This window comes from Miscanthus floridulus, chromosome 7 (genome assembly GCF_019320115.1).
Source record: "Miscanthus floridulus cultivar M001 chromosome 7, ASM1932011v1, whole genome shotgun sequence".
NCBI classification, from domain to species: domain Eukaryota; kingdom Viridiplantae; phylum Streptophyta; class Magnoliopsida; order Poales; family Poaceae; genus Miscanthus; species Miscanthus floridulus.
In genome coordinates, this window is record NC_089586.1 from 110,760,955 (window position 1) to 110,905,133 (window position 144,179).

Sequence of the window (144,179 nt, forward strand, 5' to 3'; positions counted from 1 at the left end):
AGATTTATGAGCATTCTAAATAGGTATGCCAAGAGTCGGGTGAGGGAAGCATGGCATAGTGCTATTCTATTGAGGAGGTGGTTGACTAGTGCCTCAGTTACATAGACCCCACCAATCCAATTGGCATCTCCAAGTCTTGCCATGAGGGAAGGCTACTAGGCAAAGGGTGTGTTGGGGAGAAGCACATTACTCCAGAGAGAGATGCCTACGAACGAGCCCACTTTCTTGTGTTGCAGCACACAACAGAGGTGGAACCTTACATCGAAGAGCATATGGAGACGTTGAGGCAACAAAACCCGCACAGGGGTGAAGCTTGGTTAGCGAGGGCACATATGAGTGGGTTCAACATCTGGTTCAGAGATCGACTTGGCAGTTCAACCTCTTGCATAGACGAAAGGCTATGACATAAATGGATATACCTTTTACACCATTGATCAAGACAAAAAGAGTGTGTACCAGAACAGTGCTATTCGTGTAGATGCATTTGACAGCAAGATGCACAAGACAACGTACTATGGTCAGACTGAAGAGATATGAGAACTCTTGTATGTAGGCTTCAAGGTGCCCGTTTTTTGGTGTCAATGGGTTTAGGGAAGTTAGGGTGTCATGAAAGACATGTATGGCTTCACTACGGTTGACCTCAACCAAGTTGGGTACACGGATGAGCCATTTGTAGTCGCAAGTCAGGTTTCCCAAGTCTTCTATGTGCGCGACACTAGAAACAAGAAACAACAAGTGGTTCTACCTGGGAAAAAGCGGGTTGTCAGACTTGAAAATCCAGTGGACGAGGAAGAGTTCAATCAATCCAATGAAGTGCCTCTTTTGGATACTTCCATCCTCCCTGTGATTTTGGTGAGTGAGCTAACTCCATACCTAAGAGATAGTCATAAAGAGGTTGCCCTATGACAAAAAGACGTCGAAAACGGTAAGTACGCAAAAAAAGATGCTCATGTGAGTTTTTGAACAGTGTGCATTCTTATTTTTAGTTAACAATATATATTTGTCGTCGCTCTTACTTACAATGTGATGTTACTTTTAGGAAGAGATTCTGGTTAATGAGAGAAGTTCATGTTATCAATGATGTAAATTGTAGAATGAGAGATGTAAATTGTACTAGATAAGTTCATGTCATCTAGTCTAGAATGTTAAGCCCACAACTCCTTGTAATGTGTATGGTACATTGTGGATGTATGCTGAAATTTGCTTATCAAGACTACTTCATTTCATTTGTCTCATGACATGCATAAGGTATATATGCTGCTAGAATTTGATGTGTCATATCAGCACACATATGAGCAGCACACATAATCATCCATTCATATCACAGGAGTAGCACACACTTATGAGCAACACACACATATATAGCTAATTAACATGTAGGTGTCTATACATGAGCATCCAGCACATAGATAGCTAATTAACTTAAGGTATCCATATAGCATATCACCACACATAGATGAGCCAGTGTCCATACAATATATCACCACACGGTACATATATTAATTAAGGTAACTTAAGGTCATCACTATTTTAGTGGCATGATCACTTTGTCTTCTTAGCCAGGATGTCATCCACCTCCTTGGTTAGGCCCTCCAATTCTGAGTCACGGCTACCAGCTAGGCACCCATGGTGTCCACCATGTCCTTAGTAGGTCCCTTCTCCTCCTTCTCAGTATGCATCTTCTTCAACTTCCTGATTCTTGCTTCAAATCTCGGGATGAGATTCTTTTAAGGAGGGAAGGTTGTAATACCCCTGGTGTTACGAGCTTGGTTAGCACCTAGGTTAAGGCCTAAGAGAAATTAGCAAAACAAGTTCTCGAGTTTTAAAAATTTAAAACACACATGAAATGATAAACAAACCGTGTGTAACTCATTTTTATGGTTGAGAGAAATCAAACAAATATCTAAGTTAATTTACTCAGTGCATAAAAGTGCTAATGAAAATCCTAACAAGAAGAACAAAAGAAGTAGTTTTAATTGTTTGGTACGAAAAACAATTTCTATAAACAAAAAGAAAATATAACTCGTATATAGTGCTTATGTAAAGATGATGAGCAAGTGGTGTAGATGAAAATGCAACTTTAATTTTTGGAAAATGAATGTGTTAACTAATGTTCTTGGGACCTCCAAAAATCAAATTGGAAATTAAAATCAACCTTTTCGTTGAGTCATTAAAGATCTAAACTTATGTTAAAGTACTATTTTTGGCAAGTTATGTTAAGGAAAATAATTAAATGATGCTTAAATGTTTTGTTCCTATGATTTAGTATAAAGTATGGACTATTGCATGAAGTATTTGTTGGTTGAAGTTATCAAGGTTTAGGTCTTTTAAAAATTGTGGCAAAAGTGTTCATGGTTGTTAAGTTCAAACTGAACTCTTGTCTTTTCCAAGTCTAAAAGGGTAGTAGACAATGCTATTTAGGCATTTAAATTCTAACTAAAATGTTTAAACACTATTTTCATATTCTTGTATTGTCGGTTGCTTCTAAGTGAGCACTTGGGCACGTTGTTGGTCGTAGGTGTGTCGGATGCCACGTTGTCCTCTTTAAAAATTGCTCAACTTCGTTGGGACGTGTTGTAACCTAGTTGTTGGCGCTCTAGACGTGTGAGTTGCTCCGCTAGCTAGTCGATATTACCAACTTTGGGTTCAGGGAATTGGTTGAACCTTAGTCGAGTAAATCAGCAGCAATTGCTTCGCTTTAAAATCCATGCACGTCACCGCTCATCGTTGCTCAGCCGGTGTCTGCAGTCACCACACGCGCACGCTACCGCTGCTTGACCGTTCTTGGCCTTGGTCATGGCTCGTGGCTGGCTTTGCTAGCTGCTGGCTGCGTGTCGGGCTGGGGTTGGCCACGGTCACCGTCGTGGGCTAGGACTGAGGTGCAGGGCTGCTGCTGCATGGCCATTTTAACACCCTCGGTGTTACACTGTAAATCATTTACTAAAACATGTCATGAGCATCATGTTTATGTGTTAATGCAGTGTAGATCAATTTCTGTAACTCAAAACCATCAACAGAAATGCGAAACAAAAGTTAATTCAATAGTCATGTTATGTCACTTAAGGTTGAAAACCAATTTTTATTAAGCAAAAATGCTATGGAACATGTATACGACACTTAAAGAAAGTTGAAAGCATAAACTTTGTAGATGGCAATGAAATACTTGTTGTTGAAAAATATTATTGTTAGATAGTATTTCTAATAGCTTAGAAATGGAACTTAGACTAAAATTCAGCCCAAGACTTAGCAAATTTTCAAAGTTGAAAGCAGGGTGACAATGCTATATTAGTAAATTAATTCTGAAAATTTTAGCTAAAGGCTTGTGCTATATTTTTGCTTGGTGGGTTGCATCCAAGTAAGTACCTGTCAATGGTATAGGGGTTGGTTTCATTAGTATGTGCTTTGATCATCAATTAATTGCCACTAAAAGCTAGAAAATACTGTTTGGGCACCGATTGATAGCCTCCACGTGGCATGCTCATATTTTCTTTTCTAGTCTACCTTGGTCCAAGTGTGTTGCTCCATTCAGTAGCCCTAGGTACCATCTTCAGCTCGACTGAGTTGGTTGGGTCATAACCGATCTAGATGGGTCGTGGTTGACGCTTTAAAAAGCATGCACAACACATTTTGGGCCAGTTTGCCAAGTGTCTGTGGTCACCGCACGCCTGGGGCACCGCTAGCCATCCTGACCGCATGCTTGGCGTGCTGCATGCTTCTTCTAGCACCGCTGCCAGTGCCACTATGGCTACACACACTGCCCTATTGTGCTGCCCTGCTCCGCTAGCCACTAGTGCCGCTACCATCACGTCAGCACTGCAGCGCGCACCGCCCTTCATTGGCCCTGCTGCCCCGATGTCGTGGCATCGGTGCGTGGCCACACGCTGGTCAGCCGCTGCTACCGTAGGCTACCCGCTCGAGTGCGCTAGCTAGCCATCAACACGAGCCACCGTGCCCCACCCCCTGTGCCTAGCTACCCACTGTGCTATGATGCTACCACCGTCGTCCCGTCACTGCGCTGCACACCTACTCACTACGCCATGCCTCGCTGCCACTGCACCGCCATGTGCCCCTGCACCGCGTCGTTGCTACCTTGCTACTGTGCACATGGGATGTCACCTTGTGGTGCCATCGGCCGCCATTAAAGGCACTGCGGCGCGCGGGCTAGAGCCAGCCATGGTCGTTTGCGTTCGTTGCTTGCGCCTGGCATGTGTACCCTAGTTGTGACACCCGTGTCCCACCAAAGAGTGCCAACCGCATCACTGCTCGTCGTTGTTCCACTGCTGCTCCCTCCCCTGCTTCCCGCCGCGGTCACGTCGTGACCCCGGTGAGCCAGAGCATGGAAGCTTGCCTTAAATCTCATGTGCTCGTGTCTTTACCTTGGCATCCGTGTGCCAACCGTCCCCACCCCGCCTTGAATTACGTCATGACATGCTCCAATTTGGAGTTTCCCCTCCATCGTGCCATTAAGGCCATGACCGGTCGTGGCCAACGGTAGCCACCCATCGCTCCACCCCTTGTCAATCCATCTACACCATGAACTCCGCCTCCACCTCCACTTCACCCTGCGTGCCTCACTTGCACCTCTACCGCCTCGCCATAGCCACTGACATAGCCATGCCGTCTCGGAGCACCACCGTATCCCACCACCCGCACGTGGCCAGCCCTGTTCAGGGAACCACCAGCCAAACTACCACCGCAGCCACAACCAGGGTAGAATAGTGATGCTATAGCGCTAGCTAGTTCACCCCGCGGTGGCTTCGGGTGGCCGGCATGGCTGCCCCGCTGTCGCGCATGGCCACACGCCGTGGTCACCACTTCCGCAAGCTCCACCGCTCCTATAACCTAGGCTAGTGTAGGCGCTAGGGTTGTAGACAGGGGTCGGCCCATTAGTGTAGCTAGCATAGGTTCTAGCTGGTTGGCATGGCCGACCAATGCCATCGCCGCCGCGCCGACGCCCGCGCGGGTGGCCGATGACCATGCAGTTGTAAAGGAGGGAGTTTCCAAAGGTTTTATTGCATAGTTGCTCTCTCTAGGAATAGTGACATGGACTGCAGTTTAGTTTGCCTAGGTTTAGGGGTGTTTTGTAAGAGCACCAACGCGCGCGGGCCTCCCCGCCATAGGCCGCCTCCACACGTGGGCCACGCCTCGCCTATGGGACACCGCGCGTTCACGCGCGTGCGTTGCGCTTTGCGTGGGCAAAGTTGGGCCGCGGAGTGGAATTCATTTTTCCTTTTCTTACGGAATTAGAAATAGCTTTATATTTTAATTTCTGAGCTAAACTTTGAAAATTAATATCAATTCGCATAGATGTCAAAAAATTGTGAAACCAATTTTGTTAGGTTCCTAAAATTGTGCTCTATCTCTTACTGTATTTATTTCATATATATATATATATATATATATATATATATATATATATATATATATATATATATATATATATATATATATATATTTGTTGATACTAGCGGCTTATGGCAGATTGGTAATACCTTTGGCCATGAAATTTTTATAGTAGATTCATTGTATTATTATGTGCTCACTGTAATTTTGTAGCCTTAGAATAGGTTGGGAGATATGGTATCTAAGTACTCCTTGTTGTAGTATGTTGGGAATCGTTAATAAGAGTAAGAATATATTTTAGTTGCTAAATAGCACTTGTAGGTGAAACTCTGTTGGTTTGGTGGGAATGATGATTAGCTCGGTATCTTAGTCATTAGAGCTAGCTTAATGGCTTAGTAGATGTATTCTTATTTTAAGAACTGCTGTTGCCTTAATATTGAGTGTTGCATCGTCATTGCATGCATGTAGAGAACAAGTTGGTGGAGTTCATGACCGTGGGCGAGGAGGAGTATGAGGAGGTGATTGAAGAGTATGAGGATGAGATCCTCATGCAAGAGGAGGTCCCAAAGCCGCCACTGACTGACTGAGCTGACACCACGCCTGCCCAAGGCAAGCCCCGGTGCATAACCCTTATTTTGAATAAGCACTGAATATATATATCTATGATGTGCATTTTTGTTACAGGCATTTTATGGAAACTACCTGCATAAATATATTTGTCCTATGAGTCCTATTAGTACAGGTGCGAGTAGCTGCTATGCTTAGGATTTTTGGTAGTGTGAGTAACCTGCCATTACTCACAATAGGTGATTATTGTTATCACTCTTGAAATAAAATGGTGAAAGGAAAAATGGAGACCGGGTAGGGATATGGTATGGGTATTGGTGGGTGTAAGAAGTTGTGTCCCGCAGCCAACGGGGCATAACTTGGTTACACTGTTTTCCCTATCCGTGTCAGTTAAGGATCGGTCGTTGCATTGGATTCTAGTCAGGTATAGACTTATTATCCTGAGCACATACTTGTTTATGGGAGCAGGGAAGGCTCGTTGCTCTCTTGTCGTGGGTTGAGGCTCTTTTTAGACCGACTGATTGGAGGCGGGGATGGTGGAGGTCTAAGCACCACACTGAGTCCAGGACTCAGCTGTGGGGGCTTGGAGTCCAAGTTTAGATGGGGACCTGGACCCCTTGATAGGAGAGTGGTGGGTTGGTCCGGCTTGTGCCTAAGGTATAAGCAGGGCGTGTGTTTCGAGGTACCCAGCTGGGCACATTGATTTGCGAATCTCCATGTAATCCGGTACGCCTTATCTACAATCTAGCTCCGTAGTAAGAACTAGAAGATGAAAGGTGGTGAAACGGATCTGTTTGCTCAACTCTTGCTTGAAAGTAGAACATGCGCTTACCTAGAATGGTTAGATAATGAATTAATCATGACTACTAATAAGAAACATACATAAGGATTCACTACTAGTATTGCTTTCCGCAAAAAGGAAACCCAGCAACCCAAAAAGCTTATCATATCCTTTAGAGTCGGGAAATTATTCCCACTAGTCGGGTAAGTCTTGCGAGTACATTTTGTACTCAGGGTTTATTTACCCTATTGTAGGTGCAGCTTGAAGAGTAGCTATTGTGTGGAGGATTCTTCTGGTAGGCATAATTGGATCCTTGTATTCTACCGTTAGATGTTTATTGTAATTCCACTATTTAAATTCCACACTCTAAACTTGGTACTATAATAATTTATTTCTAAGAACTCTGGTTGTATGAAATGGACCAAGTATTGTAAACTCGTTCTCATTATTGGATCCTGGAGGAAAAACGTGGATTATTCGAGTTCTCCCTTGGGGTGTGCTCAACGGAATCTGTCCCATGTAGCTTGCTTTCTGGGTGCTTAGTGTCTGGTGGAAGACGAGCGCCTCCGAAGGTGTATTATTTTGGGCGGTTCTGCCACAGCCATCGCGTGCGCGCTGCTGGCCAAGCTATGCGTGGGCCTAGTTGATGCCATGGCAGTCGCCGTATGGCTGACGTGGCACCCATCTTGACCGCTCGATCCACCTACCACCGAGTTGCTGCCTGCATTTGCTATCCTATCGTGCTGCTGCCCTTGATGCGGTGTCGCTGCCCTCCTTGCGTGACGACCTAGTGTGCGATCGTTGTTCCACTGCCACCATCCGCACCCTGCCAAGACCGAGCCATCCCATTCAAGCAGTCCACGATACTCTCTCTCCCCGAGTCTCCCTTGTGTGGACACCCCCACTTCAATGTCGTAGCCTGGCCGATGTTGGCTAGGCCTCAGGAGCCGCTGTCTTCATGCCATGGCCACTGACGAAACCGCACCGCTGCATGAGTAAAATTCATGCTGCACGCAACATTGCATTATGATTCAATGATCCTATAGCTAGACATGGAAGCCACCTAGCCGCTTGACCTTATCATGCCATGAGTTGAGCCTAGCCAAGCCTTAATTTGGAACCGCACTGTCGGCCATTAAGGCAGTGCTCATTCGGTGTGGGTGGCAACTCCCCAACAAAGCCATGAGAGGCCAGCCCTGCTACACCATTAGCTTCTCCTTGACTCCCTTTTCATCCTACGCACCTTGGCCGAACCACTACCGCTACCTAGTGCCGCTAACACGGCCGTATCCATAGTGGAGCACCGCTGCACGGATCGGTTGCACGCGGCCAGCACGGATCTATGAACCATGGGATAAATCATCGAGTCACCTTGTGCTTGATTTACTTCACTTGCATTTCACATTGTTGTTGAGGTAGATTTTAGTGTTTGTGGCCGATCAACCTGTGTGTGTAGTTTCTACCACTTCTACCCAAATTATCACTTCGGCCGAGCCCAGGGCAAGCTTTCGATGCTTGCACGTTAGCTGGTTAGGCCTGTAGCTGCCCTAGTTCACCAGAACGGTGGCTCCGCCATCATGAAAGGGCACGCTTTTGGAGGCACTTGTCTTTCACTAGACACTAAGCACCCCAAAAGTTAGCTACATTGGACAGTTCCGTCGAGCACACCCCAAGGGAGAACTCAAAACAATCCACGTTTTATGTCTAGAATCCAATAAAGAGTACGAGCTTACAATACTTAGTTCATTTCATACAACCAGAGTTATTGGAAATCATTTATTACAATATTAGAGTTCAAAGTACGAGAATTAAATAGTGGAAGGAAAATAAACATCTAGCAGAAATGATACAAGGATCCGTCTGTGCCCACTAGAAGAATCCTCCACACAAGAGCTACTCCTCAAGCTGCACTTACAACAGGGGTAAACTAAACCCAGAGTACACAATGTACTCGCAAGACTTACACAACTAGTGTGAATAGCTTCCTGACTCCAAGGAGTATGATAGGCAATATGGGTTTGCTGTTTTCTTTTTGTTTACGAAAAGCATTACTAATAGTTCATCCTTACAGTCAAGTTTTATTAGCAGTCTTGTTTACTTCATTAGCTAACCATTCTCGGTAAGCACCTGTTCTACTTTCAAGCAAGGGTTGAGCAATTAGGACTATTTCACCATCTTTCATCTTCCAGTTCTTACTATGGTGCTCGACCATGGCCAAGTCGTACCGTCTCACAGAAATGACGATTAGTGAATCAATGTATCCTAGCTGGTACCCCAAAACACATGTCCGGTTTGTACCCTAGGCACAAATAAGACCAACCCATTCCACTCCTATCACATGGTCAGGTCCCTGTCCAAACTTGGACTCCAAGCCCCCATACTTGAGACCCGATCTTAGTATGGTGTTTAGACCTCCACCTTTCTCCACCTCCAATCAGTTGGTCCAAAAAGAGCCGGAACCCACGATAAGAGCATAACGAGCCTTCCCACCCCCATAAGCAAGTATGTGCTTAGGATAATAAGTTTGTGACCTCACTACCATCCACAGCAATGGACGGTCCTTAATCTAGACAAACAGAGAAAACAGTGTAACCAAGCTAAGCCCCGTTGGCCACAGGACACAACCTGTTACACCCACCATTACCCATACCATATCCCTACCCTATCTCCATTTTTCCTTTCATCATTTTATCATGAGAGTAATTATAATAATCATCTATTGTGAGTAACGGTAGGTTACTCACGCTACCGAAAACCTAAGCATAGCAGCTACTCGAACATGCACTAGTAAGACTCTTAGGATAGATATATTTATGCAGGTGGTCTTCATAAAATTCCTGTAACGTAAAGCACATCACATATATATATATATTCAGTGATTATCAAAAATAAGAGTTATGCACCGAGCTTGCCTTGGGCAGGCATGAGGTTAGCTAAGTCAGCTAGTGGTGCTCCGGGACCTCCTCCTGTAAGAGAATCTTCTCCTCGTACTCCTCGATGATCTCCTCAAACTCATAATCGCCTGTGGTCACGATCTCCGCCAACTCATTCTCTACATGCATGCGATGATGATGCAACACTTAGCATTTATGCAACAGCAACTCTTAACACAAGAATACACATACTAAGCTACTAAGCTAGCTCTAATGAATAAGATACTAAGCTAACTATCATCTTCATCAAGCAAAGCGTTGGGTTCAACTAATAAACACCTAGCTTTACAAATGAAGGATATATCTTTATTTCTACTAATGATTTAATATATATTGAAACAAAGAGCATTTAACTACCCTAAAGTTTAGTCTATTCTAAAGCTACAAAAATTATAGTGAGCACATAATAATAGATTGAAGCTACTATAAAAATGTCAGGACTAAAGCTATCACCAATTTACCCCAAAAATTCCTACAATAATTCTCCTAACAATATTAAACATTTTCAAATGATTTAAAAGCTCCTAGTATCAACATGTACATATGTGAACTAAATACAGTAAAAGATAGAGCACAATTTTAAAAATCTAACAAAATTTGTTTCACAATTTTTGGACACCTACATGATTTTATATGATTTACCACAGATCAGCTCCAAAATTAAATTAGAAAACTATCTCTAATTCCTTAGGAAAAGAAAACTAAAACCTCCCGCGTAGCCCACGCGTGCGGCCCATGGGACGTGGCCCATGATGGAGAAGCCCTCGGTGATAGCTTTATCGGCATGGTGGTGGGGGAAAGCTCCAAAATTGAAGCTCGACCAGGCACCACTCAAGGCAGGGTGGGGACGGGTAGCTCGGCAGCTGTGCGACGGAGCCAACAATACAATGAATCGACTTGAGGTGATCTCTCCCTGACGAATTTAATGGCACGCTCGATGGTGGCAGAAGGAGAAAGAGAGAGACGGGGCGTGGTAGGTGGCTCGGCTCGTCCTCGCCTTGGCGGGACGCAAGCGGCGTGACCAGGACACCCACATGTAGGAACTATAGATAAGGCGTGCGCGTGTCCGACCGACGCAGCCCGCACGGCTATAGTGTCTGAAATGACAAGATGCTGGTGCCTTAACAATGCGCGCACGACAGTGGCGGCCTTGAACTGGGCCAGCAGTGGCGTAGGGGGTACGGCGGATAGTTGTGGATGCGACGACGATGCTACGACAGTGGCAGCATCGCGGCACCAGGCTGGTCAGTAGTGCGGCGAGGCGATAGCAGCGCAGCGCCGCCATGGCGGCACCAATTGATGAGGACATCACTCCTTTGGATGTACCAGCTGATCCTCCAACCGTCATGCAAGGTCCAATGACCCGGGCTCGAATGCGTCAACTCAATTTACAGGTGAGCTCGTTCTTAAGCGATCCTTTTCATACTTTTGAGAATAGATTACTACCTAATGATGTTATCTTGCTTAGGAACATTGGAGAGGGTCAAGAGGGACTAAGAGGACATGGAGGAGGTGATGATGACCAGCAAGGACGTCCAACACAAGCCGGAGGCCTAGTCCAACACGAATTCGAGTCTGCCTCGGCCTCCAGGACCAGTCTGCCTTAAACTGGTCGCCCAGGACGCATCCGGACTCCGTTTTCGATGATCCACATATGGATGGAAAGCTAATTTGATAAGGAAGCCAATACAAGTGGTTTCACGTCAAAAGCTGTTCGGAATCAATGGGAATCGTCGAAATAAGTCAGCGTCCAGAATCTGCCAGGGTGCTGCGACACCGTCTTTTGGTCCGTTGGACCATGTATTGAGTTTGGGCCCATTAGGGGCGCGTCCAGGGGTCTTGCACGACCCTAGAGTCTTCATAAACAGCCGCCGCCCCTCCATTAGGGTTTGGGGTTTTGCTTAGATTATTCTGTTAAGAAACAGTTTCGCCGTTCTTCGGTTTGGGAGACCCCAACTCGTGAGATTAATCTTTCATCTGCAATTTGGTTGCGTTCTTTCTTGTTCTTGCTTGTGTTCTTCGTTGCGCAGGTAGGGATTAGCCTTCTTGGCGAGGTCAACCTGGTCCGTGACTTGGTTGATAACCAGAGGAGCTGTGGTGCTAAGATTGCAGGGTTCGATCTTTCGATCTGAAGCCGGATCGGTGTGTCATTCTCCGCCACAACGATAGTTACCATCACCTGATGGAAGATCAGGATCCCCGTCCTCCATTAAGTGGTAATCAGAGCTAAGGTATATCGTCAGGTTCACTTGTTATTCCCTAGTTTGAGTGTTTTGTATTCGTCCCATAGTCCAGTGTCATACTCGTTTTTCCTATCCTAGAACCTTCCGCGCCATAGCCTTTGCATATTTCAGTTTCAGAGTCCGTCGTGTTGAGTTTGTGTCCTAGTCGAGGTCTTGTTGCTGGTTAGGTCATGTTAGAGTCCAGTTCGTGTGTTTCCCCCCATCGTTTCCATCAAATCTTGGCTGTTGTGACCAATTTTGCACACATTGTTCCCGTTTTGTCCTCTAATTCGAAGCCAATTCTTAAAACTGGTCTAGTTTTCGCATACGAACTCCGTTTTCGACGTTCCATATATGCAAATCGATCAGAAAAAAATTTCGGATCCGTCCATCCCCGTTTTCTCGGGGTTCGAAATTTTTAGATTGGCCAAAAAGTGGTCACAAGATCCTCGTTTCGTGGTCACAAGGTTTTTGTCAATTTTCATCCAGTTTTCTGAAAATTCCACAGGCCACGTCTTACACTTGTTTGAGCTCATATTTTCTGTGGTTACTGCTTTTGTGCTCCTAAGTAAAGGAAAAATATCAAAAAAATAAAATAAAAAAGTCGAAATTTCCCAAAAAAACAACGACAGCCCAAAAAATAGAAAAAAAGATAGGGGCAAAAGAGGAACAATATCTAGAGGAGCACATAGAGAAGCCCAAAGTGAGCTGTGTTTACGTGTGCTGTCTGGTTCCTTGTTTGTATTGCTGTTTCCATCCACCATACTTGTTTTTCTCATACCTATCACCTTGCTATCCACCATACTTTTGTCACAACCTGGTACTTGCAACACTTTAGACCAGCAACGAGAACAAGTACTTTGGGCTATAATTCAGCATTACTTTCTGTTACTGACTTGTGTGCCAGATATACATCTTACTCTTTGTTTGCCTTCTAAGCTCCACAAATTCTTCAGATCAGTACAGACAAAGGGCCTTGTAATCTCGGTACCACTACCTCACAGGTATCACGAACCAGCCGCCGGTTGTACCGCCCACTGCTTGCGTTGGTAAGAACTTGGTAAGAGCTTGGTAAGACGCTTCCACTTGCTGTGAAAAGTGACACCACTACAACCACGTAGTCATTTGGTAGGGATAACTTTCACCTATTTGTTCCTGTTTTTGTGTTTCCAATGGCAGGAGGCGAACAGACTGCAGATAACAATCCTAAGGGTTTCAACGAGTGTGTCAGCCAAGAGCAACTACAATCTGTTGTAGAGGATGCCCAAAAAAGGATGAATGAGGTCGTCAGGAAGGCCGTCACTGACGCACTCATTGAACTCAACATTGACAATAGCATGGAGAGATTGGACAAGCGAATTTCCACGCTAACCGACAAGGTTACTGAGTTGGAAACCTTTGTGGCGGGCAACAACGACGTTTCCAGCAGCAACACCGATGGTCAAGACACGGTGCATGATGCCGCTGGAGACATAGGTCGAGCAGCTATCCGACAAGAGAGATTACGGCAACGTCTTCACCGCAACACGACAGGTATGGGTGGTGTCCACCACCACCACCGTCAAGGTAATAATCACCGTGTGCCCGATGATCCTTATGCTAAGATTAAGTTCACAATACCATCTTTTTTGGGTCATTATGATGCTGAGGGATATCTTGATTGGGAGATGATGGTAGAACAAAAGTTTAGTGCCCACCTTGTACCTGAGCAGCATAGAGTTAGACAAGCTACTAGTGAGTTTAAGGATTTTGCCATTATTTGGTGGAATGGGCTAGCTGCACAGGATGCTTTACCTGGTACATGGGAAGAACTTAAGGTAGCTATGCGTGATCGTTTTGTTCCTCCTTCTTATCATAGAGACTTGCGTAAGAAATTGATGCGTTTAGAACAAGGAGATAAATCTGTACAGGATTACTATGGTGAGCTCCAAAAGGGATTGATGCGCAGTAGTGTTGTAGAGGGAAACGAAGATGCCATTTGTCGTTTTTATTCTAGTTTGAGGCGTGACATTCAGGACATTGTTGATTATAAAGAATTTAACACTGTCAACCAGTTGTTTCAGTTTGCTATGCTTGCAGAAAAGGAATTGCAGGGGCGTGAACAGCAGGGCAAGAGCAAGGTCAGCACCAGCACATACACGCCACGCTCGGCACCATCTTCGGGGCTGACCAAGCCAACCACTTTTCGGACGCCTCCACCAGCGAGCAAGCGACCAACAGCCTCTGGAGTTTCCGCTACACCTAAGACACCTCCCGCACGACCTTCAGATTCAGGTAAAAATTCTTTGCAGGTGCCTACCAAGAGTTCCTCATCCATTGCATCGACGGGACGCACTTCGGGTATTCAGTGCCACCGCTGCCATGGCATTGGCCATGTGCAGAAGGACTGCCCAAGTCAGCGGGCATATATTGCTACAGAAGATGGTTACATTAGCACCTCTGACATTGAGGATGAAGAAGACCAAGATGCAGATGAGGAGGACGGCGAAGTCCTTGGTGATGAGGCCACGGCGTCCTATAGGAGCATTATTGTACAGCGGGTGCTCAGCTCACAAGTCCAGCAGCCTGAGAAGCTACAACGCCATAACTTGTTCCAGATTTTCTTCGTCGTCAACGACCATCGAGCACGTGTCATTATTGATGGAGGTAGCTGCAATAATTTGGTGAGTTCTGATTTGGTCAAGAAGCTTAGCTTGACCACATGGCCACACCCACGTCCATATCATATTCAGTGGCTAAATGATTCTGGTAAAGCAAAGGTAACACAAACTTGCAGAGTTTCATTTTCCATTGGTTCTTATGCTGATTCTGTTGATTGTGATGTGGTACCTATGCAAGCTTGTTCACTTTTATTGGGTCGTCCTTGGGAACATGATAATGATGCTACACACCATGGTAGAAGTAATAAATACACTTTTGTGCATAAAGGAAAGAAAATTACTTTGGTACCTTTGACCCCTGCTCAAATTGTACAAGCTGATAGAGAACGCGCTGCTAGTTTGAATGATGTTCAATCTGAAAATCAGCAAGTTGCTAATTCTATTTTCCCACCTAAAAAGGATAAGTCTACATCTATTTCTAAGGCTGAGGGGATTAAATTGAAGGGTGGTGTTATGCTTGCAACAAAATGTGACTTTGCTGAAATTTCTGTTGATGACATTTGCTATGCTTTGGTATGCAAACGAGCTATGTTTTCACTTGATGATATTGTTAGCTCGGTACCTCCTGCTATCACTAACCTTTTGCAGGAGTATAAGGACATTTTTCCAGCTGAGATACCCCCGGGGTTGCCACCTATGAGAGGGATAGAGCATCAAATCGATTTGATTCCGGGAGCGACCTTGCCCAACCGAGCTGCATATCGAACCAATCCTGAGGAGACTAAGGAAATTCAGCGGCAAGTCCAAGACCTTTTGGACCGCGGGTATGTACGTGAAAGCCTTAGTCCTTGTGCCGTTCCTGTACTTTTGGTTCCTAAGAAAGATGGAAGTTGGCGTATGTGTGTTGATTGTAGAGCCATCAATAATATTACTATTCGGTATCGTCATCCTATTCCTAGGCTAGACGACATGCTTGATGAGTTGTGTGGTTCTATAATTTTCACTAAGATTGACTTGCGAAGTGGCTACCACCAGATTAGAATGAAACTTGGAGATGAATGGAAAACTGCATTTAAAACCAAATTCGGGTTATATGAGTGGTTAGTTATGCCTTTTGGTTTGACAAATGCACCTAGCACTTTCATGCGCTTAATGAATGAGGTTTTAAGAGTTTTTATTGGTCATTTTGTGGTAGTTTACTTTGATGATATATTGATTTACAGCAAGTCTTTTGATGAACATATGGATCACTTACGTGCTGTTTTTAATGCCTTACGTGATGCATGTTTATTTGGTAACTTTGAGAAGTGCATCTTTTGCACGGATCGAGTTTCTTTTCTTGGCTATGTTGTAACTCCACAGGGAATTGAGGTGGACGAGATGAAAATTGAAGCCATAAAGAGCTGGCCGGTTCCCCAAACCGTCACACAGGTGAGGAGTTTTCTTGGTCTTGCAGGATTCTACCGCCGCTTCATCAAAGATTTCAGCACCATTGCTGCCCCATTGCATGAGTTGATGAAGAAAGGAGTGGTGTTTCATTGGGGAGAGGCACATGAGGAGTCCTTTGACACTTTGAAGGACAAGCTTACACACGCACCATTGCTGCAACTTCCAAATTTTGGTAAGACTTTTGAGCTAGAATATGATGCTAGTGGACTTGGCATTGGTGGTGTTTTGATGCAAGATGGTAAACCTGTTGCTTACTTTAGTGAAAAATTACATGGTCCTGTTCTTAATTATTCCACGTATGATAAAGAATTGTATGCACTTGTCCGTTCTTTAGAGACGTGGCGTCATTATTTGTGGCCTAAAGAATTTGTTATTCATTTTGATCATGAATCGCTTAAGTATCTTCGCTCTCAAAATAATCTGAATCGTAGGCATGCTAAATGGGTTGAATTTATTGAGTCTTTTCCTTACATTATTAAACACAAGAAAGGGAAGGATAATGTGATTGCTGATGCTTTGTCTAGAAGATATACATTGCTGTCTCAACTTGATTGCCGGATTTTTGGTCTTCAATCCATTAAAGAACAATATGCGTTTGATTCTGATTTTAAGGATGTGTTGCTTAATTGTAGAGAGGGACGCACATGGAATAAGTTTATGATCAGCGATGGGTTTTTGTTTAGAGCTAACCGCCTATACATTCCAGTTGGTTCCGTTCGTCTTTTGTTGTTGCAGGAGGCACATGGAGGCGGATTGATGGGACATTTTGGTGCCAAGAAGACGGAGGAGGTGCTGTCCACACACTTCTTTTGGCCTAGGATGAGGCGTGATGTGGAGCGGTACGTGGCTCGGTGTGCCACATGTCAAAAAGCTAAGTCGCGTTTGAACCCACATGGTTTGTATATGCCTCTTCCTGTTCCTTCTACTCCTTGGGCAGATATATCTATGGATTTTGTGTTGGGATTGCCAAGGACTAAGAGGGGGAGGGATAGTATTTTTGTGGTGGTTGATTGTTTTTCTAAGATGGCACATTTTATTCCTTGTCATAAGAGCGACGATGCTGTTCATATTGCTGACCTTTTCTTTCAAGAAATTGTTCGCTTGCATGGTATGCCTTCTACTATTGTTTCAGATCGTGATGCAAAATTCTTGAGTCATTTTTGGCGCACATTGTGGAATAAATTGGGGACCAAGCTGCTGTTTTCTACAACATGTCATCCCCAAACTGATGGGCAAACTGAGGTTGTGAATCGAACATTGTCCACCATGTTGAGAGCCATTTTGAAGCGCAATTTGAAGATGTGGGAAGAGTGTTTGCCGCATGTGGAGTTTGCATATAACAGGGCGGAACATTCCACCACCAAGGTAAGTCCTTTTCAGGTAGTGTATGGTTTTAACCCCCGTGCTCCTATTGATCTTTTGCCTTTACCTACCACTGAGAGAATACATAGTGATGCTAGAGAGCGTGCTGATTTTATTCGTAAGTTGCATGAAACAACTAAAGCAAATATTGAAAGCATGAATGAAAAGTATAGAATTGCTGGTAGTAAAGGTAGAAAAGAGGTTAAACTTGAACCGGGTGATTTGGTTTGGTTACATTTAAGAAAAGATAGATTTCCTGAGCTACGTAAGTCTAAATTAATGCCAAGAGCAGCTGGTCCTTATAAGATTATTGAGAAAATAAATGATAATGCATACAAACTTGAGTTGCCACCCGAGTTCGGGGTTAGTCCCACATTTAACATTGCAGATTTGAAACCTTATTTGGGAGAAGAAGATGAGCTTGAGTCGAGGAAGACTCCAATTCAAGAGGGGGAGGATGATGAGGACATCACTCCTTTGGATGTACCAGCTGATCCTCCAACCGTCATGCAAGGTCCAATGACCCGGGCTCGAATGCGTCAACTCAATTTACAGGTGAGCTCGTTCTTAAGCGATCCTTTTCATACTTTTGAGAATAGATTACTACCTAATGATGTTATCTTGCTTAGGAACATTGGAGAGGGTCAAGAGGGACTAAGAGGACGTGGAGGAGGTGATGATGACCAGCAAGGACGTCCAACACAAGCCGGAGGCCTAGTCCAACACGAATTCGAGTCTGCCTCGGCCTCCAGGACCAGTCTGCCTTAAACTGGTCGCCCAGGATGCATCCAGACTCCGTTTTTGATGATTCACATATGGATGGAAATCTAATTTGATAAGGAAGCCAATCCAAGTGGTTTCACGTCAAAAGCTGTTCGGAATCAACGGGAATCGTCGAAATAAGTCAGTGTCCAGAATCTGCCAGGGTGCTGCGACACCGTCTTTTGGTCCGTTGGACCATGTATTGAGTTTGGGCCCATTAGAGGCGCGTCCAGGGGTCTTGCACGACCCTAGAGTCTTCATAAACAGCCGCCGCCCCTCCATTAGGGTTTGGGGTTTTGCTTAGATTATTCTGTTAAGAAACAGTTTTGCCGTTCTTCGGTTTGTGAGACCCCAACTCGTGAGATTAATCTTTCATCTGCAATTTGGTTGCGTTCTTTCTTGTTCTTGCTTGTGTTCTTCGTTGCGCAGGCAGGGATTAGCCTTCTTGGCGAGGTCAACCTGGTCCGTGACTTGGTTGATAACCAGAGGAGCTGTGGTGCTAAGATTGCAGGGTTCGATCTTTCGATCTAAAGCCAGATCGGTGTGTCATTCTCCGCCACAACGATAGTTACCATCACCTGACGGAAGATCGGGATCCCCGTCCTCCATTACCAATGGCGGCAACGTAAGGTAGGGCAGCAGGGTGTGGGGCCAGCGGCTCACTATGGCTAGCCTTAGCCAAGCCTAGGGGGCCCAACCGACTGAGCATGGCGACATTGGATGACCGCGCGGGACGCAGTCATGTGCGCGGCGTGGGGTGGCCGCGCACATGGCGCCAACCATCCCAAGACTGTGACTTGCACGAATTTTAAAGCACCCAAAACGACTAAACGGTTGCTCTAAAAGCCAAACCATCTTCACCACGCTCAAGAGGGCATATGAGAATACCAAATCGAGCTATAACACTATACCACCTCTTAACCCAATCTCTCAAAATAATTTACTAAACATAGCAATATCTAGCTGTTGACGGACTTGGAAATTTTCTAAGTTTTGAGCTGAACTTGATTTCAATTTGTAATTTCTAGGCTAGTAGAAATATTAGCTAGTAATATCATTTTTCAACAGCAAGCATTTCACTGTCATCTACAAAGTTTGTACTTCAAACTTTATTTAAGTATCACACACATGTTCTATTTTATTTTTGCTTAATAAAAATTGGTTTTCAACCCTACTTGATATACGTGAGCTATTGAATCAACTTTCATTTAGCATTTTTATTGATCATTTTAAGTTACAAGAAATTTTTCTACACGTTCTATCACATGCATTAGCACATAAACATGATGCTCATGACATGTTTTTGTAAATGATTTAGGGTGTAACACTGAGGGTATTACAACCAGTGAGCCCCACCACCCATCACTGCCACCCAGCGCAGTCATCTAGGTTGGAGATGTCGATCGACCCGCTAGATGGGTACGCGTAGGTCCTAGGTGGTTGTCATAGCCTCCATGTGCCACTGCTCACCGCATCGCCGCACGCCCTATCTTGGGGGTGTGCGTGGGGCAATTAAGGAAGACCCAGGGCACTAATTGAGATGGTCAAAGAGAAGGAAGAATATTGTCAAGACTTAAGTGTTGTTCGGGAAAAGTCTGAGGGCTCTTTTGCAAGAGCGCCAACGCGCACAGGCTTCCCCATCGTGGGCCGTCTCGCATGTGGGCCATGCATAGGCCGGACACGCTTAGGTGGGCCATGCGATTGAATCTGCCTTTTCTTTTTCTTACGAATCAGTAATGGTTTTCTATTTCAATTTCTGAGCTAGATTTGTATAATTAATATAAATTCATGTAGGTGTCCAAAAATTGTGAAACTAATTTTGTTGGGTTCCTAAAATCATGATTTATCTGCTACTATATTTTTTCACATAGTTCATAGTATTTTTAGGAGCTATCTAATTAATTTGAGATGCTTAATATTGTTAAGATATGAACTTGTTGGAATTTTTGGGATAAATTGGTGATAGTGTTGGCTCTAAAAATTTCATAGTAAATCCCTAACATTATTAGGTGCTTACTATAATTTTGGTAGTTCCATAATAATTAGTTTGTTAAGATAGCTAATGAGCCCAAGTTCGAATATAGATATTAAATCAATGAAATAAAGAAACACCCTGAGATTTTAGAACTAAAACGCTTGCCGGGAAACAACGTCTTATTCAACAACATGGACATATAGCCTAGTATGTTAGCAATTAGGGATATCTCATTAGCTTGAGAGGCATCAACGTACTGTAAGAGTTGCGGTTGTCGTTGATTCATTACGTCTCTGCGTTGCATCCACATATATAATAGGAACAATGATGGATCACGGAGTCATCTAGAGTAGCAGAAAATATGGTGCCTTAATGATCGTGTCACCACGATGGAATGCTAACTTCTGGTTATATCTTACCCATACAAGCCCTGGCTCATAACCCCTATTATTCTACACTTTATTTTATGCTTGTGCATTAAGTTTTAAGGAGTTGAATGAAACCCACTTGCATATATATCCTTATCCTATGAATCTTACTAGTATGGCAGGATCGTGTAGCTGCTATGCTATAGGACCCCGGTAGAAGTCGAGTGATTACCTGTCACTCGCGAGTGATAGAAAAGATATTATTGTTGTTATTATCATATTACTATCACATGGAATATATATGGATGATAATTAGAGACCGGACGGGATTGTACATTAGATTTGGACTTGGTTAGGCAACTGAGCGAGGCTCTGGTTGCATTTTTCTCGCCTGAGTCGATTGAGGACCGTCCGTTGCTGTGGATGGTAGTCAGGTCATAGACTTATTATCCTGAGCACATACTTGCTTATGGGAGCGGGGAGGCTTGTTACTCTCTTGTCATGGGTTCCGACTCTTTCCAAACCAACTTTTAGGGATGGGTATTAGGTGGAGGTCTAAGTACCATACTGAGACCGGGTCTCAGGTGTTGGGGGCTTGGAGTCCAAGTTTGGATGGGGACCTAGACCCCTTGACATGAATAGAATGGGTTGGTCTTGTTTATGCCTGAGGCACAAGCGAGGCATGTGTTTTGGGGTACCCAGGTAGGATACATTGATTCGTGAATCGTCGTTTATGTGAGACGGTAACGACTTGGCTATGGTCTAACACCGTAGTAAGAACTAGAATATGAAAGATGGTAAAACAGTTTTGATTGCTTACCACATGCTTGAAAGTAGCCTAGACGCTTACCTAGAATGATTAGCAAATTAACTAAAAATAACTACTAAAACTTGAATATAAGGATGTACTATTAGTAATGCTCCCTATAAATGTAATAAACCAACAAGCCAAATAAGCCTTGCATATCCTTAGAGTCTTTTACTTTCCTTCTGTCGGGTAAGTCTTGTTGAGTACAATTGAGTACTCAGGGTTTCATTCCCCTTATTGCAGGTGACAGGTGAATGCTAGAGCTGACTTTTGTGTATGGAAACCTCCTAGTGGGCTCAGAGAGGATTCCTTTCACGCTGCGATCATAGTGTTTATTTATAACCCTCACTAAAGGTTTTATAAGAAAAGATGTAAAATCTGTTAGCATATCTTGTATATAAATGGCCACTATGTTAATGCTTCACCATGTCATTAAATTAATCTTTGTTTCCACTGTAACTCTGATCATATGTTTATTTTTTGTTGCAAGATAAAACTTGTGAACCTGAAATGTACAAACTCATTTACATGTAAACTGTTTTAATCCCGCTATTGCATTCAACTTGTTTAAGTACTCGGATGTTGCAATAAAGTGATGTAAGAAATGTCTAAGAATGTTGTAAGCTTTATCCTCTCATTTATGATCCTGATGAAAAATATGGATTTTCGAGCTCTCCCTTTGGGTGGGTTCGACAGAACGGCATGATTTATTGCACTCCCTTGGGTACTTAGTGTCTAATGGAGGACAAGTACTCTTGGAAGGGCATTAGATTAGGCGGTTCTACCACAGGTGGTATCAGAGCATGAATGAGAAGATAAAGTTTCAAAACCCTTTTCTAAATTAAAATTTGAGAACCTATTTTTGCAAAAAGTTAGGACATTTGCATACGAAGTATATAGGTAGCCCTATTGCTATGGTTAAGTATTCGGAATAGGTTTAACTAGGCTTTCTCCGGTGGACGAACTCTTGCGCAGTATACGATCTTTAAGACAGTCGTGTTGGTACTGCCTCAGTCATCGTGCTATTATTGCTTGTGGGTGCGCAATTCATAGGTGTCACGCATGCCGCATAGTGCACGAACTAACCAGTCCTTTGTTCGTTGGTTACTGCTGTACTGAGGCTTCGTGGATCGTGTTCGCCTATGGTTCACACCTATCATGGCTCATGTTTTCCATACTCCCTTTTTGCGCCCTTATTAAACCTCTGCCCTACAGCCGTACTAATCCTTTATGGCCTCGGGCACCGCTCGTCTAGTGTGCGTAAAAACCTACTGCTTTCCTTTTATTGGTCCCTGCACAAGACTCGATGGTGGACTACGCTAGGACCAATGACCGCTCTGCCATTACATAAAGGCACTGCCTTGCCACTTGGTACCACCACTTGGTGCATCCTAGCTCACCTAGCCTTTCTCTAAGCAAGCTTCTCGCTTGATCCTTCCTTGTAACCACCACCCACCCAGAATGGTAGGAGCCTGGGTTAGCAGCTACTGCCTGAACACTGAGGCTTTCCCTAAAATCCAATATGCCACAATGCAAAAACTTAGAGTCAAGGATCGCCCTGAGTATGAGGGTCATGATTATGGGAAGCATGGCACTAAGTGATGTGAGATCACCGTCTACATTGGAAAGAGTGAAGAGTTCCCCGATGTCACTGAAGCTTGGAATGTGACCGCAATCGGGTTTCGCTCCGTTGACACCTACCAAAGTTGTGGCCCGCAAAGCCTTGCGGTATCTTTGCTAGATCTATGAAGAGCCCATTGCTCACACACCTAAAATAAGCTAGATCACAATTATTGAAACTATAATTTATATAGAACAATATATATAAGCAGTAGAGCAAACACAATAGAGTGCACAAGCATAGCAGCCTAGCCAGTGACAAGCATAGCATATCATGCCAAGCATTGATCATGAAACCCTAACTAAACAGGCCGTGGTTGGAGCTTACTTCGTTGGGCTTGGAGCCGCACTTGAAGCCGGTGCACATCCAACGAAGGCACGTCTTCCCATTAACGTCAAAGCAGTGCCTACACTTCCCCACCACCGGTTTGCTATCCGATGACATGTCCACCTCTAGCATAACCGGCACTGGCTCCTTCTTTGCCCTCCTCCTCCTTCTCACCTCCTCTAGCTTCATCATCGCCGCCCTCATCGCCGGCGAGGAAGAAGAGGGCCCCGCCGATGAGGAAGAATGCGTGCCCTTCTTCTTCATCGCCACCGATGAGGTAGGCATAGCCTTCTACTTCTTGAACCTTGGTGGGTGTACCAGGACATCCTCCACCTTCACGTCCACCACAGGTATAGCAACTGACAACAAGGGTGCGGTTATGGAAGAACGGACGAAATGCCCAGTCCTTGGGTCCCTTCATTTGTGGCGCCTCATGGGCTTCGTCATCTCCAAGGGCGACGGCGACTGTGGTGGCAGAGAGGAGGTGAGAGGGGTGGAGGGCGGCGGTGGCGAGGGAGGTGAACGGAGACGTAGCACGTGCAGTGTGAGGGTGGTGAAGTGAGCGAGGTGATGTGAATGTGAAGGGATGGGGTGGCAGCAGTTATTTTATTAATATGGAAGGGACGCGCTAGTTCGGATCTGAATCTTATGGGACGCAGTAGTATAGATGCGCCTTGACTACACATGTCAAAAGTAACAACTACTCTAGACATGCCTTTACTACACACGTCTGTTGTAATTAATTATTGCCGACGTGTGTTCCCAACACGCGTGTAGTAGTTAAATTGATAATTTTAATTTCAAATCTTCGAATACAATTTTAGTGCAGTAAATTATCTAAAATAGGAATATTGTAAACATAAAAGTTATAGAACTCATCAAGATCTATAACTTTTATTTTGGAAAAAAATTCATGTGACTTTGTTTGTACAATTCAAATTTTGAATTTCAAAAAATAGGAAGTTCAAACAAGATTTTCAAACACTAAATAATGTCAGATGAAAAAGTTATGAACATAAAAGTTGTAGATCTTAACAAGATCTATATCTTTTATTTTGGAAAACTTTTCATGTCACTCTGTTTGAACCATTCAAATTTTGAATATTAAAAAAAGGCAAATTCAAACAACAATTTAAAACAGCAAATGAATTCATATGAAAAAGTCATGAACATAAAAGTCGTACAACTCATCAAGATGTACAACTTTTATTTTAGTCATTTCTTTATCTGAGAAAGTGATAGTAACATTGTTCATAAACTTTACATATCTCTCATATGGTTTCATAAACTATAAGAGAGATATGAAGATTTTGTGAACAATGTTACTACCACTTTCTCAGGCAAAGAAATAACCAAAATAAAAGTTGTAGTCTTGATCAGTTCTACAACTTTGTTGTTGATAACTTTTTCAGCTGAAACCACTTACTGCTTCAAAATGTTATTTAAAGTTGCCATTTCCTAAAATTCAAATTTTGAATTGATAAAAGACAGTCACATGAAAAATTACAAAAATAATAGCTGTAACAACATAATAAATGGGTAGAGCTTGATTTTACAAAAAATTGGGGAAAATCATCAAATTTGAAGTTAGTACGAGGGAGAAAGACTAGTTATAAGTTTTAGCCACAGATTAAAAAGAAAAATCATACTTGTTCATCAATCTTTGAACCAATGAAAATTATCGCGTACCCTATTTAAATTATTCAAACCGCTTTATGTTTGAACTCCATACATAGCCCAATGAAAAGACACTTGCTTCTGAGCCTGCAGGTCTCAGGTTCGATCCCTAGGTGGGACACAATTTTTTGAGCTGTTTTTTATAGCTACAGACGCGTCTTGGCCACACGGGTCTGTAGTAAGAAATTTCCTTTTGCCCGCCCTTTTTTTCAAATTTCTTAGCCTTCCCGCATTCCCCAAGTCCATTCACATCCAACTTCCCGTATTCTAGGGTTCTATTGTCCGCTCCCCGCCACCGCCACTACATCCGTGCACCTTCGCCGTCTTCACCCCCATCCGCATCCCACATTCTAGGGTTCCACCACTACCACATCTGCCCGCCATCCGCATCCACGCACAAGCGTCCGCCCGCCTTCGTCTATGACACCATTCGTCGAGGTCCGACAGCCACCATCTCCGAGGCTATCCTCCACCATTGTCTCCAACTCATCCAGCAAGGCACGACGCACCGTCTCCAAAGCGGCTGGGCATGGTGGAGGCCATTCTAGAGGCACTGTGAGCGGAGTGTTGTTGACTTTTTTAGCTGGAACCATTTACTGCTTCAAAATGTTATTTGAAGTTGCTATTTCTTTGAATTCAAATTTTGAATTGGTAAAACACAATCATATAAAAAATGACAAAAATAATAGTTGTAACAACACAATAAATGGGTAGAGCTTGATTTTACAAAAAAATAGGAAAAAATAATCAAATTTTAAGTTAGTATGAGGGAGAAAGACTAGTTACAAGTTTTAGCCAAAGATTAAAAAGAAAAATCACACTTGTTCATCAATCTTTGAACCAATGGATATTATGGCGTACCCTATTTAAATTATTCAAACCACTTTATGTTTGAACTCCTTACATAGCCCAATGGAAAGACACTTGCTTCTAGACCTATAGGTCCCAGGTTCGATTCCTGGGTGCGACATAATTTTTTGACCTGCTTTTTTTATTGCTACAGACGCATCTTGGCCACAAGCGTCTGTAGTAAGAAATTTCTTTTTGCTCACCCTTTTTTCCCAAATTTCTTAGCCTTCCCACATTCTCCAAGTCCATTCACATCCAACTTTCTGTATTCTATGGTTCCACTATCCGCTCCCCGCCGCCGCCGCATCCGCGGGCCTCCGCCGTCTTCGCCCCCGTCCGCTCCCCGCATTCTAGGGTTCCATTGCTGCCGCATCGCCCACCATCCGCATCCGCATGCTAGCGTCCGCCCGCCTTTGTCTCCGACGTCGTTCACTGAGGTCCAACAGCCACCGTCTCCGAGGCTATCCTCTGCCATTGTCTCCAACTCCATCCAGCAGGACACAATGCACCGTCTCCAAAGTAGCTGGGCTTGGCAGTGGCTGTTCTAGAGGCACTGTGAGAGGAGCAAAGGCCGTAGGTCGATGGAATCTTCTGCTTCCAGCAACCCCTTCGTCCCCTCTAACGGTGCTAGCCTCCTCCTTTGACCCCACCTGGTGAGTTCTAACATGGATTTTCTTCAGTTAGATGTAGTAGGAAAGGCTATTATCGAGTCTTTGTTTGTTTCTGGTTGAGGGATTTTTATGGATAGTTGTCAGGTATAATAGATAGATAAGGAGCAGTAGATGGATTTTTGAAAATTAGAATGTCTGGTTATGCTTGTATGATGGAACCTGGTAGTTTTGTTCTAGTTGAGTGGATTGAGATGTCCTTGTGCCTATGATATGAATGAAATACTAGAGTAGTAGCATTGGTTTCTAGAGCCTGAACATGTACATTAATTTTAGTCTTATCATGTAGATGTTGTACTATGGGTTGTAAATATTGATTTGAACTATTAGCTTTGCTATATTACTTAACACTTGCTCATACTCTACTTATACTTGTTGATCAGTATAAACTCTTGTGGGTCATACTTAGCTGAGAATTTCAGTTCGTATTACATAATGTTGTATTTTCTGTTGCTTCCTAAACTATTGATCTGGTTGTTGATGATTTAGTTGAGTGGATGGAGATGTTCTATAGCCTGAACTTGTAGATGTATTTTAGTCTACTCTGAATTTTCTATTATGAATTGTACATCATCTCATGACATTTTTGCTATTGTTTTCACTGCATATGTGTCAAACATGGCTCTACGGTGCTGTGAAAGGTGTCTGCACTGCTACCTATTGATTGTTGTTATAGTCCCTATCAGAATGGAACGATGCAGCTTTGTGATATACTAACACTAGTTACTATTAGATGTCAGTGCTCTATCATGTTCACTAACAAGCTTGCTCACCTTTGTTTGATAGGCGTTTGATCACGCATCTACGACATCATCAGCAGGAGAAGATGAAGAACCAACTAACAGTGGAGAGGAGGGACACAAAAGAGATGCTAATGAAGAGGAGGAAGAGAGAGATGCAGATGCAAGGGGCCAAGAGGGAGATGGTACTATAGAGGATGAAGAGAGAGATGTTAGTGCAGAGGCACAGCAATCTAAATCTCCTCATAAACCCTGGACAAGAAAGAGGACAGTCACCTGGTGGCCAAATGACAAGCTAACCATCATGGGGCTCACTCCGACTAGGTTTCCCATAGAGAAGAGGGCCCAGATAAGAATGAGGAGGCTAGTTGGTCTGATTGCTAGACAAAGGATCTTCTTGGTCCCGCCTTCATTCATTTTACTAAGTGAACAAGACAAGATCACTATATTTGATGAGTGTGTCCAGCCTTGGTTGGAGTTTCTAGAAGAATGAAAGGCTATAGCATGTAAGAAGATAATGCAGATAGTAGCCAAGAGTTGGAGAACCCATAAAAGCAACCTTACATGCAATTTCATCAATAAATGGTTGGATGCCACGGTGAAGCATACATACATTCCGAAAGAAGATTGGGCAGCGTTTGTGAAACTGAAGGACAGCGAAGAAGCAAAGGCAGCAAGTGAGAAGTACAAGAAGCTTCAGGAGAGGAACAAGCATGACCACTGCCTGGGATAGGAGGGTATGAAGGGAAAGCTGAAAAGAGGGAGCAGGAGGACAGAGAGTTAGTCACCCATGGCATCAGTAATCCTTGGGACCAGTTTCCAGGTGACTGCCCAAGGAATTTTTTGCGTGCACGGAGTACTTTGGTTAGGTCAGAAGGAAGTGTTGAGATTCGTTGGTTGAAAGATTTAGCTGAAAGTGTATCTAAGCTAATTTTAGAGAAGCAAGGAGCCCTTAAGTCTTTAGGGCTCTCTTTGGTTAGGGAAAAGGATGCGCTCATAGAGATCTTGGGCATCCCAGAATAGACAGGCCGCATGCGTGGTGTGTCTAGTTATAGTGGTTGGAAGCATTGGCCGGACTGCGCCGGCCTGTACAGAAAGAGGAAGCAATCAACAAGTGATGTGGATGTGGAAGCCATCAAAGAAGAAGCTAAAAGCCAAGTGATAGAAGAAATTACCAAGCAGGTCACAAATGATATCATGGCCATGTTGCATGACCAAGGAGTACATTTGAGGTCACCTTCCAACACCCCTAGCCCTGTAGGTGGTCAGAAGAGCAGTTGTGCCTTAGCCTCGGATGTAGTCGAAAGAGAATACTTCGACGGACTAGAGGCAACTCCAGATCTAGATACTATGGACCTTCTGATAGAGCTAACACCGTGTAGCCTAATAATTAACCCTGAAGGTAATAAGATGGAGATAGCAAGGGGTCGGGTCTTCCCAGCGCAAACTGACCTATGTTCACAACCAGTAATGGAACATTATGTCGTTGTACATATTGACTATGTACATCTAAAACATGCGGATAGACCGCTGAGTCTGCCCCAAAGTCCTAAGGTAAGAACTATTGGACAGACTCTATACAAGAGGGTCCAATGGAGGAGAGGCCAGATTATGGTATCAGTATCACCAAAGGTGCTCTCTTCTCCAAAGATATCAAGACCTCCACTGCCTGTGAGATCTAAAAGCAATCTAAAGGACTTTGTGATAGGCGATGAGAAGGCGAAGAGTAGTGTCTCTAAGAGTGTAACTATTGACAAGCCGAATAGTGGCACTATTGTAGAAAAGAGTGCTTCAAAGGAGACTGATGCAGCGCCAGCTGCTCTAGCTGACCCACCGACAAAGCTAAAGAAGGCTAAGTCCACAACTGCTCTAGCTAACCCACTAAAACAACCTACTGTACTCGAGAGTGACAACAAACTGGAGCAGCAACAGAAGGTAGAGAAACCCACCAATTCGTTTAAGAGTGACCCTGGGGGTTCTGTTTGGAACAGGGCCAACGCCAAGTTCAAATTTGGAGAGTGATTCCTATTAGAAATAGAGCTTGAGAAGGTAGGACCTGGGTGTGTTGCTCTTCATGCTTGGTACATGAAAGAATGTGAAAAGAAGAGTACAACCCGGATGGTTGCTGTGTTCAAGGAACAACATTTTTGGCATCTGGCAGACACTGAGTTTTTCGCTGTGGGATGAGAAGACTTGTTTAACCTCTTCAAACTTGATGGATTGGATGTAAGACTTCTTCACGTGTTGTCACAGTAAGTACAATTTCATCTATTTTCTGGGCTTGCTCATTTTTAGCTAGGGATGCTCTTCATATATTTGCTTTTGTATGCTTCTTTATTCCTAGATGCCTAATTGTAGAAGCTAGGGCCAAAGATGTGACTGTTGACAATATTTATCCAAATCCAGTGTCACTAAAGACTATGAACACTGATAGAGGCTATAGCGTGGATTATCTAGAATATTGCCTAAGAAAATATGCTAAGAAAAAGTTTGTGATGTTTGCACATAACTGTGGTGGGCACTGGTTTATTGTCATCATCGCTCGAATGTGGCAGAAGGTGATATACCTCGACTCCAATAGAGGCAAGAAGTCAGATTTGACTCCTATCAAAGCTGTGATAGAAGAGTGAGTATTGTCTAACCTACTATTGACCCATGTATTTCTTTCTTAATTATGTTAGTGAAAAAAATTGATAACAACTCATGTATGTGTATGGCTTTTTGCAATTGCCAACCCAAGCCGAAGAAAGGACAGGGAAAATTGAAGTTGACCCATGCATTCAAAATTCTAGTAAGTAGTGCTTCACTTCCAGTTGTGAAGTCGTTTTATAAATTCAATTATTAACCATGTGTTTCCTATGTTTGCACTACCAGCAGCAAGGTCTGGACCACACATGTGGGTTTTTTACGGGCCACCACTTGATGCTGGCGATGGTACATGCCAATCTGACAGATCATCAGGTACAACTGCAAATATATATGTATTAATTACTGCTTAGCTGCTGTGATCTACTTGGAATGCCTTGATCCCCTCTTGTTGTCATATATACTGCTGCTGTCAATTTTTGAAAGTGCTGCTGTGATCTGGAACAAGATGAAGCTGCTGCTGTGATCTAGAACAAGATGAAGCTGTTGTTGTGATCTGCTGCTATGACCCTTTTGTAGACTATGGCTGGCTTATATATATTTACTTGTAATTTTTGGTACTGCTACTGTCATATATATATTGTCATCTCTTGTTGTGCAGCTTTATTTTATGGACGATGGCTATACACATGTGCAACTTCATCTTATGACTACCTTTCTTTGTCTTAGAATTTTGGAGTGCAATCCACTCCAATCAACTTTACGGACATTAGAGAGAAGCTCGTCACGTTTATTGTGTCGCAGATCCTCGACGAAACAGACGGGTTTCATTGTTCACATACAAAACCATGACGAAGTACCTGGTATATATGTTTATTTGATCTGTGAACTGTGTTTGGAGCCTGTGAGATGCAAGTGGAGCTGTGAGATATATACATGTGAGAATAACCTGGTGATGAACAATCGATCTGTGAACTGTGTGTGATATGTGTACTATGAACAAATTCAGTTTTAAGATGAACAGTTGTGATCTTGTATATATTTATATATGCCATTTTCTGTGAGATCTGTATATATATATTTGTGATTTGTGTATATCTATGCTATTTGGGCTGTGCTGTGGGCTACAGACGGGTCTAGGCTACAGACGTGTCTGTAGCATTTTCCTTATTATAGACACGTCTGTAGCCTAGACCCGTCTGTGGTAAGAAAAATACTACAGACGCGTGTAGAGAATACGAGTCTGTAGCATGCTGCTTACTACAGACGCGTGTATGTACACGCGCCGGCACTATGTTTCTTCACACAGACGTATTTACAAACATCGTCTGTGGTATGATTCTTACTACAGACGCGTGTATTGCACACACGTCGACACTATATTTCTTCACACAGACGTATTTACAAATGTCGTATGTAGTAGGATTCCTACTACAGATGCGTGTAACAGACGCATCTTAATCTTGTCGTGGACGTGTGTTGGCAACACACGTCTCCAGTAAGAGCTTACTGCAGATGTGTGTAGATACTCACCAGTCGCTGTTAAGGGCTTATCACAGACGTGTGTTCGTTTTTGTCACACTAGCGTATTGGTAATACGCGTCTATAGTATGTGCTTATTATAGACGCGTTATGACGTCTACGACCCGTATGTGTTTTTTTTACATAGTTCACGGCAAATGTATTGACACGGCATGATCCATGTGTCCAGTTAAAGCGTGTGGGATGGGTCTACAAGTGCATATTTCACGCAGAAAACTTTTCGCGTCTGGCGTGGTAGATTACTTTGGTCATGCCACACAAACGGTGAAATAAGATTATCCTTCTATATTAGAAAATTATATATTTTTTATAGGCATCGAATGAAGATAATTTTTATACGAAAATTATAGATCTCGAGATACAACTTTCAAGTATCGACATTTTAAATTTTAAGTTATTAAGTTGTGTTAAAATTGATATAAAGTTTCAGCAACATATTAAGAATCTATTGGAGCTTGTTATCTTATAACTTGCTTGATAGTATCTATGAGTTTATTTGCCATTCTCTAGATCCCTTGGAGCTACAATTTTCATATGAATGTTATCTTCATTGAAGTTTGTAGGAAGAAGAAGATGCGATTTTTTCTAAGATGACAAGCCCAGCACGTGACTAATATATATGCTGCTGAACATTTGTGTCAACCATCTAAGCATTTTAACTAGTTCAAATAAAAGATTGAAAACTAAAATATTGTAGATCTTATGAAGACCTAAAATTTTCATCTCTATCCAAGTCCATAAGATAAAAATATGATTTTTCTAAGATAACATCCCAGTACGTGCTACATATGCTGTTGAGACATTGTACCAATTTTTAGGAAATTTCACAACTTCAAATAAAAAAAAATTCAAAACCAAAAAAATGTTGACCTTATCTAGAGCTAAGATGTCTATTCTCAATGTTATGAAAATTATATGATTGTTTTTAATGTAGAAGGCTAGTCTTGGCACATCAGTCTAGGTGCCGTAGTAAAATGGAGCTTCCACGCCAACGAAAGTGACGCGATAAGCTTTTCATCGTGGAATATGTGCTGGTAGCGCCTTCTCACGAACTCCAACATGGTACACTTTCCCGCGCCAATGCTTATAACGTGGTAGAGTGATTTTACCATACCATGCAGCTTGATCGGGCCAAAAGAACTAAAAATAAAAAATAAAATAAATAGAGTCCTTTTAAAATATATTTTTTGTGTAAAGTCCTTTTAAAATATGATTTAGAACAGAATTAAAATAAGAAATTATGCGTGAGACTATAGCGTGTGAGGCCTGAGACTGTAGCCGGCCAGTCGGAATGCATGCTGGCACCGTATACGAACGCTTAGCGGCCGCCGGCGTAAGAACATCAATCTCACGTGCAACCCTGAATTGAACTCCATCGCTAGCTTGCCGGTGCTGATTGTCTTGCGCTCGCTTGTACCGGCGATATTGGGTCTGATTGGTTACTCGTATTAGTATTGCATTGCATTGGAGATTATGCAGTATACCCTTAACCTAGACAAGGCAATGCAATTTGATGTTGTTTGGTTTGCCTGGATATGAAGTCGTACAGTGTTACATGTGTGATTGGTTTCCTGCATAAGTGGCTAGATTGTGTCCTAGACTGCAGGACAGGTGCAGGAGGAAGGATGCATAGCTGGATACGTAGGATTTTGATCAAATAGTAGGATGCAGGCTGCAGTTTGCTTTTGAGGACAATGTAAGAATGCATACGAGCCAACCAAATAGGGACGAAGTGCACTGCAAGACCTAGATAAGGGGTTATGCAAGCAACCATAACCCACTGCGGCCGACCATGCACGCGTGCATCGGTGCATGCATTCGCAGGTATGGCATCTGCGTGCGGGCCCGCATCCGGCCTCACTTACGCATGGATTTCACATTTTTATCACTTGATACGGATAGGAGTGGCGAAGAGACCTCACATATCACAGGCACAGAGCAACTCCAACATATGTGCTAAAATAAATAGCCAAATTTTATTATATTAGCTCTTTTATAAAATATAGAACTCCTAAAAAAAAGAAGAGTTTTTCAATAGACTTGCTATTTCTCATCTTGTATATTAAAAAATTGCCATGTCACCAACTACTAGGGACCTATTCCTGGCGCTTGAAACTTTCCACGGACCTTTTCCTTCGGACTTGTCCGTAGCAACGTCCTGGGGGCTCTGTTCCTTCGCGTGAATAGAAGACTCTGTGTGTGTTCTGGGCTCCCGGCGGCGACATCGCCATTGCGTACGTCCCTAGCATGAGACGCTGATCTTGGTGGCGACAGGCTGCTGCTATCCTGTAGGTGTTCCGACCCATCATCGCGTATGTTGCTTTGCTTGATATCAGATGAGTAGATACATTGTTCATACATCAACATATATATGTGATGGTGCAAACGTCAAAAGCAACTCCTTTACATAATAATATAGATAACAAGGTTCATGCAAGAACATTAATCAATCCGATATGATGTGAACTAAAATGTTTTAGAAAATTAGACATGTCTCACACTATGCCCAAATCTAAAAATTGAAGATCATGGTACTACTAATTTTCAAGCCGTCTTGCAAGTATTTTCTTTTGTTGGTCGTCGTAGAACTGATGTTGTCTTGTTGACATGGTGCTCATACCAATATTCATAATTCTTTTTTCTTCTCCCGCTCGAAATCAAATTTTTCTTTGTCAAGTTTTATCCTTTCTTTCCGCAAGGCAAGGGCTTTTTGGCACATCTCTTGTTTCTTCAACTTCCACTCCTCTTTCTTTAACTCCTTCTCAGCATCCACCTCTTTCTTTGTAACAGAACCGACCAATTATACGAGATTAAGTAAGGAAATCTTCCGCCGAAGCAGATAATTTAGCAAACTTAAGCCCGTATAACCCGGTAGTCCGTGAAACCACGAAGGATTTCAAACCAATCGACATACAAACCAAGATCGTACAAGTTTAGCAAGTACCGTCACATGTTACATAAAGTTCGCATTGACAGTAGGATACATCAGAGTTTATAATATAAAGTTATTACAAACCAGGTTCAATCTGAAATAGCGGAAACAAATAGTTTTCAAGTCACACACACACTTTTAGTTCCAATACAGTGCCAGTAGGTAGTCATCTCCAACAAAAGCATCAGAGGAGAGATACGGAGTGACCATTGCTCTTGGTCCTAGTTGTCACCCATCGCCGGGAACAGGCAGTTAATGCAATAGCCGTAGTACATTTGACCATCTGCAACAACAATGGGAACAACGCCCTAAGTACGAGAAGGTACTCAGCTAGACTTACCCATCTTAAACCAAAATAAAGCGACACCAAGGATTATGCAAGACTTTCTTTAGTGGGCTAGCTGACTTGTTTGCGAAAAGCATAAGCTATCATGAAGAAACCATTTTAAGTATTTTGCATCATCTTTATTATGACCTATCCATCTAGGTAAGCACATGTACTATGACAATCACTTGATTAACCAATAACATCCAGTTACCAACTTAGATTTAGCATATCCCATACCATCCAGATAACTATCATTGTTCCATAATAATTACTACGATGCCGTAGCTCGAGTCAAGTGCTCACTATCCAGGAGCGATGGTGATTCGAATCGATTCCTAACCAGCTGGTGATTTATTCCTCACATAAACCATGCTTCCCCCGTCAGGGTCGCTTAGATCACCAATGACACTTTCCAAGTAGCCGCGGGATAACAGCCGGGACCGCACTACCCAGGGACCGCCTGACTACCAGGACGCACCTTGGGCTCACTCTTCGCGTCCCCGTCATACCCCCTTCAGCACCAGTCTACCAATCCAGGTTTATCCCGGCTCGAATAGTGTCACTAGCTTCGCGGTCGAAAGGTACTTTATTCGGCCAGCTAAATGTGAGGCATGCGTTCAACATGACAAGAGGGACGAGCAACGATCGGTCCTTAATCGACACAGACGGAAACTAACAGCACCCCAGAACCCTGTCTGGTTGCCTCCAACTTTTTCTGTCCGGTCTCCAATTATCCATCTCACATAGTTAATTCCAGAATATCATTCTTTCCATAGCTAAATTCTTCCAGTAACCACCTATAATGTAGGTGATCGGATTATCACCGATCGCTACCGGTCTAAGCAAGGCTAAGCAGTTATTCGATCCTGACCTAACAGGGTAACAAGGTAGTAAGGTAGGCAAGGATAGTGATAAATGCATCAACGGTTTCAATCAACTCCTACCACTTAATGCAACAATATATAAACTCATATATATAGAAAGAATTGCTTTTATAGAGTAGGAGACTTAGAATGCTCCGGGGCTTGCCTCGTTCGAACGAACTAGGTTGATGATCCACGCACTCGGGCAAGTCCTCTCCCGGCTCCTCTTCCTCTGACACCTTCTGTGCCTGGACTTCTTGTGGATCTGTCCCGGTCCGCTCTTCCTAAATTACTGCTAGCAACTCCTCCTGCGATCCTGTATGATGCAGATGTATGAGTGCTAATGCATAGGTGCATCGAAGAGATGACATGTAATGATCATGATACATGAAATGTAGATGAACATGTTTAACTTTATTGGGCATAGTAGAAGTAAAGTCCTGCTACAAGGTAGCCAACATCATCCAAGAACATGTACCACTATACTACTACTACAACCACTGTAATAACATGCCAAGTCACCACGGCAATCTAAGATGCTTTAAAGATACACCAAAGCAAACATTATTAACTAATCATGCATTAAAGAAGATTTGTTTATTGCATTTTAAACTAGGGCTACAACAGCAACATATATCTCTGGTGCTCATACAAATCTGAGAAAATTACAGTAGCATAGTACTACTCTAAGTAGGCTACCATAAAATTTTCATGGCATTTAGATAAGTATAACAGCCTACACAAAAATGACAAGCTATGGTGGATAATTGAGCATGACAATACTTTGTACTACGAAAAGTGTCAAACAACAGATTTGGTATTTTTCCCATGATCTACATAGTATAAAATCGCTGTACAAAAAGTTTCACCAACCTATATTATTCATATTTTTAGCCCTAGAAATTTTTACAAGAAATCAGCAATTAATACACTTAGCATACCTAGCCATATCTTTCCACATAACATGTATGTTATATATTTTCAACAGAAAGTACATCACCTAAATAGATCAACAAAATTAGCACCATATTTTTCTGACATATATTCTATTTACTATACATTTTCCAAGAAATTAGCATTTATTCAATTTAAATAAAGCTACACAGAAAAGTATCACAAATTTGACATGCAATATTTTTAACAGATAGATCTAGTCACAAGAAACCTAGCAAAATTTGTTTCAACAAATTTGGAGCTATTTTGAGCAAGTTATGACTTTTTGGAAACATTTAACATTTTCTGGAAAATCATTTCCTAAATCCTTTTAAAAACCAGCCGATGAAAACGTTGGGTGCACCCGGTGCTGTGCACCCAGACCCGAGTCAGGGCGTTGACGAGCGGGCCCCCATGGGTCAACGGCCCCCACCTATCGGTCAGACCAAAACAGGGGTGGAGCTGACTGGCTGGCTCTCGCCGACAGTGAGCTTGCTGGCGGTGCGGTCACCACCAGCAGCTCACCCGCGACGAGGCAAACGCGGTGCACCAAGAGAAGGCACTAGAGGAGCTCGGAAGTGAGCTCGACGACGTGCATGGCGGAGCGGTGGCGCGGCTCGTCGATGGTACGCCGACTCCGGCCACGGTAGGACATGGGGAGGTGCGCACGAGATTCGCGAGGGCAAGGCGGTGCTCACGCGTGCGAAAGGAAGGAGAGAGGTGGAGCGGAGAGGGGGTGTCCATGGGAGCGGAGCTCTCCGATGAGCTCGGCCGTGCTCCGACGAGCGATTCCTGAGGAAGGGGAGCTTACCACGGCAAAGCGACGCGAGCACGAGGTGCGCGAGGTGGAGGCGGTGCTCAGGGCAAGACGGAGCTAGCCCTGGCGAACGGGAGCGGCCGGAACGGCCAACGCCGGCGATGGCGCTTGTGCGGGCGGTGGCGGGTGCATGCGCTGCTGCTGCTGCTTGCGCTGGCGGAAGAGAGGAAGTAAATGAGATGGAGGAGGGGGTGGCAGACACGGCGCGTCAGGTGTAGGCGCGACAGGAGGGGCGCGGGGCAAGCCGGCGGTGCCGCGTGGCGAACTCGCCGGCGCATGGCCACCACGCGGCGTGCACGCTTTGGCGCCGGTCGGGCGCGGCGTGCGGAAGCAGGAGCGCGGCGCGGAGGTAGGCCGGGCCGGCTTGCAGACTGGGCCAAGAAGCGAGGCGTGAGGCCCACTAAGGAAGAAAAAACATGTTTCAAATTATTTTCTATTCCTATTTCATTCAATGCAAATTTTGAGCAATTTCAAAGCAGTTTCAAACTTTGGCCCAAAAATAAAAGCTGCTCAAAAATTTATTCTCTACAACTTTGCTTTTATGACCAAAGTCAAATTCCAAATAGATTTTGAACTATAGATTTAAAGTAAATTAAATCCCAAAACCCTAATTTTGAAGAATTATTTTAAAAGCATAATTTGGCAAAACTTTGAATATAAACTTTGCTCCAAATTGCATCCTAAATATTTCCAAGTTAATTTAGTGATCAAAACAAGTAATCATGGCATCCAAACATGAGCATGGCATTTTACATTATTTTAAACATAATGAATTTCAATCAATTTAAGCACCACATGAAATGATACTTCATTTCTTTCGAAATGAAATGCATGAATGATGCTTATGCATGAGGTGATGATGATTATGCTCATGGGATGGAATGTTAATGCATGCTTAACACCGAGGTGTTACAGCCCTCCCCACTTATAAGAATCTCGTCCCAAGATTTTGAGTTACAAACCATTTGTTATAAAAATCCTTATAAGCGTTTTGCAGATATTCTCCTGTTTCCCACGTTGCATCACCATCATCGTGATGACTCCACTATATCTTATATGTTCTCACCACTTTGTTCCGAGTGACTCGGTCCTTAGTGTCAAAAACCCAAACCGGTTGCTCACGGTATTCCAAGTCGGACTTGAGCTGAATGCTTTGAGGTTCTATTCTCTCTTTCGGAACACGCAAGCACTTCTTCAACTGTGATACATGGAAGACTGGGAAGATCGAAACCATCGCTTCTAGTAATTGTAACTTATAAGCCACGGGACCCTTCTTCTCTATGATCTTGTACGGTCCTACAAATCTAGGAGCAAGTTTTCTCTTTACTCCAAACCGTTGTACTTTCTTCATTGGAGTAACCTTCAGATAAACATAGTCACCTACCTCAAACTCAAGCGGTCTCCTTCTCTTATCGGCATAACTCTTCTAGCGTGACTGTGCCGCTTTCATGTTTTGTTGGATAATACGGACCTTTTTCTCAGCCTCGTCAACAAAATCGATTCCGTAAAACCTTCTTTCTCTAGGCTCAACCCAATTCAATGGTGTCCTACATTTTCTGCCATACAATGCTTCAAATGGAGCCATCTTGATACTCTCTTGGTAACTGTTGTTGTAAGCGAACTCTGCCAAAGGTAACCATGAACCCTTAGACGATAACACACAAGCTCTAAGCATATCTTCTAGAACAGCATTAACTCGCTCTGTCTGCCCATCTATCTATGGGTGGTAAGCTATAATCCGAATCAAGCTAGTACCCAAACCTTTATGAAGATGCTCCCAAAAATGAGCGGTAAACTGTGACCCACGGTCGGATACAATAGTCTTTGGTATACCATGTAATCAGACAATCTCTGCAATGTATTTCTCAGCATACTGAGGTGGTCGAAATGTTGTTTTGACTGGTAAGAAGTGAGCTGATTTGGTAAGGCGATCTACAATTACCCAAATCAAATCATTCACCTTTGGTGTGGTGGGGAAACCGGTGATGAAATCCATACTTATATCATCCCATTTCCAATCTGGTACTGACAAAGGTTGCAACATTCCTGTGGGTCTCATGTGAAGAGCTTTCACTCTACAACACATGTCGCAACGAGCAACATACGCTGCAATCTCCTTCTTCATCTTCGTCCACCAATAACGAGGTCTCAATTCTTGGTACATTTTGTTACTTCCAGGATGGATAGACAGCTTAGAGTGATGAGTTTCATCCATCAATTTGTTCTTGAGCTCTCGATCTTTAGGTACAACCATATGGTCCTTAAACCATAACACTCCTTGTTCATCCACTCTAAAGTGCTTGGATGGTTCTTTCTTTATTTTCTCCTTGATATGGAATATTCCCTTATCTATTTTCTGACCCTCAATGATCTTGCTTTCCAAGGTACAACTAACCTGGATATTATGCAACACTGCAGGATGCAATAAATTGAACCCATCTTCAAACAATGGTTGCACAACAAGAGAATGTGACTTCCTACTTAAGGCATCTGCCACTACATTTACCTTTCCCGGATGATAGTGCACATTCAGGTTATAATCCTTTATTAGCTCTAACCATCTTCTTTATCGCATATTCAACTCAGACTGAGTAAATATGTACTTGAGACTCTTATGATCTGTAAAGATATTGCACACATTCCCAAGCAAGTAGTGTCTCCAAATCTTTAGAGCATGCACAACAGCCGCAAGCTCTAAATCATGCGTAGGATAGTTAACCTCATGCTTCCTCAACTGACATGAGGCATAAGCAATGACCCTGCCATCTTGCATCAGAACACATCCTAAACCATTCTTTGATGCATCGCAAAACACATCAAACGGCTTCTCTATATCCGGTTGCGCCAGAACAGGAGCAGTGGTTAGCAAATTCCGCAAGGTGAAGAAAGCTGCCTCACACTCCTCTATCCAAACGAACTTATGATCCTTTTGTAGCAAACTTGTCATTAGCTTGGCAATCTTTAAGAAGTCCGGTATAAAACGACGATAGTAACCGGCTAATCCAAGAAAACTCCGAACCTCATGAACTGTGCTTGGTGCCTTCCAGTCCATAACCTCTTGTACCTTACTAGGATCCACTGAGATTCCATTCTCAGATAGCACATGACCGAGAAAAGGAACTGTCTTCAGCCAGAACTCACATTTACTAAACTTAGCATACAACTGGTGATCTCTGAGTCTAGTCAAGACAATTCTTAGATGCTCTTCATGATCCTGCTCGTTCTCTGAGTATACTAGAATGTCATTAATGAACACAATCATGAACTTATCCAACTCTGGCATAAAGACCGAATTCATCAGATATATAAAGTATGTAGGAGCATTTGTCAAACCAAAGGACATGACAAGATACTCGTACAAACCATATCTGGTGAAGAACGCGGTTTTGGGTATATCTTGTGGTCTAATCTTGATCTGATGGTACCCTGATCTCAAATCTATTTTGGAGAACACCTTGGCTTTGGACAATTGATCAAACAAGATATCAATCTGAGGTAGCGGATACTTGTTTTTAATTGTCACCGCATTCAGTGGTTGGTAGTCCACGCACATCCGTAAGGAGTTATCCTTCTTCTTCTTCACGAATAGTGTGGGACATCCCCATTTCGATGAACTTGGGCGAATCAAACCCTTAGTCAACAAATCTTGGAGTTGTTTCTTCAAGTTGGCTAATTCATTTGGAGGCATCCTATAAGGTCTTCTTGAGATCGGTGGTGTTCTAAGGATTAACTCAATGGCAAACTCAACATCTCTGTCTGGTGGAAGACCGGGTAACTCATCTGGAAACACGTCCGAAAACTCGCACACTACTGGAATCTTAGCTAGAAGAGTAGTTTGGACTGCACAAGTTGTACTGGTTAGATCTATTCTCTAAGGTAAGGTTACTTGAAATGTACCTTCTCCAACAGGTTCTTTGAGAGAAATGCTTCTTCCTCCCACATCAATTACTACTCCCATCTTAGTCATCCAGTTCATTCCTATAATCACATCCAGAACTAGTCCTGGCATAACTATCAAGTTAAGCATATACTGCCTGTCTGCTATACACAGGGTTATCCCCTGGATTATCTGATTAGTTAACAGATCAGCCCCAGCTAAACTGATCCAATAAGCACATTCCAATTCAACTATCTTTTGCTCATACTTTCTTGCAAATGCTTGACTTATGAATGAATGCGATGATCCAGAATCAAACAAAACGACTGTAGGATGATTGTTGATAGAAAACATACCAGCTGTCATGGGCTCTCCTTTCGGGATGTCATCAATGGTGGTGTGGTGCACACGAGCTTGGTACTAATTCTACTGCCTCTTGGGATATGGGCAAAACTTCGCAAAGTGTCTAGTTTGATTACAGTTGAAACACGGTCCTCTTACTTGAGTAGCAGCTCCAGATGAACTGCCTTGTTCAGTCTTGGCTTGTGGCACCACCATCTTGAATGGCTTCTGATTCCTTTAAGGTTCTGGGCATTCTGATTCCTCCGTTGGGGTGGCCTAAACCTTGCACCAGGGGCAGGCGGATGATATGCCGAACGATTTGCCATCGGGGCCCTTTGCTGGGACGGACCTGACTCAAAAGCCCTCTTGCGAGTCTTGGATGTAGCATAAACATTGTTGTTATTTTCTTGCTTTAAGCAGTCACTAACAAAGTCATTGAAACCAGTTCTTGTGTTGGTACCCACGTGCTTCATCATCTTGGGATTCAGACCTCTCTTGAAACTAGCGATCTTTTTGTCATCGGTATTCACCATGTCAGAGGCATAGCAACTTAGATTATTGAATGCATGTAGATACTGTGTCACCGTCTTGGTGCCTTGGTTCAGTGCTAGAAATTCTCCAAACTTCATTTTGGTCAAACTCGGTGGAATGTAAACTCCACGAAAAGCCTCCGTGAACTCCCTCCAAGTAATATGGGCATTGGGGGGAAAAGTGGTGCGGTGGTGCTTCCACCACATTCCTACAGGGCCTTGTAGCCGATGAGCTGCATACTTAGTTTTCAACACTTCTGTCATCCTTAGAACACGAAACTTATCCTCCATGGTGTTTATCCACTCTTCCGCATCCAATGGCTCTGTCGCTTCCTTGAAAATTGGTGGTCTGGTGTCCATAAAGTCCTTAAAACTGCTATGTTGATTCGCTTCATGTCCACCTGGGTTTAACCCACGGTGGGTGTTGTCAGCAATATGGCGCAATGCAGCTTCCATGTTCTGCTGCATGCCCTCCATGTTGCGTTGACTTCCAAGGAACTGTGCGAAGAACTGTTCCGCGGTGTACGGTGGAGGAGGAGGTGGTGGTGGTGGATCACGGTTCTCATTCCCAGCGGCACTGCCACCTGCCTCAGTCACATCATACACGGTACGACGAGTGTTCGGCATCTACATATTTCAGCAACAGTAATTATTAGGCGATGTTGTAGAAATTGCAGGTGAATGAAAAATTATGCCATTCTGACTTCACTAGAGAGAATAACTTCATACAATAAAACAGGGGCACAATAAGTCATTCCAATCAACACAACATTACTAATTAGATTACTGAAACGCACACATCGCGTCCAATACAACCAAATTGCCAGCATACATACACTGGACTTTTGACGTTTAGATATTGCCACAAACACATCCAAGTTTTCCAACATTACATCAAGGTCTTAGTCTTTCTACTCATGAGTACATGCCAGACATGTCGACCATGCAAAAGGTCATCGTAAACAAAACCCTAGTAGCTAGCGCAACAACTACTAGCCTACTCATCATGGTCGCTGTCTAGGTTAGAGATGTCGACATCGTCACTATCTACATCATCGTCATCGTCATCAACTGGTGCCTCAAGCTCTTCGGGATCCTCGTCCTCATCTAGATCCATCTCTACGGCTCCAGGTGGAATGTAAGGGTGGAGCTGGTTATTTAGCTAATGAACCTCCTCATGTAGGTTGTGTTGTACTCTTCTGCATTGGCCAGCTGCTGCTCCAGCTCAACCTGTCGAGCTCTCAGAACATCTTATGTGGACCAGGCTTCATTCCTCTGGTGGAGCACATGGATCAACATGCGCTCAGCGTTCCTGTTGGCGGTGGTTAGACGCTCGACCTGCTCTCTCAGTGCACGCACGTCTCCCTCATAGGCTCTAGTCCTCTGGGTCACCTGATCCCTCTGACGAGTCAACTGAGCCATCTCTGCACTGAGCCTCTCAATCTCGGCGTCGTGATCCCTCTGAAGTTGACGTCGGTCATCTCGGGCATGACCAAAAGCACTAGACACACGTCTCAGGCTACCTTCTACTCCATTGAAAGCCTTCATCACTGCGAACATGGCGCTCATGGCAGGGTTATCACTGTTCTGTCCTTCGGCTGCACCAATCTCCAAAGATCTTCCTCTTGCTTACTGCCATGAGTCAGTGGAGGGGTTGCCCCTTGGAAAGACTCCAACTAAAGCGGTTGCCAACTCCTGAGGAAAATGGTCCATGATATCCCTCAGTATCCCAAAGGCTGCCCTATCAGCTGCTTCTTCAGCGGTCCTACCAGTTGACTCATAATGCCAACCAGTCCACTCAGAACTGTCACCTTGGGGATGAACAATGGCCTCCACAGTAACCAAGAGACCTTCTCCTAACTGCTCATTTGTCCAGAAGTAGCGGGGCTCTATTCCATCAGGATAGCCTACATAGCTGAGCACTCTCCACAAGAGTGTAGGCATCCCAAACTCTCCAAGAAACATGTGGCGCTGACGGGTACGTGGGGCAAGCTGATGGCGGGGAGCTCTGCCTCCAGTGGACTTGCGAGCGGTCTGCTTTGTGCGTGCCATCTGTAGCAAATTTGTTTTATTACTCACGTGAGAACAAGGTTAAGTTGTCATTTTTATCAAAATGAGATAATCAACTTATAAGGGGAGGAACAATGCCATGAATGATATGTAACAACATGATGCATGCACGTTCCGTAGGTTCTCACAAACTTAGGAAAAATAACAATTACTAACGGCATAGACGGTGGCATACAACGGTCTCTGATAAACGTAGCTAATACGTACTACACGATAGCGCTATTATGTACCTGCAAAAGACCCACTTCAGCCCAAACCCTGACATTATGAAAAATATGCACGAAAGCAGTAAAGTAATCTACTCGTTCTACACGCATCCCCAGATATGCGTACAACGGTAGCAACTACCCGAACCATCGTCCTATCGACGGCATCATCACCACAGGACGGAATTTCCCCACACATTGGATACCTTCATACAAACATGCGTATGGCATGTAAATAATCTGGCATCATATAAGCACTTCCCTAGATCGGCAGTGTATCCGATCATGCTCTCACAACTCTCACTTACCGAGGCGTAGAGGCAATGGATCCATACATTACCACTCAAGTGAATGGCACTCATACAATAGCACGTCGTATGAGCAACGAAATAGAAATATGATGCAAAGACCCCCAAGTCAGTACTTAAATAAGCCACCTAGAGTCCTTAACTGGGCATAAAGGATATGACCACTGGCACACTCTTAAGTTTTTAATTAGAGGTTGAAACACCTATATACTATAGTTTGCAATTAGTTTTGTAACACAAAACCCTTTTGTTTTAAATACATGCATGAACAGTAACCTACTAAACCTTGCACTGATGCCAGCTGTAACAGAACCGACCAATTATACGAGATTAAGTAAGGAAATCTTCTGCCGAAGCAGATAATTTAGCAAACTTAAGCCCGTATAACCCGGTAGTCCGTGAAACCACGAAGGATTTCAAACCAATCGACATACAAACCAAGATCGTACAAGTTTAGCAAGTACCGTCACATGTTATATAAAGTTCACAATGACAGTAGGATATATCAGAGTTTAGAATATAAAGTTATTACAAACCAGGTTCAATCTAAAATAGTGGAAGCAAATAGTTTTCAAGTCACACACACACTTTTAGTTCCAATACAGTGCCAGTAGGTAGTCATCTCCAACAAAAGCATCAGAGGAGAGATACGGAGTGACCATTGCCCTTGGTCCTAGTTGTCACCCATCGCCAGGTACAGGCAGTTAATGCAATAGCTGTAGTACATTTGACCATCTGCAACAACAATGGGAACAACGCCCTGAGTACGAGAAGGTACTCAGCTAGACTTACCCGTCTTAAACCAAAATAAAGCGACACCAAGGATTATGCAAGGCTTTCTTTAGTGGGCTAGCTGACTTGTTTGCGAAAAGCATAAGCTATCATGAAAAAACCATTTTAAGTACTTTGCATCATCTTTATTATGACCTATCCATCTAGGTAAGCACCTGTACTATGACAATCACTTGATTAACCAATAACATCCAGTTACCAACTTAGATTTAGCATATCACATACCATCCAGATAACTATCATTGTTCCATAATAATTACTACGATGCCGTAGCTCGAGTCAAGTGCTCACTATCCAGGAGCGATGGCGATTCGAATCGATTCCTAACCAGCTGGTGATTTATTCCTCACATAAACCATGCTTCCCCCGTCAGGGTCGCTTAGATCACCAATGACACTTTCCAAGTAGCCGCGGGATAACAGCCGGGACCGCACTACCCAGGGACCGCCCGACTGCCAGGACGCACCTTGGGCTCACTCTTCGCGTCCCCATCATACCCCCTTCAGCACCAGTCTACCAATCCGGGTTTATCCCGGCTTGAATAGTGTCACTAGCTTCGCGGTCGAAAGGTACTTTATTCAGCCAGCTAAATGTGAGGCATGCGTTCAACATGACAAGAGGGACGAGCAACGATCAGTCCTTAATCGACACAGACGGAAACTAACAGCACCCCAGAACCCTATCTGGTTGCCTCCAACTTTTTTCGTCCGGTCTCCAATTATCCATCTCACATAGTTAATTCTATAATATCATTCTTTCCATAGCTAAATTCTTCTAGTAACCACCTATAATGTAGGTGATTGGATTATCACCGATCGCTACCGGTCTAAGCAAGGCTAAGCAGTTATTCGATCTTGACCTAACAGGGTAACAAGGTAGTAAGGTAGGCAAGGATAGTAATAAATGCATCAACGGTTTCAATCAACTCCTACCACTTAATGCAACAATATATAAACTCATATATATAGAAAGAATTGCTTTTATAAAGTAGGAGACTTAGAATGCTCTGGGGCTTGCCTCATTCGAACAAACTAGGTTGATGATCCACGCACTCGGGCAAGTCCTCTTCCGGCTCCTCTTCCTCTGGCACCTTCTGTGCCTGGACTTCTTGTGGATCTATCCCGGTCTGCTCTTCCTAAATTACTGCTAGCAACTCCTCCTACGATCCTGTATGATGCCGATGTATGAGTGCTAATGCATAGGTGCATCGAAGAGATGACATGTAATGATCATGATACATGAAATGTAGATGAACATGTTTAACTTTATTGGGCATAGTAGAAGTAAAGTCCTGCTACAAGGTTTGTTTATTTCATTTTAAACTAGGGCTACAACAGCAACATATATCTTTGGTGCTCATAAAAATTTGAGAAAATTACAGTAGCATAGTACTACTCTAAGTAGGCTACCATAAAATTTTCATGGCATTTAGATAAGTATAACAGCCTACACAAAAATGACAAGCTATGGTGGATAATTGAGCATGACAATACTTTGTACTACGAAAAGTGTCAAACAACAGATTTGGTATTTTTCCCATGATCTACATAGTATAAAATCGCTGTACAAAAAGTTTCACCAACCTATATTATTCATATTTTTAGCCCTAGAAATTTTTACAAGAAATCAGCAATTAATACACTTAGCATACCTAGCCATATCTTTCCACATAACATGTATGTTATATATTTTCAACAGAAAGTACATCACCTAAATAGATCAACAAAATTAGCACCATATTTTTCTGACATATATTCTATTTACTATACATTTTCCAAGAAATTAGCATTTATTCAATTTAAATAAAGCTACATAGAAAAGTATCACAAATTTGACATGCAATATTTTTAACAGATAGATCTAGTCACAAGAAACCTAGCAAAATTTGTTTCAACAAATTTGGAGCTATTTTGAGCAAGTTATGACTTTTTGGAAACATTTAACATTTTCTGGAAAATCATTTCCTAAATCCTTTTAAAAACCAGCCGATGAAAACGTTGGGTGCACCCGGTGCTGTGCACCCAGACCCGAGTCAGGGCGTTGACGAGCGGGCCCCCATGGGTCAACGGCCCCCACCTATCGGTCAGACCAAAACAGGGGTGGAGCTGACTGGCCGGCTCTCGCCGACAGTGAGCTTGCTGGCGGTGCGGTCACCACCAGCAGCTCACCCGCGACGAGGCAAACGCGGTGCACCAAGAGAAGGCACTAGAGGAGCGGTGGCGTGGCTCATCGGCAGTACGCTGACTCCGTCCACGGCAGGGCACGGGGAGGCGTGCACGAGATTCACGAGGGCAAGGCGGTGCTCACGTGCGCGAAAGGAAGGAGAGAGGTGGAGCGGAGAGGGGGTGTCCACGGGAGCAGAGCTCTCCGAGGAGCTCGGCCGTGCTCCGGCGAGTGATTCTCGAGGAAGGGGAGCTTACCACGGCAAAGCGACGCGAGCACGAGGTGCGCGAGGTGGAGGCGGTGCTCAGGGCAAGACGGAGCTAGCCTTGGCGAACGGGAGCGGCTGGAATGGCCAACGCCGGCGATGGCACTTGTGCGGGCGGTGGCGGGTGCGTGCGTTGTAGCTGCTTGCGATGGCGGAAGAGAGGAAGCAAATGAGATGGAGGAGGGGGTGGCAGACACGGCGCGGCGGGTGTAGGCGCGACAGGAGGGGCGCAGGGTAGGCCGGCGGTGCCACGCGGCGAACTCACCGGCGCATGGCCTCCACGCGGCGTGCACGCTCTGGCGCCGGTCGGGCGCGGGAGCAGGAGCGCGGCGCGGAGGTAGGCCGGGCCGGCTTGCGGACTGGGCCGGGAAGCGAGGCGTGAGGCCCACTAAGGAAGAAAAACATGTTTCAAATTATTTTCTATTCCTATTTCATTCAATGCAAATTTTGAGCAATTTCAAAGCAGTTTCAAACTTTGGCCCAAAAATAAAAGCTGCTCAAAAATTTATTCTCTACAACTTTGCTTTTATGACCAAAGTCAAATTCCAAATAGATTTTGAACTATAGATTTAAAGTAAATTAAATCCCAAAACCCTAATTTTGAAGAATTATTTTAAAAGCATAATTTGGCAAAACTTTGAATATAAACTTTGCTCCAAATTGCATCCTAAATATTTCCAAGTTAATTTAGTGATCAAAACAAGTAATCATGGCATCCAAACATGAGCATGGCATTTTACATTATTTTAAACATAATGAATTTCAATCAATTTAAGCACCACATGAAATGATACTTCATTTCTTTCGAAATGAAATGCATGAATGATGCTTATGCATGAGGTGATGATGATTATGCTCATGGGATAGAATGTTAATGCATGCTTAACACCTAGGTGTTACATTCTTCTTTGCCAATAAATAATCCAAAGCTTCAATGCTCAAATGTTGCTTTAATTTCTGCTTTTCCTTCTTAGTCCCTGTAGGCCTCTCCACTGTGGTTATTGTGGTTTGAGTCTCAGCTACAGTACCAGTGATAGGGTCTGGTGCATCAGTAGCAGGAGTTGAACTGGCAGTGGTCTTTTGCTTTTTGCTGAATGGTTTCTGAGGTCCAATTGGCCGGCGCCTATTCGTCCACTTCGAGTGGTCTCTGAACTTTTTCTAGCAATGTATGTACCGGAAAGTCCTGTGCAATGGGTCGTCATTCTTGTACATAGTTAATGCGTTTGCTTGCTGCAATGGGAAACAAAGATGACACATGAGATTCTGCAAAAACATAAAGGAAATTAGCATGTGAAGGTAGATCATCTAACCTTGTAATCAACAAATGCACCACTCTGATTTCGGGCCTCTACCTTCGAAACACAGCCGGCAAATATGTTGCACTCATGTAGTATACTAGACCACCGACTCATTAGAGAGCTTTGTGTGTAATCAGATTCAAAATCCTTGTGTGATCTTGTATTCTTTTCCAATAGGTATCCTTTGATTGATTGACTCTTCTCACAGGATCAAAACTCACATTTAATCATGCTGACACCAACATCTCGTCCACTTTAACAGTGAAATTTTTGGACCTCTTTTTAATTCCTTTGACCGCAGCAGGGACCTCATCGTGTGGTTGTATTTCATTATGAGGTGGGATATTGTTAGACACTACACCTAGAGTGAAACCTTCCATAATCATGTCGGTCAAAGGTCTCCCTGAATCCATTTCAGTTGTAAAAACAAAACACAATGAACTGAACAAGGAACAAAACACAAGGTGTAGATGTCGTAAAAATTATTGCCTAATAATTTTCTGCAGACTGAGAGGGTGTGCTTGCCCAAATGTACTACAAATTATAGCCTAATAATTTTCTACAGACTAAGAAGGTGTGCTTGCCCAGATGTACTACAAATTATAGCCTAATAATTTTCTATAGTCTGAGAAGGTGTGCGACCAGATCATGTATCTTTGCCTGACTCTTTTGTAAACAAGCAACTTAATATATTGTGTAAAAAACAGTCATAAGGATTTTTTTTCTTCTCATGCACTGCCAATTGGATGAGTGATCACAAAGACGTTGTACTACTATGTGAAAATTGCAAACATTTTTTAGTTGAACAGACGCACTTTAGCTCTAATTCCTTACTGATGACATAACGATTTAGAACGTTCAGCTGATGAACTCATGATTTCAACACAGACTGCAAACTTGACTCGCCAGAGCACACATAGAGGAATGGATTCGATGCAGCAGCAGCCCTGTTGGGTGGAAGGACTCGTCGTTGCTGGCTTGCTTGCGTCGCATTCTCCAACCAAGGCAACACTGGTGATTCCTGCTCCTCCCATCCGCCTGACGCCGGAGCAATGAGGAGTGAATATAGGGCAGCACAGTTGGGATCTCCCCGGCGCACATACGGCGGAATCTCTCCATGAGGATGCTGCGACATCACAACGAAGAGGAAAAGGCCGATTCCGAGGGGAAGCAAACAGCAGCTCTGGCGGTTAATGGGGCGGCGGCGGCGGCAGGGGAGGGGAGGAGGCGATGGACGACTAGGAACCGAATCGAGCAGGCCAGGCCTGTGATCCCCATGATTGGAAAGTGGCTGCGGGGGAGGGGAGGAGGCGATGGAGCTGAGGACCGAATCGAGCACGAGCGTGGGAAGGATTGCGCGTGCGATGGGAAAGTTCAGCATGAGCGTGGGAAGGATTGCGCGCGCGGGCAGGCACCATGGCGAGCGATTTCGGCAGATGGCTAGCGAGCGCGGCGCGCTATCTATGCCGAGTGAAATTCCAGGGATAACACGTTTGTTATTTTAGAAAACCATATAGCACACCTGTTGGAGCTCAATTTTTGTGGTAAAATTCCAAATATAGCATACACAACAAGGATACCACATCTGTTGGAGTTGCTTTCACACCTTGCAGAGCGTGCTTCGTCAAATTAGAGAAAAATTCTAATCAATAGTTAAGATCATTTCCTTATTGAACACTAAAAGATCAAAAGTTCTCTTATATAACATTGTCTTCATTTTCGGTGTCCTAATGAAAATATCATGGCAGATCCTTAGGATAAGGTAAAAATATGATCCAAATCAAAGTTTACATTTTGTTAGAAAATTAGAAATAAAATTTATGATGAAGTTGGGCTTTATAGAGGATCAAAAGTGGACAAGAGAAAAATCGAAGGCTACTTTTGATTGACCTTGGTAGAAATTACATGGTCATGGGTTCATCTGCATCCGCTAAATGAGAAAGACTTAGGGTGTGTTTTGTTGTGATCCGGATTCTCTTAGGAACGTTTCAATTTTAGATTCTCTTTAGAAATGTTTCTGTGGGGGTATGGCCCCCGGTATCCACAAGACAAGACATGGGCCGCACCATTAGAGGTGGCCCAGCCCACAAGATCAAGGCATGCACGGTGCTGCTCGGCGTGCACCGTAAGCTATTGTATAGTACCAAATAGGATACTTTCCTTGTAACCCTACCCCTCCAGAGTATATAAGGAGAGGCAGGGGTCCCCTAGTGGATAGATGATACATCTCATACTCAATACAATACAAACCAACAGACCACAGGAGTAGGGTATTACATCATACTGATGGTCTGAACCTGTCTAACTCGTGTGTCTCTGTTGCCTTCTTGTTCTTGATCTCACGCACCTCTGCCGATTAATCTACCTTCGTAGGATACCCCTCGGAGGACTGCGGACGATATTCTATCAACAGTTGACGCGCCAGGTAGGGGCTTGCATGCTGTTTCCTTGTCGAACAAGATGGCTTTTTCCGCAGGCTCTTCGTTCCTCCCATAGCCCGGCTAGATCTTCACGGTCAGATCGATCTCATGGATCGTCAATGCTGACGGAGTCAGAGAGCTCCTCGAGCCGGTGCAAGTCGATTCTTCGTCGATCACCCCTGCACCTACGACTGCAGATCCGATCTCAGAACCACCTCCGAGGTCACCTTCATCAACAACTCGCCGTCCGCTTCCTCGCTACCAGAGGAGGCAGATCAACAACAATGATCTGACCGTATCCATCGATCGGGTCGGTCTGAAGCTCATCGATTGTCTCTCCATCGCCGAATCATCTCTGGACACTATAGTTCAGTGCCGACCACCCTCCGATCCAGATCTATCGGAGGCTGCTCGGGAAACTTCAGGGGTTACGGCCCTACCCTTCGGGTTCACCAACGCCGCCGCCGCTTACCAACATGATCTGAGGGGCAGATTCGTCGACCAGGTTGAAGGCGTCCATCCTCTTGCTGACCCGATAGCGCCATACGCTATCGACCAGACATTCTATCTGAAGCTAAGTCACGCTTTAATATTTTTCTAAATATTCTCCAATCTTCGTTAATCGCCATGATGTTTCTTCGACTTGTTTTCTCCATGTTTGCTCTCCAAATGATTTTCTAAACCCTCGAACAGTCCTGTTGATGCTCGAACGCCACCAGAGATGGCCCTGTCTCTGGCTCCTCCCTACATGTGCACGAGCGTCTGCCCACTACGTTATGGGTGGTCGGCAATGGCTCCTTAGCGACGATTGTTCCTCCTACACGTGCACGGGCTCCGCGCTTCGTGTTATGGTTAACAGGCTAGTTAGGGTTGGAGACTCAGCTACACACTAACTGCTCAGGCAGTTTATATTAAATACATCTTCACACCAACTAACCGCTAAGCTACTTACGCTATTTCATCGCCATTACTGATTTTTCTCCGGAGTTCATATATTTGTACATCATGTACTACCCGTTCTACATATTTGTATTGCAGGATCATCGTCCAGGTGATCGGATCACCTGGTGCTCGGACTTCACCACCGATCAACTGGTTGGACCGCTAGGATCATCGACTTCGTCGCTGACCAGTTGATCGGACTATTCGTCGGTCGCTTCTGCTCAATGCTCACTTCGCCGCCGATCAGTTGACCAAACTATTCGTCGCTCGTGCTTCATCGCCAGATACGTCGGTTACTCCTCGACGCTCGGATTCTTCGTGCTCGAGGACTAAGTGGGCACACTTCACCGCACAGACGTCGCCAGCTACGCCGAACATCGCCAGCTACGCCAAGGACTCCTCGATGCTCGGACGTCGCTAGCTACACCAGTGCTCGGACATCACCAGCTATGCCGGGGACTCCTCGGTGCTCGGACATCGCCAGCTATGCCGGGGACTCCTCGGTGCTCGAACCTCGCCAGCTTCGCTGAGAACTCCTCGATGCTCGGACGTTGCCAGCTACGCTGGGGACTTCTCGGTGCTTGGACATCGCTAGCTATGCCGGGGACTCCTCGGTGCTCGAACCTCGCCAGCTTCACCGAGAACTCCTCGGTGCTCGGACATCGCCAGCTACGCCGGGGATTCCTCGGTGCTCGGACATCGCCGCCTACGCCGGGGACTCCTCGGTGCTCGGACATCACCACCTACGCCGGAGACTCCTCGGTGCTCAGACATCGCCAGCTATGCCGGGGACTCCTCGATGCTCGGTCATCGCCAGCTATGCCAGGGACTCCTCGGTACTCGGACCTCGCCAACTTCGCCGGGAACTCCTCGGTGCTCGAACATCACCAGCTATGCTGGGGACTCCTCGGTGTTCGGACATCGCCAACTACGCCGGGAACTCCTCGGTGCTCGAACGTCGCCAGCTACGTCGAGGACTTCTCGATGCTCGAACATCGCCAACTACGCTGGGGACTCCTCGGTGCTCGGACATCGCCGCCCACGCCAGGGACTCCTAGGTGCTCGGACATCACCCTTGGTGGTAGGATCTTGTTACGTCTCATCGGTGTGCTATCAAGCTACTCCATGTTGTTCGGATCAGGGTGCTGATCTTGGGCAGCACGTTTGGGGTCTTGATGCGCGCATGTCGGATGACGTCGGCAAAGCTTTCAGACTTCTTTTTCTTTGACCCTGCTACAAGATTCATTCTTCATCTTTCAGCAGGCTCAAGGACTAAGTGGGCATACTTCACCTTGCGGTGAATGTGCTTGTTCTCATCTCGAGGCTACGCCTGGGGACTGGCTGCCTGCTCGGCTGGTCTTCTACTTTCTGACCCTGACACCACGTGACTATGTCACCTACTGTTAGGCTCAGGGACTAGCTGTGGGGGTATGGCCCCCGGTATCCACAAGACAAGACATGGGCCGCACCATCAGAGGTGGCCTAGCCCACAAGATTAAGGCGTGCACGGCGCTGCTCGGGGTGCACCGCAAGCTATAGTATAGTACCAAATAGGATACTTTTTTTGTAACCCTGCCCCTCCAGAGTATATAAGGAGAGGCAGGGGTCCCCTAGTGGACAGATCGATACATCTTATACTCAATACAATACAAACCAATAGACCACAGGAGTAGGGTATTACGTTATACTGACGGCCTGAACCTGTCTAACTCGTGTGTCTTTGTTGCCTTCTTGTTCTTGATCTCACGCACCTCTGCCGATCAATCTACCTTCGTGGGATACCCTCGGAGGACTACCGACGATATTCTGTCGACACTTTATTTGCTGAATCAGAATCACTTCATGGAGCCATTTGGCTAGCTCGTTGGATTCTTAAAATTAGAACTAGAATTAGTCGAAACCTACGTTTTCGGTGCTTCTCTACACTAGTACAAAAACGAGAATCGGTTCTGAGTGATTCACCTTGAAGTGTTTCTCTTTGTAGCATTTGACAACGATTCTAGTAAGAATCTTAAACGTTTTTCACTTGCAAATGCACCCTTAGTATAAAATGTTGCTGACTCACATATGTCTCCTTCTAAATTCTAGGGGAAATTTGGCAGTGTAACTCAATTTCTCAAACAAAAAAATATACATTACGAGTCTAAGTTAAAGAATTCTTCTCTTTTCACAACAATACATAAATATTTATATTAAAATAAATGCAAACAAACAATATATGTTCCTTCACAAGTTATTCTCTTTTGCGCATGATAAAAGTTGGGTACCTGCACTATTTGTATGCTTGTTACTTTCTGTGGTCCAGTTTATAAGACGTTCACACATAATAAGATTTAAACTTTACAATGTAATACAAACTTGATATGGTTAGATTTGTAATCATATATGCTCATAATTTTATAACCATATATACAATGTAACATAAAATAGATAAATAGTCAAAATATAACTCTACGACGCCAAATTGCGCCTTAGAAATCGTACCAGAATGGGTACTTTCATACTTAGGCCTTGTTTAGTTGGGTGAAATTTGGAAATTTGGCTACTGTGGCACTTTGTTTTTATTTGGCAATTAGTATTCAATCATGGATTAATTAGGCTCAAAACGTTCGTCTATATTTAATGCTTCATGCACGTATCGCAAGATTTGATGTGATGGCTACTGTAGCACTTTTTTGGAAAACTTTTTGAAACTAAACAAGGCCTTAAAACAGAATTAATCGAAGAAAGTAAGAAACTAATAGTTGACATGTCACTGGAAGCTCCCTCATAAATTATCATAGTTCCTAGCTCATAACTAATACTAAGTACATGTGAAATCTTCTTGATGAGTAGTACTGCGTACTGCGTCCATGTTGGCCTTACCTAGTACTTGGGCGGGTACTTTGTTGAAAATTATTTGCAGAGAATCTCTTAGATACTCATTTTACTTTTACTAGCAATTATAGTAAAGTACTCCCTCGTCCGGGAACGAAAGCAACTCTCGGATGTCAAGGTGAAACTAAGCAGCATGGTGAAAGACGCATGTGCCCATATCTGTCCTGGGTCAAATCACCGTCTGGAACTTGGGAACCTACGGTACGCTTGCACTCCTCTCTCCATCCCCACACTGTTGTTGCGCTAGATAAAATGATTACTTCTATCATGCTAGTCTCTGGTACCTTGGATGGTAGCCTTAATACTTTGAAATTGCATTATTTCTTGGACACGCGACGAAGCCTAGGATTGCATTCTCTGGGTGACGGAGGGAATAACACACTAGCATATTTGTCCATAGCCCACCGTACTTAGAGCAAGAGCAATGTATCTGGCTGAACTAGTCCATAAGAGTGGGCCCCACAGCAGGTGGTAATAGTAAAATTGCAAGCCACAATGTATCCGGATCAGCCAGTCTATAGGAGTGGGTCCCACAATGAAATAAAAAATCTCACCTCAACCTCCCGTGTCCCTTCGCGCGAGTGGATGGAGAACTCCGCCCTCAACCTGTTCGCCGCCGCCACCACCTCCGTCTTCTCCGTCCCCGATCTCACTCCTTCCACCAAATTGGACCATGGCCTTCCATGTATACCTCCTCAAGTATCGCATCTACTAGGATCTGCAACTTCCCTGCCCTTATGTAGCCTACGAAGTCAGATCGGCCGGCGCCCACGAATGGCCGACGCGGCAACCTGCCCGCGGATGGCCGGCGCGGCAACCTAGAGGGCGGCGACCTGCCCGCAGATGCCCGGGCGGCGACTTGCGTGGCGCGCGGACGCCCGACACGACAGGCACGCCGCACGCGGATGGCCGGGTCGCACGGACTCCAGAGGTGGTGACCTCTTGTGGCTTGGGGACGCTGGGGCATTGACATCGTGGGGGACTCCCAAGCTGAAGACCGAGCACGATCTGTGCTTCTGCATCTCATCAGGTATAATCTCGGCTAAGTTACTACTTCAGTTTTAGTTAGGAAAAATCAGAATCTTTAGTTTGTAGCCAAACAAACTACACTTGGTTGAAGACAATAGTTCTAGTTCTTTTTGTAAAACTGAGAACAATGAAACGAAGAAGTACAGTGGCCTTACTTTAGATTACAAAGCATTTGAAGAAAAACACACAATAGTAAACTAATTGGACAAGCCATTATCTAGCTGGCGCGGTACTGTAAAATTACATGAATGATCTTCCCCAAAAAAATTACATGGATGAGACTCTACTCTTGGTCTGCTTCATGCTGTTGTGTACTGAATTTTTGCCATATGTGCTCTATCAAATCTTTCTTGAGGCGAATGTGAGTTGATCGATTGCGAATTTCCATGTCTTTGTCTAGTACATTTGTGAATCCATAGATTGGTCCATGTGCAAGCCCACTTATATTTGGGGAAGATTGCCCTTGCTCATATGTGTTATCATCTAGTATGTCATAGATGCCTCTCTCATCCTCTATTATCATGTTGTGCAATCTAACACATGCATACATAATATTGGCGAGTTCTTCCCGTTCCTAGAGTCTTGCTGGGTGACGTATGATAGCCCAACGCTTTTGCAACACCCCGAAAGCTCGTTCCACAGCTTTTCTTTCTCCTTCTTGAAAACTTGCAAACAATTTATGCTTAGCACTTAGTGGTCTGTTGATTGTCTTCACAAATGTAGCCCATTCTGGATAGATACCGTCAGCTAGATAGTAACCCATGCTATATTGTGTCCCATTAACAGTGAACTGAACCTCAGGTGCTTTGCCTTGTAGCTGTTCTGTGAATAAAGGTGACTGGTCAAGCACATTAATATCATTGTTTGAACCAGCGGCTCCAAAAAAAAGCATGCCAAATCCATAGGTCATAAGACGCAACAGCCTCTAGCATTATGGTAGGTACCTTATAATCACCTCAAGTGAATTGCCCTTTCCAAGCAACCGGGCAATTTTGCCACTCCCAATGCATACAATCAAGACTACCCAACATCCCAGGGAAACCACGTTGATCTGCTACTTGCAGTAAACGTTGGATGTCTGCATCAGTAGGCTTGCGTAGATATTGCGCACTGAATAGGCTTCTAACACCATGCACAAAATGAATCAAACACTCCATTGCTGTACTCTCAGCAACCCCGAATGTTTCATCCATAAGATCAGCTGGTGAACCATATGCCAACATTCTAATGGCAGCAGTACATTTCTATAATGGTGATAGACCCACTTTACTAAATGCATCTCGCCGTAGACGAAAATATGGAGACCAAACACCTAGAGCTTCGACTATGCGCAAAAATAAATGCTTTCTCATGCGAAATCTTCTACGAAACTGATTATCTGTGTACAAGGGATTATCTGAAAAATATTTAGCAACCAGTCTGTTGTGATCACCTTCATGGTCTCTATTGATGTACCTCCTTGTGTAACCCCCACGTCGAATAGAGGACCTAGCTGATTCAGCTTCAATCTCCTGCTCAAGCTCAACCTCAATCTGTGCTTCAAGCTCAGACTCAATAGAATCATCGGAGTTAGTTGACATTTTTACTACTGAATGAGGGAGTGGTGTCTTGTGAATGAGGCAGTGGCTGTCCACTGGTGTCTAGTGAATGAGGGAGTGCTATCTTGTGAATGAGGGAGTGGTGTATTGGACTGGTGGTCATATTTGTAGCTGGTGTCCACTATGCAACAGCTATATTTTGTTTGTCTTTTTCTCAACAGCTATCTGCTGCTTTTGGCATGACCTCAACAGCTATATTTTGCTTTGTTTTTTGTCAACAGCCATCTGCTGGTTTCATTAATATTAGGTGTACATTAATACTAGGGGTACAACGTTGCAAACTAAAACATAAGCTACCTTAAAATTACAATACACTGCCAACACTAAGAAAAATAACACTTAATACTAGGGGTACAGCCATGCAACCTAATACATAAACTAACTCTTACCTTACAGATACACTTACAACACTTGAAATCTCTTGCTACTTTTCTACTCCTGATTTAGATATCTTGGTCCTTTTGGTTGTACTCTCCTCTTGGATGATTCTACGCCATTTGGGCATCTCCCTGGCCACTTTCCATAGGTACTCATATATGAAAGACCTACCCTTGTTTTGTCCCTTGAACATCCCATGGGCAGTTTTCAGTACCATGTCATCAGATTGCCCACCGCTGCGTGCACTCATAGCTTTAGCATAAGCCCCATTGAACTTTGTGATATCCCTCTTCACATCACCCCAGTGTGTCTTCAATTGTTTGACTGACCTCTTGTGGCCATTTTTTGGCGCATTGTCATTGAACTCAGCAGCTACATCTTTCCAATAGTACTCAGATTTCCTGTCGTTGCCGATTACAGGATCAGTGGAGTGATGTGTCCATGAACTAAATAGCCGTTCATTTTCTTCTTCACTCCAATTGATGTGTTGATGCCTCTTTGGTTCTTCTTCACTACTATCGCTTAACTCTTCAATGTTGACTGATTGCTTCTCTTGTTGTGCAGAGCATTGTGAACTAGTCTTGGATCCATGGGAAGAAGTGTTGGCTGTCGCTCCACCAAAATGGGTGAATTGCAGCACTGATGGTGGCCTATTGGCAGTAGGTGCACCCAAAGGAACAACACTTTCATGGAGATGAAATCCTTGAAAGCTTGGTGGCGGGGGCTGTAGCCAACTCCCTTGCTGATGAACACCTTGAAATCTAGGAGGAGAATGGCCATATGGTGGGTGGATTCCTGGAGGACCAAAAGGATTGAAGTTTTGTAGAAAATTGGATGTTCTAAAGGGAAACTGAGATTGGGGTGTAGGTGGTGAGATTTGGCCACTACTCTCTGAGTATTGGGTTGGAGAGTCATGATTCAGGAGATTGGAAAAGTTTCTAGGGGAGGGTTCCATTGGAACTACTAGTGTTCTAGACTCCAATCTCAGTTGCTGCTGAGAATTGTGCAGCAAGATCATCCACTTTTGTAGGTAGAAGATGGAGTTCAGCAAGTATGGTGTGTGTGGACAGAGACGGTGTGGAGGGACACGGAGATGGAAGAGGGGCAATGGTTACCTACAAGCCAACGGCTACCTGTTACTTTATGTATTGTGTCAGATGTACAGTCCATTTGTACTTTTTTATTTCCTTTGTGGGCTGGCCATAGCGCAATGGTTACCTTTTCCTATTTCTTTGTTATGGACCGGCCTGACAATGTATCAGCTAGCTGATACTAAATTTTTTATAACCTATGGACTAGTTTTTGCCTACATTGTGGTTGCTCTTACTAAGAGAGAGTAGTATATATATTATTATCTATAGGAGAAAAAGGTTGACGTCACAGTGACATTGATACAACCAAGTGCATCTCAGTTTCTTAGAATCCATCGACCGCGAGTTTTGTGTGTTCAATTACCCAATGTGCAAATGTGCTCATGGACTAGCCTATATGAACGTAGCTGTTTCATAGCCTCGCTGCTGATTTGGTTGACACAAATATGTTTTCCTAAGAGTTTTTTTAGAAAAAAAAACTTTGGCTCATTCACCATTGACACTGTTTCCTTGAGTTCGAGTTGTTATAAATTTTAGGATCATCTAGATGTAGATCAGTGGGTGGTTTCTCTTCTATTCGTGATAATACAAGTAGATCGACCTAGAACATGTACTAGAGAGAAAGAGAGGGAGGGGTAGAAATGGCTGACCATCGGGCTTGGAGGAGGAGGAAGCCATGGGGTCGGTGATGACCCCGGTGAAGTCCAGAGGGTGACGGTGAGTCGACGAAGACAGTAGTGGCGCTTCCCTTCGCTTCTACACGTCTAGGGTTCGGTCCTAGGGTTCTGTCAGTGGGGATTGGTGTCACGGTAAACCCCGTGTCCCGAGCCACCGCCCCCACCTCTTCTTATAGCGCAACGCGACGAGGGCTCACCAACCATGAATTGGTTGTGCGCCCCCAATCAGGGCGCGAGTCAGGGTCCGACTTGATCGTTGGACTGAGTCAAGTGGAGATCAATCTAACATTCTCCCCCTTGATCTCACCTTATGACTTAAAACTTAGTTCACTTTATCTTTCTTCCCATTCCATCATAGATTAGTGCATAGAGCATGTCTCGTCATAGCAGTTACTACCGTTAGATCAACGGCTATAATACACCTCTCTGTTTTAAAACAGATTCTCATCTAGGCCTTTAGTATCCAGAAATCATAGGCTTTTCCATAAACACATGTCGACTGTGTGTTCTCTAAATGTACTGGGTGGTAAGCCTTTGGTAAGCGGATCCGCAAGTACTTGCTCGGTGCTTATTCGCTCAAATGCTTTCAAAATGATTCTAGATTTTCTCCTTTACAACATGTAACTTAATGTCAATGTGTTTGACAACACACTTGACCTGTTGTCATAGGAGTGATTTACTTTAAATTGTTATTGTTGTTGTCTACCATTGTTAATTCCGAGTACAAATTCCCTTAACCACTTTTGCCTGTCTCTGAAGCCTCATAACAAGCTATACTATGGGTATGCATCATTGATGATACCACAACTATTTCTTTGGAGCTTTTCCACAGTAAAACTCCAACTGCAAGTGTTAGCAACTACTGTGAATTTCACTACACATCTCGTCGAAGTTTAACATTTGTACCCACAACTATTTGAGAATACTTGTTCTTTCTTACTCAGCATGAGGCCTTTAATGTTTTTGCAAAATTGCAAGACATTCTTAACTCCATTCCAGTGATCTATATCTAGACTGAACTTCTGCCAAAACATCCCGGACACGTGAACTACGTCAGGGTAAGTTTTTACTTGTGCACTCATTAAGCTTCCAACAACTAAAGCATATGGAACCATCTTCATTTGATCGATCCCATATTGGTTTCTGGAACACTGAAAGTTCCCAAATCTATTACCCTTGACTATAGGGGCAGGCATAGGTTTACTCGCATGCATACTTTATTTCTTTAGAACCTTTTCTAAGTATGCCTTTGCTATAGTCCTAATACCCCTTTTCTTCTTCTTGGTGAATTTCAATTCCTAGAACGAATGACGCTTCACCAAGATCATTCATATTGAAACTTGAGGACAGGAATTTTTCTTCTCCAATAGCAGATCAACATCACTACTGGTGAGTAGGATGTTATCTATACACAGAATGCGGAAAATGAATTTTCCATTCTAGAACTTTGCATAAACGCTATTGTCCTTTTTATTCTCTTTAAACCCAAACTTTCTTATTATTTTATCAACTTTAAATGCTACTGTCTAGAGGCTTGTTTTAACCCATAAATAGATTTTCGCAGGTGGCATCCCATACGTTCTTTCCTTCCATGATAAAACCTTTGGGTTGTGCCATGTAAATGTTCTCATACAAATCTCCGTTGAGGAATGTCGTCTTTACATCCATCTGATGTAACTCTAAATCGTAATATGCCACTAACGCCATTATGATTCTAAAAGAATCCTTGCATGAGACTGGAGAAAAAAACACTCATTGTAATCTATTCATTTTCTTTGTGTGAATCCTTTCATCATAAGTCACGCTTTAAATCTTTCCACATTTCCTTTGGAGTCATATTTGGTTTTGTAGACCCATTTATAGTCTACTGTTTTGACTCCTTTAGGAATTTTTTCTAAGTCCCAAACATCGTTGGTGCTCATTGATCTCATTTCATCTTCCATGGCTTCAAGCCACTTCTGCGAGTGATCGCTTCTCATGGCTTCTTCAAATGACGTGGGATCACCCTTCATTTGAAATTCTTCACTAACATATTCTTCACTAACATAGACTTCGTAGTCATCAGGAATGGCTAATTTTCTAGCTCTTTGAGACCTTCTGGTGCCTCATTAGTTGGCATTTGTTCCATATGAGGCTGTTGTTGCTCTTCCTCATGTGCGACAACGGGCTCTATAGGATCCTAAAGGACAGGTTCCTCATGTTCGTTTATTGTCGCTATGGGAGAACTAACAACAGGTGATGTCACTACAGTGTCTTGCACTGTTGGTGCAGCAGCAACAGGTAGCGAGAAGAATGGCTCCTGAACCATCGGAGTGGGCACATATGCCTGCTTCTCCTCAAGGTTAATTTCTCACGCTACCATGCTCCCCCTGACCATCTCATCCTCTAAGAACACAATGTGTCTTATTTCTACAAACTTCGTATGTCTATCAGGACAATAGAAGTGATAATCTTTTAACTTATCTAGATATCCAATGAAATGGCAACGACTGTCTTGTAGTCTAGCTTCCCTATGTTTTGGGCACCGACTTGCTTGGTACTCGATTAAGAATATGAATAGCGGGTTTTAACGCCTCCATCCACAAACTTATTGGTAAAGTAGAGTAACTTATCATACTTCTTACCATATCCATTAATGTACGGTTGCATCCTTCAGCTACACCATTCTGCTGAGGATCGCCCTATGTAGAGTACTGGGCAACTATGCTATTTCCTGTAAGAACTTTGCGAAAAGTCCAGAAACTTGGTCATATGGGATATGTCGGCCGTAGTACTCCCCCACGGTCGGATCTTACTATCTTAATCTTGAAATTATGATGATTTTCTATTTCAGCCTTAAATATCTTAACTTTATCCAATACTTCTGATCTTTCTTTAATTGGATAAATATAGCCATAACGAGAATAATCATCTATGAATGTTATAAATGAATCATAACCATCCACACTTTTCATAGGAAATGGACTATAGATCTCTATGTGAATTATTTTTAAAAATTCCTACGCTTCGTTTGGTGTCTTTCTCTATGTTATAAATGAAACTTCTAATGGAAGAAGAATTGCTTTCTTAATCAATCGTTATATTCTCCCCCTCGAATTATGGCCTAAATGACAATGCTATAATTTTGATGATACATCATGAATTCTCTTCCGCTTATTTCTTGCATTCATAGACGAGGAAGCATTCTCATTCTCAGTATTCACAACTTTCACATTCTCACAAAGTGATAGCAAATAAAGCTTGTCTTGTCGGAAGGCAAGACCAACATAGTTATTATTAAACATAATCTGACTAGCCATTACTAAAATGGCAATCAAATCTATCATCGTCTAAGACTGAAACTGAAATTAAATTCCTCATCATAGAGGGTATATAAAAGACGTTTCTTAAACTAAGCGTGAAGCCGTTGTTAAGCTCTAATGGGAGTTGACTAACAGCTTCCTTATCAGCTTCGACGCCATTTGCGACTCTTATTGCTTTGTCTCCTTTTCTTGGATTAATTATATCCCTGAATCACTGCATAGAATTGGCAACATAAACAGTTGCATCTGAGTCAATCCACCAAGTATTGATGGCATAATCTGTATACAGGGATTCATCTATGAAGGAAATAACTTCCTTACCTTTCTTTTCAAGCCATTCTTTAAGGAGAACACAGTCCCTTACGCAATGACCTTCTTTCTTACAGATTTTACACTTTTCATCTTCTGAGTCACAAGTACCCAGCTTATTTTCTTTGCTGCCTTCAAGAATGAAAGCATGGGATCTTTGTCTAAAAAATATTAAACAATAATCAACAATAATGAGCATGAAAATAACCCTACGTTGGTCTGGTTAAAAACATGTGCATTAAACTTTTAAATCTTTCAGCTCTATTCTATATCACCCATGGGCAGAAAATAGAATAAAATATCATTCTTCTACATTAACTCTACATCACCGTTGAGCAGAAATAGAATTAATGCATAAAACTCATAAATAAAATTATAATATTGTTATTAACAACTTTGGTCTGAAAATTAGCAATATCATAAATTACTGAAAAAATTGTAACTGCTCTTCAAATTAAATCCTCTCGTTGGTTCAAATTTAATTGGAAGATAATAAACATCAACTTTGCAGCGAAAACATAAAAAAATTGTTGAAAGATAATACTTATTTAGAAGCATCATTGTGTACTTATCTACTCTCTAAACAAATTATACCGTTGGTTCAAATTGAATAGAGATGAAAACTGAGTCAAATTCTTCAAAAAATTGCTTCTGAAAAGAATAAAAGAAATTCATAAACGCGACTGTGCATTTGGGCTAGCAGTAAGACGATCAGTGGCGCAGCAACGAAAACGGCCCGCAGCCTAGCCGTGCGCGCCTCGCTCCCCCATTCCCAGGCCACAACCTGGGCCTGGGTCGGGAATTCCCAAACCCGCCTCGGCCTAGAGCCAGCCCGGTTGCCGCCAGTCATCGATCTTCATCAGACGGCTGGCCGTCGGTTTTGGTTGGAACAAAACCGGCGAACTGGCATCTTCCCCTTCAACCCTAGCCTCATTATTTTCCTCTCCCTTCTCCTCAACACGAACAGCAGTGGCCACGGTGGCCGTCAGCGCCGGTGAGGAAGACAGACGCCGGAGAAAGTCCGGCTCCCCTTCCTCCTCTTCTTTTCTCGCTCCTCATCCCTTCTGTTCTATTCTCGCACGGAGCGAGTGAGATCTCGAGAGGTGGCCCGCGCACCGACGAAGCAGCGTCTTGCGGTGGCTCGGCTTGTACTTCCCGCACGGTGCATCCGGCGCCCGGCGGTGGCGGGCAGCAGGTGGGAAAGGTAAGTCCCGCAGACCCTTTTCTTTTCTCACTTAGGGTTAGGGCTAGGGTTTCAATCCGAAAATGAAATTTGAATCACCTCCTTCTCTTTTCTTCCCCGATCTAAATCTACACGCTAGTGTAGGCGCTCTGATACCATTGTTATAAATTCTAGGATCATCTAGGCATAGATCAGTCGGTGGTTTCTCTTCTATTTGTGATAATACAAGTAGATCGACCTAGAACATGTACTAGAGAGAAACAGAGGGAGGGGTAGAAATGACTGACCATCGGGCTTGGAGGAGTAGGAAGCCATGGGGTCGGTGACGACCCCGGTGAAGTCCAGAGGATGACGATGAGTCGACGAAGATGGTGGCGGCACTTCCCGCCGCTTCTGCGCGTCTAGGGATCGGTCCTAGGGTTCTATCGGTTGGTGTCATGGTAAGCCTCGTGTCCCAAGCCACCGGCCCCCACCTCTTCTTATAGCGCAGCGCGACGGGGGCCCACCAACCATGAATTGGTTGTGCGTCCCCCATCAGGGCGCGAGTCAGGGTCCGACTTGATCGTTGGACCGAGTCGGGTGGAGATCAATCTAACACGAGTGACATCAGTTTGCCCTATTGTGGTTCTCCTACTCAACATGTAAGCGTTCGCATAATTGTTCACGCAACATGCCTCTCTGTATAGCACCTTCTCATTATATATGACAAGAGCTGAATGACGACGATGAAGGCTCTAAAAGACAGGAGTAAGCTTCACTAGTGAGGGATGAGCTAGCAAATCACGATCTTCAGTGATTCTTTTCTTTTTCTTTTTGGAACCTTTAAAATAAAGACTAAATGCACCCCGATTATCCTTAAACTTATTCATCCAAGGTTGTCATATACTCCATGCAAATGCACTTTTGAAAAGATGGCAACTGAAGGTCCACTTAGCGCGCGCCGGAGCAACCGAAACCGACCCAACGACGAGCCCAATTTTAAAGAACGCAGCCACGCAGCCACGACTAGGCATCTATCTCCCGGTCGCGGTCCGCGATGGCGGAATTGGAACCGCCGGTCACACACAGGCATAGCATACCATACCCTTCGATTGAGGTTGGAGCTATAACAATCAAAGAAACTAGGACCAGCATGGCACGACCGACCTAGAAAACGTGTGACTTGTGACCCCGGCGGCCCGGCCCGTCCGTGCAAATGCATGGCGACCTCGCAGCTCATTTATTGAGCAGGGACCACTGCATAAGACACCGATACGCCGAGTGCTAGCTTCTGCAATCGTCTCTCACCATGATTGACTCCATCTCCATGAGGCTTCAGACTCCTCGAGCAGTGTAGGTAGCCTCTCCACTCCAACTGCAATGACTCGATGAGCGACGACGCACGTCAAGCGTGCGTGCGTGCACCGCCGCACCGGCGTACGCACGTACAGTACGTCGGACAACGTTGAAACTCCCATCGCAGTAGTACACGGTGCCTGCTAGCTTGTATGGAACGCCGACTGCGGACTTGTCCGTCACGTCACTTCTGTGATTCGACCCGTGAATGCATGATGTACGTGCGCATGAATCTCGTACGTACGACTGTACGTACGAGACAAGTAGCTGGAGAGTATAATACGTAAAGACGTACTACGTACGTACGTGCACACGGGCCGCGCGGGCGAAAGTTTCAGTCGCGCAAATGTGCGTGAATTTAACTTTGAAAGGAGACCCGCCGGCCGGGCCGGTTGGCCGGCGCCAAAGCGCTGAAGTGCAGAGCCGTGTGCCCGCGCCCAGCAGGCAGCAGCACCCAGACCCGGCGCGAGACGCGTCGATGGCGTGCCGTCAGATGTACGCGCGCGCGCGGGCCGGACGGGCCGACAGCGTGCGGGTGCGGCCGGCGCGAGGCCCTCCGGCCCAGCCCTGACTCCTCTAGCGCAGGCGCAGGCCGGCTGGGCGGGCGGCTCATCAGCTGACTGCCGCCGTGGAGGCAGAGACATCAGACATGCATGTACAGAGGCCAGCGGCCAGGCCGCGCCACGCCACGCTAGCTAGTAATCACACCGGCTCACCTCCAGCACGCAGGCGGGGCGACGGTCGACGCGCCCACATGATGGCGCTCTGCGTCTGCGGGCCGGGCCTGCTGCAGCAGCTGCGTGCATGCGCCTGCGGTGGTCCACGCACGCAAAGCAACTAGCGGTAGTCAAACAAACGATCCATCCATCGGGCCGGACGGCGAGGCGAGATCGGCCGGTCGATCCACTGGGTCGCGCGCGGCGTATTGACTGGACCGGACATAAAGGGCGCCCTGTACTTTCGCCCAACATATGCAGGACAAGGTGCCGGTTTCTCTCGGCAACCATGGCCCTGCCTTCCCGAATTATGATACGATACGAGCGAGGCCCCCGGCCCGCCCGCCCGTCCGACCGACGAAACGCATCGCCGCCGCACCGGCCGGCCAGCTGGGGGTGGAGTGGAGTGGACTGGCACTGGCCGGAGGTGCGCGGACCGAACAGTGATGCACGGAACGGATCCATGTGAAGTTGGAAAAACTGGCCGGCCCGGACGGCAGCAGAACCTCCAGGCCTCCACAGTGGCCGGGCCGGCCACTGTTTCCCTCGCCCTCGCGCGTTGGTGTCCACAGAGCTAGCTACAGTCCACGCTCGTCGTACACGGGCCCTGGGTGGCCGATCGGCGACGTGACATCCGGTTTGCTCCTCCATCCGGTCTCGTCGTGGTGGTGGTGGCCACTCGCGCGCGCACTGTGACTGAGACTGAGGGGACTTTTGCAGGGGAAACCATCACGGCACGGACTCGAATCGAATCGCACCTGTTGGACCCGGCCGGACGGACGTCAGACGACTGTGCTGCCTGTGTACTCTGTGGACACTCGAGCAGCCTGCAGCCCTCACATGGGTTCTGGACTTTGGACATTCTGAATCGGGACCAAAACAACTTTTGCGACGCACTACTAGTACGCAGTATTGTTACATTACATTACATTCATTCATTATATTGCATGTATTGTTGACTTATAAGAATCACAAAGAATTTAATCCAAACGAATGAGGCGACACGTACGACGACCGAGGTCTACACTCGAGAGTACACGCACTGATCCATGCACTACGTCTTCTTTCTTCGGAACAACGACTAACATGACTACAAACAACAATACACAGGGGCATGGAGAAGAACCGGTCACGCCATATCAACTGAAATGGGACGTAGGGCGCACGCGTGTATCGATCGATCGATCAGCTGGCCTGGTCTCCGGCAGCCGTGGAATTGACGTAGGCGAACCACCTCTGGAGCTGGCGGTTGTAGGCGCACGGCCGCTCGACGTGGAGCAGGTGGCCGGCCTTGCGGATGCCGTACAGGAAGCAGTTGTCGCCCAGCTGCCTGCGATGTCGTTGGATCGCTCATGCATGGTTAATTAGCGCCAGGTATATATGGCAAAATTCGCCAAATTTGGATTGGCAGCAGCAAAGGCAAAGCGGGGAAGAATGCTTACTCTTTCATCTTCTTGGCGAGCTCGATGTTGAAGATCTTGTCCTCCTCGCCCCACAGCAGCATTATTTTCTGCAACCACGGTGAGAATTCGTTTCACTTTTTGTTTTGGTATGCAATTCAAATGGGCTTCATTTCTTTCTCCAAAAGCTCAGCTGGCCCTGTCTAGGCTAGGTCAGGCCCAACCAGCTCGGAGATTATCAGGGCTTTGACCAGGCATGGGACCAAGAAAAGAGGTAGCCGAACGGCCCAGGACCAAGAGCTCTTTGGATGTATCTGCACTCTGCCGGTCACTTTCATCAGTCAGCTAACTTAGCTCTATAAGCTGTCAGCCGAGTGACACGGAGCTCCTATATTATATTCCATCAAGCATGCATCCGATCTACTTTTCTAAGTTGGTAAACAAATCAAGTAGCTGAGGGTTGGTTTGATTTTGTATGAAATTAAGGCGGTACCTGTTGGAATACGGGGATCTTGGCGTCCATGTTGCTAGTTATCAGCCCCTGCAACAGCTCCATCCTCTCCTTCCTGCTGGTGAACATCACCTGCTCGCCACCAAACACAAGCATAAACATCAACAAAATCAAACCCAAACAGGCTGTGCTAAATGTATAATTCTTATCCTCCCCGGCGCGCCTGTAAAAACAATCTCCTACTTAATACAAAGATGCGCAAACCTGTTGTGTATTGGAAAAAAAAGAGAATAACCGAAGCAATGTTACTACATTTAAAGAAAAGTCATGCGAACTCTATGTTGATAAATTTTGGGGGAACAATCTCTAGTCATTTCACTTATTCTTGACCTATATAGAAATTAAATCACCTTGAGGTAGTCCTTGTAGAACCTGTCGGGGAACCACATCTTCTTGTACATGGAGACGGAGAGAAGCGCCTTGAGCCCCTTGAGCGTGTCGGGCATCAGCAGCTCGGCCGACGACCCGGCCCCGAGCCGCTCCATGGTCTCCCTGTTCACGGCGTCCGTCATGGCCACCACGGACCCGGACACGCACAGCGACCTCACCAGCTCCGGCCGCGCCTCGGCCAGCTTGAACGCCACCATGCCCCCGTAGCTGAACCCGACGACGTCGCACCGCGCCACGCCCAGCCGCGCAAGCGCCCCGGCCACGCACTCCGCCTGGAAGTCCGGGGACCGGTCCGCGCTCGCCGTCGTGGACTTGCCGAAGAACATCAGGTCCGGGATGTACAGGTTGTAGCGCGACACCAGCACGCCGAAGTTGAACTGCCACGTCACGTTGCCCTCGGCAGCGAAGCCGTGGATGAGCACCACGTTGGGCCTCGACTCGGGGCTCTTCTTCTTCTTGGCGTCGGCGGCGGTAGGCTCGAGCGGGCTGACGGTGGTGCCCTTCTTGCCGACGTGGTGCTTGGGCGCCCACACGTGCATGGTCGTGCCCGGCTCCAGCTCCACCTCGATGGGGCGGAGCCCGGCCATCTTCATCAGCCGTGACAGCAGCGGCTTCTGCGCCTCGATGAAGTTCACCATCTTGCTGGAGGCTGGAGCTCGATCGATCGGCCTTACCGGTGCCTAGCTTTGCTTCCTCGCCGCTGCGTGATGGTCGGTGCGTGGCAGTTCGCTGTTGCTCAAGCGTTCGCGGCGGGCCCGTATTAATAGAGAGGCGCACCGTACCGGAGCAGGGGTCGGCGTGTGGCCGCATGGGCTGCGCAAGTGCAACGACGGGGAGCGGTGTAACGACCGGTGATGGCGACGGACGCGCGCGAGCCGGCGGGCGGGTGTGGTTTGGGTGGCGCGGGCCCCAGTGGCAGCGAGCGAGCGGAGTGGGGACAAGTTGAAGCGGGGAGGCGGGTTCAGTGATCTACCGGAATGCACACATGCGCGCGGTAGCTTGGATTGGTGCAACTAACCGATCCTACTGTTGTAGAGCCGGCCCATACAATTGAGACATATTGTTGATTCAGTCATTTTCCTCGAATTCTTGACTCGACGATTTGATCATACTTTTCGCACTAGTGGCATGGGAATTGCGGAAGGAGCCAAATGCGTGATGCTTCCGACAAAAATCCTCCACAATACGGCAGGTGCTAGCGGTCATCAAGCTCGTAGCCGGCCAATAGGTTGATGCTGGCGGCTGCAAATTAGGTTGTCTAGTTCGTGAGTAGTCGCTAAGGATCTCTAGTTAGGGAGGCTATGTTCAAATGTAATCATTCTTGTCCTCAGCGCGCTGCTAACGGCGTGTCCTGTAAAAACTTTCTCCTACTTAATACAAAGATGTGCAAACCTTTTTACGTATTCGAGAAAAAAACGATTCGATAGACGAGTCGCGAAGAAGCTTTCAGTCTCTTACGTAGTGCAGTAGTGCTGTACTTAAAACAGGCTAGTTGTACTGTGATATATGGTCCAGAAGAAGGTTTACGGGACCGTGGCAGATAATGATATCACGTTCGCTTCGCGGAAAAGCCAGGCTGAAAAATATTGTTCGCTGATTTGTTGTGAGAAAAAAACATTGTACCATGGCTGATAAGCCATGCTAATAAGTTCAAGCGAATAGACTTTGTAAACTAAAGGTGGTCCATGTAAAACTGATATATACTATGTTTGAGTAGCTAGCTTTTTATTATAACATTTTGATTTTTCATTCCAAAAATAACTTTTGCAATTGGTTTTGTTTCTTTATCGCATTAAATTGTGTTGGTTTTTTTCTTGCAAATGTTTTTTCATTTTTTTTTGGTAAAAATGTTTTTTCATATTTAAAAATAGTTTTGTTGGTATCTTTCCTTTACATTCATTTGGATACTGAACTATTAAGTTTTTATTAAATTTTTGGCTTTCTGCCTTTAGAGATTGTGTTTTACTTGGAATCTATATTTAGCTACATTTATTTCAAATTTGTCAGAATCAAATTGTTATTATTTTCTTAATTTATTTGTTGAATCTATTATCTAATATTTGTAATTGGCATGGACATGGACTCTTTGGTTAATTTAATTCATTATTTTATTATAAAATCGAACAATGTATGTTCCTTTTTTTCTTTTCCAATTAATCCCAGGAAATATTTTGATTTAATCTAGCCATCAGATGATCATTAAAATCTAACACTTGTTTTTTTTTTCTCTGTTTTTGTTAATATCATAATTGTATTGGATACGGACACTTTGATCTAATCTAAGCCGTTACATCGTTAGATTTTCATTATAAAATCTAACGGCGTTTTTCCATTAGGCATAACTCTTTGTTTAATCCAAGCCGTTGGATCACTCTAAACCTCAACAGTGTATTTTTTTCCCCTTACCATTAATCTCATAATTTATTATACCTCTAAATATGATGATTTTTGTTACCAAATACAGAGGTAATAGATTCAATCACTGAGAGATATGTACAGTTGTTGTGTTCTTGGTCCACGAAGCAGCGTGCTGATTTGTTCAGAAGTCGCGCTTCGCCAGGTACGGCGCCTTCCAGCCGTACCAGTACGCGAACGCCGCGATGGACACGGCTGCGGCCACGCCGACCGTGGCGTGCCACGCGTAGCTAGGCGTGTGTTACGACACTACTAGCAATTCTTTAGAACGGATTCAACACGAAGAGTGGGTGGGTTTAGAGATACATTAAAACAAGATTCATATTGTTTTTGCCAGAGCCTTGGGTTTTTACCATCAAACTTAGGAAACTCAAACTGGGGTATAGCTTTGGTCATGTCGAAATGTAACTGAGACTCCGATGAACCAACATAGGAATGAGGAAAGGTATGCGCACCTTTGACCGGGGTAGGCACGAAGGTGGTGACCACCCCGTTACCAATGCCCTGGTTACTGGTTTCGATGCCGGCGCCAATAGGCTGTTGTGTGTCCCCAGAAGAGACGTATGCTGGCGATGAGTCGCGGACTTCGTGAGGTCTATGGTCTCCATGTCGTAGCCGCGAGAGGCTGCCGCGGTTGGTGGAGGTTGAGTCGCGAGCTGGTCCACCTTCTGCTGCAGATTGACAACCGAGTGATGAAGCTCGTCAACCTTGGCATCAATCTTCGGACGCCACACGCCAACATTGTGAAGTACTGCGAGATTCTCGTTGAGCGTGCGCTGAATCGATGAGTTCTGCACTTGCAACTCCTTCAGCATCTGAGTCAGGTCACTGAGTTGAGATTCCATCTGGGTGATGCGCTTTTGTTCTCGGATTTGATACTGAGGGCGAAACAAGTATCTAAAACTGCCGCCAGAATGGATCCAGAAGCAGGAAACACTCGAACACGGTGAAATCAATGAAATCAGTGTGCTCGCTCGGGGAACGATTGCCGACCAACTCGACCTCGGCACGGACCTATGGATCCACGCTATGAAAGCGAATCACAAAGGAGAGCCTGCCGTCGGGAATCACGAGTCCGGATCCAAGCAATCGAACCGAGAACAGAGACGCACCTGGAAGGGAGAACGAGATCGCCGCCGTCGGACGCCCGTGGGATCAAGTGACCTCTGATACCAATTGTTACGACACTACTGGCAATTCACTGGTTTAGAATGAATTCAACACGGAGAGTGAGTGGGTTTAGGGATACATCGAGCAACGCTCGCCATCGATCCGGACGCAGCGGGGCAGTTCTGTTCCATGTTCGTTCTCTCTCCTCCCCCTCTGCTTCCTCCTTCTCAGATAACGTCTCCCACTTGCCGATCCACACTCCAAACTAAGACTTCGTCCAACTTGGACCGATGTACTTGTTATTGGGCTGGACCTTCCTCGTGGGCCTTTTTGGTTGTATTGCTTCCTGATTTATTTCTCCACCACCGGTCGCTTCGCCATCATCAGTGCCTCCCTCAGTTTCAGGTTCAAACGCCGGCGGCATCGTGACAGCGTGTTGCCGCAGCCACAAAGCCCACCCGAACGCGACCGCGCAGCTCCGCTCTGGCCTTCCTGAACAATGAACGCGAGGCCCTGCCGAGCGAGCACGGCCACGTCCGGGACGGGATCGCCTCGTACTCCTCAGGACTCCCACCTTCCAGGAACACGCCGGCGATGCGGCCCGCGCTGACCCAGAGCGCGCCGAACTTGGGCTTGGACGAAGACGAAGCGGAGAAGTAAGTCCCCGAACTGTACGGCCTTCCCGGTGTTGTCTCCGTAGAACTTCCAGGACAGCGCAAAGACCCTGGAGTAGAAGAAGGGCAGGTAGTCGATGTCCCCGGTGGCGCCCGAGGGGTCCAGAGCCGCCGCGACGGCGTGCCTCGCGGTCCTGCGCGCGCAGTCCACGTGCTCCAGCCGGCGCACTTCGCCGCCCAAGAGCTTGACGGGGAACGCGGCCACGTCGCCCACGGCGTACACGGAGGCGTCGCTCGTCCGCATCCGATGTCAGCCACGACCATGTCAGCAGGTAGGCGCCTGCCGTCTCGCAGGATTGCTGTCGTCACCTGTGCGCACACAAAATAGCAAAGCCGTATTGGCGTCACAACACATCTTAAGTTTCCGTATTGCTGAAAATTCAGATGATCATCTTGGAAATACACTTCAAACTTTCAGTATAAGCAGAGTTGATGGTGGTTAATATTGATTGGCAGATATCAGCTTTTCAGAATTTCAGATTGCCAGTGAAATACTGCTAGTAGATATTGAGCGTACATTCTATTAGCAATCTGAATGTAGCTGATCTTCAGATTACCTACTGTAAAGTTTCATGGAATGGATGAACGAAACTCACCTTCCCAGATGAGATCGCCAAAGATGAAACTACAGTTCCTTTGATAAAAGTGACTCCTTTTGAAGCGTAATAGTTCTCGTAAAATTCAGCAATTTTTGGTGTAAACAGATTTTCCACTGCAAAGGAAAAGTCACATCATACATTTTGGTATCTGTTAAACTCGTTTAGAAAAAAAAAACCGACTGTATGTATGTGAAGTTACACACTACAGTGCAACCAAGTGTCTTAAACTCCTAGTATTGAAACTTCAGGATGTTCACCAAACAGTAGCTTCAGCTACGTACTGCAGTGTTTTCCAGGGAAGACGATAGTAACTTTTATGTTGTTGGCAACCAAAGCGGCTGCACATTCCATTCCTATGTATCCACCACCAATGACAACGGCATCGCCACCAGGACATGATCTCATTACACGTTCTAATTTATCTGCATCCTCAAGATTGCGCAGATAACAGACGTTCTCAGCATCTGAGCCGTTCCCTCCAATTTCTTCCAGCTTCAAGGCCTATACAATTTTAAAAGACAAAACAACATGCTCTAGCATCCGTTAAAAAATTGCACATACTTGGATACATGTTAAGTTAAAGAAATAGAATATGAACATACCCGAGCACCCGTTGCAACAATAAGCGTTGCATAGCTGATAGTTTCCCCAGCGGAAGTAACCAATGTTTTCCAGCGCACATCAACAGAAATTACCTTCGTTCCAAGAATAAGCTCAATACCTAGCCAAGTGGTAAATCATATCATCCATAATGCTGAGACAGGAACTAGATATAAAGAAATGACTTGATTACGAAAATTCACAGCGACATTGAACAGCATAAGCAGAAGAAAATGAGAGAGGGCTCTGGCAACTCGCCCGACGGCGTCTCGCCGGGGCTGCTTGCTCCGGTCGCTGTCCGGCGGTCCTATCCCAGTCTCTCCGTATCGGGTGAGAGGATCCCCGCCTCGGCCCAAGGTTGGACCCGTGAGGAGGAGGGGCAGCCCCGTCAATGATAGGGAGAGGGGTCCCAATGGCGGGACACGCGGCACTAGGAAGACGGGGCAGGTGTCACGATCTGGGAGAGAGATAAGTGGCGCTAACGGCTTGGATCTCGGAGCTCTGGAGGTTGAGGAAGGAGAAGTAGAGGATATCTTCGGCCAGCTCTGGTTTATCCCCTCCGCCTCCTCTTCCCCGTGCGGTCGGGCTAGGGTTTGCAAGGGGGAAAACCTAGTCTGGATCCGTAAGAAGCTATGGGACTCCAAACATTTTGAGCCAAGTGATTGTCATCCGGTGGGAGTAGGTGACCTCTAGGTGTCTCCTCCAAAGAAGCTTTGCTTTGCCTCAGATATTTGGGGGAAGGGCGTGAAGGACTCGTTCGTGTCGAAGCTGAAGCTCGGGATGGCTGGCCGTGGTAGAGGTGGAAGAGGTCCGCAAAGGCCGAGGAATCATGAGGAAGAGTGGGGTTGGGGTGAGGGAGGCTGGGTCTGGAATCCACCTCCTTACTACCACCCGCCGATGGGGCCTCCACCATTGGGACCGTTGATGGGACCTCCGATGGGGCTGTATCCTCCACCACCACCAGGTCCGTTCGGGTTCTTTCCAAATCAATTTCACAAGCAACAATACTATAATCAGGGATAGCAATCTAGACAGAATCAGTTCAATGCTGTTGGGCAGAGAGGTCAGGGTCCTCGTTCTGGTAGTAGGGGTGTTGCAGGTAATTGGGGGTTGAGTTCAGCAGGCCAGCAACACGGTCGTCAGCAACCTCAGCAACCTCAACAGCCACAGCCACAACAGCAACCCAAAGCTTTGGAACAACAATCAGTTACTCAAGAACAGAAATAACAGGGCGTCTCAAGTGGTCTGTTATAATTGTGGGAAGTTAGGACACTTTGTTTCCACGTGTTCCAAACCCAAAGTTTGTTTTATGTGTTTTCGTCAAGATCACATAGCTGAAAAGTGCCCCCGGTGGAGTGAGCCTGAACAAGTGGTGCAATTTATGGGTAGTTCTTGCAAGGGCCTAGGTTTCTTCCATGTCAATGTTTCTCTAGATGATGATAGGTTTAAGCTGTGGAATGATTTTGAGAACTACGGAGTTTTCACAATAGAAGAAGGTGAGATGGATAAGGAGACTATTATGAGGAATCTTAGAGAATTGTTTGATGCAGATTGGCCTTGGCAGTTAAGGAGTATGAATGAGTTCAGTTATCTGGTGAGATTTCCTCCTGGACAGAGAGTTGACAAGATTGTGATCAATAAGATTTCATATTTCTACTTGGAGAAGGGTACAGTGATGGCTTCTTTAAAGGTGTGGAATGGAAATATTGAGCCAGTGAGTAGCTTGACTGAGGTTTGGGTGCAAGTCAGGGGTATTCCTCCTAAATGGTGTGATTGGGTTACCTTTAGGCAAGTGGCTTCTACTATTGGGAAATTAGTGGAGGTGGACTGGCAATCTCTATTTGCTAGTTTCTTTGCCATGGTGAGGGTTAAAGTGAAATGCAGGAATCCAGTCAAGATTCCCCTGAAGAGGGTCATGGAAATGCAGGATGAGCTCTTTGTGATCAGTTTTAAGACAGAAGGCTTTGAGCAGATATCTGAGAAGACTGGGAAAGATGGAGATGATGGCGGAGATGGTGGTGATGGTGATACTGATCTGGATGAGGATGACCTGCTATCAGATGAAGAGAAGGAGAAGGAGGGTGATTCTACCAATCCTAAAACCGACAAGCCATTTGATTCTACTAACCAAGGGAAGAAAATAGATGAGCCTCTCGATAAACAACTTAAGCAGTCTATGCCCAGTGGAAGTAAGACAGTTAGGGATCTTAGTCAGCTCTTTGCTATGGAAATGCTAGATAATGATGTTAATAGAGAGGCGATGGAATCTTCATGCATCAGTCTCCTTAAAGCTATGGAAATTGGGGATAGAGAGGAAGTTTGGATAGAGGATGTTGGTGAGACTTTTGAACTAGAAGAAGAGAGTCTGAATTTGCCTTCTGAGTGGCTGTATGGGTATGCTGATAGTAGGGATCAGCCAGATCAGACTTTAATGAATCAAATGAGTACGGAGGGTAATGCTGATAGATCTGATATTCCACTTATTGATATTGTCCTTGGAGATGTGAATCAAGGAAAAGATGGTGGGGTGGCTAAGTCAAAACCAAGGAAGAGGGGATGGGGTCCTGTGCAACTAGAAAGGAAGAGTAAACGAGTTCCTCTGGATGGGATGAATATGCTGGAAAAAGCTCAAGCTTTAAAAAAGAAGAACAACCTGGATTTTGAGAAAGGGAAAAAAGTTTCAAAACAAATTTCTTCTTCTTTGTTAGATATAGCTGCTAGTATTGATCTGGATGTTCCAGTTGAGGAACTATCTAAGCAAAAGGTAGTTGATCTAGTTCTGGAATTAGAGATAGAAATAAATAATAGTTTTAATGCAGCTTGTAGTAAGGTAGATTGCCCTGTTAAAGTATATTCAAAGGGTATGATGACTTCTGATGAAAGTCAACAGAGAAATGATTGTGATCAGATAGGTTGTAGTCTTTCTGTAGGAAATGAAAACTTCTTTGTTGGCAGTAGCACTGTTGGTCCTAGTTGTCACAGTTCTTCTGGAAAAGATGCTAGGACTTTAGACCCCACAACTCCTGATGGGAAGTTGTATGAAGATAAGGATTTGAATATTCTAGAGGCTGAGATTGAAAAAGACTGGTCTAAAGTAGTTAATAGGAAGAAAATCAAGAAGAACAAATGATAGGTCTCATTTGGAATGTAAGAGGTTTGGGCAAAATAGGAAGATTACCTACATTAATTAATAGGATTAGGAGCACAAGAGCTGATTTTGTAGGGACCATGGAAACTAAGAGGGAGTCTTTTACTCCGGGCTATCTTAGATCTCTTATTGGTAATTTGCCTTTTGAGCGGTTCTATCTTCCTGCTAAAAAGTCTGTTGGTGGCATCCTGGTTGAAGTAATAGTGATAAGTTTTCGACTACTTTAGTTTCTACTTTAGATTTCTCTATTAGCATTATGTTGCAGGATAAAAAGATAGGTTTTAGTTGGAAATTGGTAGTAGTTTATGGTTCTCCTTATGATGAGGGGAAGGAATCTTTCATAAATGAATTACATTCTATTATGGAGTCATGGCAGGGCCCTGTTATCCTAGGTGGTGATTTTAATTTGGTTAGATTTACTTCTGATAAAAATAATGCTAGGATTAATTATAGATGGGCTGATGCTTTTAATGATTGGGTGCATAAGTGGGCTCTGCTGGAACTCAGTGCATCTAATAGAAAATACACTTGGACTAATAACCAAGATAATTTGGTTATGGCCAAAATAGATAGAATTTTTGTGTCTACTGAATGGGATAGTGGCTTTCCTTTAGCATCTGTTAGATGTCTAGATAGATTTCCTAGCGATCATAACCCGCTAGTCTTGGATACTGGTTCTAATGTTTTCTTTGGTAAAAAACGTTTTAGATTCAAAAAGTGGTGGCTTTATCAGGATGGTTTTTCTAATATTGTCAAGAAAGCCTGGAACACTCCTTGTGATTTGACTAATAGTTTAGATAAATGGCAATTTAAAATTAGGACGCTTCGTAGGTTTGTTAGGGGTTGGGCTTTGAATGAAGTAGCTAGGCTGAAAAAATATAAGAATGAGCTTGCTTAGGAGTATAATGACTTGAAAACCGAGTTAGATTCTAGGATTTTATCTAAGGAGAGGGATAGAATGGACTTTGTTTCTAAGGAACTAGAGAAGATTTGGGCTTTAGAAGAGATTAAGGCAAGGCAGAGATCTAGGGACAGGAATATCCTAGAAGGGGATAGGAATACAACTTATTTTCATGTTGTAGCTAATCAGAGAAGTAGAAAGAAGAGGATAGAGGTTTTGGAAGGCCCTAATGGTCTAGTTGAGGACCAGGATGGACATTGCTTTAAATTTCTACAAACATTTGTTTAGAAGAGAGGACAAACCCCCTATCTCTTTAGGTCAAGACTTTTGGAGACATGAGGATTTAGTGAGTGGTAATGAGAATGAGTTACTAACTGCTCTTTTCTCGGAAGGAGAAATTAAGGAAGTGGTTTGGAGTTGTTATGCTGATGGTGCACCTGGGCCTGATGGGCTCTCATTTATGTTTTATCATAAATTTTGGGATTTGATTAAGGTTGATTTAGTTGATATGTTCAATGATTTTTATAGAGGGAATCTTGATTTGAAAAGACTTAACTTTGCTATGATTTTTCTCATCCCTAAGGTAGATGAAGCTAGATCCATGAAAAAAATTAGACCTATCAGTCTCATTAACTGCAGTTTTAAGGTGTTTTCCAAAGTGTTAACTCTTAGATTAGGAAAGATTATGGATAGATTAATTTCTCCTCAACAAAGTGCCTTTATTCAAGGTAGATATATTTTAGAGAGTGTTGTGGTTGCTCATGAATTAGTACATAGTCTTAATAAATCAGGTGATCCTGGTATAATCCTAAAATTAGACTATGAGAAGGCATATAACAGAGTTTCTTGGGATTTTTTGTTTGAAATACTTAGGACTAGAGGTTTCAGTAACACTTGGATTGTTTGGATTAGACATTTAGTTGTTGGAGGCTCTGTGGGAGTCAACCTTAATGGTGATGAAAGTAGTTTTTTCAAACCTGGGAAAGGGTTAAGGCAGGGTGATCCTATATCTCCTTTGCTTTTTAATCTAGTAGGTGATGTTCTTACAAAAATGCTCCAGAAGGGGGCTGAAAAAGGTATCATTAAAGGGATAGCTGAAAACTTTAGGGTAGGCGGTATTGTGTCTCTACAGTATGCAGATGACACCATACTTTTTCTAGGATTGAGGAGGAATACACTAGGAACCTAAAAAGTATCCTCATCTGGTTTGAATAGTTGTCTGGTATGAGGATCAATTTTCATAAAAGTGAGTTAATTCTGATGAATGTTGAACCTGAAGCAGTTCATAATCTTGCTCATTTGTTCTTCTGTCCGGTTGGTACCTTGCCTATCAAATATTTAGGGATCCCTTCGCATTATGGGAAGCTTAGTAGGGAGGACATTCAGCCTCTAGTGGATAAAATGTTGAAGAAAATGGCTGGTTGGAGAGGTAGGTTGATGTCCTATGCAGGAAAACTAGTTCTCATTAAGTCTTGTTTAGCTAGTATTTCTGTATACTTACTCTCGTTTATTAAATTTCCTAAGTGGGCTATTAGAGTTATACATTCTCATCTTGGTAATTTCTTATGGGATGATAGCCCCACATCTCGTAAATTTCATTTGGCCAACTAGGAGAATGTTAGTATGATGAAAGAGTATGGAGGCGATTTAAATTTGTGTCTCTTAGCTTTTTGGGTTAAAAGGTATAATCTAGATGGTGATAAGATGTGGAGACAGTTTTTAGACTTCAAGTACAATACTGATAGACCTAACATCTTTTATAGCTCCTCCTCTAGAGCCTCTGGGTTTTTTAAAGGTTTGATGAGAGCTGCTTCTGTAGCAAAAATAGGATATAGATGGCATATAGGAAATGGGAAGAAGTGCAAGTTTTGGGAAGATAATTGGTTAGGTACTTCTAGTCTAGCTATTCAATATTGGGAGATCTACGTATTAATTAATGAGAAGGATGCTACGGTTGCATCCCTGTGGGATGGTATTGATTTGAAATGCACTTTGAGAAGATGTGTCGATGGTAGATTATACAATCTTTGGTTAGAGGTGGTCCAGTTAGCTCTACTATTAGCTTTACTGATGAGGAAGATTCACTAATATGGCAGTTTGATTCTCATGGTGTATACTCTTCACAGTCCTTATATAAAGTCATTAATTTTAGGGATATTTCTCCTGTGTTTGTTCCTGCTGTTTGGGCACTGAAGGTTCCACCTAGAGTCCATTTCTTCCTGTGGTTGTTATCTAAAAACAAGATTTTGACTAGGGATAATTTGAGTTTCAGGAAGAAAATCTAGGATTCTACTTGTTTGTTTTGTTCAGAGGCTGAAACTGTCAATCACTTATTTTTTAACTGTGTAGTAGCTAAACAGCTTTGGTCAATCCTTTCTGAGATCTTCAATAGACAAGTTGGCACATATTTTTTTTCTGTTGGGACTACGTAGATTAGTAATAGGAAATTCATAGTGGAAAATGTTTTTTTGTGCTGCTGCCCTGTGGGGGCTTTGGAAACTAAGAAACAGCTCGTGTTTTCAGGGATCACTCTGGATAGATGTGCGAGTGCTGATAGTGAAGGTAACAGCAATGCTGCAAAATTAGAGTTCTCTGTGTCCGAAGGAGAAAATCCTAGATTTTCTGGATCACCTGGACAAGCTGAAAAGCTTTGCCACAAGACCTCACCGCCTACCTGGCTTGGTCAGGTGAATGTTGAATGGGATCGTAGCTTATTTCAACCTGGGAATGGCTGGATGATCGATACGGCTGATGAAGTTAAAGCTCTTCTGACAAATGAAGTTGATCTGGAAAGGTTGGCTCTGAAAGAAACTGGGTTAGCATTGCGGGTCTTGTGGAAGCTTGGGAGATGTAATGGTGTCAGTAGTTAGTTCGGTTTTCTGGGCGTTTGCTTGCCTGTTGAGGCCTTTTGAGGTTCTATCGGAGTTTTTGAACTTTAAATGTTGTAAGGAGCTTAACGGTTTGGTCTTTGCAATATAAAGGCCGGGGGCCACCCTTGAACTCTAAAAAAATGACTTGATTACATGATCAAAGTACAGATGAGGAAAAAACAGACTTGCTGATCCATCTCTCACAAATTAAAGAATAGACAGTAACACTGACTATTGTCACTTCCTGTTGAGATCTAACCAAACATAGGGATTGCCAATATGTAAAGCATAAATAACACATAGGTGTAGCACACTAAACATTAACCGGAGCATACCGTGTTCTCTGTACCAATTATTTGTAAGTAACTGGTCGTTGGCACCAGCACAAGTATGAAATGCTGGGAGGCGAGCACCACCTGCAAATGTGACAAAATCCAAAGTTCTAGTGTAAATAATATTTCAAGATCTCCAAAATCCAAATCATTTGAGCATATTGCTTATATGTGGACAGCATGACATGCTAGCGCAGCTCTTAGTAGAGCGATGCACGATGTCGATCAGCAAGCGCTGTCACAGGTGTCAGCAGCAACACTGCTATCGGTATTGGCGGTAGTATGGGTTGAGACGTTGAGTGAACTGCTGGCGACTATGTGATGAAGGTTATTCTTCACGCATGTTTAGACTTTAGTGCAAACACTCCTTGATCTGAGATTGAAATCATACACACCTTCTGGGGACAAATAGCCTTTGCTTAGCGTAGGATGTTCATAAGGAGCAACCTGCCAAAGTGGTGGGAGAGTAAAATGGTTGGTTGGCAATCGCAGTGCAAGAAATAGCGTTTCTTTGTGTAGAGCTTTGCATGCTTAATTGAACAGAAAATGGCAGAGCGTGGAAGGCAAGCATACGGTCTCGTCGGAGATGATGCAGAGCTCGCCGGCGGCATCGTCACTACGGTGGCGGATGAACTCGAGCGCCGCGTAGCCCACGGCCACGCCGCCGCCTAGTATCACGTAAGCGAACGCGCGGCCCATCTGGTTCCTTCACGCCGTTTCCAACTCTCTCTTCCTGTTCCAGTCTTCCTCCATGGGTGGGTGACCTTAAGTAGCCGCCTAGCTGAACCACAATGGTGACAGCAGGCTTGATTGGGCCCTACCGGCATGGTTCTTGGCTTCCGAGGACAAGAGAGAGATGGGTCGGCATTGACAGGAAACAATGCCTTGCCCGCCTCCCCCCTTCTGCCGTTCTGCTGGACCCGATCGGTGCCGTTCTTTCCCTCGCCGACAAGGGAAATATTGGTATTATTCTTGTTGAAGACAATATTGATCCTTCGCTTCTTTGCTGCCACAGTGTCACGACTTTTCTCATGTAGAAGGAATCAGGCGATTCCCAGTTGGAAGAGTAAGAACATAGGAAGAGTTGGGAGGATTCAGAGTTCTGTTATTCTGTGACGATTGAGTTTGTTACAACGGCTTATAACACTGCCGCGACCGACTTCACACGATGGGCCAAGCCTAGGTACCAACTATCGAGCCAAGCCTAGTACAGAACCATTACTTAGCCACTAGTAGTCTTGACATTGCCCTCTCCTTTGGCAACAGCTTGCCCCCAAGATGTCTGATACCGGCGAAGCATGTCATGCTCATCTTCCCAAGAAGCCATAGACTTAGGCTGATTAGCCCATTGTACTAACACTTGCTTAATTAGAGACCCACCCCTCCAGATTGCTCGGGACAACAGAATCTAAACAGGGATAACTAGAGCATCTGGGTCACTAGCAACAATATGCAGAGAATCAATTACCTCCGTGCCCGGTGGTATATGCTTCTTCAACTAAGAGACATGGACCACTGGATGAATAGCAGCTGAAGGAGGTAAGTCAAGCTTATAAGTCACTGATCCAACCCTGGACAAAATCTTATAAGGCCCAAAATACCGAAAGGATAGCTGTGATTACTGCAAAATGCCACAGATGATTGTATATGAGGTTGAAGTTTCAAGTATACTAAATCCCCTTCACTGAACTCCCTCTCCGATCTATTTTTGTCCGACTGTTTTTTCATGTGCTGTTGGGCTCTTAATAGCTGCTGCTGCATCAGTTTGGTCAACAAATTTCGTTCTGTGAGCCACAATGCCAGATCAGGAACAGTAACTTCCAATGGATCATAGATGCCCAAATGCCTTGGAGGATGCCCATACAACACTTCAAAGGGAGTGGTTTGCAAGGTTGAGTGATATGAACTGTTGTACCAAAACTCAGCTAATGGTAACCACTTGTGCCACTCCTTTGGACATGAATGAACTGTGCACCTGAGAAATGCCTCTAAACACTGATTCACCCTCTCAGTTTGGCCATCCGTTTGTGGATGGTAAGATGAGCTCATGAGAAGTTTAGTGTCTGACAGAGTGAACAACTGCTACCATAATGCACTTGTGAAAATCCTGTCCCTATCAGAGATGATGGCACTAGGCAACCCATGAAGCTTATATATATTGTTGAAATAGGTCTAAGCAACCTGTAATGTAGGGTATGGATGGGAAAGAGGCAAAAAATGTGCATACTTTGAGAACGTATCCACCACCACTAGGATGACATCCCACTTGTATGACTTGGGTAATCCTTCTATGAAATCTAAGCTCACAGTGTGCCAAGCCTGCTCTGGTACTGGCAGAGGTTGCAGTAACCCAGGCAGTTTCACATGTTCATGCTTAGCTTGCTGACAGATCTGACAGCCCTGGACAAACTGGGTGATGGTTTGTTTGAGTTTTGGCCAAGCAAAAAGAGCCTTAATCCGCTCATAAGTAGCTTGAACCCTAGAATGCCCTCCTACTACACCAGCATGTAAGGCTTGCAAAATATGTTGCTGAGCTATAGTGTTATTGCCCACCCAGATTCTGCCCTTTTTCCTGATGATGCCATTGTGTAGACTGAACCCTCTTGAGTTTTCATCATGCAAGCTAAGCTCAGCCAACAACTATTTAGCTTCATCATCATCCTCATACCCCTACTGAAGCCTGTTCAACCAAGCTGGTGTACTTAATGAAATAGCCAGGATATGAGGTTCTTCCATTACCCTAGATAAGGCATCAGCGGCAGCATTAGTGACTCCTTTCTTGTATTGAATTTTGTACCTGAGGTCCATCAATTTGAGTAGAGCCTTTTGTTGAACCTTGGACACCACTTTTTGATTGTCCAAGTGCAACAAGCTCTTGTGGTCAGTCCTGATCAAGAACTTCTGTCCATGCAAATATGACCTCCACTTCTCTATTGCCATGATGATAGCAAGACACTCCTTCTCATAAGTAGAGAATGCCCTGGACCTAGAGCTGAAAGGTTTGCTCAGAAATGATATGGGATGGCCATTCTGCATCAGTACCGCTCCCATACCTAATTCACTTGCATCAGTTTATTACAAAAGGCTGACTGAAATCTGGTATTGCCAGAACTGGGGCTTCTATCAAAGCCATCTTAAGCAGCAGAAAAGCCTCCTGAGCGACTAGGGTCCACTGAAATTGTACTCCCTTTTTCAACATCTGAGTTAATGGTCTGCTGATAAGCCCATAGTGCTTAATGAATCTTCTATAATAACCTATGAGACCAAGGAACCCTCTTAGCTGCTTCACATTACTTGGTTGAGGCCATTGAGTTACTGCCTAAATCTTAGAAGGTTCAGTAGCTACTCCTTGTGATGACACAATGTGGCCCAAATACTCTAATGATCTCTGTGCAAAAACACACTTGGACTTCTTCAGAAGAAACTGATTTCTGTAAAATCTTGAATACTTCTTGTAGGTGATGCACATGCTCTTTCATAGTCTCATTGAATACCAAGATGTCATCCATGAAAATAAGCACACATTTCCTCAAGAGTGGAGCAAAAATATTGTTCATGGCACCTTGGAATGTAGCTGGAGCATTGGTCAGTCCAAAGGGCATGACCCTAAACTCATACAACTCACTATGAGTTCTAAATGCAGTCTTAAGCTCATCACCTTCAACAATTCTTATTTGATGATAACCAGACCTACAGTCCAACTTAGAGAAATATGAAGCCCCAACCAATTCATCCAATAACTCATCCACAATAGGAAAGGGATACTTATTCTTCACAGTGATGTTGTTCAGGTGCCTATAATCAACACAGAATCTCCAGGACCCATCTTTTTTCTTAACTAACAAGACTGGAGAGGCAAAAGAACTCACACTGTGTCTTATAATTCTAGATTTGAGCATCTCATTGACCTGCCTTTCTATTTCATCTTTTTGTTGAGGAGCATACATGTAGGGCCTAACATTCACAGGTTGAGCTCCAGGTATGAGAGGGATGTGATGATCAAATGCCCTTTGAGGTGGTAAACCAGTAGGTTCCTAGAACAGATGATTGTACTGCTGCAGTAAAGACTGAACTGGTTGAGGGAGCAGATTATCATCCTTAGTCTCAGGTTGAGTAATGTCCTCAATGACAGCAACAGATTGTTGAGGGTCACTGGACTGCCTTGGAAGAGACTGAACATGCTGCAGTTCCAACATGTGGGTGATAGCACCTCTTTTAAGTAGTCCCTTTCCTTGGAAGAGACTGAACATGCTGCAGTTCCAACATGTGGGTGATAGCACCTCTTTTAAGTAGTCCCTTTAACTTGTAAGCAGGAACCTGAGAACAAACTGTCAAGTCATCCTTGACTCCTTGCAACAAAATTCTCTTGTTATTGTGAGTGAATTTTATCCACTTTTTCTTCCAATGGAACCACATGGGACTGTGTTCCTCTAACCAATCTGCTCCCAAGATGAGATCATAGCCTTTGAAAGACAATACTCTAGCATCAAAATGGAAGCTGTGGCCCTGCACAACCCACTGCAACTGTGGAATGACTTTGTCAGATAACAATGAACTGCCATCAGCTACCATGAATTTGAGAGAATCACAGTCATGCTGGTCTAGGTTCAATCTTTCCACTAGGTCAGAGTTGATAAAGGTGCCTGAGCTGCCAGAATCCAAAAGGATTAGAATCTCTTGTTGATTAATATAACCTCTAAACCTAAGAGTCCTGCTCCTCTTTGATGGTTGAGGCTGTGGCTGCACTGCCATTACAACTTGACCGGCATCAGCTTCTGTGTCCTCATCATCTGTTGCATAATCAGCTTCAGGTTCCACATGCACTGCATCCATGAATTCTTGCAACACATGAATAGACACATGAGTGGGGCATTTGTGTCCACGGCCAGTCCACTTCTCACCACATATGAAGCATAAATTATTGGCTCTCCTGAATGACCTTAATGCAGCCAACTTATCTTCAACATCTCCATTCTTGACCTCATCCTTCTTGATCACAGCTTTGGGCTTATCAGCATTTTGAGACTTGGTACCCTGAAACTTGCTATGCTCTGACTTATGAGAAAATTTTGGCCTCTGCAACTCCAATTATATCTCCTGCAAAGAAGCTAATTCACTGGCAATCTGCACAATCTTTGGTCGGTGCAAAGCAATAGCAGATCGGATCTCCTCCTTAAGACCCCCCAAAAACTGTGTGACAAAGAAAGTATCATCATAAGCAGGATTATATAGCAAAATACCATGGGCTAATTCCTCAAATCTTGTCTGATAGTCATAAACCGAACCAGTCTGCTTAAGAGAATCCAAATGCCTCAACTGCATTGGATATTGGTCCTGATCATATTTGGCAAGCACTGTCTTCACCAAGTCTTCCCAATTTCGAAACCGACCACGGCGTTCTTCTGACTGAAGCCAAACAGAAGCGGGAGCCACAAAATTCAGGGTAGCAAAACGTGTCTTCAGAAATGGTGCCACCGAGTAAATCTCAAAATACAGCTCACACTGATCCCGCCACCAACGAGGGTTGGAGCCATCAAACTTTGGAAACTCTATTTTCGGCAACTGCGGATGGTGACCCCCACAATCCCGATCTGAACTGGCCCCATCAACAAAACGTAGAGGGGAATCATGTGGCGAACCTGCGACCGGATGCGGTGTAGGTCTGAGAACTCCATCACCCTCATCACAGTGTAGAACAGACGAGTTGTGCCCCGCGGCTGCTCCAGAACTCGATGTTGACGGCCGCACGGGCTGGTCTAGGTCAGTCTGTACGCTCAGACCCATCGGCGGCGGCGGCGGTGGTGGCGCGTGCTCCAAGCGAAGAAGGCGTGCTGAAGCCGCATCCGTCTTGAGCAGCAAATCCCCCATGGATTCGTCCTCTGCCCCCTTCCAGGAGTTGAGGCTGCTCAACTCGTCCAACGCCTTCTTCATCATTGATTGAAAACCCTGGAACTGCTTCGCCAAATCTTCAATGTTCGTCGCCATCTGCTGCTGAAGCTTAGTTGGCTTCGACGGCGCCAGCACGAATCAACAGCGACTCCACCCGAACTCCTCCCGAACCCGGATCACCTCGCGTTTCACCACCGACCCGTTCAACCTAGAAATGGACTTCTGGAATCAATCGACGAACACCGAAGTGCTTACGACGATTTCTGCCATCAGGATTTATGAACGCGATCAAGATGGGAAGCACGGCGGCTCTGGTACCAAATTGTCACGACTTTTCTCAGGTAGAAGGAATCAGGCGATTCCCAGTTGGAAGAGTAAGAACAGAGGAAGAGTTGGGAGGATTCAGAGTTCTGTTATTCCGTGACGATTGAGTTTGTTACAACGGCTTATAACACTGCAGCGACCGACTTCACACGATGGGCCAAGCCTAGATACCAACTATCGGGCCAAGCCCAGTACAGAACCATTGCTTAGCCACTAGTAGTCTTAACACACAGTTCGATGCCATTGTAAGAAAGGACCAGCGGATTGGGCTGGCATAATTGCGTGGCTAGTATCAAGATTCAAGAATCTAAGTTGTATGTAACATTAGCATTATAGTACTGACGACCCCAAGTCAACAGATTAAAATCGCAGAAATAGAGTCGGTTTGCATGCTTGAACAGCTCGCCGGGCGCGGCGAGCTCGAGCGCCGCGTAGCCCGCAGCCCCGCCCCCGCCCCCGCCCAGCAGTATCACGTACATGAACACGCGACCACCGACCACCGCTCTCTCTCTTTTGGACGTCTCGTCATCTGCCGTCCTCCATGGATGAGCTTAGGTAGCCGTGATCGCCGCACGGCTTTGAGGAGAGCAAACGCGGGGCCGGCATAGCGGGAAACCCTCCCCTCCCCTCCCCTCCCCTCCCGTCAAGTAAATAAATATATTGCGATTCTTCTCAAGATTGGGCGCCATTCTCAAGGTTCACCATCTCGGTGCTTTTGTTCTTGGCTTCTTTGCTGCCACAGATGGATGCCATTTTCAGAATTTATTGTCATCGATGCAATGAAAGGTCCACAAGCATCCGAGCTTGGACACAAACATATGCTTTTATGATTACATAGGCTACACATTGCCATTCACAGTTATCTTCTTCGCTGATTACATGGACTTATAAAAGCTTTTTCAAAAACAGAAAGTTAACAACAGTGACCAGCAATGCCACAAAAATATGGATCTCATTCAGTAAAGAGTTGCAATTTTACAACAAGAGGGCCCCTGAGAGTTAGAAACAGCCTTCGGTTTCACTAGATAATACATGAAGGCATCTGTGTTTCTGTATACATTTGCCAGAGACTATACTTTCATACATGTGGTATACAACTTTGCTTCAATTAACAGCCAATAGAACTCATCCCAGACATTCCACTAGCAGGTCGGCACGGCAGACCAAAGGGAATCACCCCAAATCCTCAAAACCTGCGGCGCTTCCTGCCATACCAATAACCAATTGCAGCGATTGACACTGCTGCTACGACACCGGCTGTGGCATGCCACGTGTAAGTAGGTTTTCCAACAACGGCAAGCCCACTGTCAGGCACCTCCTTCTGGCTCTCCTGGATGGCAAGTGCCAGGCCTTGTTTCTCAAGTTCACCCATGTTTATGACCATAGCTTTCCGCCGAACAGCAATCGATATGGCCTCGTACTCCTCCCGACTTCCGCCTTCAAGAAATGCACCTGCAATTCTGCCTTTGTTGACCCAATATGCACCAAACCTTGGGCTGCTGCTTGTGAAGTCTCCAAAGTGGACCACTTCCCCAACATTATCCCCATAGAATTGCCAGGACAATGTGAACACTCTGGAGTAGAAGAATGGCAGGTAATCAATGTCCCTGGTTTTTGAAGGCTCCAAGATGGAGGCAACAGCATGTCTAGCAGTTCTACGAGCTGAATCCACATGTTCAAGCCGTCGGATATCACCATCAAAAAGCTTGATCGGGAATGCAGCCACATCGCCAACAGCATATACAGAGTTGTCACTTGTCTGCAACTGTCCATTTACCTTTATCCCACCATTCTCCATTGACATCATCAGCTGACCTTCAAAAAGACTAGTGTTTGCACGGATGCCAATACCAACTACTACCATATCAGCAGGAAGGTGTCTAGCATCTTTGAGGATTACTGCAGTCACCTGTGCATACATGGAAATATTATTATGGAAAAAGTCCAGTTTTTTTAAGCAAAAAAAGGTCCAATCTAGTAATCTAGCCCTTAACAAGATTTTTCATTTTTGTTTCTCCACATACGAGTTTTAAGTTCAAATTTTCTGGGGTGGTAGGTGACATCATAATTTATGTTAGAAAAATACATCACAAACTTTTCATAATTATTTTTGATAGGTTAGGCATCTAATAATAAATTAGCCCTACATATACAAGATTTATATAAAAAATAATGATAAATTTTCTTACTTATTTTTCTAACAAAAGTTATGATGTCCCCTATTGCCCCATAAAATTTGAACTTAATACTCAACTTGAATGTGGAGAAACAAAAAAAATACAAATTTCATCAAGGGGTAGATTGGACCAACTGAAGTATCTTTGAAGAGAAATTGAACACAAGATTAGTTTAGGGGGTATCCAAACAATGTTTTAGGACGGAGAGAGAAAATAAAAATGTTTCCAATTATTAATTTAATTATCAATGTCAACAATGAAGGCACTGGCTTGAGTTTCTGACACTGCTTGAGGATTCTAATTGGCCAGATTGTGAGTACTAGGCTTTAAAATAGGAGAGCAAATATGATTGGCATTCAACATTCATGACTAAATATGCTTGATGCAGTAAGAAAAAGATTTACAGGAATTGATGACAGGAGCCGACCCAGCCTTAGGCCATAGAGGCCCAGGACTACCCTAGATTTTGAGCCAAATTATTAGTACTAGTTAGATTAGATTTTGAAGGTCTAAATTAAAAAAGTTCAACACTGTTAAGTACTTTTGTCTCCACATCATCTGTCCGCTCAGCTGATGCTCGTTGCTTGCGCTCGGCCCTCACTGGGTTCAAATTATGTATTGGATTATATACCATATTAAATGCGAGATATTTTTGCTAGACATACCCTGGGTTCAAATTATGATTGATGAATCCAGGTAAGCTCATCGCTATCATTGTTGCCACAGCATACCATTTGAGAAACAAGCCATTTATATTCCAGTGTTATCACAATTTAAGCAAGGAATACCAAGGTGTCAAAAACTAGATAGTTTATCCCCATTACGTACAGGCTGAGTCCAGGTGAATCCAAGAGATGAGATTAAGACCAGATTAATAACAAATTTAGAGAAAATCTCTTGAAAAAAAAGCAGAAACCTAGTTTATTGCTAGCAATCAATGAAAATAGTAAGTTCTTGCTCTGTTTTACTATAATAACTTTTAGGTCAATGAAATTGTATGACTTGAATAGTTATCCATATGCACTAGCAGGAACCTCTAGCAACCACTGGAAAGGAAGCGCTGAAAAAGAGGTTTCTGGACCAGGACCTCTTGGTAATACGACTATAGTTTATTTCTTGGTGATAAATGTAAAATTGTGAACTATATATCTCAAATCAGTTCCAGTTTCATGATATGGAATTATGAAACCTCACCTTCCCCGTTGTATCTTTTTCAAAGAATGTAAGCACAGTTCCTTTAACAAAGGTGACCCCTTTTGAGGTGTAGTAGTTTTCATAAAATTCTGCAATTTGTGGTGTAAATAGACGACCCACTGCAGAAACAAATCAAGTTCATAATTAGACCAGAAGGAGAGGTATTAAAGCATGTTGGCAGCCCTGACACAAATAAGTGAAATTTTATTTATGAGATAAAAGCAACTACTTACTGCAGTGTTTCTCAGGGAAGACCATGGTGACCCTTATCTTGTTAGTAACCAATGCCGCTGCACACTCCATTCCAATGTAGCCACCACCAATGACAACAGCATTTCCGCCAGGACATGATTTCATCGCACTCACCAACTTATCCGCATCATCGATGTTGTGCAAATAACATATGTTTGAAGCATCTGAACCTTGTATTCCAAATTCTTGTAGCTTCAAAGCCTATGTTATGTAAAGAGATGAAATTAAAAAAAAAAACATAAACTGTTCATCATGTGCTAGATCTTTTCTCAGTGAAGGATAGCAGGTTTCATGAAGAATTGAATTTGGAGCAAAAAATAAAGAGAAGTGCAAATAGATCCAATACCCGAGCACCTGTCGCTATAATTAGAGTTTTGTAGCTGATAGTTTCACCAGTGCCTGTAAGCAATGTCTTGCGCCTCACATCAGCAGAAATCACTTTTGTTCCAAGAACAAGTTCAATGCCTAATCAAATAAAGTAAAAGTTAGAAAAATACAATAGATTAAAAGGATCATATGGATGGATCCACTGAATCATTTCCATCAATTATGAACAATAAGATGTTCTTTAAATATCCCATCATCCATAGTATTTGCCAATATGCAATACATGAAATAAATCATAGAATCCAGTAAAGAAAATTAAAAAAACTACCTTGTTCTTTGTACCATTTTGTTGTCAGCAATTCATCATTAGCACCAACGCAAGTATGAAATCCTGGAAGACGAGCAGCACCTGCAAGTATCTCAGGGGTCAATAACAGTCAGCGATATTAACAATGTCCACACCATTAAAAAAAATCAAAAGGACCAACATTTGCCTCCAAAAAAATGGAGCAACCTTAGCCAAAATTATTTTAGCTGTGGAAAATTTAACAGAACATCGTAATTCTTCAAAACGAAGAGATATTACCTTCTGGGAGTAAATAGCCTTTGCTTAGTGCAGGACGTTCATAAGGAGCAACCTGGCGAGAATACAGAAATTGTAACTAGCAAAGCACTTGTCGAATAACAAAATCATAGAACATAGAACTACACAGTAGTTCTGATTCTGAAGTAAGTCTTGCAAGCAAAAGAACATGTTCTCGATGACCAAAGTTTCCACATCCGATTTTGCAAAAACAGAAAAGTACACACTGTGTATTGTCTACCAAGGAAAAAAAACATGTATGTCGTAGCCAAAAGATTATGTAGAGCCTAATATATTGCATTGGTGGATGGAAAATGCCAAAACATCTTTTTCGTACTGTTGGAATAGTTCATCATATAGCATGCACACCTAAAAATTCGGATTACATGCCTTCTCCAGACAAAAAAAACATTGTTTTTAGTGGTTGCATACTTGTCGGCCTTCGTATAGTCTAAAAAGAACATCGTTCAGTCACTGTTAGTTGATATTCATCAGTGATGTGAGGTCACAAGACCACGGACCACCGGAAGGAAAAAGTGATGGTCCAATCCTGGAGAGTACAAATGATTTTGGCACTAATACCTCACCAATTAAATTTCACTATAAAACTGCAGATTAACAATGACTCTCCAAATTGCTCCTTTTCAGTTCTGTTCAAAGGTTGTTTCCCCTGCCTACGCAGTCTCTACTTCACCAGACATATATGCTATCTGAAGTAGATAGTAATCCTATCAGAGTTCGAAGAATAATAGAACAAGGAATCCAAGCTCCCGAAGCAGTGCCGGCACTGGTCCTACCAGTGGAAGGTGTAGCAGGAAGGGAGATGGGAATACTAAAAAATCCCAGTCTCAAAGAAATGGGGAAAAGAAGAGGGATGCAACGGGAGCAGAGCGTACGGCCTCTTCGGAGATGATGCAGAGCTCTCCGCGGGAGTACCCTCCGCGGCGGGCGAACTCGAGCGCGGCGTAGCCCGAGGCCACGCCGCCGCCCAGGATCACGTACACGAACGCGCGCCCCATCCGCCTCCCTTCTTGCTGCCTCCTAGATGCGGGCCATGACTCGAAGGTCTCCGAGTCTGACCTGACCTTCTCGGTGCGAGGGAGGAGACGACGGCGCGTTGCCTTTGCCTTGCTGCCTCTCTCCTTCTCTTGGCTCTTGCTGCGGCCCTGCTGCTCCCACCCCGTTATCTTCTTCGCTTTGGTTTCTTGGCACTCTCTCTTCGCCTCACTAGTCACGATGCAGAGTCGTTTTCTTCGCTCTTTGGGCGTGTTCTTTTCCACGTGAGAACTAATTAGTCCTTTTAAACCAAATATCAGGAAGTAAAATAGGAATTAGGGACTAAAATATAGTAGTCTCTTGGGGCCTGCTAATTAGGACTAAACAGCCCATATCCCTTCCTCACAGTCTCTCTCTTTCCCTTTAGTTCATTTTAGTCCGTGGAAATAAACACCATTTTAACTCATGTTTTAGTCTATGGTCTCAAGACTAGACAAAAGAAGATGTCCAGTTTTCGTGTGGAAGGGAGTACGTTTGCAGATTTGTTGTCATCAATTACCTCCATTTGTTTCGTGCAAGGATGTGTAAGCTAGATACGGAAGATTTGGGTAGGTGACAAAAAAAAAACATTGGTTCCATTTTTATTATATTGCTGTCTGATTTTGAATTTGAAAAACTTAGATTTTTCAAATCAAATATCTAAAACATTTACATTTATTCTTGTGCCCAAAAATATTAGTATTATAATAATAATATATTATAGCTTATTATGGGAAAAAAAGCACTCGACGACCACACAAACGGTCTTGAAAATAATATATATTCATGAGCAAATCTTGATCTAAGTAAAACACTAAGTATGATTCATTTATACAGCCTCTACCTATAACAACTATAATATGTCAAATTATAAATTAGCAAAGTGGCTATTTATTTATATGGTTAATATTTGAGTCCTCTAAAAGAAAGGAAAAACTATTTATGTGACAGCAATTGCTTGAGCCCGTCTTAGCCAACTATTATTGCCCAAAAGGTTCTTTTCATCTCTCCAGTGACATAGTTGTCTTAATCTACTAGTTTTATCAAAATATTATTTTAGCTATTTGAATATCAAGGCTAATTGTTTGCTCAAACATAAGGGTTTATTGGATGGTTAGCCTATGAGCCATGTACGAGTTGGTCCTTAACATAGGCCCGACTAATCTCGTACCTCACAATCAATTTCGCACACGTTCATAGCCTCGTAGGCTCCTCCTATTTAGCAGCGCTAGTGGATTTATATGGCGATGTATCATGGACTAGTAGGAACCATTATGAATGTTTTAAGTAGGAAAGAATCCTTTACCCAAGTTTCTATTTGTATTTACCCATAGATGAAGTTTAAATAGCTACTAAGAATGGGTTTTAGGAAATGAGGTGGGTTACGCATAAAGGATTCGAATTTTTCTCGCTTCCCATGTTTGGCTTTTTTTTGGATTTAGGTTATGTTTATGTGGTGGGACTAGGCCGAAAATGTAGAACATGATCATGTCGGATCCCTTATTTCATGAATGTCATTATGAACAATCATGTTGTTGTTTTGGAAAGATTTATGTTATCGTATTACTATTGCATTACAAAGTATCCCTCCACGTAACTATTTTTGTTCTCCGTTCCTCGTTCGGTTTCCTCCCGCGAACATACATGCTAAGTTCTACTCAGTTTCAACTTTCAACAATGTAAAAAAGAGTTAGCTATAAAATATTTTATTAAGAATGAGGGAGAATAATAAGTTAGCTTTTTATGAAAAGCTAAGCTCACACACTTTTTCTATTATTCATGTCCCCACCATGCAACTTAGATAGTTGAAAATAAAAGTAAAAGTAAAGTCTATTGGTGGTCGTCATACTTGTTCACATGTGGCATGCTGGCCATCTCTAAACATGTAAATCATACGTTTAGATCCTCAACCTTGTTCAGTTGTATCATCTTGATTCCTAAACTTGCAAAGCACCCATTTATTCAACTGTATCATCTTAGTCTCTAAACCTACAAATCACTTGTTAGGTCCGAACAAAGATCGAGTATCTAAATAAGCGGTTAATGAGTTTAGGGACAAACTTGTTCAACTATATCACATGGTCCATACACTGGTAAATCGCGTGTTAGATGGTGAGTAAAATGATATAGCCAAACAAATTTAAGTACCTAAACTAAATATGTAATGTGTGAGTTTTTAGGGACCACATATAGGCATGTTTAGTTCACCTCTCCTAAACTTAGTCATTTTTAATCACTAAAATACCAAACATCTCTACTAAAGTTTAAGGGTCACTAAAGTTTTACGTTTTTTAGCCACCAAGAAATAGGTAAAAGTGACTCAAGTGTAACAGCTGCTCACTAACGGACCCTAAGACGCAGCCGACAAAGTTTAAGAATCGGCGGTGGGCTTTACTTAGGCCCCGTTTAGTTCCACCCAAAAGCCAAAAAATTTTGCGCAGTACCCGTCACATCGAATCTTGCGGCACATGCATGGAGTACTAAATGTAGACGAAAAAAAAACTAATTGCACAGTTGGGTGAGAAATCGCGAGACGAAACTTTCAAACCTAATTAGTCTATAATTAGACGCTAATTACCAAATACAAACGAAAGTGCTACGGTACCCAAAAATCCAAAATTTTTTGGATCTAAACGGGGCCTTGAAAAAGAAAAAAAAAGGAGCTGACGGCTGACCTCGCGTACCCATGCGGCGGGGCCTAGTGATGCACGCGGCGAGGCAGCTACGGCCGGCCGAGCGGGCGGCTAGCAGGTGTCACAGGTGGCAGCGCAGCTCTATGGGAGTGAGGTGGCCGCCGGCCCCGAGCTGCTACTGCTCGAGCTTGGCGACGGGCGGTTCGCTGCGCCGCGGACGGCCTGTGCGACGAGGCGAGGGGGACGGCTCCGGCGTCGCTCGTGGCAAGGCGGGCGAGGGCTCCGGCGGCCCTTGCGGCAAGGCGGGCGGCGACTCCGACGGTGTCACGAAGCGGGCAGCAGCTCCGGCACCACAGTGTACAACCGATAACCGGCGTCGGCAACTGGCCGACGTTGGGTGTTTTCCGGCCCTCGCATTCATGCGACCGCTCCAAAAGCTTCTAGAAGCCGCTGCCGCCGCCACCCCTACCCCTCTCGCCGCCGCGCATCTCCACGTTAACCTTCTCCGCTCGGGCCTCCTCCACTCTTCGCACCACCTCAGCGCGCACGTCCCCGCGTGGTACCCTCCGGGCCTCGCCCGCGACCTGTTCGACGAAATCCCCAGTCCAACGCCTCGCCTCGCCAATGCGCTCCTCCGCGCCCACATACGCGCGCGGCAGTGGCGCGCCGCCATCCAACTTGGTCCGCGGCTCCGAGTGCGCCCGGATGGCTTCACCTTCTCGCTCCTGCTAAGGTCCTGCGCCGCGCTCCCCTCGCTCGCCCAGGGCCGCGCTGTGCACGCGGTCGCCGTACGCTCTGGCACCGTGTCTGAAGACGCCTTTGTCGCCACAGCGATCGTGCAGATGTACGCCAGGTGTGGAGACATGGTTGGGGCCATCAATGCATATGGCGTGCTTGAGAAGCCGGACATTGTGCTTAGGACGTCTGTGGTAACCGGCTACGAGCAGAACGGAATGGCCGAGGAAGCACTGGAGTTCTTTGCAAGGAATGTGGTTGGTCAAGGCGTTATGCTGACACCAGTCACACTTGTGAGTGTGATGTCGGCAGCAGCACAGTTGGGGCATGTCCGGAAGGGACAGGCGTGCCACGCTTATGTTGTCAGGAACAGCTTGGGCTATGATCTAGCTTTAGTAAATGCTGTTCTTGGATTTTATGTGAAGATCGGTGATTTCCAGGCATCTATGAGGTTGTTTGAGGGTATGACGGATAGGGATGTGATCACTTGGAGCTGCATGATCAAAGGGTATGTGCAACATGGAGATGCACACGAGGGGTTGAGAATGTACAGGGAGATGGTTAAGGCACGTGTCCAGCCCAATTCAGTGACTTTAGTGAGTGTTCTGCAGGCTTGTGCGCTTGTTGTTGATGCTGAGGAAGGTAAGAGAGTTCACCGGGTTGCTGTCAGCATAGGTTGTGAGCTTGAGGTGGGTGTAGCGACTGCTCTGGTTGATATGTACATGAAGTGCTCATGTTATGAGGAGGCAATGTGCTTATTTCATCGGATGCCAAAGAAAGATGTGGTCGCTTGGGCTGCTGTCATTGGTGGCCTCACACAAAATGAACTCCCTGGTGAATCCCTCCATCTGTTCAAATGCATGTTGTTGGATGATCATGTTCCTGATGCCGTCACGATGGTGAAGGTACTTGCTGCATGCTCAGAATTTGGTGGTACTCGCCTAGCCATTTGTCTCCATGGCTATTTAGTTAGAAATGGTTTCAATAATAATGCATTTGTAGCTGCTGCACTTCTTGATTTGTATTCAAAATGTGGAGACTTATATAGCGCTGTCAGGGTATTTGAAGGTACTACAGAAAAAGATGTTGTGGTGTGGGGCTCAATGATTGCTGGTTATGGAGCCCATGGCCTTGGTCAGGAAGCTGTTGCGTTGTACCAAAGGATGATTGCCTCATCAATTCAACCCAACAGTGTGACATTTGTGTCAGTGTTATCAGCATGCAGCCACTCTGGCCTGGTTCAGGAAGGAATACAAATTTTTTATAGCATGACTCAAGTTTTTGGAGTCGTGCCAAATGCCGAGCATCAAAGTGCCATGGTTGATCTCCTTGGTCGGGCCGGTGAACTGCAAGAGGCTATAAGGTTCATCCGTGCTATGGATGGAAGAGCTGTTGCCCATACTTGGTGTGCCTTGCTTGCTGCATGCAGAGAACACAACAACACTAAGATGAGCACAGTAGCAGCAAAGAGCCTGCTCAAGCTGGACCCTGACCATGGTGGCTACTACAATCTCTTGACAAATATATATGCATTTGATGAGAAGTGGGAGAGTGTAAAGGACACAAGGGACACGGCGAGGGGTAGAGATCTGCATAAAGTGCCAGGTTACAGTTCAGTTGAGGTCGTAACTTAGTGCACACGTTCATTGCTGGGGAGAGGACTCACCAAGATTGGGATAATATCTGTACATTGCTCTGTGATCTGTCACGGAAGTTGAGAGGCGAGGACTGCTCCTTTCAAGTAGGCACTAGCTGAGCATTCGAGGATTCTGCTGACTGCTCTTCTTTGAGTTGAAATTGATACTTGATGTACCTCAACTATTGGTGAACTTCTAGAAGAAACCTGGTGGAAGAAAATGAAATTTTCAAAGGTGGAAATTCATCATACAAATTTGCAGTAATTTTAAGATTGTATATGTTGACAGTTATATTTGAGTTAAAGATCAGTAAGTACTAGGTAGGTTGGAGCATGCATATCCTGTAGTTTTGTTCCTAAAGAATGTTTGGGCATTTCAAAGTTCTACCACCTGCAGATTTTGTAGCCTGTAGGCAGGTAGCTTATTAAAGTATTTGAACAGGTCTTATTATAAGCAATTGGAGGGTGTCTGGAATCTTCATTGATGATTCTCTGCATAAATTGCTAGTTTTTAGGGAACAGAAAAGCTCCAAGCCTCCAAATTTTTGCTAAACATTCATGTTAAAGTAACCGGCATCTTCTACATTCTGATGAGTGCAACTTTCAATAGCTAACATTGCCTTCCCAATGGAATGCTGATGGCCTTCTTGTATTGTGTGTAGGGAAATATGCCCATAGGTACTGCAAACTAGTGCCTGTCTTTTGTCCCTACTATGTATGATATATCGCATGCAAATGAACAGGTATTGAATCTGCTACCAATTTTCTGTGATTACATTATATCTGTGTTGTGAAATGTGGTCTTAAATTTCATGACTTAGTATATGAAAGTGTGTAGAATGCATCAGCGCTATTGCAAAGCAAAGCTACCTGTAGGGAAAAAAAACTCTTTTTGTGATATGTTTAATGAAACCCTTTTTTGGTAGTTGTAGTCTTCTTTTAGATAAACAGGATATGAAATGAACTGGCCTTTTCACCTTCATCTACTAGTTATAACAGGTTAAGGAAATTTAGGTGTATTGGTCAGCCTAGTATAGTATTATCTACCTACTGGTGCATGTTAGCACCAAAAATGGACTTTGCTTATTCTTTTATCACAAAATGGTAAGAGTTGTTTACCCTCAACACTCGAATGGACTTCACAGCACTTGAACAAAGTTGACACTCTAGAATGCTAGTGCTTTGTGGAACTGTTACTATTTCTAGTCACAAATCATTGTGGTCTGGACACTAACAGGAATCTAGCTGGCTTCAACCTACAGAACAGACAGTAAGGTATTTGGGTCACCAATATATTGCATATATAAGCCGTGGTAGCATAATTCAAATCTTTTCATGCAGGCGGTAAGTGTCATTCATAGCGGCACATATAAAGTGCTCCGGTCGACGTTCGTTGCTATCTGTAAATTTTAAGGAACAGGTGTTAGCAGGTCCATAAATAGATAAGCCTTGCATAAAAGTAGATGCAGGGTTGGTATATAACCGAAAGAAGGGTTGTTCACGTCCTATTCTATCGTCCATTTCTGAGGGTTTCGTCCTATGGTCAAGTATGGTTCTTATACCAACTGAAACAACCCGATTTCCGCGAAGGGAAATTCACAGAGTCGAAGTGTAATAAGACCGCTGTAGATCATATTACCCAAATTCCAGTCGAATATCACATCCATACAACGATAATATCAGAGTACAAATAGTGCGGAAATACATAAATTATTACATCGCCGCATTGACGGAATCCAAAAATAGCATTCATTCAGAACAGCTTGAAGATAAGATCACCAAACTCGAGCGTAGGAACGAACCCCTCAACCGTCAAACTCCTCGGAGCTATACTCCTCAGCAGAACCTGTGTGCCAAAATTTATTAGTACGATTTGTACTGGCCACAACCAACCCTATGAGCGTTGCTTTGTGGAAATTGGATGCAAGTTGGATATAATTAAAAGGAACCTATAAGGCTGGGGTTTCCTATGTTATAGCACATCAAGTATATAATAATAGTTGGTCAAGTTTTATCACCATTTCCACACACATTCCACCCCATTCCCGTCCAGAGCTAGGTTTCGATCCTGGGATCGATATACCACCATCTCCACACCATCACCACATTTCCACCATACCATTCCACATCATCTCCACATTTCCACCATACCATTCCACATCATCTCCACACCTTCGCTCAGTCGACAGGCCAACTCCCTCTCGGCACTGTCTCAAGGTCCGTAGCCCATAGCTACGACCGACACTCTCTCCCGGGGGAAGAAGAGAAGGACTCATCTCTTATCTAGTTTAAGCGAAACCCAGGAAAGGTCCATAGCCGACAAGTCGGCATATGTATCGATCGATCAACCATACACTCTGCAGAGGTTTCACATACCCACAAGATAGCCATCCTCGACGATGCCCCGTCTAGGCAGATTCCAGTCGCTTGCTAGCCTAGAACGATGCCACCCTACCTCTCAGCCCTGGAACATCCCAAGTCTAGTCTGGGATGGCTGATACTGTGAGTCGTAGACAGAGCCGAGACCCTCCGGATGTCAGGAGCCGGGTCCACAAGGCCTCCTAAAGTCTCGGTAGGGTGTGGGGGGAAACCGCGCACCCCGTACCTCCTTGCACACGTTCGCCTAGCAGTAGTGGCACCGCTCTACCAAGTAGTCCGACCGTCCCGCACCATATAGGGCGAGTGGGATGTAAGGCTTCCCGGTGAATCTGAGTACTAGTAAGTCCTTAGGGATGACCAAGCCAGAATGTCTTCGTCAGGGTTTCCAATTACCGTGCCACCACAGCACCTTTACCCCGGGCTCCATCTCTCCGAGGTTCACACCCGAGGCCACCTCCAATTACCATTTACCTGCCACAGGTATTCCATATCCAAGTGCCCAGGTAGCGCCACATGGCAAGACTCGCCCCAGGCTCGTCGTTATTCTAGCTCGGTCGACACAACCCTCACCCTCCATGCACCCAAGTCACACACGTAGCACTCTCCCCATAGTCCAGATAACACCAGTTTCCTACCACGCATCAATGTAGTGCAAGCGTAGTAGTAATGATAAGCAATGAAATATAGCAGCGAGCGTGTGACTAGCCTATCAGCAGGGTGAGCAGGGGTAAGGTTGCGTCAAGGTAAAGGTCATCAAGAAAGCATACTACCATGCAATTCCTATCATAGTGTGTATATAACATTAAAGTAAAGCATTAGCAGTTCTACATAAGCCATGCGTAATGGGTGCTACGAGATTAGGTGGGATGTGGCACCTTCAGTGTAGTCGTCTCCGTACTCCTCACGGTACTCTCGGTCCTCGTCCGTCTAGTTCTCCGAGTCTACAAACGATCGCATTATAGTCGCGTTAGCGACGTCTATAGAATAGCACAAAGAAGCAATAAGAATTCGAAAGAGCCTGATGCACTCAAACTTGGGTTTATTGCGTAGGGCTCGATGAATTTTGGTCTTGTTCTGGTGCTTTTCTGAGTTCGTATGAATTAGTTATGAATTTCCCAAGTTTCAATCATTTCTGTTCAATGGGAAAAGGTTGAATTAATCTTGGGCTGACACGTGCCACGCTGTGACTAGTTCACGTGACGTGTGGGAACTTGGAGTGGTGAAACAGCTGGTGAGGTGGTCGGAGAGGTCACCGAAGTGGTCGGAGGGATCGCCGAAGTGGTCGGAGGGATCACCGAGGTCCCCAATGCTGGCGTGGTCACATCGTCGGTATGGCATTATCAGGGTTAAACCTTGGCTGACAGGTGGGTCCTGTCTAAGTGAACGTCAAATCAACCGGTGAGTCAACGTTCAACGAATCACAGTCACTGACATGTGGCCCCTGGTCAACGGTCAACGTCGACCGGTCAATGGTCAATACAGGCCGGGTCCAAACTGGGCCGGTTGAGCCTTGGTACGGGCTAGACCTTGGTCCGCCATGTGGCGCGTGCTGGTGCGGCCACATCATCTTGCTGGGCCACTAACGGGCCGTGGTCCACGGGCGCAGGTGAGGCGTGGTTCATGGTGAACCCGCCTGTGTTGGTCCATAGACCGCAGAGCCGGTCTATGAAGGGCTTGGTCCACTTACTCCTTCCCCAGGGTTCGGTTCACGAGCACGACGTAGTCGTGGTCGGAGGCTCGGCGGAGTTGCTCGGAATACGGTCGATGTGGTCGTGGTCGGAGCTGCTCGGCGAAGCTGCTCGGGGTGGTCGACGTGGTCGTGGTCGGAGTGGTCGGCGTGGTCGACGTGGTCGATGGGGTCGTGGTCGGAGTGGTCAGCGCGGTCGACGTGGTCGACGGGGCCGACGGGGTCGACGGGGTCGTGGTCGGAGAGGGGAGATATCCCCCGCTGTTCCCCGACGGGGCTACCACTGGCGGTGAGGTCACCGGCGAGCCCCTCGGGCGGTACTGGTGCACGATTAAGGTAGGCAAAAGCTTCCCTATGCCTTGGCGAGTGCAGTGGTGGGGTCAAGGTGGCGGCTGGGGCTTCCTAGGGTCCCGGCCATGGTGAACGGCGGCATGGGTCCGTCGGCGTGCATGGATAGGGCTGTGGTGGTAACGAGAGTCCAGTTGGAGAAGCATGTGAGCTCCACGATGCTTCTACGGCCATGGTGGGCGTGTTGAAGGAGCTCCTGGTGCTCCCGGTGGCTCTGGCCACGGCGGTGAGGCAAAACAGAGGTGGTGGCGCTCCGACAAGGTGCGGTGCGGCAACGCAGGGCTCCGGTGGGCTTCTGCCTCGGCTAAGGTGAGTGCGGCGTGACTCTCGTCATGGCGGGGCCAGTCGGTGTGTCAATGTCGCCTTTACCGCGACGTAGAAGACGCGGTGGTCTCGCCATGGTTGTGCTCTCGGCCATGGTGAGCGTGCTCGTGCATGTGCGCTCCTGCTCCGATGTACTACGTCATGGTTGGGGTCCTCCTTTTGGCTGATGACAGCGCGCACGGCGTGTCCCGGGTCTCGGTACGCGTGGCCATGGCGGTCTCCCTAGCTAACCAATTGGGCTAGGCCGGAGCTCGAAGCTTCAGCAAGGTTTCGATCATGGTGATGCGCGTTCCATTTGGCTAGGGAGGTGGTCTCAGCAAGTTGGCTCACCGTAGGGTTCGTGGCGGTAGGATGGCGGTGCAGTGGCGAGGCGAGGTCGTGATGAGGCGATGCAGTGCCGTGCCGAGCAGCTATGTCGCTGTAGCTGATCGGGGCGGCGCTCCTGGATCCGGCGAGCTCCTCCCTGCAGCGGCCTCCTTCTCCTCCGTGCTTCTCCCTCCTCCCTCTCTCTCGACTTGGCGCGGTGTGGTGCTGTGCCACCAGCGGCGGCGGCGAACGGGCTGAGGGTTAGGGTTCACGGACGTTGGCTTTTATAGCCGAGCTCCAAGGGCTTCAATGGCGGACAACGATGGGCGGTGGTGATGCGCCGAGCGCATCCGACGGCTCGCGTGCGATAGCGTAGGCGTGGCGTAAGGGGAAAACAGGGTCATGCGATTTGCGTGACCTCGGGCCCGTGCCTGCTCCGCGGTCGGCTCCCGGTCGCGTGGAGGGAGCGTGGGGAAGATGACGACGCTGTAGCTGGGCGGCTGACAGAGGGGGCCCGTTTGTCAGCTTGTCCTGATGTGGCGGCGTGCGGTGCGTGACGTCTGACGGGCGGGTCCGGCTCGTCAGTGGATTGTGCGCGCGCGGGCGGTAGGGCGTTGCTGGGCCAGCTTCGTGGGCCGCGTGCGCATGTGGGATGGCAGGCGGGCTGGTTCGTAAGGCCGAGCAGGCCTGGGCTGCTGCTGCTACTCCCTATTCTTTCCTTTCTCTTTCATTTATTCTTTCTCTATTTTGTTTTCCTTTCTCTTTTATTTGCACAACAAAAGATCAATAAAAAGCAACTCACTTGTTTAGAATTAAAATGCATGCAAGAATGTAGGTGTTAGGGATTTTTAAACACACACCTACACAACAAGTGACATGCTATGCTTATGACTAATACAACACTTAGGGTTAGCTCCTACAAATATCACTCATCATCACATGGGGTTTTGAAGAAAAATTTTGTAGTTGGGATTTTTGGTGTGTGGATTTTTGGGTTGTTATAGTCCTACCCCCTTAACAGAATCTCGTCCCCGAGATTAAAGCGTAACGTACTCTTCGAAGAGGTAAGGATATTGTAGCCAGAGGTCAGACTCTTTCTCCCATGTTGCTTCTCTCTCGGTGTGATTGCTCCATTGGATCTTGCATATTGGAATAGTCTTGCTTCGGGTCTCTTTGGTATCTCTACCCAGAATTCTGATAGGATGCTCTTTATACTCGAGAGTGTCTTGAATGTCAAGTGCATTAGACGGAACTACTTCATCGGGCACTCTCAAACACTTGCGTAGCTGTAAAACATGGAATACGGGATGCACACCCGCCAATTCCTCTGGTAGCTCAAGTTTGTAGGCGAGCTTTCCAATCCTCTTGCGAATCTTGTATGTGCCAACAAATCTAGGGGCAAGCTTTCCTTTCACATGGAATCTGACAGTTCCACGTAGCGGGGATACCTTGAGATAGACGAAGTCTCCTACATTGAACTCAAGTTCTCTTCTTCTTTTGTCAGCATAGCTCTTGTATCGACTTTGGGCAATTCTCAAGTTCTCCTTTACTTGGGTAACTCCTTCTTCGGCATCTTGAATCTTAGCGGAGTCAAAGAACGATCTTTCCCCTGGTTGAGACCACATCATTGGTGTCTTACAAGGTCTGCCATACAGAGCTTCAAACGGCGATATCTTGATACTGGCTTGGTAGCTGTTATTATAAGAGAACTCTGCATAGGGTAGGCATTTCTCCTAATCAGAGCCATAATTCAGTACACTAGCGCGAAGCATGTCTTCTAAGATCTGATTCACTCGTTCAGTCTGTCCATCTGTCTGTGGGTGATAAGAGGTACTGTAATCAAGTTTAGTTCCAATGGATTTGTGCAAGGCGTCCCAGAATCGGGACACAAACTGAGGACCACGATCAGATATAATACTAGAGGGAGCTCCATGCAGTCTGAGAATATGCTCAACATATAGGTCTGCTAATTTTTCAGCATCGGTCCTGGTCTTAATGGGTACAAAGTGAGCAATTTTGGTCAAACGATCAACAATCACCCAAATGGAATCATTGCCTTTCTGTGAACGGGGCAATCCAACTATGAAATCCATGGATATGCTCTCTCATTTCCACTCGAGAACATCAAGAGGCTTCAGCAATCCTGCAGGCCTTTGATGTTCAGCCTTGACTCTATTACAGGTGTCACATCATGCCACATGTCCCGCAATGTCTGTCTTCATGCCTTTCCACCAAAAGTGTTTCTTCAAGTCTTGGTACATCTTTGAACCTCCAGGGTGAATACAGTACTTAGAATCATGAGCTTCTGACAGAACTTCCTCTCGTAGTGCTGGATCAGAAGGTACACAGATTCTGTCCTTGAACCAGATGGTTCCTCGTTCATCTTTATGGTGGTTGGTCTTGTAGCCTAGTTTCATCAGACCACAGAGATATTTGATCTCTTCACAACTTTTCTGAGCTTAACGGATATGATCCGTGAGATCATACTATATGCGGAGCTCATTCAACAAGCCATGCGGTAGTATCTCAAGTTGAAAATCTTCAATCTCTTCCTTGAGCTCAGGTGGTACGGATTCAGTGATCAAAGTGTGACAGTAACTCTTGCGACTGAGAGCATCCGCGACTACATTAGCTTTTCTCGGATGATAGTGAATTTCCAGGTCATAGTCTTTGATCAATTCTAGCTATCGGCGTTGCCTCATATTCAAATCTTCTTGAGTGAAAAAGTACTTCAAGCTCTTATGATCGGTGTAGATATCACACTTGTTGCCTATCAAGTAGTGTCTCCAGATCTTCAAGGCATACACAACTGCTGCTAACTCAAGATCATGAGTAGGGTAACGGTTCTCGTGTTCCTTCAACTGTCGAGAAGCATAAGCTATCACTCTTCCTCCTTACATCAACACATAACCAAGTCCTTGACGGGATGCATCACAATAGACCACAAAATCTTTGCTGATTTCAGGCAATGCTAGCACAGGAGTTGTGGTGAGCTTCAATTTCAACTCTTGAAAGCTTTGTTCGCACTCGGGCATCCATTCAAACTCCTTGGTCTTCTTCAGAAGGTTGGTCATTGGATGGGCTATCTTGGAAAAGTTCTCGGTGAACCGGCGGTAATATCCAGCCAATCCCAGGAAACTTCTGACTTCAGTCACGTTACGGGGTGGATCCCATTCTTCCACAGCTTCAATCTTGGCTGGGTCAACTGCGACACCTTCAGCTGATAGTACATGGCCTAGGAAGGCAACTTTCTGTAGCCAAAACTCACATTTGCTGAACTTTGCGTAAAGCTGATGTTGTGCTAATTTTTCAAGCACCGTTCTCAGATGATGTTCGTGTTCTTCAGCGGTGGATGAATAAACAAGGATGTCATCAATGAATACTATCACGAACTTATCCAGTTCATTCATGAAAACCTTATTCATCATGTTCATGAAGTATGCGGGAGCATTCGTGAGTCCAAAGGACACCACAGTGAACTCAAACTGTCCATACCTAGTCACAAAGGCTGTCTTCGGGATGTCACTCTCTCGAATCTTCATCTGATGATAGCCAGATCTGAGATCAATCTTGGAGAAATACTGGGCACCTCGAAGCTGATCAAGTAGATCATCAATTCTTGGTAGAGGGTACTTGTTCTTGATGGTGACTGCGTTCAAGTTCTGGTAGTCAATGCACATTCTCATCGAGCCATCCTTCTTCTTAACAAATAGAACAAGGGATCCCCAGGGTGAAGCACTAGGTCTGATATACCCCTTCAAGATGAGCTCATCAAGCTGTTTCTTGAGCTCGGCCAGTTCGTCAACTGACATGCGATAGGGTCTCTTGGCAATGGGTCATATTCCCGGCAAAAGATCAATGATGAACTCTACATCACGGTCTGGTGGCATACCCGGTAATTCTTCAGGGAATACATCGGGATAGTCTCTGACCACAGGCACATCATGAACTGTCTTCTCCTCTTTCTATGACTCTGAACTTGCTTTAAGGGCACATAAGATAGAGGTGGACTTTCCAGACTGGGGTTCACATCTAATGACTTGGCCTAATGGGTGGGTCACTTGGACGTATCTAGGTGAACATGATATGATACCTTGGTGAATGGTTAACCAATCCATGCCTAAGATAACATCTAGGCTCGTGGAAGGTAACAGGGTTAGGTTGGCTTTAAAGGTAAGACCCTCAATAGTAAGACTCACTCCCTTACAGATGTGGGTACACTTTAGGTCTCCTAAAGGTGAGCTGGTGATGATAGGCTTTCCACGTGGGGTTACAGGCAGGTCATGCTCTCGTGCAAACTTGGATGATATGTAAGAACAAGTTGCTCCAGAGTCGAATAAAACTGATGCAGTATTGCCATTAACTAAAAACATACTGTACACAACATCAGGGGCAGCCTGTGCTTCCTCGGCGTCCAGATGGTTGAGACGTCCATGAGTAGTAGGTCCCTTGAACTGAGACTTCTAAGCAGCTGAGTTCTGAGGGCACTCGGCGGCTCTGTGACCCGGTTGGCCACAAGCGAAGCAGGTGAAAAGCGTACCGCATGTAGGGGTTGGCGCGGGTGCCTTCCAGTTTCCAGTGCCTGGTGCAGAGCGGTTCTGTGTTGGGCATTCATTTGCTGAGCGGGGACGATTGGAACGGTCCTGAGTGTTGCGATCCTGAGCATAACGATCCCGGGTGTAGCGATCATGAGCAGGGCGGAAGTATTTGGTGGTGTAGCCTCTACCACCCCTACTCGATCCAGGGTTGTCATCCCTGTTGTGGCGAGAGCGTTCCCTAGATGGTGCATCTGTGCGGAACCTCTTGCGATCATGGCCACGGAAGGACTCCTCAGGCTTATGCTTCCTCTCCTTGTACTCCTCTCCAGCTTCAGCACGGTCCTTCTCAATCTGGATGCAGCGATCCACTAGAGCACGTAATGTGCTACTCTCAATACCGCCAAACTTCAGCTTGATGTGCGGGTTAAGTCCCTTGCGATAATAGTACAGCTTCTCCTTCTCAGAGTTCACAACATAGGAAGGTGCATAGCGTAGAAGGTTGGTGAAACGAGTGGTGTACTCTGTCACCCCGTCCTTTCCCATCTTGATGTTGCGGAACTCCTCAGCTTTGGCCTCCATGATACCCTTGGGAATGTGATACTCAGTGAAGGCTTCGGCGAACTCATCCCACGAGATGTTGGCAGGGTCCTCATGGGAATCACTGAAACTGTCCCATCAGGCGCGTGCTGCACCTGTGAGCTGGTGTGTGGCAGCTCCAACACACTCATCGTCGGTGAAAGTAGTGAGGTCAAGCTTCTTCTCCATCTCCTTGAGCCAGTCATTGGCTACCAGTGGGCCAGGGTCGGTGCCATCATAGGTAGGTGGCCTTAGCTTCAGAAATCCTTCTAGCTTCCTTTGGAAGTCATTCTGCTGTCCTCCCTGGCGACGGTTTGCTCTGTCAACAAGAGCTGCAAGAAGCTGGGTCTATTGTGCCATCACCTCTGCTAGGTTCGGTGGTGGTGGTGGCGGGATGTTCTCCTCAGGCGGTGGGGTATTCTCCAGGTGGAAGGGTATCCCTCCACGTCCACGACCACGACCACGGCCGCGGTTGTTGCCACCACGCCCCCCATTTGGTTCGGCTGGTTCGGGGGTGGGCGCACGTCCACGGTTCATTAGGCGATTAGATCGGCGGTTCGACATCTGCAACATGGATCATAGAGATTTTTAGTGTTTGTGCCATAAGTGCTTATAATTCAATATGATTACATGATTTCGATGATTTAAAGAAAAACATTTATACTATCCAACACTCATTACAAAGAAGCAATAAGATCCATAAGATGCAATAAGATCCAAAACATTCATTACATGGGTTTTATTACATAGCATCATCTCTAGTAGCTACACTTGAAGACGTGCGAGAATCGTACTACGCATAGTGTCTCATAATACATCTCATAAGGGGTACATCATGGGGTACAACTTACGGGAGCCACTGACATGACTCATGACCATGCAGGGTCATCTACTCTAACTCGTACACCGCAGCTGGGATACGACTATTCTCGATCTCGATCTCCTCGTCAGACTTGTGAAGTCGGGACACGTACTTCAAGGCCTCGGCGAGCTCCTCAGTAGGCTTGGCTCTAGGTAGGGTAGGGTAGGCGTCTAGGTTGAGGCGAGTCGGGGCTAACTCAAACTCCTCTATCCTAGGCTTCGTCTTAATGCGAATCTCCTTGGGTAGCTGATCCCATATACCCTTCATCTCCCTGAGGCGCTTCTTGTCGGACTTCTGCCAAGCCTGCCATGTCCTCTCACACTTGTCCTGTATGTACTCGTTCTGCCTGAGTGCCTCGATCAGGTGACCCTGGTTGCGAACGGACTTCTTCCTGAACTCCTCTAGATCCTGAGACATGGTCTTGTTCTGAGATTGGATTTTCAGCATATCAATCCCCTTGGATCTCTCTCTATCTCCTCTGCGGTTGAACTCGGCCTTCTTGTCGTCCAACTCTCTCTGCAACTCCAAGACCTTGCTATCGAGGTAGCAGTTCCTGTTGCCTAGGTCGGCTGCTTTGTCCTATAAGTCAGCGACCTCGGCTCTGTGGGCTTCTTCACGACGGTTGAGCTCGTCTTGTAGCTTGGCAACTGTCTCCAGTAGACTAGCTCGCTCCAGTGCTCCCTGCGAGTCTCGCTCCTGGTGCTCCCACAAAAGGGCCTGGTACTGACGTCTCCTCTGCTCCAGCTGGGTCACGTACCTGTCCTGCTCCAATAGGTGAATAGTTGAGACACGAAGGCATCTATCCTCCTCAACAAGGATAACTCTGCCTGCTGCGAAACTCTGCTCACTAGGGGTAAGGCTGAGGTCGAGGGCCTAGGGTAGTAGACGGAACTCTATCGTCTTTAGGTGCTCGTAGTGGTCCCTCATCACTCTGCGAAGTGCCTTGTGTGAGATAGCTTGTAGTCCCTCCTCGACTGTGTCCTCTATAGTCATCTCGGTGAAAGCTGGGACAGAAGGTAAAGTAGTGCTAGCTGGGAACTCGACTGAGGTGACAATCGGTCCTTCGATTCCTCCTTCCTAAGCTGGCTTCCCGGTGCAGGTGACCTTAACAAGCTCGTCAGGGATTCCTAGCGTGACGAGAACTCGGCAGAGGGTTTGTGCAAAACCCCCGAGCTCACGTAGGTCGAAGGTAAGCTTGGCGTGGTCCAGAGGTAGCGGTCCTAGAGGTGGCCAGTCGACGTTCGTTGCCATCTGTAAATTTTAAGGAACAGGTGTTAGTAGGTTCATAAATAGATAAGCCTTGCATAAAAGTAGATGCAGGGTCGGTATATAACCGAAAGAAGGGTTGTTCACGTCATATTCTATCGTCCATTTCTGAGGGTTTCGTCCTATGGTCAAGTATGGCTCTGATACCAACTGAAACAACCCGATTTTCGCGAAGGGAAATCCACAGAGTCAAAGTGTAATAAGACCGTTGTAGATCATATTACCCAAATTCCAGTCGAATATCACATCCATACAACGATAATATCAGAGTACAAATAGTGCGGAAATACATAAATTATTACATCGCCGCATTGATGGAATCCAAAAATAGCATTCATTCAGAACAGCTTGAAGATAAGATCACCAAACTCGAGCGTAGGAACGAACCCCTCAACCGTCAAACTCCTCGGAGCTATACTCCTCAGCAGAACCTGTGTGCCAAAATTTATTAGTACGATTTGTACTGGCCACAACCAACCCTATGAGCGTTGCTTTGTGGAAATTGGATGTAAGTTGGATATAATCAAAAGGAACCTATAAGGCTGGGGTTTCCTATGTTATTGCACATCAAGTATATAATAATAGTTGGTCAAGTTTTATCACCATTTCCACACACATTCCACCCCATTTCCTCCCTGACAGTTGATTCTTGTCAGGGCAGTTGTTCCTTTTAGCTTCATCAGATGGCTCGCGTCAAGAATGTCGGAGGAGGTCCCGATGATGAGGATCCGAGGCCCCCGCCGCGTCATCCTACAGATGCAAAAGGCAAGGCGACAAAGAAGCTAGCGACGAGAAAGCGCAAGTACCCTGATGTAGATACAACGAGAGCAGCCACAGTTGTAGAGGCCGCAGAGCGCGTAGAGAGAGGAGGTGCTTAGAGTGGTGTTATTATTGTAGATCAGCTTTCTCCATCTATGAGGGTTGCACTTGAGCAGATTGAGCACCGTCATGGTGGTCCAGCTAGGACCCTCATGGTTGGAGGACGGCTTGTGGCTATTGATGAGAGTCAGCCTCAGGGGGAGTCACAGCAGCAGCCACAGCCAGCAGAGCAGACTCAGGAGGAAGAGCAGGCCAAGGAGATAGACAGGCACCTCAGCCATAGCTTCGCCGCTCTGGTCATACCCGTGCTCTAGTCACACCGAGGTCAGAGACACGGCGGAGGGGTTCACATCCACCGCCTAGACCACAGGGTCTGCCTCTAGTGACACTTGGATTTGAGGGCCACCACGGCCAAGCAGGTTCAGCAGCTAAAAGGTCCTTGTGTGGTTTTGGTAATTGAGTGACAACCTAGGTGGACTAATTGTGTTTATATGAGATACACAGGTGATTAGTTCATAGGTACATACGTGTGAGCAACATATGCCACAAAAGGTGAAAATGGCTTGGAGATGTTGCAAAGCTCACACATGTGATGATGAAGGAGCTCATTGCAAATGAGACATGATATTGAGTCATGTGATCAAGGTGGAGAAGATCAAGACATAACTTGGCTTGATGGACCGGTTGCAAGCGTGAAGGGCAAGTCAGAGGCTTTGGAGCGATGGACCGCGTGGCAGTGAAGCTTAAGCAAGACTTGGCGCCGATGGACGAAGGCAATGGTGAAAGGCAAGTGAAGTCAAGATCAATGAACCAATATGATCACGTGATGATATGAAGTGGATCATATCATTGTCGATCATGTTGGTGCATATGTTACATCAACATTGGAGGAGATGAAATGGAATGCGCAAGGCAAAGGTATAACCTAGGGCATTTCATTTCACCGGTCATAGGTGTGTAGAGAAGTTGATGACCGGATTTAGGATAGATGACCACACTATCAAGAGGGGCAAACTTGTTTGCATATCGGTCATCTAGTGCCACTTGAGTGATCTAACCTTGCATCGTTACTAGGATTGAGTGGCGTGGCAAGTTGAGTGGTTAATCCTTTGGAAAATGATTGTGAAAATGCTAACACACATACACATGGTGGTGTTGGCACATTTACAAAGGAGATGAAGTTGGAGTTGATGTGGATCAACTCGGCGATGGAACGGAGGCAAGAAGGGTTTGAAACTCCACTGGCACAATGTCCGCCCGTAGAGTGCGGACAGTCCGACGATGCCACCGGTGCCCTATACGGAAAAAATAGGGTCTCACAGAGTGCACTGGATGCTGGTCATGCAGTGATCGGACGCTAGGGTCCTGCGTCCGGTCAGTGGCTGTAGAGAGCGTGCAGGCGTCGGTCTTCGACCAGACGCTGGCGTTGGAAGTGATCGGACGCTGACTGGGTGCGTCCGGTCAAGGTGACGTGTGATGACGCAGGCAGAGCAGTGTTGCTAGAGGTGACCGGACGCTGGTGCTGCGTCCGATCGCGACCGACCGGACGCATCCGGTCATGTCTGGTACCTTACTGAAAACGACTGGACGCTGGGGTTGCTGAGTCTGATCTGTTCAAGCTACCGCGTCCGGTCGATAAATGACCGTTGAGATCGGGCGAACTGTATTTGAAGCAGGGACACGTGGCGTGCATCGCACGACCGGACGCTGAGGTCTAGCGTCCGGTCGCTCGGACCAGAGCGTCCGGTCGTCCCAACTTTTGCCCAGTGAAGGGGTAACGGCTCTATTTGTTCGTGGGGTTATAAATAGAAGCCATGGTCGGTCTTGGGCCGGCAGCTGAGCACACTAGAGCCTTGGTGGCTTATGTAGTAGTGCTTGGGAGCCCTCCATCTCACATTTGCTTGATAGTGATGATCCGATTGTATGAGAGAGCGATTCTAGTGCGATTGCATCGTGAGGTTGCATCGAGTGGCACTAGGTGATCGAGTTGCAAGTCAGTGGTGCTTGTTACTCTTGGAGGTTGCCACCTCCTAGACGGCTTGGTGGTGGTCTCCGTCGAAGCCCACAAGAAGCTTGTGCGGTGCTCTGAATAAGAGCTTTGTGAGGGGCATTATTGTGCTCGCCCTGCGGGAGCCGCGAAGAGCAACTCTAGTTGAGCGTGTCATTGAGCTATCCTCACTTTCGGGGTAGGTTCTTGCGGTGCCTGACGTGCGGGCTTGGCGGGTGATGCCAATTAGCCGCCGAACCACCAAGTGAGCAGTCGACACAACGGGGACTAGCGTGTTGGCAAGCACGTGAATCTCGGGAGAAAAATCACTATGTCAACCTTGTTATTCCTGTTGGTTTGCAATCCCCTTTCACAAGCTTGCATTTATATTTCATATACATTGTGCTTGTGTAGTTGCTCTTGTAATTAGTTAGCTTGTGTAGCTTACTAGTTACCTTCTTGCTTGTGTAGCATAGAAGTAGCTCCCTTGCGTGACTAATTTAGTTTGTGTAACCTTGTTAGTCATATTACTTAGTTTGTGTAGCTAAGTATTTACGCTCTCTAATTTGGCATTGGTTGCCTTGTTATTGAGCATTGCTAGTGAGCTTAGTTGGCTTTGTGCTTTTGCTTACTAGCATGTGTATGAGCTCCCCTGTTGCTTAAAGTATTAGTGGCATAGGTTTGTGTGACCTTGCTTCTAGAATTGGTTAGGTGAGCTCTAGCTAGCCCAGCACCTTTGTTGCTTAATTAGTATCTTTGGAAGGTGCTAGAGAATATAGATAGAGGGGTGTAGTCTTGGCTAGACCGATAGTCTTAATTCCGCACTTATTTCGGTTAGCCGACACGATTAATTTTAGAAAAGACTAATCACCCCCCTCTAGTCTACCATCTCGACCTTATAGCAGCTCAGATATATGGACTTTGAGCAATGATTTTTACTGAGGCAGGATGAGCATGCTTCAGAGGGTTTCTACACACCTCTATAGGAAAATTTTTATAATGCATATCTTAACAGTAGGGCAGTATTCAGATCTCAGAGGGTGTGTAACATTGAGACCATTGTAGCAGTAGCTAGAGAGCATATATGTTACCTGCCAGGGCTGACAGATTTACTTAGACGGACAGGCTTATATGTTCCATCTTGGGTCCATCAGTTCTATGCTACACTCTGGATTGACCCGTAGCACAGATTTATACACTTTGTATTCAGAGGCAGAGATTATAGGCTGATGAGCACTAGGGCCAGTGAGATACTCAGGCTTCAGGAGCAGCCCGTTCGGCTACATGAGGTTTGCTATAGACAGACAGCGCCCCCCAGATGCCCTCATGGCGGTATGGTGCCCCCTACAGATCTAGTCCGCCATTGCTTCACAGAGCCATTCGGCGAGGGGTCTAGCAGGACACCCAGTGATCTCACTCCCACTGCTAGAGTGCTTGATGTCATTATGAGGAGGACACTACTTTCGAGGATAGGGTATCGCGAGGGCTTGACTCGCATATAGTTATGGTTACTGAACACTCTGATGCAGCAGACAGTGTTTGACATTTGAGATCTCCTTCTATCAGAGATGGAGGATACTATTGCAGAGGGGTTCAGGGGTCACAGGCAGCTACCATATGCTCACTGAATTATATTCCTGATCCACAGGGCAGTTACTGTGAGGCCACCAGAGATGCTGGTAGAGTATAGTGGTGCTACTGTAGAGTTCCCTACATACAACATGACTCAGATGATCCAACATAGTGCGGTGAGGACACTCCGCTAGCCGAGCCGACGTCTAGAGGTGCTAGAGACTGCAGCTCAGCAGGATGAGACCATCAGGAGCATAGCAGCTATAGAGGAGGAGCAGCTTGATGCTCAGCAGGAGGGGATTGTTGCGAGCGACCCTAGTGATAGCTCAGATGATGACTATTAGCCTATTCCTCAGATGCCTCCATGACAACAAGACCATGAGGCCGGTAGCTCCAGTTCAGCTCCATCTGCACCGCAGACTGACCCGCTCTACTTGCCATACTTGAGTGGATGAGGCAGGATCAGGCTCGCCAGGCTCAGGTGACAGCAGCAGCAGCAGGCCATGCATCAGCAGTAGCTCCTTATTGTAACAGAACCGACCAATTATATGAGATTAAGTAAGGAAATCTTTCGTCGAAGCAGATAATTTAGCAAACTTAAGCCCGTATAACCCGGTAGTCCGTGAAACCATGAAGAATTTCAAATCAATCGACATACAAACCAAGATCGTACGAGTTTAGCAATTACTGTCACATGTTACATAAAGTTTGCAATGACAGTTGGATATATCAGAGTTTAGAACATAAAGTTATTACAACCCAAGTTCAAACTGAAATCACGGAAGCAAATAGTTTTAAAGTCACACACACACTTTTGGTTCAGATACAGTGCCAGTAGGTAGTCATCTCCAACAAAAGCATCAGAAGAGAGATACGGAGTGACCATTGCCCTTGGTCCTAGTTGTCACCCATCACCGGGTACAGGCAGTTAATGCAATAGCCGTTGTACATTTGACCATCTACAACAACAATGGGAACAACGCCTTGAGTACGAGAAGGTACTCAGCTAGACTTACCTGTCTTAAACCAAAATAAAGCGACACCAAGGATTATGCAAGGCTTTCTTTAGTGGGCTAGCTGACTCAATTGCGAAAAGCATAAGCTATCATAAAGAAACCATTTTAAGTACTTTGCATCATCTTTATTATGACCTATCCATTTAGGTAAGCACCTATACTATAGCAATCACTTGATTAACCAATAACATCCAGTTACCATCTTAAATTTAGCATATCCCATACCATCCAGATAACCATCAATATTTCATCATAATTACTACGATGCTATAGCTCGAGTCAAGTGCTCACTATCCAGGAGCGATGGCGATTCGAATCGATTCCTAACCAGCTGGTGATTTATTCCTTACACAAACCACACTCACCGATCAAGTGAGCTACAGATCACCAATGACACTTTCCAAGTAGCCGCGGGATAACAGTCAGGGACCGCACTACCCAGGGACCGCCCGATAGCCAGGATGCACCTTGGGCTCACTCTTCGCGTCCCCGTCATACCCCCTTCAACACCAGTCTACCAATCCGAGTTTATCCTGGCTCGAATAGTGTCACTAGCTTCGTGGTCGAAAGGTACTTTATTCGGCCAGCTAAATGTGAGGCATGCGTTCAACATGATAAGAGGGACGAGCAACGATCGGTCCTTAATCGACACAGACAGAAGACTAACAGCACCTCAGAACCCTGTCTGGTTGCCTCCAACTTTTTCCGTCCGGTCTCCAATTATCCATCACACATGCTTAATTCCAGGATATCATTCTTTCCATAGCTAAATTCTTCCAGTAACCACCTATACATGTAGGTGACCGGATATCACCGATCGCTACCGGTCTAAGCAAGGCTAAGCAGTTATTCGATCCCGACCTAACAGGTAAAAAGGTAATAAGGTAGACAAGGATAGTAATAAATGCATCAACGGTTTCAATCAACTCCTACAACTTAATGCAAAAATATATAAACTCGTATATAGAAAGAATTGCTTTTATAAAGTAGGAGACTTAGAATGCTCCGGGGCTTGCCTCGTTCGAACGAACTAGGTTGATGATCCACGCACTCGGGCAAGTCCTCTCCTTGCTCCTCTTCCTCTGGCACCTCCTGTGCCTGGACTTCTTGTGGATCTGTCCCGGTCTACTCTTCTTGAACTACTACTAGCAAATCCTCCTATGATCCTGTATGATGCAGATGTATAAGTGCTCATGTATAGGTGCATCGGAGAGATGACATGTAATGATCATGATGCATGGAATGTAGATGATCATGTTTAACTCTATTGGACATAGTAGAAGTAAAGCTCTTCTACAAGGTAGCCAACATCATCCAAGAACATGTACTACTATTCTACTACTACAACCACTGTACTAACATGCCAAGTCACTACAGCAAGCTAAGATGCTTCAAAGATACACCAAGGCAAACATCATTAACTAAACATGCATTAAAGAAGATTATTTTATTTCATTTTAAACTAGGGCTACAACAGCAACATATATTTCTATTGCTCATAAAAATCTGAGAAAATTACAGTAGCATAGTACTACTCTAAGTAGACTACCATAAAATTTTCATGGCATTTGGATAAGTAAAATAGCCTACACAAAAATGACAAGCTATGGCATAAATATGAGCATGAAAATACTTTGTACTATGAAAAGTGTCAAACAACAGATTTGGTATTTTTCCTATGTTCTACATAGTAAACAATCACTGCACAAAAATTATCATACACGTTTTATACAATTTTTGCTCTCATTAAAATAACAAAAATCATCAATTAAAGGCACTTGAACTACACATCAATATTTCTCTACAGAACATGCATGACATATATTTTTCCTACAAAGTACATCTCTAAAGGAGATTACCAAAACTGGAACCATATTTTTCGGATAATTATTCTATTTACTAGACATTTTCTAAGAAATCAGCATTTATTCAATTTAAATAAAGCTACACAGAAAAGTATCCCAAATTTGACATGCAATATTTTTAACAGATAGATCTAGTCACAAGAAACCTAGCAAAATTTGTTTCATCAAATTTAGAGCAATATTTGTCAATTTATAAATTTCCAAAGCATTTAAACAAAATCTGTAAATCATTTCTTTTATTCTTTCTGAAAATCCCGGCTCAAAAATGCTAGATCCACCTGGATCTGAACACACACACCCACACCGAGCGACAGACAGGCGGGACCTAGAGGGTCAACTGACCCCATTGGTCAGTCAAACCCGAGCACGGCTCGCGGTTGACCGACGAGATCTCGCCGTCGGCGAGGTTGCCGGCGATGAGGTCACCACCATCGTGACCACCGTGCCAAGGCGGACACGGCAGTGCAACGAGCTTGGCTAGAGGTGCACGGAGGCGACCTCACCGGCGTGCATGGTAGCACAGCGGCTCGGCTCTCCGACGGGAGCGCGTCTTCGACCATGGGGTGGAGCGGGGAGCGGCATGGGAGCTCCACCGAGCTCGGGCGGTGCTTGTGCGCGAGAAAGGAGAGCGAGAAGGAGGATGGAGGGGCAAGATCCACGGAGTGGAGCACTCCAGTGAGGAGGAGCTCACTCCGATGAGTGATTCACGGCCGGTGAATGCTTACCACGGCGAACCGACGCGAGCACGGGGTGCGCTGAAACGACCCCAATTTTCACAAAGGGAAATCCACAGTGTCGAAGTGTAATACGATCGTTATAGATCATATTACCCAAATTCCAGTCGAATATCACATCCATACAACGATAATATCAGAGTACAAATAGTGCAGAATTACATAATTTATTACATCGCCGCATTGGCGGAATCAAAAGTAGCATTCATTCAGAACAGCTTGAAAATAAGATCGCCAAACTCGAGCGTAGGCACGAACCCCTCATCCGCCAAACTCCTCGGAGCTATACTCCTCAGCAGAACCTGTGTGCCAAAATTTATCAGTACGATTTGTGCTGGCCACTCCCATCCCTATGAGCATTGCTTTGTGGAAATTGGATGCAAGTTGGATATAAGCAAAATGAACCTAATAGGCTGGGGTTTCCTATGCAGTAGCATATAAAGTAATTAATAGTTAGTCAAGTTTTAACCTAACATGCCAACTCTCTCTCGGCACTGTCTCAAGGCCCGTAGCCCCTGGCTACGACCGACACTCTCTCATGGGGGAAGAAGAGAAGGACTCATCTCACTATCTAGTTTAAGCGAATCCTAGGAAAGGTCCATAGACGACAAGTCGGCACATGTATCGATCGATCAATCATACACTCTGTAGAGGTTTTTACATAACCACAAGATCCGCCTTCCTCGCTGACCGTCGTCAACTAGGCTGATTCCGGCTGCTTGCTAGCCTAGGATAATGCCACTCTACCATTCAGCCCTGGTTCACCCCAAGTCAAATCTAGGGTGGCTGAAACTGTGAGTCATGAGCCGGGTCCACAAGGTCTCCATGAAGTCTCGGAAGGGTGTGGGGAAAATCCTCCGTGCCCCATACCTCCTTACACTGTCCGCTATCAACCTAGCAGTAGTGGCAATATCCTACCAAGTAGTCCAGCCGTCCCGCACCATATAGGGCGAGTGGTACGTAAGGCTTCCCGGTGAATCTGAGTACTAGTAAGTCCTTAGGGATGACCAAGCCAGAATGTCTCCATCAGGGTTTCCATTCATCGTGCCACCACAGCACCTCCATCCCGGGCTCCACCCGTCACAGGTTCACACCCAGGTCCACCTCATATACCATTTACCCACCACAGGTATCCATTTCCAGGGGTGCCCAGGTAGCATCCCATAGCAAGACTTGCCCTAGGCTCGTCGTATACTCCAACTTGGTCGACACATCCCTCATCCTCCACACACCCAAGTCACACACGCAGCACTCACCCCATAGTCCAGGTAACACCAGTTTCCACCACGCACGTAGTAGAAGCGTAGTAGAAGTATAAGCAATGAAATATATAGCAGTAAGCGTGTATCTAGCCTAATAGCATGGGTATGCAGGGGTAAGGTTGCGTCAAGGTAAAGGCTTTTAAGCAAGCATACTACTATGCAAGTTCTAGCATAATATAATTGTAGCAGTAAAGTAAAGCGATAGCAGTTCTATATTAGCCATGCGTAATAGGTGCTACGAGATTGGGTGGGATGTGGCACCTTCAGTGTAGTCGTCTCCATTCTCCTCACGGTACTCACGGTCCTCGTTCGTCAGGTTCTCCTCCGAGTCTGCGTCGTTCGCATTATAGTCGCGTTAGCGACGTCTATAGAAATAGCACAAAGAAGCAAGGGAAATTCAAAAGAGCCAAATGCACTCAAACATGGGTTCATTGCGTAGAGCTTGATTTTAGATGAATTTTGGTCCTGGTTTCGTATTTTTCCGAGGTCGTATGAATTAGTTATGAATTTCTGAAGTTTAAATCATTTCTGAAATTGGATAAAGGCTGAATTAATCCTGGGCTGACACGTGTCATGCTGTGGTTGGTCCACGTGGCTTGCTGATGTCAGCATGATGTCAGCATCACGGTTCTGAGCTGACGGGTGGGTCCCAGCTGACGTCAGCTTGACGTTAGCATGACATCATCAACGTCGTCCACACCGACAGGTGGGGCCAAAAGCTTTTGGGTCACTGACAGGTGGGTCCGGTCAAGGTCAACGTCAGTCAACGACGAGTCAACGGTCAACGGTCAGCGGTCAACCATCACGGTCACTAACATGTGGGCCTGGTCTGCTGATGTCAGCAGCTAATGTCAGCGTGACGTCAGCATGACGTCACCTCGGTTGTGCTGGCTTCTGACATGTGGGTCCCACATGACGTCATCATGACGTCAGCATCTGACGTGTGGGTCCAGGGTGTCTGTGTCACTGACAGGTGGGGCCAGGTCAACGATCAGCGTTGACCAGTCAACGGTCAATACGGGCCAGGTCCGAACTGGGCCAGTTGGGCTTCGGGTTGGGCCGGTCTGGGCCGGGCCGGGCCGAACACGTGGCACGCTGTGACGCGGCCACGTCATGGCCGTGGGCTCTTACTGGGCCGTGGTCCATGGCTGCGGTTTACGGTGGACTAAGTGGTGCTGGTCCATGGACCACAGACTGGTCTATGGTGGACCGAGTCCACCCGTCGCCTCCCAGGCGTGGTCCAGGTACTCCGGGTGCACGCGCAAGTGGCCGGCGAGGGGGGGTGTTCCCCTATTTTTCCCGCGGCGGTGCTCCTGCCGGCAGCGATCTTCACTGATGAGCCTCTGTGGCGAGGCTGGTGTCTGATTGGTGTGGGGAAAAGTTTCCCCGGGCCACGGCGACTGCGTCTGCGGGGTCAAGGTGGCGACCAGAGCTCCCCAAGGTGCTGGCCATGGCGAGCGGCGGCTCGGCAGGGCTCGCCGGTGGCGAGGTCGCGCACGCCGGCTCTCCGGTGGCTAGTGTTGGGCAGATGGGGCTTCTACGGTTGTCCCGTGGGTGCACGACGAAGGCGTCCAGGGCTCAAGCGGGGCTTCAGACTCCTAGGTGGCCGTTTGGGGCTCCAGCGGCCATGGCGACGCGGTGTCGACGGCGATGCGCACGCTGGTGCGCTACGGGCTCCGGTGGGGTGTCATGGTGGTCTCGGTGTGTGCGTGGGTGCATGTGTTCCAAGTGGCTGAGGCAAGGCACTGGCCTACGCGCTCCAGGCGTGGAGCGCCATGGCCGACGGTGAGGTCCAACGGCAGAGAGAGACCAGAAGAGGGGAAAAAGCTCACCGTGGGTGGCGTGGAAGATTGGATGGCGATGTTGTGTCGATGCGAGGCCATGCAGCTCCGGTGTGGCCGTGCAGTGTCGTGCCGAGCCGCGTCAGTGACGAAGCGCCGGCGCCGTCTTCGGCTCCGACGACCTCCTCCGCGGCGGCTTCGGCGCTTTCTTCCTCTCCTTCCTTCCCCTTCTCCCTCCTCTCTCTTGGTTCCGGTGCGCAGCGTATGGCCACCAAATGGCGGCGGGTGATGGACGATCGCTAGGGCTCTAGGGCTGGAGCTTCTTATAGCCGGAGCTTCGAGCTCCACGGCGGACGGCTAAGGATCGCGCCGAGCGCATCGAGCGGCTTGCGGGGCGTGGGTGGTTGGCATGGCGTTGGCGTGGGCGCTGCGCCAAGGGGGGGGGGCAAGGCCATGGCTCGGGCGTGACCCCCTGGCCCACCCTGCCATTGTTGTCGGGGCTCTGTCGCGCGGTGGTCGTGCGCGGCGTGGAGAAGAGGAATAGTAGGGCTGACTTGCGGGGTCTAGCGGTAGCGGCAGCGAGCAAAGGCGGGGAGACGCGCGGGCGTGGGCGTCGTGCGGCTGACACGCGGGGTCCAGCGGCAGCGGCTGCAAGCGGAGGTAGGGAGACGCGCGGGCGTTGCTGGGCCGCAAGCTGGGCCGCGCGCGCGCTGGGGCTGGCTGGGCCGAGCGGCTAGGCTGCGAGGCCTTCTTCTCCCTTTCTTCTTTTCTTTTTTTTTGTTTTTCAATTCCTTTCCATTGTTTAAATTCAAATTTGGTTTAGATTTCGAATTTAAAACTGAGGTAACTTGTTCATTGGAGTTTAGGGAATTTTGTTTAGTAATAAACTTTATAGAATTGTTAGTCATAACATAAAGCAATGAGAATCCAAATCACAATTTAAGTTAATCATGTATGCAACATCTATTTAATAGAAATTGATAATCATATTCAACATATGACACGTTATGCTTATGCATTGACTTAGGTTGGGTTACTTCTAATGCAACTCCTGGTTGGGTTACTTTACATGACACTCACCATCACATGGAGGTTTTGAGAAAAATTTTTGTAGTTGGTATTTTTGGTGTGTGGATTTTTGGGTTGTTACAGTCCTACCCCCTTAACAGAATCTCGTCTCCGAGATTAAAGCGTAACGTACTCTTCGAAGAGGTTGGGATATCGTAGCCGGAAGTCAGACTCTTTTTCCCATGTTGCTTCTCTCTCAGTATGATTACTCCATTGAACCTTGCACATAGGAATTGTCTTGCTACGGGTCTCTTTGGTATCTCTGCCCAGAATTCTGATAGGATGATCTTTATACTCAAGTGTATCTTGAATGTCAAGTGCACCAGTTGGGACTGCTTCATCGGGTACTCTTAAACATTTGCGTAGCTGGGATACATGAAATACGGGATGTACACCCGTCAATTCCTCAGGTAACTCAAGTTTGTAGGCGAGCTTTCCAATTCTCTTGCAAATCTTGTATGGGCCAACAAATCTAGGGGCAAGCTTGCCTTTCACATGGAATCTGACCGTTCCACGTAGCGGGGATACCTTGAGATAGACGAAGTCCCCCACATTGAACTCCAGTTCTCTTCTTCTTTTATCAGCATAGCTCTTGTATCGACTTCGAGCAATTCTCAAATTCTCTCTTACCTGAGCAACTCCTTCTGCATCTTGAATCTTAGCGGAGTCAAAGAATGATCTTTCTCCCGGTTGGGACCACATCAAGGGTGTCTTACAAGGTCTGCCATATAGAGCTTCAAATGGCAACATCTTGATACTGGCTTGGTAGCTGTTGTTGTAAGAGAACTCTGCGTAGGGTAGGCATTTCTCCCAATCAGAGCCGTAATTCAATACACTTGCGCGAAGCATGTCTTCTAAGATCTGATTTACTCGTTCAGTCTGTCCATCTGTCTGTGGATGATAAGCGGTACTGAAGTCAAGTTTTGTTCCAATGGACCTGTGTAGGGCTTCCCAAAATCGAGACACAAACTGAGGGCCACGATCGGATACAATACTAGAGGGAGCTCCATGCAATCTGAGAATATGTTCAATGTATAGATCCGCTAATTTCTCGGCGTTGGTCTTGGTATTTACTGGTACAAAGTGAGCAATCTTGGTCAAGCGATCAACAATCACCCAGATGGAATCATTGCCTTTCTGTGAACGAGGCAATCCAACTATGAAATCCATGGATATGTTCTCCCATTTCCACTCGGGTACGTCAAGAGGCTTTAGCAATCCTGCAGGCCTTTGATGTTCAGCTTTGACTCTGTTGCAGGTGTCACAACGTGCCACATGTCCTGTAATGTCTGTCTTCATGCCTTTCCACCAGAAGTGTTTCTTCAGGTCTTGGTACATCTTTGACCCTTCAGGGTGAATATAGTATTTGGAATTGTGAGCTTCCGACAGAATTTCCCCTCGTAGTACTGGGTCAGATGGAACGCAGATTCTATTCTTGAACCAGATGGTTCCTTGTTCATCTTCTTGGTGGTTGGTCTTGTAGCCTAGTTTCATTATACCACGGAGATACTCAATCTCTTCACAACTTTTCTGAGCTTGACGGATGCGATCTGTGAGATCATATTGTATGCGGAGCTCATTCAGCAAGCCATGTGGTAGTATCTCTAGTTGGAAATCATTAATCTCTTCCTTGAGCTCAGGTGGTACTGATTTAGTGATCAAGGTGTGACAGTAACTCTTGCGACTAAGAGCATCTACGACTACATTAGCTTTTCTTAGATGATAGTGAATTTCTAGGTCATAGTCCTTGATCAACTCAAGCCATCGGCGTTGCCTCATATTCAAATCTTCTTGGGTGAAAAAGTACTTCAAGCTCTTGTGATCGGTGTAGATGTCACACTTGTTGCCTATCCTGTAGTGTCTCCAGATCTTCAAGGCATGCACAACTGCTGCTAACTCCAGATCATGGGTTGGGTAATGGTTCTCGTGTTCTTTCAACTGTCGAGAAGCATAAGCTATCACTCTTCCATCTTGCATCAGCACACAACCAAGTCCTTGACGGGATGCATCACAATAGACCACGAAATCTTTGCTGATATCAGGCAATGATAGCACAGGAGTTGTGGTAAGCTTCTGTTTCAATTCCTAGAAGCTTTGTTCGCACTCGGGTGTCCATTCAAACTCCTTGGTCTTCTTCAGTAGATTGGTCATCGGACGGGCTATCTTGGAGAAGTTTTCGATGAATCGGTGATAATATCCAGCCAATCCCAAGAAACTTCGGATTTCTATCACATTACGAGGTTGATCCCATTCTTTCACGGCTTCAATCTTGGCTGGGTCAACTGCGACACCTTCAGCTGATAGTACATGGCCTAAGAAGGCAACTTCCTGTAGCCAAAACTCACATTTGCTGAACTTTGCGTATAGCTGATGTTGGGCTAGTTTCTCAAGCACCGTTCTCAGATGATGTTCGTGTTCTTCAGCGGTGGATGAATAGACAAGGATGTCATCATTGAATACCACCACGAACTTATCCTGTTCATCCATGAAAACCTTATTCATCATGTTCATGAAGTATGCGGGAGCATTCATGAGTCCAAAGGATACCACGGTGAACTCAAACTGACCATACCTAGTCACAAACACTGTCTTCGGGATGTCACTTTCTCGAATCTTCATCTGATGATAGCCTGATCTGAGATCAATCTTGGAGAAATACTTTGCACCTCGAAGCTGATCAAGCAGATCATCAATTCTTGGCAGGGGGTACTTGTTCTTGATGGTGACTGCGTTCAAGTTCCGGTAATCAATGCACATTCTCATCGAGCCATCCTTCTTCTTAACAAACAGAACGGTGGATCCCCAGGGTGAAGCACTGGGCCTGATATATCCCTTCGAGATGAGCTCATCAAGCTATTCCTTGAGCTCAGTCAGTTCATCAACTGACATGCGATAGGGTCTCTTGGCAATGGGTCCCATTCCCGGTAATAGATCAATGATGAACTCGACATCATGGTCTGGTGGCATACCCGGTAATTCTTCAGGGAATACATCGGGATAGTCTCTGACTACTGGCACATCATGAACTGTCTTCTCTTTTTGTGATTCTGAACTTGCTTTAAGGGCACATAGGATAGAGGTGGACTTTCCAGACTGGGGTTCACATCTAACGACTTGGCCTGATGGGTGGGTCGCTTGGACATATCTAGGTGAACATGATATGATACCTCGGTGAATGGTTAACCAATCCATACCTAAGATGACATCTAGGTTAGTGGAAGGTAGCAGGGTTAGGTCGGCTCTAAAGATAAGACCCTCAATGGTAAGACTCACTCCCTTACAGATATGGGTGCACTTTAGGTCTCCTAAAGGTGAGCTGGTGATGATAGGATTTTCATGTGGGGTTACAGATAGGTCATGATCTCGTGCAAACTTGGGTGATATGTAAGAACAAGTTGCTCCAGAGTCAAATAGAACTGATGCAGTATTGCCATTAACTAAAAACATACCGTACACAACGTCAGGGGCAGCTTGTGCTTCCTCGGCGTCCAGATGGTTGAGACGTCCATGAGTAGCTGATCCCTTGAACTGAGACTTCTGTGCAGCTGTGTTCTAAGGGCACTCAGCGGCTTTGTGACCTGGTTGGCCACAAGCAAAGCAGGTGAAAGGCATACCGCTTGTAGGGGTTGGCGCGGGTGCCTTCCAGTTCCCAGTGCTTGGTGCGGAGCGGTTCTGTGCTAGGCGTTCATTTGCTGTGCGGGGACGGTTGAAACGGTCCTGACTGTTGCGGTCCTGAGCATAACGGTCTCGGGTGTAACGGTCCTGAGCAGGGCAGGAGTATTTGGTGGTGTGGCCTCCACTTCCCCTACTCGATCCTGGGTTGTCATCCCTGTTATGGCGAGAGCGTTCCCTAGATGGTGCATCTCTGCGGAACCTCTTGCGATCACGACCACGGAGAGACTCCTCAGGCTTACGTTTTCTATCCCTGTACTCTTCTCCAGCTTCAGCACGGTCCTTCTCAATCTGGATGCAACGATCCACCAGAGCACGCAATGTGTTGCTCTCAATACCGCCAAACTTCAGCTTGATGTGCGGGTTAAGTCCCTTGCGGAAATAGTACAGCTTCTCCTTCTCAGAGTTCACAACATAAGAAGGTGCATAGCGTAGAAGGTTGGTGAAACGAGTAGTGTACTCAGTCACCCTGTCTTTTCCCATCTTGATGTTGCGGAACTCCTCGGCTTTGGCCTCCATGATACCCTTAGGAATGTGATACTCAGTGAATGCTTCAGCGAACTCATCCCACGAGATGTGGGCAGGGTCCTCATGGGAGTCACTGAAACTGTCCCACCAGGCGCTTGCTGCACCCGTGAGTTGGTGTGTGGTAGCTCCAACACACTCATCATCGGTGAAAGTAGTGAGGTCAAGCTTCTTCTCCATTTCCTTGAGCCAGTCATCGGCTACAAGTGGGTCAGGGTCGGTGCCATCATAGGTAGGTGGCCTTAGCTTCAGAAATCCCTCTAGCTTCCTTTGGAAGTCGTTCTGCTGACCCCCCTGGCGACGGTTTGCTCCTTCAACAAGAGCTGCAAGAAGTTGGGTCTGTTGTGCCATCACTTCTGCCAGGTTCGGTGGTGGTGGTGGAGGAATGTTCTCCTCAGGCGGCGGAGTATTCTCCAGGTGGAAAGGTATCCCTCCACGTCCACGGCCACGGCCACGACCACGGTTGTTGCCACCATGTCCCCCATTGGGTTCAACTGGTTCGGGGGTGGGCGCACGTCCTTGATTCATTAGGCGATTAGAATGGCGGTTCGGCATCTGCAACACGGATCATAGAGAGTTTAGTGCTTGTGCCATAAGTGCTTATAGTTCAATATGATTACATGATTTTGACGATTTAAAGAAAAACATTTATGCTATCCAACACTCATTACAAAAGAAGCAATAAGATTCATAAAGATGCAATAAGATCCGAAACATTCATTACATGGTTTTTATTACATAGCATCATCTCCAGTAGCTACACTTGAAGACATGCGAGAATCGTTCTACTCATAGTGTCTCATAATACATCTCATAAGGGGTACATCATGGGGTACAACTTACGGAAGCTACTGACATGACTCATGACCACGCAGGGTCATCTACTCTAACTCGTACACCGCAGCTGGGATACGACTGTTCTCGATCTCGATCTCCTCGTCAGACTTGTGAAGTCAGGACACGTACTTCAAGGCCTCGGCGAGCTCCTCAGTAGGCTTGGCTCCTGGTAGGGTAGGGCAGGCGTCTAGGTTGAGGCGAGTCGGGGCTAACTCAAACTCCTCTATCCTAGGCTTCGTCTTGCTGTGAACCTCCTTGGGTAGCTGATCCCACATACCCTTCATCTCCCTGAGGTGCTTCCTGTCAGACTTCTGCCAAGCCTGCCCGGTCCTCTCACACTTGTCCTGTAGATACTCGGTCTGCCTGAGTGCCTCGATCAGGTGACCCTAGTTGCGAATGGCCTTCTTCCTGAACTCCTCTAGCTCCTGAGTCAGGGTCTTGTTCCGAGATTGGATCTTCAGCATATCAATCCCCTTGGATCTCTCTCTGTCTCCTCTATGGTTGAACTCAGCCTTCTTGTCGTCCAACTCACTCTGCAACTCCAACACCTTGCTGTCGAGGTAGCAGTTCCTGTTGCCTAGGTCGGCTGCTTTGTCCTGTAAGTCAGCGACCTTGGCTCTGTGGTCCTCCTCACGACGGTTGAGCTCATCCTACAGCTTGGCAACTGTCTCCAGTAGACTAGCTCGCTCCTGTGCTCCCTGTGAGTCTCGCTCCTGGTACTCCCACCGGAGGGCCTGGTCTTGACGTCTCCTCTGCTCCAGCTGGGTCACGTACCCGTCCTGCTCCAGTAGGTGAATAGCTGAGACACGAAGGCATCTATCCTCCTCGGCAAGGATAACTCTGCCTGCAGCGAAACTCTGCTCACTGGGGGTAAGGCTGAGGTCGAGGGCCTGGGGAAGTAGACGGAACTCTGTCGTCTTCAGGTGCTCATAGTGGTCCCTCATCACTCTGCGAAGTGCCTTGTGTGAGATAGCTCGCAGTCCCTCCTCGACTGTGTCCTCTATAGTCAACTCGGTGAAAGCTGGGACAGAAGGTAAGGTAGTGCTAGCTGGGAACTCCACTGAGGTGACAATCGGTCCTTCGATTCCTCCTTCCTTAGCTGGCTTCCCGGTGCAGGTGACCTTGACAAGCTTGTCAGGGATACCTAACGTGACGAGAACTCGGCAGAGGGTCTGTGCAAAACCCCCGAGCTCACGTAGGTCAAAGGTAAGCTTGGCGTGGTCCAGAGGTAGCGGTCCTAGTGGCGGCCAGTCGACGTTCGTTGCCATCTGCATGTTTCAAGGGGACAGGTGTTAGCAGGTCAATAATAGATAAGCCTTGCATAAAAGTAAATGCAGGGTCGGTATATAACCGAAAGAAGGGCTATTTACGTCCTATTCTATCGTCCATTTCTAAGGGTTTCGTCCTAAGGTCGAGTATGGCTCTGATACCAACTGAAACGACCCCAATTTCCACGAAGGGAAATCCACAGTGTCAAAGTGTAATACGATCGTTATAGATCATATTACCCAAATTTCAGTTGAATATCATATCCATACAACGATAATATCAGAGTACAAATAGTGCGGAATTACATAATTTATTACATCGCCGCATTGGCGGAATCAAAAGTAGCATTCATTCAGAACAGCTTGAAGATAAGATCGCCAAACTTAAGCGTAGGCACGAACCCCTCATCCGTCAAACTCCTCGGAGCTATACTCCTCAGCAGAACCTGTGTGCCAAAATTTATCAGTACGATTTGTGCTGGCCACTCCCATCCCTATGAGCATTGCTTTGTGGAAATTGGATGCAAGTTGGATATAAGCAAAATGAACCTAATAGGCTGGGGTTTCCTATGCAGTAGCATATCAAGTAATTAATAGTTAGTCAAGTTTTAACACCATTCCCACACGCATTCCACTCCATTCCCTTTCCCGAGCCAGGTTTCGATCCTGGGATCGACATACCACCATCTTCATACCATCACCATACCCTGCCATCGCTCAGTCGACAGGCCAACTCCCTCTCGGCACTGTCTCAAGGCCCGTAGCCCCTGGCTACGACCGACACTCTCTCACGAGGGAAGAAGAGAAGGACTCATCTCACTATCTAGTTTAAGCGAATCCCAGGAAAGGTCCATAGCCGACAAGTCGGCACATGTATCGATCGATCAACCATACACTCTGCAGAGGTTTTTACATAACCACAAGATCCGCCTTCCTCGTTGACCGTCGTCAACTAGGCTGATTTCGACTGCTTGCTAGCCTAGGATAATGCCACTCTACCATTCAGCCCTGGTTCACCCCAAGTCAAATCTGGGGTGGCTGAAACTGTGAGTCATGAGCTGGGTCCACAAGGTCTCCATGAAGTCTCGGAAGGGTGTGGGGAAAATCCTCCGTGCCCCGTAGCTCCTTACACTGTTCGCTATCAACCTAGCAGTAGTGGCAATATCCTACCAAGTAGTACAGCCGTCTCGCACCATATAGGGCGAGTGGTACATAAGGCTTCCCGGTGAATCTGAGTACTAGTAAGTCCTTAGGGATGACCAAGCCAGAATGTCTCCATCAGGGTTTCCATTCATCGTGCCACCACAGCACCTCCATCCCGGGCTCCACCCGTCACAGGTTCACACCCAGGTCCACCTCATATACCATTTATCCACCATAGGTATCCATTTCTAGGGGTGCCCAGGTAGCATCCCATAGCAAGACTTGCCCCAGGCTCGTCGTATACTCCAACTTGGTCGACACATCCCTCACCCTCCACACACCCAAGTCACACACGCAGCACTCTCCCCATAGTCCAGGTAACACCAGTTTCCACCACGCACGTAGTAGAAGCGTAGTAGAAGTATAAGCAATGAAATATATAGCAGTAAGCGTGTGTCTAGCCTAATAGCAGGGTATGCAGGGGTAAGGTTGCGTCAAGGTAAAGGCTTTTAAGCAAGCATACTACTATGCAAGTTCTAGCATAATATAATTGTAGCAGTAAAGTAAAGCGATAGCAGTTCTATATTAGCCATGCGTAATAGGTGCTACGAGATTGGGTGGGATGTGGCACCTTCAGTGTAGTCATCTCCGTTCTCCTCACGGTACTCACGGTCCTCGTTCGTCAGGTTCTCCTCTGAGTCTGCATCGTTCGCATTATAGTCGTGTTAGCGACGTCTATAGAAATAGCACAAAGAAGCAAGGGAAATTCAAAAGAGCCAAATGCACTCAAACATGGGTTCATTGCGTAGAGCTTGATTTTAGATGAATTTTGGTCCTGGTTTCGTATTTTTCTGAGGTCGTATGAATTAGTTATGAATTTTCGAAGTTTAAATCATTTCTGAAATTGGATAAAGGCTGAATTAATCCTAGGCTGACACGTGTCATGCTGTGGTTGGTCCACATGGCTTGCTGACGTCAGCATCACGGTTCTGAGCTGACGGGTGGGTCCCAGCTGACGTCAGCTTGACGTCAGCATGACGTCATCAACGTCGTCCACACCGACAGGTGGGGCCAAAAGCTTTTGGGTCACTGACAGGTGGGTCCGGTCAAGGTCAACGTCAGTCAACGACAAGTCAACGGTCAGCGGTCAACCATCATGGTCACTAACATGTGGGCCTGGTCTGCTGACGTCAGCAACTGATGTCAGCGTGACGTCACCTCGGCTGTGCTGGCTTCTGACATGTGGGTCCCACGTGACGTCATCATGACGTCAGCATCTGACGTGTGGGTCTAGGGTGTCTGTGTCACTGACAGGTGGGGCCAGGTCAACGGTCAGCGTTGACCAGTCAACGGTCAATACGGGCCGGGTCCGAACTGGGCCAGTTGGGCTTCGGGTTGGGCTGGTCTGGGCCGGGCCGAACACGTGGCACGCTGTGACGTGGCCATGTCACGGCCGTGGGCTCTTACTGGGCCGTGGTCCATGGCTGCGGTTTACGGTGGACTAAGTGGTGCTGGTCCATGGACCACAGACTGGTCTATGGTGGACCGAGTCCACCCGTCGCCTCCCAGGCATGGTCCAGGTACTCCGGGTGCACGCGCAGGTGGCCGGCGAGGGGGGGTGTTCCCCTATTTTTCCCACGGCGGTGCCCCTGCCGGCAGCGATCTTCACTGATGAGCCTCTGTGGCGAGGCTGGTGTCTGATTGGTGTGGGGAAAAGTTTCCCCGAGCCACGGCGACTGCGTCTGCGGGGTCAAGGTGGCGACCAGAGCTCCCCAAGGTGCTGGCCATGGCGAGCGGTGGCTCGGTAGGGCTCGCCGGTGGCGAGGTCGCGCACGCCGGCTCTCCGGTGGCTAGTGTTGGGCAGATGGGGCTTCTACGGTTGTCCCGTGGGTGCACGACGAAGGCGTCCAGGGCTCAAGCGGGGCTTTGGACTCCTAGGTGGCTGTTTGGGGCTCCAGCGGCCATGGCGACGCGGTGTCGACGGCGATGCGCACGCTGGTGCGCTACGGGCTCCGGTGGGGTGTCACGGTGGTCTCGGTGTGCGCGTGGGTGCATGTGTTCCAAGTGGCTGAGGCAAGGCACTGGCCTACGCGCTCCAGGCATGGAGCGCCATGGCCGATGGTGAGGTCCGGCGGCAGAGAGAGACCGGAAGAGGGGAAAAAGCTCACCGTGGGTGGCATGGAAGACTGGATGGCGATGCCGTGTCGATGCGAGGCCGTGCAGCTCCGGTGTGGCCGTGTAGTGTCGTGCCGAGCCGCGTCAGTGACGAAGCGCCGACGCCGTCTTCGGCTCCGACGACCTCCTCCGCGGCGGCTTCGGCGCTTTCTTCCTCTCCTTCCTTCCCCTTCTCCCTCCTCTCTCCTCTCTCTTGGTTCCGGTGCGTAGCGTATGGCCACCAAATGGCGGCAGGTGATGGACGATCGCTAGGGCTCTGGGGCTGGGGCTTCTTATAGCCGGAGGTTCGAGCTCCACGACGGACGGCTAAGGATCGCGTCGAGCGCATCGAGTGGCTTGCGGGGCGTGGGTGGTTGGCATGGCGTTGGCGTGGGCGCTGCGCCAAGGGGGGGGCAAGGCCATGGCTCGGGCGTGACCCCCTGGCCCGCCCTGCCATTGCTGTCGGGGCTCTGTCGCGCGGTGGTCGTGCACGGCGTGGAGAAGAGGAATAGTAGGGCTGACTTGCGGGGTCCAGCGACAGCGGCAGCGAGCAAAGGCGGGGAGACACACGGGCGTGGGCGTCGTGCGGCTGACACGCGGGGTCCAGCGGCAGCGGCTGCAAGCGGAGGCAGGGAGACGCGCGGGCGTTGCTGGGCCGCAAGCTGGGCCGCGCGCGCGCTGGGGCTGGCTGGGCCGAGCGGCTAGGCTGCGAGGCCTTCTTCTCCCTTTCTTCTTTTCTTTTTTTTGTTTTTCAATTCCTTTCCATTGTTTAAATTCAAATTTGGTTTAGATTTCAAATTTAAAACTGAGGTAACTTGTTCATTGGAGTTTAGGGAATTTTGTTTAGTAATAAACTTTATAGAATTGTTAGTCATAACATAAAGCAATGAGAATCCAAATCACAATTTAAGTTAATCATGTATGCAACATCTATTTAATAGAAATTGATAATCATATTCAACATATGACATGTTATGCTTATGCATTGACTTAGGTTGGGTTACTTCTAATGCAACTCCTGGTTGGGTTACTTTACATGACACTCACCATCACATGGAGGTTTTGAGAAAAATTTTTGTAGTTGGTATTTTTGGTGTGTGGATTTTTAGGTTGTTACATGCGCGAGGTGGAGGCGGAGCTGCTGGCGAGATGGAGTGATCGACGGCGAGCGGTGGTGGCCGGGCGAGCCAACTGCGGTGAGGCAGCGCGGTGGTGGCGGAGCTCGCTGCGCGTGTGGGAGCTGCTGCTGCTGCTGGCGAAGTGGAGAGGCGAGTGGGGAGCGTGGCGCGGTCGGGCAGGTGAAGGCGAGCGCGTGGAGTGGCGGGGCCTGCTGAGGTGCCACCTATACGCCGTTGCCGACGAGCGGCGGCCACGCGACGGCCGAGTTCTGCCGTAGCAGGCGGCGCTGGCGCGCGCTAGCGTGGGCGAGCGAGCGGCTGGCGTGGAGGCAGGCCGGGCCGGCTTGCGCGAGCGAGCCAGAAGCGGAGCGGCGGCCCATTAAGGTGAAACTGGGATTTTTCCTTTTTATTTTCTTTTCCAAATTCATTCAAATGAATTTTTGAACCTTTTTAAAGTAGTTTCAAAAGTTGGACCCAAAATAAAAAATGTTTAGAAATTTAAACTCTACAACTTTGTCAAAAGGTGCAAGGTCTAAATCCAAACAGATTTTGAACTATAGATTTAAAGTTAATTTAAATCAAAAACCCTATTTTAGAAGATTATTTTTAAAAGCAAAATTTAGGAAAATTTGAATACCAACCTTGCTCCAAAATTCATGTGAAACATTTCTAAGTCATTTGTACTCCCAAACGATCATGTTAAACATTATTACAAGCACAAACACGACCCAGGTTCATCTAAACACTAATGCAACATACATGTTTCACGAGCATGTTTCATATGTTTCAAAGCATTGTTTCAGTTATTATTTAACATGATTATGCATGTATGATTATGATGCTTGATGATGTATTATGTTCATGATTTGCAGTGCCTAAATGCTTGCGTAACACCGGGGTGTTACAACCCTCCCCCCTTATAAGAATCTCGTCCCGAGATTTTGAGTTACGAACCATTTGTTATAAAAATCCTTATAAGCATTTTGCAGATATTCTCCTGTTTCCCACGTCACATCACCATCATCGTGATGACTCCACTGTATCTTATATGTTCTCACCACTTTATTCCAAGTGACTCGGTCCTTAGTGTCCAAAACTCGAACCGGTTGCTCACGGTATTCCAAGTCCGATTTGAGCTGAATGCTCTGAGGTTCTATTCTCTCTTCTGGAACATGCAAGCACTTCTTCAACTGTGATACATGGAAGACTGGAAAGATCGAACCCATCGCTTCTGGTAACTGTAACTTATAAGCCATGGGACCCTTCTTCTCTATGATCTTGTACGGTCCTACAAACCTAGGAGCAAGTTTTCTCTTTACTCCAAACCGTTGTACTTTCTTCATTGGAGTAACCTTCAGATAAACGCAGTCACCAACTTGAAATTCTAGCGGTCTCATTCTCTTATCTGCATAACTCTTCTGGCGTGACTGTGCCGCTTTCATGTTTTGTTGGATAATACAGACCTTTTTCTCAGCCTCATCAACAAAATCGATTCCGTAAAACCTTCTCTCTCCAGGCTCAACCCAATTCAACGGTGTCCTACATTTTCTGCCATGCAATGCTTCAAATGGAGCCATCTTGATACTCTCTTGGTAACTGTTGTTGTAAGCGAACTCTGCCAAAGGTAACCATCATTCCTAGGAACCCTTAGACGATAACACACAAGCTCTAAGCATATCTTCAAGAACAGCATTAACTCACTCTGTCTGCCCATCTGTCTGTGGGTGGTAAGTTGTACTACGAACCAAGCTAGTACCCAAACCTTTATGAAGATGCTCCCAAAAATGAGTGGTAAACTATGACCCACGATCAGACACAATAGTTTTTGGTATACCATGTAATCGGACAATCTCTGCAATGTACTTCTCAGCATACTGAGGGGGTCAAAAAGTGTTCTTGACTGGTAAAAAGTGAGCTGATTTGGTAAGGCGATCTACAATTACCCAAATCGAATCATTCCCCTTTGGTGTGGCGGGAAGACCGGTGATAAAATCCATACTTATATCATCCCATTTCCAATCTAGTACTGACAAAGGTTGCAACATTCCTGTGGGTCTCATGTGAAGAGCTTTCACTCTACAACACATGTCGCAACGAGCAACATACGCTGCAATCTCCTTCTTCATCTTCGTCCACCAATAACGAGGTCTCAATTCTTGGTACATTTTGTTACTTCCAGGATGGATAGACAACTTAGAGTGATGAGCTTCATCCATCAATTTGTTCTTGAGCTCTCGATCTTTAGGTACAACCAGATGGTCCTTAAACCATAATACTCCTTGTTCATCCACTCTAAAGTGCTTGGTCGGTTCTTTCTTCATTTTCTCCTTGATATGGAATATTCTCTTATCTGTTTTCTGACCCTCAATGATCTTGCTCTCCAAGGTACAACTAACCTAGATATTATGCAACACAGCAGGATGCAACAAATTGAACCCATCTTCAAACAATGGTTGCACAGCAAGAGAATGTGACTTCCTACTTAAAGCATCTGCTACTACATTTGCCTTTCCCGGATGACAGTGCACATTCAGATTATAATCCTTTATCAGTTCTAACCATCTTCTCTGTCGCATATTCAACTCAGACTAAGTAAATATGTACTTGAGACTCTTATGATCTGTAAAGATATTGCATACATTCCCAAGCAAGTAGTGTCTCCAAATCTTTAGAGCATGCACAATGGCCGCAAGCTCTAAATCGTGCGTAGGATAGTTAACCTCATGCTTCCTCAACTGACGTGAGGCATAAGCAATGACCCTTCCATCTTGCATCAGAACACATCCTAAACCATTCTTTGATGCATCGCAAAACACATCAAATGGCTTTTCTATATCCAGTTGCGCCAGAACAGGGGCAGTGGTTAGCAAATTTCGCAAGGTGCAGAAAGCTGCCTCACACTCCTCTGTCCAAACGAACTTATGATCCTTCTGTAGCAAACTTGTCATTGGCTTGGCAATCTTCGAGAAGTCCGGTATAAAACGACGATAGTAACCGGCTAATCCAAGAAAACTTCGAACCTCATGAACTGTGCTTGGTGCCTTCTAGTCCATAACCTCTTGTACCTTACTAGGATCCACTGAGATTCCATTCTCAGATAACACATGACCGAGAAAAGGAACTGTCTTCAGCCAGAACTCATATTTACTAAACTTAGCATACAACTAGTGATCTCTGAGTCTAGTCAAGACAATTCTTAGATGCTCTGCATGATCCTATTCGTTCTCTGAGTATACTAGAATGTCATCAATGAACACAATCATGAACTGATCCAACTCTGGCATAAAGACTGAATTCATCAGATACATAAAGTATGTAGGAGCATTTGTCAAACTAAAGGACGTGACAAGATACTCGTACAAACCATATCTGGTGGAGAACGCGGTTTTGGGTATATCTTATGGTCTAATCTTGATCTGATGGTACCCTGATCTCAAATCTATTTTGGAGAACACCTTGGCTTTTGACAATTGATCAAACAAGATATCAATCCGAGGTAGAGGATACTTGTTTTTAATTGTCCCCGCATTCGGTGGCCGATAGTCCACGCACATTCGTAAGGAGTTATCCTTCTTCATGAACAGTGCGGGACATCCACATTCTGATGAACTTGGGTGAATTAAACCCTTAGTCAACAGATCTTGGAGTTGTTTCTTCAACTCGGCTAATTCATTTGGAGGCATCCGATAAGGCCTCCTTGAGATCAGTGGTGTTCCAAGGATTAACTCAATGGCAAACTCAACATCTCTGTCTGGTGGAAGACCGGGTAACTCATCTGGAAACATGTTCGGAAACTCGCACACTACTGGAATCTTGGCTAGAAGAGTAGTTTGGACTGCACAAGTTGTACTGGCTAGATCTATTCTCCGAGGTAAGGTTACTTGAAATGTACCTTCTCCAACAGGTTCCTTGAGAGAAATGCTTCTTACTCCAACATCAATTACTACTCCCATCTTATTCATCCAGTTCATTCCCATAATCACATCTAGAACTAGCCCTGGCATAACTATCAAGTTAAGCTTATACTGCCTGTTTGCTATACTCAGGGTTACCCCCCGAATTATCTGATTAGTTAACAGATCAGCCCCAGCTGAACTTATCCGATAAGCACATTCCAATTCAATTATCTTTTGCTCATACTTTCTTGCAAATGCTTGACTTATGAATGAATGAGATGATCCAGAATCAAACAAAACGACTATAGGATGATTGTTGATAGAAAACATACCGGCTGTCACGGGCTCTCCTTCCAGGATGTCATCAATGGTGGTGTGGTGCACATGAGCTTGGTACTGATTCTGCTGCTTCTTGGGATATGGGCAAAACTTCACAAAGTGCCCAGGTTGATTGCAGTTGAAACACGGTCCTCTTACTTGAGTAGCAGCTCCAGATGAACTGCCTTGTCCGGTCTTGGCTTGTGGCACCGCCATCTTGAATGGCTTCTGATTCCTCTAAGGTTGCTGAGCATTCTGATTCCTCCAATGGGGTGGCCTGAACCTTGCACCAGGGGCAGGCGGACGATACGTAGAACGATTTGCCATCGGGGCCCTTGACTAGGACGGACCTGACTCAAAAGCCCTCTTGCGAGTCTTGGAAGTAGCATATACATTGTTGTTCTTTTCTTGCTTTAAGCAGTCACTAACAAAGTCATTGAAACCAGTTCTTGTGTTGGTATCCACGTGCTTCATCATTTTAGGATTCAGACCTCTCTTGAAACTAGCGATCTTTTTGGCATCGGTATTCACCATGTCAGAGGCATAGCGACTTAGATTGTTGAATGCATGTAGATATTGTGTCATAGTCTTGGTGCCTTGATTCAGTGCTAGAAATTCTCCAAACTTCATTTCTGTCAAACCAGGTGGAATGTAAACTCCACGAAAAGCCTCAGCGAATTCCCTCCAAGTAATGTGGGCATTAGGGGGAAAAGTGGTGCGGTGGTGCTTCCACCACATTCCTGCAGGGCCTTGTAGCTGATGAGCTGCATACTCAGTCTTCAATACTTCTGTCATCCTTAGAACATGAAACTTATCTTCCATGGTGTTTATCCACTCTTCTGCATCCAATGGCTCTGTCGCTTCTTTGAAAATTGGTGGTCTGGTGCCCATAAAGTCCTTGAAACTGCTATACTGATTCGCTTCATGTCCACCTAGGTTTAACCCACGGCGGGTGTTGTCAGCAATGTGGCGCAATGCAGCTTCCATGTTCTGCTGCATGCCCTCCATGTTGCGTTGACTTCCAAGGAACTGTGTGAAGAACTATTCCGCGGTGTACGGTGGAGGAGGAGGTGGTGGTGGTGGATCACGGTTCTCATTCCCAGCGGCACTGCCACCTGCCTCAGTAGCGTCATACACGGTACGGCGAGTGTTCGGCATCTGCATATTTCAGCAACAGTAATTATTAGGCGATGTTGTAGAAATTGCAGGTGAATGAAAAATTATGCCGCACTGAATTCACTGGAGAGAATAAATTCATACAATAAAACAGGGGCACAATAAGTCATTCCAATTAACACAACATCACTAATTAGATTACTTAAGCGCACACATCGCGTCCATTACAACCAAATTGCCAGCATACATACACTGGACTTTTGACGTTTAGATATCGCCACAAACACATCCAAGTTTTCCAACATTACATCAAGGTCTTAGTCTTTCTACTCATTATTACATGCAAGACATGCCAACCATGCAAAAGGTCATCGCAAACGAAACCCTAGTAGCTAGTGCAACAGCTACTAGCCTACTCATCGTGGTTGCTGTCTAAGTCAGAGATGTCGACATTGTCACTATCCACATCCTCGTTGTCATCATCAGCTGGTGCCTCAGGCTCTTCGGGATCCTCGTCCTCATCTAAATCCATCTCTGCTGCTCTAGGAGGAACGTAAGGGTGGAGCTGGTTATTCAGCTGATGAACCTCCTCATGTAGGTTGTCGTTGTACTCTTCTGCATTGGCCAGCTGTTGCTCCAGCTCAACCTGTCAAGCTCTCAGAACATCTTCTGTGAACCAGGCTTCATTTCTCTGGTGGAGCACATGGATCAACATGCGCTCAGCGTTCCTATTGGTGGTGGTCAGATGCTCAACCTTCTCTCTCAGTGCACGTACGTCTCCCGCATAGGCTCTAGTCCTCTGGGTCGCCTGATCCCTCTGATGAGTCAACTGAGCCATTTCTGCATTGAGCCTCTCAATCTCTACGTCGTGATCCCTCTGAAGCTGACGTCGGTCCTCACGGGCATGACCAAGAGCACCAGACACACGTCTTAGGCTACCTTCTACTCCATCGAAAGCCTTCATCACTGCGAACATGGCGCTCATAGCAGGGTTATCACTGTTCTGTCCTTCTGCTGCACCAATCTCTAGAGATCTTCCTCTTGCTTGCTGCCACGAGTCAGTGGAGGGGTTGCCCCTCGGAAAGACTCCAACTAAAGCGGCTGCCAACTCCTAAGGAAAACGATCCATGATATCCCTTAGTATCCCAAAGGCTACCCTATCAGCTGCTTCTTCAGCAGTCCTGCCAGTTGACTCATAACGCCAACCAGTCCACTTAGAACCATCACCTCGGGGACAAACAATGGCCTCCACATTAACCAAGAGACCTTCCCCCAACTGCTCATTTGTCCAGAAATAGCGGGGCTCCATTCCATCAGGATAGCCTACATAACTGAGCACTCTCCACAAGAGTGTGGGCATCCCAAACTCTCCAAGAAACGTGTGGTGCCGATGGGTACGTGGAGCAAGCTGATGGTGGGGAGCTCTGCCTCCGGTGGACTTGCGAGCGGTCTGCTTTGTGCGTGACATCTGTAGCAAATTTTGTTTTATTACTCACATGAGAACAAGGTTAAGTTGTCATTTTTTTCTTTCAAAATGAGATAATCAACTTATAAGGGGAGGAACAATGCCATGAATGATATGTAACAACATGATGCATGCGCGTTCCGTACGTTCTCATAAACTTAGGAAAAATAACAATTGCTAGTGGCATAGACGGTGGCATACAACGGTCTCTCATAAACGTAGCTAATACGTATTACACGATAGCGCTGTTATGTACCTGCAAAAGATCCACTTCAGCCCAAACCCTAACAGTATGAAAAATATGCATGAAAGCAGTAAAGTAATCTACTCGCTCTACGTGCATCCCCAGATACACATACAACGGTAGCAACTACCCGAACCATCGTCCTATCGACGGCATCGTCACCACAGGATGGAATTTCCCACACATTGGATACCTTCATACAAACACGCGTATGGCATGTAAATAATCTGGCATCATATAAGCACTTCCCTAGATCGGCAGTGTATCCGATCATGCTCTCATAACTCTCACTTACCGAGGCGTAGAGGCAATGGATCCATACATTACCACTCAAGTGAATGGCACTCATACAATAGCACACCGTATGAGCAACGAAATAGAAATATGATGCAAAGACCACCAAGTCAGTACTTAAATAAGCCACCTAGAGTCCTTAACTGGGCATAAAGGATATGACCACTGGCACACTCTTTAAGTTTTTTTTAAATTAGAGGTTGAAACACCTACATACTATAAGTTCGTAATTAGTTTTGTAACACAAAACCCTTTTGTTTTAAATACACGCATGAACAGTAACCTACTAAACCTTGCTCTGATGCCAGCTGTAACAGAACCGACCAATTATACGAGATTAAGTAAGGAAATCTTCCGCCGAAGCAGATAGTTTAGCAAACTTAAGCCCATATAACCCGGTAGTCCGTGAAACCACGAATGATTTCAAACCAATCGACATACAAACCAAGATCGTACGAGTTTAGCAATTACTGTCACATGTTACATAAAGTTCGCAATGACAGTTGGATACATCAGAGTTTAGAACATAAAGTTATTACAACCCAAGTTCAAACTGAAATCGCGGAAGCAAATAGTTTTAAAGTCACACACACACTTTTGGTTCAGATACAGTGCCAGTAGGTAGTCATCTCCAACAAAAGCATCAGAAGAGAGATACAGAGTGACCATTGCCCTTGGTCCTAGTTGTCATCCATCGCCGAGTACAGGCAGTTAATGCAATAGCCATGGTACATTTGACCATCTGCAACAACAATGGGAACAACGCCCTAAGTACAAGAAGGTACTCAGCTAGACTTACCCGTCTTAAACCAAAATAAAGCGACACCAAGGTTTATGCAAGGCTTTCTTTAGTGGGCTAGCTGACTCAATTGCAAAAAGCATAAGCTATCATGAAGAAACTATTTTAAGTACTTTGCATCATCTTTATTATGACCTATCCATCTAGGTAAGCACCTATACTATAGCAATCACTTGATTAACCAATAACATCCAGTTACCATCTTAAATTTAGCATATCCCATACCATCCAGATAACCATCAATGTTCCATCATAATTACTACGATGTTGTAGCTCGAGTCAAGTGCTCACTATCCAGGAGCGATGGCGATTCGAATCAATTCCTAACCAGCTGGTGATTTATTCCTCACACAAACCACACTCACCGATCAAGTGAGCTACAGATCACCAATGACACTTTCTAAGTAGCCGCGGGATAACAGTCAGGGACCGCACTACCCAGGGACCGCTCGACAGCCAGGATGCACCTTGGGCTCACTCTTCGCGTCCCCGTCATACCCCCTTCAGCACCAGTCTGCCAATCCGAGTTTATCCTGGCTTGAATAGTGTCACTAGCTTCGCGGTCGAAAGGTACTTTATTCGGCCAACTAAATGTGAGGCATGCGTTTAACATGACAAGAGGGACGAGCAACGATCGGTCCTTAATCGACACAGACGGAAGACTAACAGCACCCCAGAACCCTGTCTGGTTGCCTCCAACTTTTTCCGTCCGGTCTCCAATTATCCATCATACATGGTTAATTCTAGGATATCATTCTTTCCATAGCTAAATTCTTCCAGTAACCACCTATACATGTAGGTGACCGGATATCACCGGTCGCTACCGGTCTAAGCAAGGCTAAGTAGTTATTCGATCCCAACCTAACAGGGTAAAAAGGTAATAAGGTAGACAAGGATAGTAATAAATGCATCAACGGTTTCAATCAACTCCTACAACTTAATGCAACAATATATAAACTCTTATATAGAAAGAATTGCTTTTATAAAGTAGGAGACTTAGAATGCTCTGGGGCTTGCCTCGTTCGAACGAACTAGGTTGATGATCCACGCACTCGGGCAAGTCCTCTCCTTGCTCCTCTTCCTCTAGCACCTCCTGTGCCTGGACTTCTTGTGGATCTGTCCCGGTCTGCTCTTCCTGAACTACTACTAGCAACTCCTCCTATGATCCTGTATGATGCAGATGTATAAGTGCTCATGCATAGGTGCATCGGAGAGATGACATATAATGATCATGATGCATGGAATGTAGATGATCATGTTTAACTCTATTGGACATAGTAGAAGTAAAGCTCTTCTACAAGGTAGCCAACATCATCCAAGAACATGTACTACTATTCTACTAGTACAACCACTGTCAGTCAAACCCGACTAGGGCTCGCGGTTGACCGGCGAGATCTCGCCGTCGGCGAGGTTGCCGGCGACGAGGTCACCACCATCGTGACCACCGTGCCAAGGCGGACACGGCAGTGCAACGAGCTTGGCTAGAGGTGCACGGAGGCCACCTCGCCGGCGTGCATGGTAGCACAGCGGCTCGGCTCTCCGGCGGGAGCGCGTCTCTGGCCATGGGGTGGCGCGGGGAGCGGCGTGGGAGCTCCACCGAGCTCGGGCGGTGCTCGTGCGTGAGAAAGGAGAGCGAGAAGGAGGACGGAGAGGCAAGATCCACGGAGCAGAGCACTCCGGCGAGGAATAGCTCACTCCGGTGAGTGATTCATGGCCGGTGAATGCTTACCACGGCGAACCGACGCGAGCACGGGGTGCGCGAGGTGGAGGCGGAGCTGCTGGCGAGATGGAGCGATCGACGGCGAGCGGTGGTGGCCGGGCGAGCCAACTCCGGTGAGGCAGCGCGGCGGTGGCGGAGCTCGCTGCTCGCGCGGGAGCTGCTGCTGCTGCTGGCGAAGTGGAGAGGCGAGTGGGGAGCGTGGCGCTGTCGGGCAGGTGAAGGTGAGCACGTGGAGTGGCGGGGCCCACTAAGGTGCCACCCGTACGCCGTTGCCGGCGAGCGGCGGCCACACGGCGGCCGAGTTCTGCCGCGACAGGTGGCGCTGGCGCGCGCTAGCGTGGGCGAGCGAGCGGCGGGCGTGGAGGCAGGCCGGGCCGGCTTGCGCGATTGGGCCAGAAGCGGAGCGGCGGCCCATTAAGGTGAAACTGGGATTTTTCCTTTTTATTTTCTTTTCCAAATTCATTCAAATGAATTTTTGAACCTTTTCAAAGTAGTTTCAAAAGTTGGACCCAAAGTAAAAGTTGTTTAGAAATTTAAACTCTACAACTTTGTCAAAAGGTGCAAGGTCTAAATCCAAATAGATTTTGAACTATAGATTTAAAGTTAATTTAAATCAAAAACCCTATTTTAGAATATTATTTTTAAAAGCAAAATTTGGGAAAATTTGAATACCAACCTTGCTCCAAAATGCATGTGAAACATTTCTAAGTCATTTGTACTCCCA

At 45.7% G+C, this 144,179-nt stretch overlaps 3 protein-coding genes and 3 pseudogenes across 3 annotated transcripts; 1 reads left to right on the forward strand and 5 right to left on the reverse strand.

Moving 5' to 3' along the window:
• Nucleotides 1-33,717: 33,717 nt before the first annotated feature.
• On the reverse strand, nt 33,718-50,039 carry LOC136466054 (glutathione S-transferase T3-like; annotated as a pseudogene).
• Nucleotides 50,040-56,455: 6,416 nt separating this feature from the next.
• LOC136466055 (protein ALP1-like) lies at nt 56,456-57,752 on the reverse strand (annotated as a pseudogene).
• A 9,952-nt stretch (nt 57,753-67,704) lies between these two features.
• On the reverse strand, nt 67,705-69,785 carry LOC136464256 (uncharacterized). The gene is made up of 4 exons (XM_066463221.1): nt 69,023-69,785; nt 68,655-68,744; nt 68,204-68,271; nt 67,705-68,091 (listed from the first exon to the last, which is right to left on the reverse strand). Exons 1-4 carry the CDS (start codon nt 69,698-69,700, stop codon nt 67,947-67,949), a joined length of 981 nt encoding a protein of 326 aa, XP_066319318.1. The 5' UTR covers nt 69,701-69,785; the 3' UTR covers nt 67,705-67,946.
• Nucleotides 69,786-71,601: 1,816 nt separating this feature from the next.
• Nucleotides 71,602-82,429, reverse strand: LOC136467567 (monodehydroascorbate reductase 1, peroxisomal-like; annotated as a pseudogene).
• Nucleotides 82,430-88,843: 6,414 nt separating this feature from the next.
• LOC136467566 (monodehydroascorbate reductase 2, peroxisomal) lies at nt 88,844-93,666 on the reverse strand. The gene is made up of 7 exons (XM_066466323.1): nt 93,354-93,666; nt 92,461-92,512; nt 92,203-92,283; nt 91,894-92,012; nt 91,529-91,748; nt 91,296-91,414; nt 88,844-89,833 (listed from the first exon to the last, which is right to left on the reverse strand). The coding sequence occupies exons 1-7, from the start codon at nt 93,474-93,476 to the stop codon at nt 89,111-89,113; spliced, it is 1,437 nt and encodes a 478-aa protein (XP_066322420.1). The 5' UTR covers nt 93,477-93,666; the 3' UTR covers nt 88,844-89,110.
• A 2,533-nt stretch (nt 93,667-96,199) lies between these two features.
• On the forward strand, nt 96,200-99,876 carry LOC136464258 (putative pentatricopeptide repeat-containing protein At3g01580). The gene is given in 4 exon segments (XM_066463222.1): nt 96,200-98,483; nt 98,486-98,731; nt 99,159-99,239; nt 99,838-99,876. Coding segments are annotated over 2 exon segments (2,346 nt in total). The 5' UTR covers nt 96,200-96,268; the 3' UTR covers nt 98,617-98,731; nt 99,159-99,239; nt 99,838-99,876.
• Nucleotides 99,877-144,179: the final 44,303 nt, after the last annotated feature.

What these genes read in the sequence shown, in the direction of transcription:
- LOC136464256 (XM_066463221.1), bottom strand. Translation starts at nt 69,700, where the DNA reads ATGGTGAACTTCATCGAGGCGCAGAAGCCGCTGCTGTCACGGCTGATG. An exon ending in TCTACAAGGACTACCTCAAG is followed by an intron (nt 68,745 to 69,022) that starts GTGATTTAATTT and finishes GGTGGCGAGCAG; the next exon opens with GTGATGTTCACCAGCAGGAA. An exon ending in CTCGCCAAGAAGATGAAAGA is followed by an intron (nt 68,092 to 68,203) that starts GTAAGCATTCTT and finishes ACGACATCGCAG; the next exon opens with GCAGCTGGGCGACAACTGCT.
- LOC136467566 (XM_066466323.1), bottom strand. Translation starts at nt 93,476, where the DNA reads ATGGGGCGCGCGTTCGTGTACGTGATCCTGGGCGGCGGCGTGGCCTCG. An exon ending in AGGCTATTTACTCCCAGAAG is followed by an intron (nt 92,284 to 92,460) that starts GTAATATCTCTT and finishes AGATACTTGCAG; the next exon opens with GTGCTGCTCGTCTTCCAGGA. An exon ending in AAAATGGTACAAAGAACAAG is followed by an intron (nt 92,013 to 92,202) that starts GTAGTTTTTTTA and finishes TTATTTGATTAG; the next exon opens with GCATTGAACTTGTTCTTGGA.